This window comes from Lontra canadensis, unplaced genomic scaffold (genome assembly GCF_010015895.1).
Source record: "Lontra canadensis isolate GAN:19392208 unplaced genomic scaffold, GSC_riverotter_1.0 scaffold16, whole genome shotgun sequence".
Classification (NCBI taxonomy): Eukaryota; Metazoa; Chordata; class Mammalia; order Carnivora; family Mustelidae; genus Lontra; species Lontra canadensis.
The window spans coordinates 8210155-8352836 of NW_022631010.1; the positions used below are offsets into that span (position 1 = coordinate 8210155).

Consider the following 142682-nt stretch of genomic DNA (forward strand, 5'->3'; position numbering starts at 1 on the left):
CTTCATATGCAATAACTTCCTAACGAACTGGAATGGTCCATGAATGGCATGACCTAGGTCTCTAGGAAGGGAATATCAAAGGCTTAGATGCAGGTTGACCAGTTGTCAGGAGCAATGAAGGCACTCTTAAGAGGGACTGAAACAGAGAATTCTCTTTCTTTGATTTCCATGGTCCACCTCCCTTAGCTGTTTGTTGTTTTTTCCAGTGGCCCTTGTTATGGGCAGCAAAGCTTCTCTGACAATGTCTTAGAGACAAGTAGGCAGCAGAGAGGCAGTGGCTATGGCCAGGAGGTCAGAGCAGAGTCCCCTTACTACCACCAGCTTCCCAGATTCCTATGTGGGGATGCTTCTGGAATAACTGGTTAAAGTCAGGGCTTGTGTAAAGACTGGGCTCAGAGCAGGGCTCTGGCATAAAGGGCAGGAAGTGACCAGCCCACAGACCAGACCACAGAGGTTGTGACTCACTGGTTGGGTGGGATGCAGGTCACGCCCTGACAGGCCGGCTACCACAACTATAGGTCAGATTGGAGTTGCACTGGAGGTGGGCAGAGCCAACCTGAGGGATGGGCTGCATTGAAAACCCCCATCCGTGTGAAGACCAGAGAAGTGGTCTTCACAGAAGACCACAGAAGTTGATCTGAGCAAGGGGCAGAGGGACTGCTATGCCATGGAAGGAACCTACAAAATTTCCTGGCTTTGGCCTCTGCCCTCAGCCCTAGTTCTGTTCTGCCCACACACCCACACTGACCCAGACTGGGAAACCTCACAGCCTTGCCCAGTCATGGTCAAGCCAACCATGGCCAGCACACCCAGTTGGTGACGCATCGTTGCCACACTGGCAGGCCTCCTGGACTGGGCTGGGATTGGCCAGCCAAGTCCTGGGTCCTGGCCTTGGGCCATTTCACCAGCCTGTCAGGGTGGAGTCAGTTTTCCCTGAAGGACACTGCCTTCCCTGAAGGAGGATGTGAAATGTTTCTCTGTCCTCCTAGAGCTCTAAAGGCCATCCTGGAGGGGGACAAGACTGGGGAGCGGAGACAAGGATATTTCTTTAAAAACAAAAAAATGTCAAAACCCCAAACATGCCCAAAGAACCTTACTCACACCTGTGATTCACAGAGTTTACACCTGGAACATTTCTGGACTCAGACAGAACATCACCGACCTGGGGCAGCTCATAGACACGAGTGTGCTCATCCCCGCACTGACTTCTTTGTTTGCAATTTCCGTGCCCCCTGCAGGGTCCCCAGCTCCCAACCAGTACAGATCTGAGCCCCCACTTACAGCTGCTAGGTGTCCCCATTGACCTCAGAAGAAGCTAATATTCCTGCTAGTCTTAGTTTGATTCTAACAGAAGCAGATTTTGGGTGTAAGTAGTTTGGGAGTGATTCCAGGAAGCAGTGGGGAAGTGATACAGGGAAGGAAGGAAATCCAAGGAAGAGAAGCTGAAGAAGTTGTCTTAATACCCAGAACTCTCCCTGGGGTGGAAGCCCAGGCTCCCTGCTCTGCCATCTTGTCCCAGGCGAGCCAAGAGCCGGGGCAGGTGGCAGGTGGCACTCTTCCACCACAGTGGTTCCAGTCATCCAGGTGTAAGGGAAAAGCAGGATTTAATTATTGAGTGGGAGAAGACTCAACAAATATTTGTAGGAGAGGATTTTTACCCACCCTGGGCAAATCACCTGGCGGGTTTTATTAGTTTGTTGTGATTGGTGGTGGGGTCTGCTCTGGATCGGGTGTGTGGCAGAGGAAAAGAAACAGGTTTCTTGGAAGATGCTGGGGGTTTTGTTTGTTTGTGTGTTTGTTTTTCCTTGTTTGCTGGGAGCTGGCATTGCCCCATTTCCGGGTGAATGGCAACGGAGTGGTTGTCAGGAAATACTCAAAAGTCAGAGGGTCATATCCGTAGATGCCCCAGAAATGACAGGAAAACTTGGAAGTGGGAATGTATTTGACTCCAGTCATTAGTGAATGTCTTGGCTCCAGAAATATGCGTCACTGGACTCCGTGTGGCTTACCACAGGGCTGCGGCAAGTCAAGAATACACAGACGGGGCGCCTGGATGGCTCGGTGGGTTAAGCATCAATCTCTTGATTTCGGCTCAGGTCATGATGGTGAGACAGCCCCACATTGGGCTTCACGCTGGGTGTGGGGACTGCTTAAGATTCTCTCTCTCTCCCTCTCCTTCTGCCACTCCCCACCACTCTCTCTCTCAAACTGTCACAAAAACTCTCAAATAAACAGTCACAAATAAACTGACAGAAACAGGTGTGAGTATGGGGAAATGTGGAGCTGGAGAAAGATGGGGACATAAATAGACATACAAGGATATCTAGGTTTTTAATTACAGTGATATATATATAACAAGATGAATCTAGACAACGATATTTGCATTTAGAGAAAGAGATACCCAGAAAAATACGAAGAGGTGTTACATATATATATATAATATGTATATTATATATATGTGTGTATATATGTAAATACATATATATAATATATACACATATATAATATATACATATTATATATATATAATCTGTGTGTGGTGAGATTGTTCATGGATATTTTCCCTTCCTGCTTATCTAATATATTCTGCTTTTCCAAAATGAACTTGGGTCATTTGACCAAAAATAAGGGTTGCTTTGTTTTGTTTTGAAGACTAAAGATAGAGAAAAAGTATACAACAGCTTGTAGGAAGCTGTCAGACTAGTGGACACCTTCACTTATCTCCCATCTAGGGTTGAGGCAATAGAGGGCTTACAGCATCAGGGAGGAGAGGGAACTGGCTACCCTAGAAAAAAGTTCAAAGCTATGCCCGTGGTCCAAATGGCCAATAACATCCCTCACCCCGTTTCTTTCTCTCAAAGTGTTGGGCTTTGATGACTATGCATTCGCAAACCAGCTGTTTCAGGAGGACAACCATGAGTCTCTGTGGGTATTCCTGATCCCAGAGGCCCTTTATACACATTTTGCTTCCACAGCCTGTGGCGCACCCTTCAAATAAATTCCACAAATAGGTCCATAATTACATGGACCCACGTAAACGACTTTTCATCCTTTGAGGGAGGATTTGAAAGATGAAGCATCAAACGTGATTGCTAACCCTGTGTGGGGACTAAGATGGTTTAGAAGAGGCATTGTATTTGTTGTTTGGTGCTGTGTAAAATTTATCATGAACTTGGGGCACTGGGTGGCTCAGTCGGTTAAGCGTCTGCCTTCGGCTCAGGTCATGATCGCAGGGTCCTGGGATTGAGCCTCACGTTGGGCTCCCTGCTCAGCAGAGAGCTTATTTCTCCCTTTCCCTCTACCTGCCACTCTGCCTACTTGTGATCTCTCTCTCTCTCTCTCTCTGTCAGATAAATAAATTAAATCTTTAAAAGGAAATTATAAACTTAGGAGCTTACACCTACACATGTTGAGGGGTGCCTGGCTGGCTCAGTTGGTAGAGCATGTAACTCTTGATCTCAGAGTTGTGGGTTTGAGCCGCACATTGGGGGTAGCATTTCCCTAAAAAAATAAAAATAAAAATAAAAAACCAAAAACCTACACCTATTTATTATCTTACACTTCTGCAGATCATTCATCCAAGCAGGCTTGACTGCGTCTTCTGCTCAAGTGTTGTAAGGCGGAAATCAAACTATGGTAGGGACACATTCCTCTCTGGAGGCTCTACTGGGCCAGAATCCACTTCCAGGCTCTTTTAGGTGTTGGCAAAATTCAGTTCCTTCGTGTAGCAGGACTGAGGGTCCCGTTCTTCCCTGGTTATTGACTGGGGGCCTCTCTCCTGGTTCCTTAATGGGGCCCACATCCCTTCTCGTGTGGTTCTCACAAACTTCTAACAGGGAATGACATATCAAGCCATTCTCATGCTATGAATTGCTTTTTCTTCTGCCTTCTTCTGTTGCTTTGTGAAAGGTTTATTGTGATTAGATCAGACCTATCTGGAGAACCTCCGTGTGTTAACGTCTATGGACTGGGAACTTCCATTACAGTTGCAGAATTCCTTGACAAAGTTGCCTAGGTTAGTGTTTGACTAACTAGGGGATGAGAATGTGGTGTGGAAAGAATCCCATCTTTAGCATTCTGCCTACTGTAGGCATAAAGTAGGCAGTTCAAGATGGACCAAATGCCCCACTTGAAAACATAACTTGAAGTGTTATTTTCAGCATAAGGAGAAATTACCAAAATAATGTTAAGCAATATTAAAATCTAAAGCAATATATATTATAATTTAAGTATTAATAGAAATTATAATTATTATATATCATTTAAATATTAATTATACTTTTAAGTAATGTATTTGTCTGCTGCTAGTTCAGCAGATAAATTTATTTATTTATTTAATTTTATATATTATAAATAATATTATAAATAAATATATAAATAAATAAATATATAAATAATATTATAAATAAATAAATAATATTTAAAACTTATTTATTTAAAAGATTTATTTTTTTATTAGAGAGCTGGAGAGACAACACAAATAGGCAGAGGGAGAGGGAAAAGCAGGCTCCCTGCTCAGCAGGGAGCCCGATTCGGGGTCTGATCCCAGGACCCTGGGATCATGACCTGAGCCGAAGGCAGCCGCTTAACTGACTGAGCCACCCAGACACCCCAAATTTATTTAAAAAAAGAAAGCTTGGGGTGGCTAGGTGGCTTTGTTGGTTAAGCTCCTGACTCTTGGATTTGGTTCACGTTGTGATCTTAGGGTCTGGGGATCCAGCCCTGTGTTGGGCTTTGCACTCAGCATGGATTCTGCTTGGGATTCTCTCCCTCTCCTTCTCCTCTCCCCACCACCCCATCCACTGCACCTGCGCCTATGCTCTCTCTCTCAAATAAATACTAAAAAAAAAAAAGAGAGAGAGAGCTTAAGAAAGAGTTGTATATGGATGAACAAAATGAGCGGTGTGTGTACATGTGTGTGCGTATGGGTGTGCAATGTGTATTATGCAGACTTAGAAAGGAAGGAAGTTCTGACAACTGCGACAACAGGATAAACTTGGAGGACGTTATGCTAAGTGCAATTAGCCAGCCACAGAAAGACTGATATTGTCTGAGTCTTCTCATATGAGGTACATGGAGAAGCTGAATGACCAGAGCCCGAAGGCAGAGAGGTGGGTGCCGGGGCTGGGGGGAGGGGCACAGGGAGCTAGTGCTCAGTGGGTGTGGTTTCGGTTGAACAACGTGAGAAGAGCTCTGGAGATGGATGGTGAGGATGGAGTCCAACCAGAATGTCCTTAATACCGTTGAACTTCATACTGAAAAATGCGTAAGACGGCAAGTTTTATGTTATAGGTACCTTCCCACAATTAAAAACGAAGAAAAAAAATGTTATATAAAAGAAATAGTGGTGAGCAAGGAAACTAATAAAATTTTAAACCAAGTCTAAGTGATTCTTGTTTATATTATTACACAACAGTACTGATGTCATGTTATTAAAAGAATCAGAATTTATTATTAGTATTTTTATTTTTAGAAATTAGAATTTAAAAATAACTCATTACAGGGGCGCCTGGCTGGCTCAGTTGCTGGAGCACGCGACTCTTGATTTTGGGGGTGATGAGTTCGAGCCCCACATGGGGCACAGAGATAACTTGAATAAATAAACTTTTAAAAAAAGATTTTATTTATTTATTTATTTATTTAAGACAGAGACAGCACAAGCTGGGGGAGAGGGAGAGGGAGAGGGATAAGCAGACTCCCCACTGAGCAGGGAGCTCAACGTAGGGCTCAATCCCAGGACCTCAGGATCATGACCTAAGCCCAAGTCAGATGCTTAACTGACTGAGCCACCCAGGTGCCCCATAAGCCTAGTCCCTGAAAACACCCTTCCTTCCCAGAAGTATCAGGGAGTGTGAATGCCATTGGTGTCCTCTGTGGGCGTGTCAGAGGTACATGCACGCATTTACAGTTCTGAGAAGTCCTGCGATTCAAAACAAACACAACCAAAGAACTTCCTAACATACCTTGAATTTAGCACAGCATGTCCCAAATGCATCTGATTGTGGAACCTCAATTTCCTGCCACCCCTCTCAGTAACCCTTGGGAAAAAAGGTTTTGTAGAATATGACTGAGAGGCACTACTTTATTGGGGGGGGGGATATTTTATTTATTTATTTGAGAAAGAGTGAGACAGAGAGAGAGCCTGAGCAGGGTGAGGGGGTAGAGGGAGAAGAAGGCCCTCCACTGAGCAGGGAGCCCATACGGGACTCGATCCCAGGACCCTGGGATCATGACCAGAGCCGAAGGCAGATTCCTAACCAACTGAGCCACCCAGACACGTTACTTTAATTTGTTGCTTTTTCACGCTGGCCTGCCCACCATTTTTTTGAAATCTCAGTTCCTTTTTTCCAAATGCCCATAAATATAGTATTTGAAGGGAGTCTTGGAAGACCTGTTATCTCCCAAAGTTTCTTTTCCCTTTCTTGCAGTATAATAATTTTTTAGCTGGGCACATGGCTGTCAAAAATAAAATGGACTCTGCCCAGCCTCACTCGTGGCTGGATGTGGCCACATGATTAGGTACTGGTCCATGGAAGATGAGAGAAAATTTTATAGGAAAAAGGAATATGCTCTCCCCTCTTCTTTCCCCTTACCTCCACCATAGTGATTGCAATGCAGGGGGGTAGGGAGCCATACTGAATAGTGCAGTTAAAAGCAACACAGAGCAGGAAGGGCAGAGCAAGAAGACCGAAGGAGCCAAAGCTTCTGGCAACATCACTGAGCTGAGATGCTATACCGCCTTGTACCTTTATGTCAGAGAAAACATCATTTCTACCTTGTGTGAGGTGGTATTATTTTTGATCACTGTCACATGCAACCAAACTTATTATTTTTTTTTAGGTGGAGGGTGGCGGTGGGGGGAGCGGGCAGAGCAAGAGAGAGAATCCCAAGCAGACTCCCCGATGCGGTGAAGCCCAATGCGGAGCTCAATCCCAGGACCCTGAGATCAAGAGCTGAGCCAAAATCAAAAGTCAGACAGTTAACCAACTGGGCCACCCAGGTGCCCCCCCCAAACCTATATTCTTACAAATGCAATCACCATGGGTGCCTGAGTGGCTCAGTGGGTTAAAGCCTCTGCCTTCAGCTCAGGTAGTGATCCCAGGGTCCTGGGATCGAGCTCTGCATTGGGCTCTCTGCTCAGCAGGGAGCCTCCTTCCCCCTCTGTCTCTGCCTGCCTCTCTGCCTACTTGTGATCTCTGACTGTCAAAAAAAAAAAAAAACTTAAAAAAAACTAAAACAAATGCAATCACCATTTATTGTTTTGTTTGACTGGAACAGTAGCTCTGTCACTTAGGAAATGCTTCCTCACCTTTTTTTTTTTTTTTAAGACTTTATGTATTTGGGGGGTGCCTGGGTGGCTCAGTGGGTTAAAGCCTCTGCCTTCGGCTCAGGTCATGATCCCAGGGTCCTGGGATCGAGCCCCACATCAGGCTCTCTGCTCAGCAGGGAGCCTGCTTCTTCCTCTCTCTCCCTGCCTCTCTGCCTACTTGTGATCTCTGTCTGTCAAATAAATAAATAAAAATCTTAAAAAAAAAAAAAAAAGACTTGGGACGCCTGGGTGGCTCGGTTGGTTAAGCGGCTGCCTTCGGCTCAGGTCATGATCCTAGCGTCCTGGAATCGAGTCACACATCGGGCTCCTTGCTTGGCGGGGAGCCTGCTTCTCCCTCTGCCTCTGCCTGCCACTCTGTCTGCCTGTGCTTGCACTCTCTCTCTCTCTGACAAATAAATAAATAAAATCTTTAAAAAAAATAAAAAATTAAAAAAAAAAGACTTTACGTATTTGTTAGAGAGAGAGAGAGCAGGGGGGAGGGACAGAGGGAGACAGAGAAAGAGAATCTCAAGCAGACTCCATGCCGAGTGTGGATCCTGACGCGGGGCTCGATCCCACAACCCAAGACCATGACCTGAGCTGAATTCAAGAGTCAGCAGCTCCACCGACTTAGCCCCTCAGGTGCCCCAGTTTCTCACTTTCTCACTGTGTAGTTGTTGGGGAGTTTGTAGGACCCCATTTTCCCGTCCATGGTGATGATTACAGGGATGGACACATGACCCATGTCCGCCAAGCAGAACTCTCTCTGGGATTTTTCTCTTCGGAGCTGACAGGGAAGAGCTTTTTCCTTTGCAGGTCATGAGGCTGTAAGAACTTGAGCTTGGAGCTTCTCAAAGATTGCGCTCCAGCTTCCAGAGGGGACTTAGGTCAGATTCCCCAGAAAGAGACTGAAATGAGGCTTCCCGTGTGCACTAGAGGATATTGAGGATATTGAAGGGTTTGTAGGGGTGACAGGAAGGGAGTGGGAAAAGTAGGAGGTGGGCAGAAGGAGGAAGCTGAGGTAGGGCGGCAATCCAGGTGAAGTACGAGCCTCATCTGGTCCTCGGGAAGCGCCGGGAGTGTTGATTCTACGCTAAGGTTGTCATGCCTCCTGGCGAGAGAACTGGGCTTGCCCTCTCCCGTACTCTCACTCAGTGATTAAGGGCTGCTCTGGGAAAGGCAAGATCCCATGCCTACGGAACAACTCCAGAAGTCCAGGACAGGCTTCCCACAAAAGTCACAGGCATGGGGGAGAATGGGAAGCGCCCATGGGCTGAACACAGGGGAGAGGGCTGCCCCAGGATCTCGACCCCGTGCTGGTAGTAACGGCTATGCAGAGGCTGAGCCCAGACGGAGCCTGCCTGGAGGTCCTCCGTGTTTCCTTCCCGGGGCCTGGACCTCAGTGGCTTGGCCCATAGGCTCCAGGGTTTTAGTGAGTCGCTACTGAGGGACAGAGATGGAGCGTAATCCAAGCAGAAGGTCTGGGGTCTCAGGGCCCCAGAGCCCTGGGGTCTGGGTGCAGAGCAGCTCGCAAACTCTGGGCAAGCAGGCTGTCAGCTCGGAGCTGGGGAAGCCGAGGCCCGTCTGAGGCTTGGGTAGTGGGAGCTGATACCCTGCCATGGGAGACTGGAGAAGGGTATCCTCACTTTTGGATTGGCCCAATCAACACCACACTTTGTATACAACACCACTCACTTCTATAGCTGCATTCTCCCAGTCCCGTACTGGGGTGTGCCTTGGCCCCCCCTGCAGCTTACTGCTCCGTGTGGCACTCTCCGAGGCGACTCCCCTCTAGGTGCTACGATTGCCAAAGCCCTGCTCTCAGTCCCCCTGGGGCTGCCCATCTGGCATCAGCTTCCATAGCAGATCCTGGTCACAGCCGCTCTGCAGTGGGCTCTCAGGAAGGCCCACCTCTGATTGGCTCTGTGCATCCAGATCGCACCAACTTTGCTGTGAGGGGCCTCCACCAGCAAGCTGCAGAAGGCCACCTTGGACATCAGATCCTCCTTGAGTGCTTGGAGGATGGGACAAGATCTGAGAGTTTTAAGATCCTCCTTTGCCGGGGCGCCTGGGTGGCTCAGTAGGTTAAGCCTCTGCCTTCAGCTGAGGTCATGATCTCAGGGTCCTGGGATCGAGCCCTGCATCGGGCTCTCTGCTCAGCAGGGAGCCTGCTTCCCCTTCTCTCTCTGCCTGCTGCTCTGCCTACTTGTGATCTCTCTCTCTGTGTCAAATAAATAAATAAAATTAAAAAAAAAAAAAAGATCCTCCTTTGCCAAGGCCAAGTAGCTAAAGACTGGGGTGAAAGTATGATGACAGCCCAGTTCCTTTTCCTGGGGGTGTAATTTTATTTTTTTAAGATTTTTTTATTCATTTGAGACAGAGTGAGAGAGAGTGTTAGCAGGGGAGAGAGGCAGAGGGAGAGGGAGAGGCAGGCTCCTGGCTGAGCAGGGAACCCAACTTGGGATTCGATTCCAGGTCCCTGGGGTCATGACCTGAGCCGAAGGCAGATGCATAACTGACTAAGCCACCCAGGCACCCCTGGGGGTGTGATTTGATACTCAGTTCTGGAGGGATCAGGCTGAGGCTGAATCATCACCCCAATGGCTTCCTTGCTGGGCCTCCTCCCCTTCCCCATCTTGCTCCTTCTACCCCAGTCCCTTACAGGTTTCTCCTGGGAGCACCCTCTTCATAAATCACTTACACCTGAACCCTTGATTTGGGGACAACCTGATGCACACCCCAGAGGTTCATCAGGATGTTACTTTGTTATGGGACTCTCTGAGTACTGATCGACTAATCTAATTATATAAAATGCATATCAGTGATAACATCACAATGTTGCCCCAGCATCTGTTCCCCCTTTATCACCTGCACCCAAATTTCCTTGGTTAAACTGTCGCTCTCCCATTCTCAGGCATGCAGCTTTGGGGGATCAACCCCCTACCTGAGCTCCCACATGGACCCCAACTGGCTTAAGATAATCAACAGACTCCGTTGCTCTGGTTATAGAGATCAGTTCCACTGCGGGCAGGAAACCTGAGCTGATCCCGTGGGGACCCGGGGAGGCATCTGCCTGGGTTGCCAGGAAGGTCCAGAAAGAGACGGTGGGCTGGTGGCGCTGTCCTCTGTCTGGGAGAGGACACAGCCCCCAGGGACAGAGCTGAGAGGCAAAGAGAGAAGCGAGGGCAGGTCACATCATTTAAGCTCTGGATAGAAGAATGTTTCATTACTGGAGTCTCCAAATTCCCTTTTACTATTTAGCCAATTTGAGTCAAACTGTTTTTCTTTTATTTGCACCCTTAAGAATCCTTAGTTGTACTTTAATGATTCATTGACTTTTTCTGGAAGTAGCCCTATTTTGAGACTATTTTAAGAAGTTCCTTATACATTCTGAATGCTCCATTTTTAAGGGTGAAGTACTTTTCTTTAAGGGTGAAGAAACTTTTCCCCTGCAGGAAGGGGGGAATTGGTATTTAATGGAGTTTCAGTTTTACAAGATGAAAAGATCCTAATGGTGGGTCACAAAATATGAATTTATTTCACAGTATCAAACCAGACATTTAAAAATAATTAAGATGGTAAATTTAATGTTAGTTATTTTTTTTTACCACAATAAAAAAAAAGCAAGCAGAATGTGAGCTTATATATTTACCTAAGTGCTGCAAGCTGGGCAGTTCAAATAAGTGTGTCTTACGGCATGTAAGTTATATCCTGGTAAAATGGATTTTTATTTTTTTAATTTTTTATTATTTCTAAAGATTTATTTATTTATTTGAGAGAGAGTGCATGCACGTGCACAAGCAGGGGGAGTGGCAGAGGGAGAGAATCTTCAAGCAGACTCCCCACCTGAGCAGGGAGCCCAGCATGGGGCTCCATCCCACAACCTGGGAGATCATGACCTGAGCCAAAATAAAAAGTCGGTCGCCCCACCAACTGAGCCACCCAGGCGCCCCATAGTAAAACTGATTAAAAAAAAAAAAGTATTTCCCTATGGGGCCCAGCCTCAGGATGTCCCATAAGTGTACATTTCATAATGATGATCAGGATTTCCAGCAACAGGTCAAGCGCCCAACTCCATCACTGGACAGGCAACACCGTGGTTTGTCATCACACCCCCAGAAGATAACATGATGCAGTGATTTAAGGGACAACCATTAAATACTGTTGAATGAATGGACCCACCACTGTGTGGATGCCTGTTCCATATTCTCTTATTGATATTCTTTGATTCATATACTCAATCAACAAATATTTACTGAGTGGTCACTGTATGACATGTACTGTCCTAGGTGTTGAGGATTCAGTAGTGACCAAAACAGACAAAAATCTGGGCCCTCATGGGTTACATTCTAGTAAAGGAGATACACATTAATAATATAAATGAGCAAATGTATTCCACAATGGATGGTGGTAAGTATGAAGGAGAAAAATCAGTCAGGATAAGGAACAAGGGGGATGGTTAACATCACTGAGAAGGCGACATTTGAGCAAAGACTTCAAAAGCAAACCGCAGGGGCGCCTGGGTGGCTCAGTGGGTTAAAGCCTCTGCCTTCGGCTCGGGTCATGATCCCGGGGTCCTGGGATAGAGCCCCGCATCGGGCTCTCTGCTCAGCGGGGAGCCTGCTTCACTTCCTCTCTCTGCCTGCCTCTCTGCCTGCCTCTCTGCCTGCCTCTCTGCCTACCTGTGATCTCTCTGTCAAATAAATAAATAAATAAAATCTTAAAAAAAAAAAACAACAACCACAAAGGTCCACCTTTGTGCTTGGTGAACATGTCATGTGAGGCCGAGCAGGGAGGGAATTGCAGCGGGAGGAAAGGGAGGATGCAGACATGTCAGTTATATACGGTGGGGCGGGGGGTGGCAAGCTTCAGTGGGTGTGTGATCTGTGTTTGCATGTAGTCACAGAGAGACTCATGCTCAGAAGGGCCCCATGCATGCTTTCATGCTCTGCTACCACATCTTGACCATTTTTAATAGTTTTTAAATAAGGGACCTATATATATATAATTTTTTAAAGATTTTATTTATTTATTTCACAGAGAGGGAGAGATCACAAGTAGGCAGAGAGGCAGGCAGAGAGAGAGGGGGAAGCAGGCTTCCTGCTGAGCAGAGAGCCCGATACGGGACTCGATCCCAGGACCCTGAGATCATGACCTGAGCCAAAGGCAGCGGCTTAACCCACTAAGCCACCCAGGTGCCCCCATATTTGTTTTTAAAGATTTTATTTTTAAGTAATCTCCACACTCAGCGTGGGGGTCGAACTCACAACCCTGAGATCAAGAGTCAGGCTCTACCGACTGATGCAGCCAGGTGCCCCTCAACTGGTCTGTATTTTCGTTTTGCACTGGGGCCCACAGATTAGGTAGCTGGTCCTACACACAGTACTTTACTCTTTTGGATAGCCTATGCCTTTTCTCCAACACTCCCTTTGAAAGCGCAGATACTTCCAGAAAACATGGATGATTTGCAATTCTAATACACTGGTGTGAATTGCTTTTCCTCAGAGAGTAGTGACGTAGGAGACAGCAGTTGTACCAGTCAGGGTAGCTGTGTAACAGAAACCCCCAGATCCAGTGGCTTAAAACAGCAAAGGTTTATTTCCCTCTCACTCTAGGTGTTCATCATGGGTCAGCTGGGGCCTCTGCCATGAGTCATCCTCACTCCCGGACTGAGGCAGAGGGTGAGTGAAAATATGGGAAATTGTGTAATGGCCCTAAAAGCTTCTTCTCAGAAGTGACACCCATCTTGTGAGATGGAGCCCATTGTATCCCACTGGGTTCATGATGGGTGTGGAGCCTGCTTAAGATTCTCTCCATGTGGGGCGCCTGGGTGGCTCAGTGGTTTAAAGCCTCTGCCTTCAGCTCAGGTCATGATCTCAGGGTCCTGGGATCAAGCTCCACATCAGGTTCCCTGCAGGGAGCCTGCTTCTTCCTCTCTCTCTGCCTGCCTCTCTGCCTACTTGTGATCCCTGTCTGTCAAATAAATAAATAAAAATCTTAAAAAAAAAAAAAAAAAGATTCTCTCCATGTCCCTCTGCCCTTCCCCACCAAAAGAAGTGACACCTATCACTCAAATCACATCTCATTGGCCAGGGCCAATCACATGACGACACCCAGCCCTAAGGGAGGAGGAATCTAATCCAAACAGGCCCAGGAGAATTGGGCAGATTTGTTAACCAGTTCTAACAACTGATTTATTAAATAATAATTATTTATTTTATTTATTTATTAAATAATCCATCCTTTCTCTCTTTTCACTGTCCACTTACCACATACTAAATGTTTATTGATCCTCGGGCCTCTTTTTGGATCATCTTTCTGCTCCACTGATTCCCCCTGGGCATAGTTACTGTTTTAATTTCCATAGCTTTGTAATGCTATTGAATATCAAAGAAGATAAGTACTTCAGGGTTCTCCTTTGACACTTTTTTCCTGGTTATTGTCATCCTTTAATTTCTAGACTGAGTTGAGAATCACTTGAAGTCCTCTTAGCCCCTGTGTGACTTTGATTAGACAGGGATTGCATTGGAGACAAACTGACACCTCTTCACAATATAGAAGTTACTACTAATAAAGTCTAAGTATCTCAGTAAGGTCTTGTGATGTTTTCCAAGTATATTCAGTAACTTCCTACTCATTTGTCCCCCAAATATTTAGTTTCATAGTCATTGTGAATGACACCCTTGCTGTATTGTTTTCTAATAGTTATTCTAGCCCAGCAGAAGGGCTCTTGATCTTGACCTTCTTTGTAACTGTTTCATCAAGGAAGTTCACTACTGAACTTCCTTAATAAAACCGTTCTATAGCTTGTAATCTGTTTACTTCCAAATTATGATTAATTTTCCACTTTCCTCATTAAAAACAACAACCCAATCTTATAACTTCTCATTTCTGCAGCAAGAGGGAAACTGGCTGTGTGAACTGATGCAATTTTCATTTCCACTATTTTCTGTGATCTCATGACCACTTCTCTCCAGCCTGGCAAGCAGCTAGGATACTCTGTGCCCATTGGCTTTGGGAAGGGGTGACACAGCAGAATGCACAGGAAAGGGAAGTCATGTTCTTGGAATTTTTTTTTTTTTTAAAGATTTTATTTATTTATTTGACAGACAGAGATCACAAGTAGGCAGAGGCAGGCAGAGAGAGAGAGAAGGGAAAGCAGGCTCCCCGCTGAGCAGAGAGCCCGACGCGGGGCTCGATCCCAGGACTCTGGGATCATGACCTGAGCCGAAGGCAGAGGCTTTAACCCACTGAGCCACCCAGGCGCCCCTGTTCTTGGAATTTTTTTAAGACTTTATTTATTTGAGAGAGAGAGAGGGAGAGTGAGTTTGTGAGTGGGGGGAGGAGGAAAGGGAGAGGCACAAGCTGACTTCACGCTGAGCCCCATGCCTGACACAGGGTTCCAGCCCACGACCCTAAGATCACGACTTGAGCCCAATCCAAGAGTCAGACCCTGAACTAACTGAGCCACCCAGGTGCCCCACATTCTATGAATTTTTAGTTTTGGAGGTCTTTACCAGATTTAAAAGAATAGAGGAGGAGGTGACAGCCTTCATACCAGGTTCCTCAATGTGGCCTCTGACCTCTTCTGGCCCTTGAGCTGTTTAATTGTGGCCCATGATGAAGTAAGTACAGATATGGAGAGGAATCATTTAGAAACTTTTATAGCAATTTGCTGTCACCACAGTATCCAAATATTTGCATGATCAGCAGACTGGCCTCATTGTACAGTGTACGGACCAAAATATTGCTCTGGGACAACTGGAAGTGAAATGGAAGCTGCTTCATCACAGCTTATTTGATCTTCAGATTCACGTCTTTAGTTGATGTGCTTTAGTGGAGTGCTTCTTTAGAGTAACCAGAAGGCTCCGCATTGAGAGAAAGGAGGAGAGTTAGAAGGAAGCCAGTGGGTCTAGAACATCACCCCCACCCCCAGAAGCCCAGCCATAAATGCAGGGAGGGAGCTGGGAGAGGAGAGCTACCAGCCAGAGAACAACAGATACCCTTGACCGACTGGGAAACTGCAATCAGAGGGGGCCCATGCCCTTTTCTAAGTAGAGCCTGGAAGCAGCAAGATTCTATCATTTCTTTGAGAAATGAAAGGGCTCTGGGCAGAGCTGGATGGCTGGGTTGGAGATGGCCCACACAGTTCCCACGCACCCCGGCATGCGGCGGGGAGCAGGGGAATAATTTGCTGTGTGTCCAGAAGGAGCCCAGAGGCAGCGAAGAAGCATTAGGGTCACCTGATGTCCTCATGGACCCAAAGGAGGTGCAGAAGGAGCTGAGCAACAGAGACCTAGGAAAATGTGCAGCTGAGAACACGGGACACCGCAGCTACATGGATGGACCAACACCTAACGTCTAAACCAAAGTCTATCTCGGCAAACACTAGTGTAGAAACACAAGGGCCAGCTGCTTCCTCTTCCTGGAGGCCTTGGCACCACTGGACAGCCCCCTCCTGCAACTAAGATGGCAAAACAGGCAGTGAGGGGACATTCCCGTCCTAAATAAGTACGTTTCAGTCTCCTGGTGGCATGGTGACTCGTGGTTGGAATTCAGTGGAATTATTTAGAAAGCAGAAAAAATTGAACACCTTCCCTATTGCAAACTTCAATCAATGAACTGAGATTCAAGCCCACTTTTGCTTTGTTTAACCAGAATGACAGGTGTTAGTGGATACCTTCCCCTACTTCTGATTTTAAAGGTAATGCATCTGGAATTATACTGTATGGCATTTGCTATTGATTCCTCATGGTTTGTTTTTTTTTTAAGATTTTATTTATTTATTTGACAGATAGAGATCACAAGTAGGCAAAGAGGCAGGCAGAGAGAGAGAGAGGAGGAAGCAGGCTCCCTGCTGAGCAGAGAGCCCGATGCAGGGCTCGATCCCAGGACCCTGGGATCATGACCTGAGCCAAAGGCAGAGGCTTTAACCCACTGAGCCACCCAGGCACCCCGATTCCTCATGTTTTTAAAGATGTCTCTCTGAGTGTCTACTCCTGAGTCCTGAGTTCATCTGAAAGCAGTATTCGTGGACTCCGGGTGACCGCTCCGATGTCCTCTCCAATCTCGCTACAAACATGAATCTCCTCTTGGCACCCATATCCCATTACTGGAAGCAACGCTCTCATTTGCCTCTCCGTTTTCTTTCCTGTTCTCAAATCTTTTCATGTGCCTCTTTTTATCTTTACCCAAAAGAGTCTGTTTTTATCCAGTGTCAGGAGTTTTGTGGGCTTGATCAAAGGCTAGGATTTTCTGTTCTGATCTTGTAGCCTCAGAGAAGGAAAGCTATACTTTCTGTGGGTTATTTAGCAGAAGTAGAGGATGAGCTGAGAGTGAAGAGAAGGACCGGAACCCCAGCTAGGGTGGGGGACAGGAGGCTGGTTTCTTTCCTCTGCCACAAAGGGCTCTCCAAGATCTCACCAGCCTGCCTCTTCTCTCAGGACCCTCCTGTCACAACGTACTGGCCAGAACCGAGTCAGCCCACTCTCAGGCGACATCTGCTTTGTCGCCACTCACCTGGCTGTCTGCGTCACCCCCATCTGCCTAGGATGCCCATCTGGTGATCCCTGACTTGACAGGTGCTTCCCTGAGTTTTCACTTTCTAATTATCTAAGCCATACATGTATGTTTTGTGTGCTTTTCTGTATATGTATATTATTTGACAATGAAAAGAACTGAAAAACAATCTGCATATGGCTTTATATATGCACTTTTTTTTCCTGAAAGAATACAATGGCAAACTCATAATGGAGGGCGTTTAGTTTTTTTTCTTGATACAGTTATGTATTTAAATAAATTACTGTTTTTCGAAGCCTGGGAAATGACCAGGTAGCAGGGAAACCCCAGGTTGACCCCAGATGACCAGAGACGCTCTCCCAGGTCTGGCTTTGTCCAGACAGATTTCAACATGCAGCTGTCTCCTTCCTGGACCACAGACAACCACACCTTTGACCTGCTGCCCTCTGCCCTCATTGCAGACCTTCAATTACTCACTGTGTTTTGAACTTCAGGACCTAATCTTTGCCAGGTCTCATTCTACGGGGCTTTCTAAGGATCTCAAAGAGCAACAGGACGGTCTTTAAAAACAAAACCAATTCGTTCTAATCTGATTTCCCTTAAAAAAGAAAAAGGAGTCTTTTCCAGGGTAGAGATTTGAAAAGGAAGAAGCCATTCTGGGAACTGTCAGAACATATATTCCTTGAGCAGTTTTGGTTAAACAAGTCAGTGAGTGAAGCAGTGCTTGGATCTCCTGACTCAGCGAGGTCAGCCGAAGTGTGAGGAAAGGCTGAGCAACTGGGTCTAATAACAGAGAATGCGTGGGTGACTGGAGTCCAAGCAGCAGGAAGATGACACTGGGGATGACACCAGCTTATCTGGATGCAGGGTGGTGGGAAGAAGGCAGAATTCAGGCCCTGAGGGATTTGGGGGGAAAGAAGGAAACAGGGGTATAGCAAAGCCCCTGAGGTATGAATCCATGCATAAAAAGCAAAAAATAAAATGAGTTACACCCTACCTCTCCTTCTCCGCTCTAAGTAAAGATCACTCCAGCATCCTGGCAGGAATCTGGAAGTCTGATCTTTGGAGAAAGTTGTGAAATCAGGCTTTTTGACTGAGAAGCTGGGCAATACCAGCCGAGGTGGGAGGAGCCAACTGAGAGCAGGGGGCTAAGCAGAAATCGAGACTCCCAGCCTTTGTTGCCAGCTTGGTTCCCAGGCACTGGTGGCCAGCCCTGTCTGGGAAAGACCAGCCTCAGGGAAAGATCTAAAGTGACTGACCATGAGTACTCCCTTGTGAATGGCCCAGGCAGACTATTGTGTAGAGGCTCCATCCCATGGTCAACAAGACATGGAGCTGTGCTGGGTTTTGTGTCCTCACTCTTTTGCATGAGCTGACAGCCATGGATCACCTGGAAGGTCAAGACTGAAGCAAAGAAATAGAAAAAGCAACCTAGAGAAAAGACCGGTATGCAGGGAGATGGAAAGTTCACAAACCAACCATGAAAATCCTCCACGAGATTCATCCATTCATATATTCTTTCACTCAGTGAAGACTACTGGTGTCCCATGTGCCAAGCATGGCTCTAATGTGCTGGGAATACCACTGAACAAAGCAGAGAGGTCTGCCCTTCTAAGTGGGGGTGGGGTGAGGGAGTGAAACGAAACAATGAAGGATCACGCAGAGTAAGTAAGTAAAATTAGCGAGTTAGAATGTGACATTTACCATGGGAAAGAAGAGTTGAGTGGGAGAAAGGAGGCCAGGCGTGGGGGTGCTCTAGGCATGGATGGGACGAGAGTGTGGGCAGGTTGCAGCATTACTCATGGAGGCCACGGCCTTACCGAGAAGATGCAATCTGAGCAAAATTTTGAAGGATTGAGGGATTCTGGGCAGAAGGAACAGTCAGTGCCAAGGTGCTAAGGTGGGAGTGGGTCTGGAGAAGTCAAGGAACACTGAGGAGGCCAGTGTGACTGGAGTCGGTGAAGAGAGGTAGAAGAGCCAATGACAGGGGGCCAGGGGAGGAGAGAACACATTAGGGCACATCAGTCCCTGCAGACACCCGGGCTTTCCCTGTGAGTCAGATACAGACTCACTGTGGTGTGTTGAGAGGAATGACATGATGTGATGTATTTTTAAAGGACCATTCTGACTGTTATGCTGATAAATGAGTATTTATGTATTTTAAAAATATATTTTTTAAAGATTTTATTAATTTGACACGGAGAGAGAGCACAAACAGAGGGAGCAGGAGAGGGAAAAGCAGGCTCCCCACTGAGCAGTGAGCCCAATTCAGGACTCAATCCCAGGACCCTGGGATCATGACATGAGCTAAAGTCAGAGGTTAACTGACTGAGCCAGGGAGACGTCCCTGTTTCTTTCCTTTTTTTTTTTTTTTTTTTTTTTTTAAATAAGCTCTACACCCAATGTAGGGCTTGAACTCAAGACCCAAGGTCAAGAGTCACATGCTCTACCAACTGAGTGAAACAAGTGCCCTGATTAAGTGAATATTTACATTGGTAATATATTGAGATAAGAAAAGATGTTAGGCCACAAAATAAAATTTTATTGCCATAAAAAGAACACTTAGAACATTAAAGAGACTCTTTGGACAATGAAACCACGATAGCAAAAAACCAAAAAGCATGACAGAAGCATTGGAAGACAGAGGCAAGTAAGCCTTCCATAAAGGAGATATAAAACACAAAATATGGAAAAAAGACAAAAATACGAAAAACCGGAGAGAAAAGGTAGGGCCAACCCCTAAAGAAACAATTCCAGAAACAGAAAACAGAGACTTTAGAGTGAAGGAAATTATCAAAGAAATTCATTTCAGAAAATTCCCTAACACTAAAAGATACGAGTTACCAGAGCACCTATGCTGAAGAAAAATGGGCCAACAACAAGATGTGTCCCTGTGAAATGTCAGAACACTGAATGCAACTCTTTAAGCATCCAGGAAAAAAAAACCAAAAACAAAAAAACAGTAGCCAACCAAAGAACCTGAAATCTGAGTGGCACCAGACATCTCCACAGAAGTCACATGGGATGGTTGAGGGCTCTGCAGTCACATCCTCATCTCTGGAGGACAATAAGCAGGTAAAGAAAGGGCAACAGGCTCCAGAGGGAGTTCCCGATGACAAGGACAGAACACCAGGGTACATATAGAAATGGCAGAGTCTGAATTAGTGACAGTACACAGAAGATCGCATAAACAAACGAAACAAGATTGTCAGCTCCAGGGAAAGCTAAAAGTTGAGCCAGAAGGGAGATGTAAGTCATAATGTATGTCCTGGCTAAGCTGAAAATAGTAGGTTTATATGTTCTTAGTCACATCACAGTGTTGAATATGGATTCATCCAAAATGACACAGTTACAAGGAGAAAATGGAGGGCTTGCAAGTATGTGAGGAGGATAGGAGACAGTGAGGGAACGGAGCAAAATCTCCACTTTCTACCAGATAAAGTCAACTGGTTCGGCCTAGTACTGAAAATGTGTGAAGTGGTAATGTATCATGTAGAGAGCTCAAAGTGAATACAAGGAGATTCAGCTGGAAGAACCAAAGGTGGGTAAGGTGCGTGGTTTGTCCCTTGGGGAATGAGGGAGCAGGGATTGCTAAGAACAAATGATTTTCATAATAAGCCTGGTTTAACTGCTTATGAAAAATAAAGTTTAAAAAGAAAACTACCGTAGTTTCTCATTCTTTAGCTGGTCACAGCCTAGTCCCATGTAACCTAGGCAACCTTTATCTCCCAACTCTCCCAATGACCTGCCTGAACACGGCACCCATTACTAGTGTATGTGTTATGTGCGTGTGGGGAGGGGGGACAAGTTCATCCAAGTTCCCTCCCATCTGCCCTTGGTCCAGCTCAAGTCCTGTCTCCACCAGACCCGTTCGGAGCCTGCTGAGCCTCCTTCGCTCTCCAATCCACTTGGCAAAACAACAATGGTCTAAATTATTAGTGGATGAATATTACTTATTACATTGGCTAGCTAGTTCAGATATGGAGCTCTCCTCCCTAAGTAAGTTGTAAACTTCTAAAGGAAGTGCAAGATTTCTTTTTGATATCTGGCAAATGTCCATAGTAGGTGCCCAAAAAACATTTCATGAATAAACTCAAAAGTAGAATTCAAGGTGAATTAACAGACAGATCTAAAACAAAGTCTGGAGATAAAACGAAGGTTAGATTAAAGCTGTGACTGTTAATGGTCAAGGCATCTAGAGGACCTAACTGTATCAAGATACAGTGTCCTTCAAAGCTCTGTGGTCTACTTTTTCGGTTAATGTTTAAATTGAGTTGTTTTAATAAAGAGATATCTTGCCCCCAAAGTACTCTCAAGTTCCAAGTTTTGGTGACGGTGATTCCAGGCCTTGGAAAGTAAATAGTAAATGTACTCTACCCTCCCAGCAGCCCTGGGAGAGCAATACAGTGGAAGACAATCTTGAGTCAATGTTCAGAATGAGCAGGAGTCCTTGATCTTGGGCCCATTCATTCTATGCTCTTTTGGCCCCACTGTGGTTTCACTTCCATTAAATGGAGAAGATACGGGGTGCCTGGGTGGCTCAGTGGGTTAAGCCGCTGCCTTCGGCTCGGGTCATGATCTCAGGGTCCTGGGATCGAGCCCCGCATCGGGCTCTCTGCTCGGCAGGGAGCCTGCTTCCTCCTCTCTCTCTGCCTGCCTCTCTGCCTGCTTTGTGATCTCTCTCTGTCAAATAAATAAATAAAAAATCTTTAAAAAAAAAAAAATGGAGAAGATACCTGGCATTTGCTGACGTCCCCGAGAAGGGGGAACCTGGTGCTCTTGGCAAATACCCTGGCAATATGTTCTGAAGTCTTCAAATGTTCAGATCCTGGCTAAAGGGACAGGAGCCTGCAGCTATATCCAGAGATCTGTCTCAGTTCCAGTCCCTGGTGGTGACAACTCTTGCCTGGTGCCTGTCATCTCCACTCCGCCAGGCCACAAACCCTCCTAGCTGTGTTGGTGATTCAGCTGTAGGGGCATACTGGTCCTGAGGGTGGTGGTCTCAGAGCAAATTCTATGGATATTAATCCCAGAGAAAACCCTCCTGAAGGACCAATGCCTTAGCCAAGACTGGAGCATTTTCTAGTTGGCTCTTCTCCTGTTAGCAAGAGGAATGAAAGCATGGAGGTATTGGGAGACCCACAGAGCTAGGGAGGAAAGACAGCACCTCCAGTGTTCAGGGGAAACTCCTGAGTCGCAAAGCCTGCCTCTCACATATGCAGGAAAATATATCCTCCCTCTAACTGCATCTTAAATTACACAGCTCCCTTCCCCTGGCCTTCAGAGCACTTGAATGTGCTCCCGCTCCTGCCACCGACCTTCCCCACCTGTGGAACTTGTTTCCGTTTCTCACTGCTCACACGAAGCATCTTCACAAAGCCTCCCTGTGTTGTGTCTGTGCCATTTCTGTGAAGCTTCCTCAAGACACTGGGTGTTACTGGCTGGAGAATCATGGTGAAGCAAGGAGGGGGAGCTCTAAATTTTGGTCCCCCCCACTCAGCCATTGGTGCTGCCAGAGGAGGGCCAGGACCAAAGGGAAGAAACGGATTAAGAGGCACAGGGAGCCCCAAACAGTGCTCCTCAGGCACCGACACACTACAGGTCTTGTCAAAACGCAGGCTTGGATTTAACAGGGCTGGGACAGGCCCAAGATTCTGCATTTTTAACAAACTCCTGGTTGCAGGCCATGCTTTGAGTAGCAAGAGCCAAGACTGAGGAGGGAAAAGTGGAGAAAGAGGTGAGAACAGGGCCCACGGAAGGTGAGCGGGGGAAGAACAAGCTCCAGGCAAGGTGGTCTGCTAGAGCGACCGCTACACCACCTTGGGTCTCCGAGGACCTCCCCACAGGGCCTTCTGAGGCAGGGGCCTCTGTGGCCCACATGATGGCTACAATGGGGTGCTCTGGTACTCTCCCTTCCCCTTGCATTCCACAGGACTGGAGCACACAGTGTGCCTGCCAGCTGCATGCTAATAGAGGGCCAGAGGCTGGAGACTGTCTCATTCCCTCCATTCTGTCAGGGCAGGGAGCCCTGCCTTGGCTGGGGACAATTGCCATGCTAGCTCGGGCCCCTAACTCCAGGGCGGTTCCACCGTGGAACAGCAGATTCTATAGGCTGGGCCCAGGGATAGCAGATGGGCTCCTTCCCCCGCTGAGTTTCGCCCGAGAAACTACTCCCCGAAGCCAAAGGAGTGACCGCCTTCACTTCCTCCAACAGCAGCTTCCATTAACCCCGCTTACCGTGCGAAAGGCTGTGTGTGCAGCGCCCTCCCCCATGGTTTTATTTAGTCCTCACATTTACCCTCACAGGTAGGAACTGGCTTATCCCCACTGTATAAGGGAAGTGAAGCTCCAGACTAATTTGCCCAAAGCCTCACAGCTAATAAGACTCAACCCTCCCCACCCTGGCACTAAACCCTGACCGAACTCGTGAGGCCAGGAGCCTAGGGGATTATGTCTAAGAGAGAGAAGCCTCGAGATAGTTTAGATGACACAAGACAACCAAGGTGAGTTAATTTGGTTTATAACCCTTTGAAGGTCCCTCCACCAGCTTCCACTGAACCAGTAACAGAAGGCTCTTCGGTGCCAGCTGGCAGGGACACCCCAGGACCCCGAAGGCAGGAACGTGCAGGTGGCTGTGAACTGGGCTCCACGGCTGAGCAGAGTATTAGGTGGAGAGTGGACTCAACAGGTAGCACCAAATCAATCTGAGGAGCTGGCCTGCCAGGCAGCTGACAGGAGGGTCATCTAGGACCATCTGAATCAAATGGCACCAGCCCAACTACCCACACCTCGAAGGAACGTAACATAGCATCCTGGGATGGAAATGTACTTTCAACTTTGGCTCTTCATTTAAGAAACTGAAGTGCCCACAAACACTGTGCTAGACTTTGTGGGACTCTGAGTGAGACACTCTTGCCCTTAATGAAAACAACTAGCGGGTTGGGCACACAAGTAACTGTGGTGACCTGGAGAATTCTGCTCAAAGCTGCTTTACTACCTTGTTTCAGTTGGTTGTAGCCTCTCAGGAAGGAAGAAAAATCTAGCGATTTTTCAAGAAAATCCCCAAATCAAAACATGAACCTTTCTATTTTGAAAAACAAAATGCAGGCCAACATGTGTCCACTAGTGTACAACCTCTGCTCCTCACTGACCATGCTCAGTTTTTCCGGTTATGTCCTTAGCACCTCACAAAACCTGGCAGGAAGGAACATGCACACTGACCAGGCGAAACTTATCTATCTCCATCACAGAAGAACAGCTGATGCAACCGGGGAGGATTTTTAGCCTCAGAAATGACAAGGGGCCCGAGAGTTGTTGCACAAATAAGAAAATCTTTATGGGCGCCTGAGTGGCTCAGTCGTTAATCATCTGCCTTCTGCTCAGGTCATGACCCCAGCGTCCTGGAATCGATCCTGGGATGGAGGCCCACACTGGGTTCCCTACTCGGCAAGAAGTCTGCCTCTCTCCCCCACTCCCCCTGCTTGTGTTCTCTCTTTCTCTGTGTCTCGCTCTGTCAAATAAATAAATAAGATCTTAAAAAAAAAAAAAAAAGAAAAGAAAATCTTTATAAAGCTAGAGCATATGGTTCAGCCAACATTGTGGGGGACAGGGGTAGGGAGGAGGCTGCTTTTAGGTAAAATATACATTTGACAATTGACTTGGGTCCTCACTACTGTCTATGGCTCTGTCCACCTATACCCCTTCTTCACTTGCCTGGCCCTTAAAGGCATTTGGACTTTCATACTTGGTAAGGGGAATTCAGGCTTTGCCCTGAGTCCCAAATGTCCAACCTATTACCTAAGAATACTATCCAACTTGGTGTTTTTTTCTAAGGATTAAAATGAAACAGTAAGGAATAAAAGTGCTTGGTACATTTGGCAAAGGTTCAAGAAACATTCACCATTGTTTAGATTTCGATGTTTTCTAAAAAGGACCAAGATACACACTTACTGTCAATGCAAAGTTACAGGGAGTCTGTAAACAATACTTGAGAGGTACCTGGGTGACTGAGTTGGTTAAACATCTGACTCCTGACTTTGGCTCAGGTTGTCATCTTGGGGTCATGGGATTGAGCCCTGCTCAAGCTCCACAAGTCTGCTTCCCCTCTCCCCCATCCTTGCTCGTTCTCTTTCAAATAAATGAAATCTTAAAAAAAAAAAAAAAGGACCAAATTATTTGGTTTGGCCAAAACCTTCTGGTCTGACCTTTGCTTTACAAACAGTTCCCATGAGGGAAGCCTGGGTGGCTCAGCTGGTTAAGCCACTGCCTTTGGCTCAGGTCATGATCATGGAGTCCCAGGATCAACAAGACCCAGGATTGAGGCCAGCATCAGGCTCCCGGCTCAGCAGGGAGTCTGCTTCTTCCTCTGACCCTTCCCTCTCTTGTGCTTTCTCACTCTCTCAAATAAATAAATCAATCTTTAAAAACAAAACAAAACAGGTCCCAGTATAAAGTTTTATCGATCTCTTTACAACTCCAGTGTCAAGGCCCAGGAGCTTCAATTAGAATACTGGCCTAGCCACACTCCTCTCCCATTACCAAATGCACCTAACTTCAGAGGTTGCTTCACATCACACCCCTCTGTCCCTCATTCCCCGAGTGCTGATTTTTTCCCCCATATGCACTCACTCTGTGGGTAGTATCATCCAGGTTTTAGATATTGTCCCAACAATGACTCCCTAATTTCTATCCCTGGCCTAAATTATCTCCTGAACTCCAGATCCACAGTTTGCAATTGCCTACTAAACAGTTTCATGTGGATGTAGAGTACGCATCTATAATTTACCACATCCAAAAGTGAACTCACCTCCCCCAATAAACTTGTTCTACCCACAGCCCTCCAAATCTCAGTTGATGGCCCTTCCAGGCTTCTAGTTGCCCATGTCCATAAGCTCAAAGTAAGAGGATGACTGAAAAGCAGTCTGACCCACAAGGCCCATTCGCTAAAAAAGAAGGTGGTCCTGGGTACTGGGATCAAAGATATCATATAATCATTAACATGTTTTCTGAAATATACTTGAAATTAACTCACTGTAAGTCTAGGTTTAGATTTTGACATTTTAATTTCTTTTGAATATGTCACTTTGTGCAAGCTAGGAACCAGAATCAAACCACGGCAGTCTAGTCCATCTAGGGATCCAGGCTGAGTCTTGCAATCTTCAGCAGAATGACATCATAATGCAAGATGCTAACAACAGGTTTATAATCTCTAAATAACAACCACTTATCTATATTTTTTTCCTTAGGAAACAGCCAAAATCCAGTCCTTAAAGGCATGATATACAGAACATCTTGATCTACAAAGAACAGAATAACCCATATTTTATGCTGGCCAGCTTACTGGTGGCTGACCAAGGACTGGTGAACAGAGGGGTGTTTACCTTCTAGGAACTTGCTCTGAGACTTAAAAAAGTCCTGGCTGCTGTTAATAAGAAAGCAAGTAAAAAATATTACAGATGCACCTACACTGACATTTGATTTGCCAAGGTCTTCCACTAGAACACAAAGTGAGAGATGAGTGTAGGGGTAAGCTACTTAGATGTTTTCAAAATAAATTACTAGTAACATGAAATTTGACATATTAAATTCTTCCATTTGCTACCAGAACTGACAATGAGGACTATTTAAAAGAAATGCTGAACTCTAACAAGGGTGGCAGCAGTAACATTCTGCACTACACAAGAACCTCCTACTTTCCCACATCATTAACATTGCTACTCTTCCAAGATACATATTCGTGTGGAAAAACTTATCAGCTTTTGCCAGAGCCAGGAGATGAAAAATAGAGCATGTCCTAATTAGTTAATTTGTAATTGTAAGCTCAGTTGACATCTTGAGGATGGACCCGTAAAATCTGGCCATTCTTTTGTTTAACATCTGCAAACTGCAGAATGCCTTAGCCCTTTGCCAGTTTCCGCTCAGTATCTTAAAGCTGGTCTCAGTCCCATCTGTGACTCTTCTCCTCAGGGTTGAGGGTGGGTTAGCTAGTCATCAAAATCTGGAATGTCATCGTAGGAGTAACCCCGGTAGCCTTTGGATGCATAGTAGGCGATGCGCAGGTGGTAAAATCCTGGCAGGAACACCAGGATGCCAATGATCAGGACAGGAACGGCCCGGTCTGCCCCCTAGTGGCAGAAGGAGGCAAACACATTAGTACCATACAAACGATCACTTAAAATAAAACAAAGCCATAGGTTCAACCCATACATCAGTATTTTATACTCTTCAGAGCATTTCCTTTGGGTAGTATGCTACTAAGGGAACAGGTTTACATCTCTTTTCCTCCTTATTATAAAATGCAGAAAAACTACAAAGCACTAAAAATTATAAATAAATTGTCCATCTGCATCCACAGATATTTCCTTTATTTACTTCTGTTCTCCATTCTAGTTTCTAGTTGTGAACACACCACACCCTGTGCCTTGTTTTAGTCTCTTAATATAACAAGTAATTGCCAAAGTCTTATGAGAAGTTCTGCACTGGGGGTGGGAGACAGGCAAAATGGGTGAAGACAGTCAGAAGGTACAAATTTCCATTCACAAAATAAGTTCTGGAGATGCAGTGTACAGCATGCTGATTATAGCTAAAAACACTGTATTGTGTACTATTAGCAAGTTGCTGAGAGTAGATCTTAAAAGTTCTCATCACAAGGAATAAAACTAACTATGTGTGGTGATGGATGCTAACTAGACTTATTGTGACCATTTCCCAATATATACTATATTGAATCATGTTGTACACCTGAAACTAAGACATTATGTCAACTAATGGTGTCTACCATTCCACTGTAATGGATGCACCACAATTTTACTTAACCATGCCCCACCGACTGTTGGATACTTTAGTTGTCTCTCACTTTTTGTAACTGTACAGGATAACACAATAAACTTCTTTTTCTTAGCCTTTCAGATTCTTTCTTTAGTGTATATTCCCATAATCATAATTCACAGGTCAAAGAGGAAGAAATGGTGTTTAGAGTAGGGCTTCAACTATTTGGGGAGTTCTAGGAGGGAAGGGACTTTTGTTCATCCCTAGATCACCACCTGTACCCAATATATAAATAAATATATTAAATGAATGAATCCACTCTTATAAAATTGCTCTGCCTTATTTTTAGGTATAGTTTTAAATGTTTATACAGTTAAGCTTATTCTCCTTTTCCTCTGTGATTTTTTCCCATTAATTTTTTTTTCTTTTTATTAACATATATGTGTTACTTGCTTCAGGGGTACAGGTCTGTGAATCATCAGGCTTACACAAATCACAGCATTCACCATAGCACATACCCTCCCCAATGTCCATAACCCAGTCACACTATCCCTTCCCCCAACCCCCCAGAAACCCTCAGTTTGTTTCCTGAGATTAAGAGTCTCTTATGGTTTGTCTCCCTCCCTGGTCCCTTTTTGTTTCATTTTTTTCCCCTCCCTACCCCCCCCCACAACCCTCCCACTCTCCCTTTCAAATTCCTTGTATCAGAAAGATCACATGGTAATTGTCTTTCTCTGATTGACTTATTTCACTTAGCATAATAACCTCTAGTTCCATCCATGTTGTTGCAAATGGCAGGATTTCATTATTTTTTAAAAATAAATTATTTATTTTTTTAATTAACATATAATGTATTATTAGCCCCAGGGGGATTTTGCAGTTTTTGATGGCTGCATAGTATTCCACTGTATATCTATACCACATCTTCTTTACCCATTTATCTGTTGATGGACATCTAGGTTCTTTCCATCGTTTGGCTGTTGTGGACGTTGCTGCTATAAACATTTGGGTGCATGTGCCCTTCAGATCACTACATTTGTATCTTTAGGGCAAATACCCAGTAGTGTGATTGCTGAGTCATAGGGTAGCTCTATTTTCAACTTTTTGAGGAAGCTCCATACTGTTTTCCAGAGTGGCTGCACCAGCTTGCATTCCCACCAACAGTGTAGGAGGGTTCCCCTTTCTCCACATCCTCGCCAACAACTATCATTTCCTGATTTGTTAATTTTAGCCATTCTGACTGGTGTGAGGTGGTATCTCACTGTGGTTCTGATTTGTATTTCCTTGATGCCGAGTGATGTTGAGCACTTTTTCATGTCTCTGTCGGCCATTTGGATGTCTTCTTTGCAGAAATGTCTGTTCATGCTTCTGCCCATTTCTTGACTGGAGTATCTGTTCTTCAGGTGTTGAGTTTGATAGTTCTTTTTTTTTTTTTTTTTGAGTTTGATAGTTCTTTATAGATTTTGGATACTAGCCCTTTATCTGATAAGTCATTTTTCCCATTAATTTTAAGTCTTCCCTCAACTAAGGATTTAAACCCAGTCTAAAAATCTTTTTTTTTTTTTAATTTATTTATTTGTCAGAGAGAGCAGGCACTTGCGCACAACCAGGCGGAGTGACAGGCAGAGGGAGAAGCAGGCTTCCTGGTGAGCAAGGAGCCCAATGTGGGACTCAATTCCAGGACCGTGGGATCATGACCTGAGCCGAAGGCAGATACTTAACCAAGCCACCCAACCATCCCTAAAAATCTCCTTTTAACACGGCTAGTTACGCAATGTATATTGGTAGATTATCTACTCCATATAATTTTGATTGCGCTGTTCAAATAGAAATAGGAGTATTTACCTCATATAAGACAGTAAAAACTAAGTGAGGTAATATGTGTAAAGCAAGCAGCCTCAGCTGACACACAATGACTCAATAAATCCCAGCTTAAAACCAAGGAAAGAAAAACACAAAACAAAACAAGGAAAGAGAACTTGAAGGGGCTCTCTCAGCCTAAAGATGGGACTACGTGAACATCAGAAACAATAGCAGTCTACAACTCTCACAACTGACATACTTGGTGCTATTTCTGTTATCTTATTTTACATTTTCTACTTTCCTTCTTCTTTTTTTCTTTTGCAAGATATTGACTGTACATCCTTAGTGGGGTTAAAGAACTGCAAAGGAAATTTATAGTGCATTTAGCCTTCCTATACTTAGCATTAACACTCACGTTGGTATCTTTTTTTTTTAAAGACGTTATTTATTTTTATTTGTCAGAAAGACAGAGAGAGACAGAGAGTGAGCACAAGGAGCAGCAGGCAAAGGGAGCTGAACCAGGAGCCCGATGTGGGACTCAATCCCAGGACCCTGGGATCATAACCTGAATCAAAGGCAGCTGCTTAACTGACTGAGTTAACTTAACTGAGCCATGCAGGCATCCCTGTTATCTTATTTTTTTCAAGATTTATTCATTTGAGAGAGAGAGAGAGAAAAAGAGAGCGCACACGTGTGTGCACACATGAGCAAGTTGGGGATGGGGTGGAGCAGAGAGGGACAAGTAGACTCCACAATGAGCATGGAGCCCAACATGGGGCTCAATCTCACAAGTCTGAGATCATGACCTAAGCTGAAACCAAGAGTCAGAGGCTTAATGGACTGAGCCACCCAGGTACTCCCCGCAATATTATTTTAAAGCTATTATACGTATAACATTGAATAAGGCAAATAAGTAATGACATCACTACCATAGGGTAGATATACCCATACAATATCAAAGAAATTAAGCTCTAATTAAATTAACTCTAATCTTAAATTTGCACTGAAAACTGTTTTCTAAAAGATACCTATTTCTTGGGGTGCCTAGGTGGCTCAGTGGGTTAAAGCCTCTGCTTTCGGCTCAGGTCATGATGTCAGAGTCCTGGGATCGAGCCCCACATCGGGCTCTCTGCTCAGCAGGGAGCCTGCTTCCCTTCCCCTCTCTCTGCCTGCCTCTTTGCCTACTTGTGATCTCTGTCAAATAAATAAATAAAATCTTAAAAAAAAAAAAAAGATACCTATTTCTTGATTCCATTGCTTTTGAAAAGGTCTAGAAACAATCAAAACTGAAGCATGAGCACCACTAATGCCCAGTCTGTGATCTCTCTAAATGTACTTCCTATACAGAAACCAAGGCTCTTCGGAGAAATGGTTGTTTACAAGTTAGGAGACAGGAAATATATAGCTGGGCCTGGGATAACTTGCTGTGCCAGAAAGCAAGAAAGCTATCAAAGGCTACGTAGGCCATGTTTAAAAGAAAGAAGTAACATGAAGGAATCCTACTGACCAAACATGGAACAATTTAGATGCTAAAAAGAATATGGACGCCTGGGTGGCTCAGTTGGTTAAGCAGCTGCCTTCAGCTCAGGTCATGATCCCAACGTCCTGGTATCGAGTCCCGCATCGGGCTCCTTGCTCTGCAGGGAGCCTGCTTCTCCCTCTGCCTCTGCCTGCCATTCTGTCTGCCTGTGCTTGCTCTCTCTCCCTCTCTCTCTGACAAATAAATAAAATCTTAAAAAAAAAAAAAAAAAAAAGAATATGGGCGGGACGCCTGGGTGGCTCAGTTGGTTAAGCGGCTGCCTTCGGCTCAGGTCATGATCCCAGCGTCCTGGGATCGAGTCCCACATCGGGCTCCTTGCTCAGCGGGGAGCCTGCTTCTCCCTCTGCCTCTGCCTACCACTCTGTCTGCCTGTGCTCATGCTCTCTCTCTCTCTAACAAATAAATAAATAAAATCTTAAAAAAAAAAAAAAAAGAGAGAATATGGGGGACACTTGTGCGGCTCAGTTGGCTAAGCATCCAACTCTTGATCTCAGGGTTTTGAGTTCAAGCCCCGCACTGGGTTCCACACTGGGTGTGGAGTCTACTTTAAAAAAAAAAAAAAAAAAAAAAAAAAAAAAAAAATGGGGGGGGAGATAATTAAAAAAAAAAAAAAAAAAAAAAAAAAAAAAAGAATATGGACTGTGATTGATTGAAACACAAATATGTAAAAGAAAAAATAGGAGTTTATACTGATACCATTCTCTGACTACCTTTTGCGGTTTTGAGGTTGCTAGGTGTATTTTTATAAAAGTTGTGAAGCAGAAAAACATTTTTCCTACCTTCACTATACGCATTATATTTTGGGGTAAACAGATGGTAGATTTGAGAAAGACCTTTACAGCAGAATTTCAGCTAATGAACGCAGAAAATGACAGAACTGCATTCACTAGTATAAATGGTAATGGGGAAATTTATAATAAATGAATTAGGCTGAAGGCACTTAAACCCAGCACTCTACCTTAGTATTAACTAAAAGCAGAATAACCATTATGTGCCTCCTAATATAATACTACAATTTGGTTCTCAAATTGTGGTTGATGGACCACCAGCATTACCTGGGAACTTGTTAGAAATGCAGATTCTCACAACCCACCTACAGAACTGGAATCTCTGAGAATGGAACTAAGGAATCTGTGTGTTAACAAGTCTGCCAGATGATTCGGATGAACATTAAAGTTTCAGAACCAACCTGCCATAGCAAATACACAGGACTTCCCATGAAATATACTTTCTAAAACAAAACTAACCTGAATCTAAGCAAGTCTCTAAATCTAACAAAAATATGAAGATCAAAGATATTAATACAGCACCTGTAAACTTATATAAAAACTGTTACAGATGCATACTGAAGATGCACACTTGAGAATACCAGCAAAATAGAGGCGCCTGCGTGACTCAGTCGGTTAAGCATCAGTCTCTTGATTTCATCAGCTCAGGGCTGTGAGATTGGGCTCCACGCTGGCTGTGGAGCCGGCTTAGGATTCTCATTCTTTCTCTCTCCCTCTCCCTCTGCCCTCCACCCCACCACCGCTCCTATGCGCCCTCTCTCTCTCAAAATAAAAAAGAATACCAGCAAAATATAAATCTGGTATTTGGTTTCCTACATAGGAAAAAAAAGTTGGGGGAATACATGAAGCAAAATGTTTATAACTGTTGATGAATGGGAGACACACAGGGGTTTAATACATTATTTCATTTACTTCTGTTTTTGAAGTATCTGTAATAAAAAGTGAAAAAAAACTCCAAACCAATCTTATTAGTGATTCTCTTAACATCTTTATCCTTACTTATAAAGCAGTCTTTTATAAACCATACAAGGTAAAATGATATTTGCTGCATGTGGATCTCACCTCCACTCTCAATATTTGTAATTAACAGAGTCCTCTGGGACTGATACTGCATACTGCAACGAAAGTTAACTGAATGGGGCACCTAGGTGGCTCAGTGGGTTAAAGCCTCTGCTTTCAGCTCAGGTCGTGATCCCAGGGTCCTGGGATCGGGCCCCACATCAGGCTCTCTGCTCGGCAAGGAGCCTGCTTCCACCTCTCTCTCTCTCTGCCTGCCTCTCTGCCTACTTGTGATCTCTGTCAAATAAATAAATAAAATCTTTTTTTTTTTTTTAAGATTTTATTTATTTATTTGACAGAGTGAGAGATCACAAGTAGAGAGGCAGGCAGAGAGAGAGAGAGAGGGAAGCAGGCTCCCTGCTGAGCAAAGAGCCCCCATGCGGGACTCGATCCCAAGACCCTGGGATCATGACCTGAGCCGAAGGCAGCGGCTTAACCCACTGAGCCACCCAGGTGCCCCTAAATAAATAAAATCTTAAAAAAAAAAAAAAAAAGAAAGTTAACTGAAGGCACAGTCCCGAAGTTAGATGTTCAAAGATTGCACCAAGTAAGCATCTGGTGACCACATAATAATTTTAAGTAGATAAGGACCAATGGCAAATCAGATTCACTTCTTAAAAACCATATGCAGCCATTTTATTGCTACAATGCTACTATTCTCAATTTTTATAATGTCCACAGTTTTTCAGATGTTGGCTGTGTTCCCTCTGCAGGACAATATGACCATGACTTGTGATCATTATTAGTTCAGATCAACTTGGGCACTATTAGCACATGTATATAGCCCAAGAAAAAGAACCACCAAACACCCCTTTAGGTAATAAAGATAACATTCTGAAGCTCAACAAGAACACCAACCAAACCTAATGTAGTAAGGATCAGACTCAAGAGTCACAAGTCCTGGCATAGTCAGTGGCCCCAGACCTATACAAGCCTCGCTGCTTCTCCCTACACCTAGAATGTCTGTGGCACTGCAAAATTATAATAACACATTCTACTCTGGGTACAGCCTTTATCAATCAGAAATCCTCAATGCTAGGCTCACCTTTGCTGTTCCAAACTGTGACAGTGGGAAGACTGCTTGACATCTCAGAAGGAAAATGTCCCCCCCACCCCCCCCACACACCCCTCATAGAAACTGGGACAAGCATGTTGTTGCTCAAAAAAAGAAACGTATGTTTTGTTACCAGAGAAGAAATTTTTAAGAAAACTCTCTTCTTCTTTCTGCTGGAAACTCCTGTACTAGATATGAATATAAAATAGAGCCCAGACTCACACTTTAAGGATTTCATGCACATTCCCACAAACACTTCAGCTTACCCCTTTGCTGATATAGCCAGCCAGCAGGAGGGAGCCTATGATTATGAGAAAGGCCCCAATCAAAAACAGCACTGTCGCAAGCGCAATGGCCTTATATGGGATCTTAGGAGGACTCTTCTTAAACTGGAAGAAAAACAAACAAAAGACATAGCATTATGAAAATACCAGGACTGAAACACTTTAAAGCAAGGAGGATAATAAGAACCAATGTGGTTAGTTTGTGTGTCTTGAAGGAAGTCCTACTACCCACTAGAGCTCTGGGAAAGAAAGGCAAGGGACAAACAGGAGGTGAAGCTCTCATTACTGCTCTAATAGCCACTCGGAGGAGTCCCAGCAGAATGTTACTCTTTCTACTTCTAATTTTATTCCATATACCATTCACCATAAGAAAATATTTTCTTACAAAAACAGAAGATACTTTATGGTCATTCATTGATTAGATATTAGATACTTATTAAGTGCCTGGCACATGGAAGGCTGTACTAATCTCTAGGGATTCAAGAGGAACATTGTGATCTGGAGAAGTAAAGAAAACAAGTGACTTCTGGCATTCAAAGTTAAGTGAGCATACAGTCAAAGGTTTTAGAAACCTTTTTCTAAAGCATTAGTTGCCCACCCCAGGGATCAAGTAACCTGACTTGTTAATAAGTTCCATTCAAAGTTAAGATTCAGACACAAGCTTTCTGAGGTTTGCCTCATTTCTGTATCTGACCTAATGGGCTGGAAGCTTCTCAGATGTGCTTTCAAAAAACAAAACTTCTCTCCTTCAAGTATGGGTCCGAAGAGTGCAGAGAGTCATTGATTTGTTTATATTTAAAGGGATGGGTTCCTGCCTCTTCCTCCTTGGCCCTGGTTCCACCTAAACTATTCCAAGGGAAAGTGGGCAGAAGGAGATATGCTACACCATTAAGTATTTTATAAATAACGAATCAGGGTAGGATACAAACTTAACAAATATTAAATATTCTGTTTTACTTACTGTTTGCCAAAAGAATACCTTTAATAAATTGGATCTCATGACATCAGGAAAGAAGGAAGATTCCCACAATCTGTTGGCTTTAGCAGTTAGTTTCTCCCTTAAAAGATGAACTGGCTTTGACTAAAGTGTAAATGAACCAATGACACAGTCCTTAAAAGAAATTCTACTTAACAAAACACAATCTGAGTATTTTCCAGAAAAACTAAATAAAATTTGTAACTACTGGGCTTTGGCGTTACAACTAAAAATTCTTAGAAATGAACAATGTTTATATTGGTTTGAAACTGCTCTACCAAGGCCCCTCCTTCTGCAAACTATGGCTAAAAGGGTCTCAGAGGTAAGTGTCCTTCTTGCTGCTTCTTCTAATCCCCAGAGACAGCAAAACCTCCACCTAGAAAGTCTTCCTGCTAACTCAACAGAAACGGAGCCAGCCAGTCTCATTAATTCCCTTCCGCATTTACCTGAAGGTCAATGTAGCCATCATCTGTGCTGGAGAGCCTTGAGTATTTCACTTTACTACTGGGGATTCCAGTAGCCAGGTTGGTACGAGACGGCATCATAACACACTGACACAGCTACAGTCTGAAGACAAAGAAAACTGTCATTATATGCCACTGACCACAGTATGTTACATATATTAGAATTTGGGCTGAGATGTCATACTAAGCAGCTGGCAATTCACGCCCCACTGCACTTAAAATCTGATATTCCTTTGACAAAGTGAAAACATTCTCCTTATGTACCTTCTCTGGCTTGTCCTGGTAGAATGAAAGTCAAGACACTGACCAAGAAACAAAACTCATGTTTATCTTCTCACCAATATTCCTGTGCCTCCTAATTTTTCCAAACCCTCCACACAGAGCAGGTGGAAGAGTGGTGACTTAAATCCAAGTCTGACACCAAAGTCCACATTTTCAGTCATCTGCTATAGTACTGCCTAGCCCCTGGCCCTGCTTCAGGAAAAAGCAAGAGGCGCATAAGCTCAAATGATTCTTACTTGCCAGGGAGGGAGAATGGGTGGGATATGGAATACACTCACATTAAGCATTTTGTTGATTCCCCCTAATGGGTATCATTCTTTTATTTATTTTTATTTTTAAATTTAATTTTATTTAATTTTTAAAAGATTTTATTTATTTATTTGTCAGAGGGAGAGGGCACAAGCAGGGGAAGCAGCAGGCAGAGGAAGAAGCAGGCTCCCCACTGAGCAAGGAGCCCCATGTGGGATTTGATCCTAAGATCCTGAGATCACCACCAAAGCCCAGCAGAAGGCCGACACTTAACTGACTGAGGCACCCAGGCGTCCGGTATCATTCTTTTTTTTTTTTTTTTTTTAAGATTTTATTTATTTATTTGACAGACAGAGATCACAAGTAGACGGAGAGGCAGATAGAGAGAGAGAGAGGAGGAAGCAGGCTCCCTGCTGAGCAGAGAGCCCGATGCGGGACTCGATCCCAGGACCCTGAGATCATGACCTGAGCCGAAGGCAGTGGCTTAACCCACTGAGCCACCCAGGCGCCCCGGTATCATTCCTCTAATGCAAAAAAATCTGCAGAGCCTCCAGTAAATTTGGCTATCAGCACTATCACTACTGGTAATCAGCACTGTACCAGTGCCAATTTGTCTGCCTCTCTGCCCCACCCCAAGCACTGAAAGTAGTGATTTCATTTTCCAGATTACTTCTATATCATCCTAAAAAAGATTAAAAATAAAAACAAAACTTGTTTTTTTGTGCAAAATATTCAAAATCAACTTCAGTAATGAAATCATGGCTATTTTGTCACTAGTTTAAGAGGTAGTAGATAAGATAAAAAAACAATGACATTTAAGTCAGAAAACATTTGTATTTTGATACAATAGATAAATCTATTTTGACTGTGAAGCTATTTCTAAAGGTGACATGGATCTGTAAAGAGAAAAAGGGCACCATTAAAAAAAACAATCCAGAAACCATAAAGACTTTGCCTTCCTCTGGTATGACACTTCGTAAACAACCATCATTATAATAATGTTGGTTAATAATTACCCACACTTAGATACCAGGTACTAGTCAAAGTGCTTTCTATATACTTTAACCCAATTATTAATGAGCTGTTTTAAGTGGCCAAGAGTTAACCTAAAATACTATGTATAATAAAAATGCTAAAATAACTAGCAATATGATGGAATTGGTGCTAAATGTGAATGTCCCTTTTTAGCAATTATATAACAGTGCAGAAATCAAGTACTGGATCCAGTATGCTAATTTATATGCTTTTCTGAAGTTAGCTCAAACTGCATCGAATACTAGGTTTTTAAGTGTTGCGATCCCGATTACATGATAACCTAAATTAATTCTACAAAATTTAAAGGCCGAACTACCGGTATGTGGGGGTTTGAGGGCATTTAATCACTTCTGATTTGTATCTTCTTTTAAAAAAAAAGTTTACGGACTCTGCTTTACCTATTCACACACCCGCATCAAAATAAAAAAGCGAAGGGTGTGAGGGAGAAGGGCGACGAATGCTTACTGGTAGCAAAGAGTAAGAATTCTGCAAGAGGAAGGAAAAACGTAAACCGAGGTTTTCAGAGTACCATTCAAGTTCCCCAAAGAATTTTTTTTTTTTTTTTTAAACCGGTTCCACCGCAACTCTCAAACTCCCCGAGCACGCCGGGACTGCAAGGCTTTAAAAGCATCAGTAAAACACTTAGCGCAATGCCTAGCATTATGCGCCTCCACACACACTATCTTCCTGCCCGTCTCCAGACCTAGCCAGGAAGACAAATAAAAACAGACGCGAATTTAGACGGAAACAAACAAAACCGGTTTCTGGGAAGAGGCCAGCGGTGGCCCAGGCTGGTGAACGCTCCACACCCAGGACGCGAAGCTAGATTTCGGCAGGGAGCGCAGTCTCGGCCCCGCCGGGCGCCTGAGTGGGGCGCTTCTGTTCCCGCCCCGCCGAACACACGCCTTACCGGAGCGCCGCGCCAGGCCGCCCGCGTGCCGACAGCTCGCTCACGGTTGGCAGCAGAAGCGCCTGAGGCCTCATGGCCCGCCTCACCTAACCGCCACCCCTCAGCCGCCCCGCTTGACACCGGAAGTGGCCCGCCGAACGGCGGCGTACCGGAAGTGGCGTCACCGGGAGCGACGTCTCTCAGTCGCCTTTCCGGAACTTGTTTTCGCCTTGCGCTAGTGGTAGCTAGTGGTAGCGTACTTCGGACGGTATCGGCGGCGGGAGTCGCTGCGGCCTGGGTTTGTTGCCAGGCACCTCCACTGGGTTGTGAAGGTGTCAAGGGTGACCGCTCCCGGAGTCCCAGTCAGAATCCGGGTGAACCGGCTACTTGTTTCTTTCCCTGATCCTCCGGGCAGTGATGGAAGCTGAGTGGCACCCACGGGAGACAGAAGCCGACAGTGAACCTGCGGATGACTGGAGCTGGCAGGTCTCCTATTCAGTGCCTACGGCTGTAGGCCTTCTCCTGGGCGCGCCGCGGTCTGCATCAATACCCCACCACTACTCGCATGGACCCACATTCTTGTGTTTCAGTTTCCCGCTCCTCCACATAAGGCCTGGACCAAGTAAGAAGCCCGCCCACAAGGGACATTTTGCAGCACATGAAGCTTTGTAAATGTCAGATTTATTAAAGTATAATTTACATACAATAAAGTACAATTGGATGAATTTGACAAGTGTATACAGTCTTGGAACCATCACCCGTCTATATTAAAGTTACATCATTCCCAAAACTTCCATCAGGCCCCTTTGCAGCCAATATCCTTCCCTGCCCCCAAGCACACAGAAGGTAATTACTAGTTACCTACTGGGTATAGTGGGTTATACCTCTAGTAACCAGAACTCAGTTCAGGTACTACAACAAAGGAACCAGTCGTTTAAACCACCAAGCACAGAATACACCAGGAATAAAGGACTTTAATAAAGCGATTCTCAGTATGTGCTATGCCAGTTTGACACAATTAGTAGGAACATTTAAACAGTCTGTTTCACAACTGCTAGGATTAAGTCCCAAAAAAGGCTACTTATACTAGAAAAATTATTTTTGCACAAACATATTGCTTGGCCCCTATCACAGATCTACTAAATCTTTCAAGATTCTTTTAAAAGGCTCCCTAGGCTAAGACACTGCCCTGTAACAGTGCTAGTCTTTTAAAGCCCACACAGCTTTGGGTACATAAAGCTGGAAAAAAAAGTGTTTTTGCTAACAAAATTGACAAAATAACAAAATATATAGGTCTACTCTCCTGTTTATTTCTTGAACTCAAGTTAGAAGAATACCAAAATAAGTTTGACAAGTGAATCCCCAAAAATACCTTGTCACCTACTGTAGTTGGAATACTTTTTATTGCTCTATCAAATGTATTTTTATCAGGCTGCTCTAGACTGGAAAAATAAGCACATTTACATGAAATGGTAGCTTGAACTGAATTCCCCAGGATACTTGCAACAGTCATGGTCCAAATGAAGGCACTGTCTTGTTATGTTTGAAATTCAAAAAACTTTTATTTAAATTGAAAAAAATTCTCAAAACTGCATTTAGAATCAAAACCCTTTTGTTATGAATACACAAGTATTTTTAGGTAAGGCAGAAATATTTCTAGGTTAACAAGACCAAATTTGACTTTGGATTTTATTCTTTAAACAAATTGTAAAGAGTGAAGGAAAAAATAGGTTATTTACAGAAAATATCTACATATGTACTCAAGAGGTACAAATTTGGTGACGAACTTAGTACATGCTGGCATCTCAGAAGCAGTTCTTAAAAAGCTTAACTTTATTTTCTTGGATTTTAAGAACACCTAAGATCCTTCTTCATCCTCGATCTTGGGAGCCAAATAGTACTTTAAATGTCCCATGTCGGCAATTTTATACTCTACAACTGAAAGAAGACAGGAACACAATTATTGAGAAGTACCACATATACCATCTACAAAACAAGATTCAACAAACCGATTATCTTACCAAGGGGTACATCTGCAGACATACTGAGTGTTACTGTAGGAGAGAGCGGAGTGGCTTTTGTAAAGAAGTTCAGGTATCTCAGTGCAAAAGTTAGCTGAACTGGCTCATTCATCTCTATAGTAACCTGAGAGAAAACAGAAAGATTAATCATATTGAAAAACATCAAGAAAATGCAGTCCATTAGTTCAGAATATATTTCTAAAGATTTGTTTATTATTGGGGCACCTGGGTGGCTCAGTGGGTTAAGCCTCTGCCTTCAGCTCGGGTCATGATCTCAGGGTCCTAGGATCGAGCCCCCATCTGGCTCGCTGCTCAGCAGGGAGTCTGCTTCCCCCTCCCTCTCAGCCTGCCTCTCTGCCTACTTGTGATCTCTCTCAAATAAATACCTTAAAAAAAAAAAAAAGATTTATTTATTAGACAGAGCATAGGTACAAGCAAGAGCGTGAGTGTGGGGAGAGGCAGAGGCAGAGATTCCAGGCTGAGTGCTGAGCCCAAGCAGGGCTTGTTCCAGGAGCTCATGATCTGAGCTGAAACCAAGAGTCAGATGCTTAACTGACTGAGCCACCCAGGCACCCCTAGAATCTATCTTTAAAAACAAAACAAAAAAACCCTTATTGGGTTACTTTGGAGAATGATATGAAACTAATTTTGAGAACTGGTAAATAAAGCAAAAGAATCAAGTATTTAGTCTGTCTTTCCCACATGAACTGTAGCTCAGGTAAACAAAATTATGTGGTAAGAGAAAACTTCTTTATGGGAATGTTTCTAATAAATAAATCAGCTAATAAAAGGAGGAATGAAATGTATTAATACAACTCTAAGGACCTAATGATTCTAAACAATTATTATGGCTGCTAAGAAAATGTAGACACCTCATACCTAACAAGGGGTATACATACAAGCATCTGTAAAGTATTATTATCTCACTCCCAAAACAAAGAAAACACTGAATATCAAGCCTCTAGCGCTGTAGCTACCAGTTTATAGGAAATATAGGTTAAAGAAGAATATTAATTGACATAAGGGATACAACAGGCAAAATCCAGATTTCAGGAAAACTCAGTGACAAAGGACTTGCCTCAACAAATTGTAATGGAGAGGGGGGATAAAGAAATTGAATGGAAAACCAATGGATTAAAAGAATTTGAGGGCCTATCAGTGAACTACAGTATACAGAGCTTATTAAAATCTTGATTCAAAAAACTTCTGAAATAACCAAGGAAACAGGAAAACACTGAAAAATTCCTTAATACCAAATAATGTCATAAACGCTCACATTTCAGACACAAAAATACTTATAGAGGAACTAATCTGAGATTTTAAAAAAAAAAAAAAAATCCAGAATGGCAGGAAGTTACCATGTAATTTAGCAGAGATAATACAGAATTAGCCCCTGAATTTTTGCTAGTAATATTTTTAAGTCTTCATTTAAACTGAGGGTTGACTACTCATGCAAGGAACTAGAGTATCTAATAATTACTATAAACATAAAATGTCACACACTATGGTAAGCACTTTGAATGTTACCACATTTTTTTTTTTTTAAAGATTTTATTTATTTATTTGACAGACAGAGATCACAAGTAGATGGAGAGTCAGGCAGAGAGAGAGAGGGAAGCAAGCAGGCTTCTTGCTGAGCAGAGAGCCCGATGCGGGACTCGATCCCAGGACCCTGAGATCATGACCTGAGCTGAAGGCAGCGGCTTAACCCACTGAGCCACCCAGGCGCCCCGAATGTTACCACATTTAAGCCTAATAATCCTATGAAGTTAGAACCTTAAATTGTCCTTCGTTTACAGAATTAACTGATGTTTTTTCAAAGGCTAGTAAGGCTTTAAAAAAAAATACAATTACAAAATATTTGTTTATAAATACTCTTCTAAAAAAAAAAGCACTTGATTTTCTAGGAAAACCTTAATTTAAGGATGTTTAGTAATTAGTGTGTTCTTTGTCCCTAAATGGAGGTTCTCTAGGCCCCCTACTGGGCCTACATTGTTGAAACTTAAATATAAAGATTACATAAGAGCTCCTAAAAGGTTAATTTTTACCTCCAACTAGATCCTCTGTTGAGTTGCAATTACCTTGCTATGGACTGAATGTCTGTGTTCCCAAAAAGTTCATGTTAAAACCAAATCCCCAAGTGATGGTACCTGGAGATAGAGCCTTTGGGAGGTGCTTAGTGCTAGTACCCTTCTAAAAGAGACCCAAGAGCTCCTCTGACCCTTCTATTGGGAGAGAAGCCCACTGTCTGTGAACCAAGAAGCAGGTCCTCACCAGACACTGAATCTGCCAGCTTTCCAGCCTCTACAACTGTCAGAAATAAATTTCAGTTGTTTATAAGTCATTGTCTACAGTATTTTGCTATAGTAGCCTGAAGAGACTAAGGCACAATCTAATGTTAAGAAGGGTTACCATTCTCAAAAAAAGAAGAAGAAGAAGGGTTACCATACTCTTCAGAGTATTTTGTTAGTTAAGAAACTACTTACAGCTTCCTCCTCCTTATCGACATTACTTGTTTGTGACAACTTAATATTTCCATTTCCTAGTTCTCCACTTGCAGAAAATTTTACTCCATCTTTTGCACAGGAAATTACAACAGCATCTCCAATATGACTGAGATCTCGGCATATACGTGCAAATTCACCAGAAGGCATCTTTACTACACAGCTATACTCTTGTTCCTAATAAAATGAAATAAAATAAAAGTTCATCTGCTGGAAATTAAAAATTCTCCTTTTCTGAAGACTCTGCATTTGACAAAAATTCAGAATTTAAGATTTCCTGATTACTTTGAAATATCACTCATTGTGTAATTTCATAACATACTCTAAACCTCGAAAAGCAAATATAGATTTAAAACAAGTATGTCATAATAATTATACTTAGAAAACTAAAATAAGAGTTTAAACCTTTAATGATAAATGCACTATTCAAGGAAAAGAGCCTTCCCCAATCACCCTCCAGGGCTAAATTGAGAGGACATTAGGGCATGGCATACAAATGATGATGTGTATGCAAACAGGCCCAACTGCTTACCAAAACAAAACAAGAAAACAAGATACTAAGGATTTTAAATATCTTAACTCTCCTTTTATGTTGACAAACCCAACCTTAATGAATTTCTGCTAACACAGCCTTAAAGTCTACTCTTGGGAGGAAAAAAAAGCATGGAGGTTAATGCTAACATACATTTGGCAGCAATCAATTCAACCAGATTCAACTTAGAGTACTGTAGTTTAATGAAATTACAAATAGTCTAAATACTAAATCCCTACTTTGGAACATGTACAGCAGATATACAGAAGTTCCATTAGGAATTGGGCTTTAAACTGTATTATTAACACTTTCTTATGTAACTATCATGCCCTGTGTACAGTACAAACTTTGATACTCACTGGAATTCCAAGTTGTTCAACATCTAAATCCATTAATTTCATTTCATAGTCTGAAACCTTTTCTTGATCTACCAAAAGAAAGCAGATTGAAGAAAAGCATTTAAGTTTATAACTATGATGTTAAGTTCTACAATCATCACAAACATTTTCTTAAATTTCTCACAACTTTGAGAGACACACTGCATTTAAATTTCCCCTAGTATAACTTAGTTGAAGGGTATGACTTACTTGGAGCTTCAAATACTAGGGCCAGGGTGTCCGCATTATCTTCAGCCCTTAGTGTAATGATGTCCTCATTGCCAGCGCATTTCAGTATTTTGGACATGCTAGAATACAGAAGACACAGGATTTAAAATCCACACAATGTTCTCAAGATCGATGTCTGACTCAAAAGAAGGAGTTGCTATTTTTACCAGGGGTGTCGGAGGAACTGGGTATGTTAGGTAAACTGATATGGCCATTTTGTAATGCAATTTAGCAGTATTTATATTTTAGCAAGCACACTCCTTATCACGAGCAGTTTCACTTCTGGATATCAACAAAAGAGCAGTATTTTACGACCTGCAAGTCCCTTTGGTGGGTGAAGCCAATTATTCGGTTGTGACGATCACGAAAAATGATGGAAGATACCCATTTAAACACACTGCATGTAGTCGGCTAAAGTATTTCTCACAAACCTTGAGATTTAAACATGTTTATGTCCTAGACAAGTAGTAATCAAACTTTGAAAGCCCCTGCCCTGGAGAAATTTGAAGTCATGACCTCAGGGTGCTCACTGCAACTTTATAATAAAAGACCAGAATCGACCGACTGTCCGTCCCCAGGTAGGGTGACAGAACTGGTCAATCAGGCCAAAGGTCTCTCGTCCAAGGCCGCCGGCACTTAATGCCTCAAGAGCTGTGCAACTGTCTTCTTGGCATTTCGATGAAGCCCGTCATTTTCCCGCCACCACCCGCTTTGTGACTTTGGCGCGGAAAGAGCCGGTTCGCGCGGCTGCCAGCGCGGGCTTTCCGAACCGCGCGCTCCGCTAGGTCCCGCCCCTCGGCGTCGCAGGCCAATGAAATGGCGCGGGTCGCCTGTGCCAGCCAATGAGGGCTTAGCTCGCCGGCGCTCCCGCCAAGAGCCGGAGGCGGGGGTGCACGAAAAGCCCGGCTCTCCGCCACCCTGGGGCTCACCTGGTGAGGTTCACACCCATGGCCAAGTTGCGGTCGCAGCGGTACGTGTCGAAGCCCTCGGAGCGCAGGGTGAGCTGCACCAGGGAGACGTGGGAGGAATCCATGCTCTGCAGGTTGACGCCGCTCGAGCTTATGTCCCAGCAGGCCTCATTGATGAGATCCTTCAGCGCCTCCAGCACTTTCTTCAGGATGGAGCCCTGGACCAGGCGCGCCTCGAACATGGTGGCAGAGTCACAACGACGCAGCTACAGGCGGAGATAAAGAGGAAGTTGTTCCCGGCTTGGGCGTCACAGGGTAAGAGCGAGCCGGCGAACGCACGAACTCACGTCTGAGAGCCAGGACGATCACAACCAGCTCGAGGCGCCTGCGACGGTTTAATAGCGCCGCGTCTGCGAGCGCGCGCTCTCCGCCTCTGCGCCGCGTGTGGATACGTCACCACGCTGCCCCGCCCATTGCCTGTCGGAGAGACTCTAGGGCCAATAGTGGCCCTGATCTGCATGTAGCCCGCCCTCCCTGAACATCCATTGGAGGGTTGGACGCAGGAGCGGGGCAGGAGCGTGGCGCCTCCGCTTTCTTTTTTGCCTTGTTCTGCGAACCCCGACGCTAAAACAAGTCTAGGCTTGTGAAGGCCTGACAGGGGTTCTGGGTCTTAGAGTTTTGTGCTGCCTGCTCAACATCCCTCTTCAGGAATATCAAGAAAGTGAAAATAAAGCGCAAATCCAACCTAACAGGAGGAAGACTGCCTTGCAGCCTGAGTACAGCTGTTTTAAATGTGCGTTTTATTTTTGCTGTTACGGAAGTGATGTGCTCCTAAAAGTCAAACGGTGTGCAGTTACGATTAGAAAATTATCATGCCCCTTCCTCGCCCGCACGCACCCCAAGCTCTTGTTACTTACTGTAGACAACCTTCTAAGCATTTTTTTCTCTACAAATACATGTAAAAGAAAAAATGAGTTCATACCAGAAACACTTCTACAATGTACTTAATAAGCTTATGTTTAATTTTATGTCACATACCACCTCTATATCATCACTTCTTAAAACGATGGAATAGTATCCTATGCATGTAGCCAAACTTACCAATTTCTTGTAATTACAAACACCTTTGGGTACTTAGTTGATTTTTGTGACATCGACTCCTTGCAGTGGCATACCCATTAAAGTTTTGACAAATGTTACTAAATTGACCGCTGAAAGATTGCAGTTTGCCTCAGCCTGTGGACATGCTCATTTCGCCATATTTTCCTAGCTATAGATACTAGCAATTTAAAAAAAAATTTATTAACATAGAATGTATTATTAGTTTCAGGAGTACAGGTCTGTGATTCTTCAATCTTACACAATTCACAGTTCTCGCCATAGCATATATCCTCCCCAATGTCCATCACCCTGCCACCTAATCCCTCCCATGCCTCTCCCCTCCAACAACCCTCAGTTTGTTATTTGCTGAGACCAAGAGTCCCTTAAGGTTTTCTTCCTGTCTGGTTTCATCTTGTGTCATTTTTCTGTCCTTTCCCCTATGCAATCTTGTTTTAAAACCTATGCTTATTTGTGTGAAAATTCCAATTTGCACATTAAAATATTGTTACAGGGGGCACCTGGGTTGTTGGTTAAGCATCTGCCTTCCCCTGGGGTCCTGGAATGGAGCTCCACAGGCAGGCTTTATTTAGCTCAGCAGGGAGTCGCTTCTATCTCTCCTCCATTTTCCCCTCCCCCTGCTCATGATCTCTCTCTAAAATAAATAAATAAAATCTTTAAAAAAAATGATTACAGGGGTATAAGTGGCTGCCTTCAGCTCAGGTCATGATCTCAGGGTCCTGGGATGGAGTCTAGCACCGGCTCCCAGCTCCCTCTGCGTCTCACTTGTGCTCTCTCTCTCTCTCTCTCTCACATAAATAAAAATTGTTACAGGTTGGATATCTTTTATATATATATATATTTTAAAAGATTTTTTAATTTATTTATTCGACAGGAGATCACAAGTAGGCAGAGAAGCAGGCAGAGAGAGGAGGAAGCAGGTTCCCTGCTGAGCAGAGAGCCCAATTTGGGGCTTGACCCCAGGACCCTGGGATCATGACCTGAGCTGAAGGCAGAGGCTTTAACCCACTGAGCCGCCCAGGTGCCCCCTTTCATGTGTATTTTTTTTAAGATTCTTGACCATTGTATATTTTTATCTTTTCCCTTAAACTCTTTTTCCTATTGATTGCAAGGAGCACTTTATATATTAAGCATTTCTCTATTACATATATTTCCCCCCCCCCATTTTGCTATTTTTCTTTTACTTTGGTTATAGCATTTCCCTTTAATTGTGTTTGCTATCTTATCTTGGTCTGTAGAATTAGTTTTTCTACGGTGTATCTCGATATAGATTTAGTTTTATTTATGCTGTCCAGGGAGTTTAGTTTCCCAAATCAGAAGATTTATGTATTGTATCAAGTCTAGAATATTCTCAATTATTAGTTTCAAATGTTGCCTTTCCCTACTCTAGTCTCTCCCTCTGGCAATTCAAATGGATGAATGTATTTAACTGAAAATAAGATAACTTTACGGTAAGATACACCATTGTTTTATGTAGCACAAGAAAAGAAATGTTGAACCATCACACAATGCTATATCATTTAGAATTTCTACTTTTTTTTTTTTAAGATTTTATTTATTTATTTGAGAGAAGTGAGAGAGAGAGAGAGCATGCACAAGCAGATAAAGGGCAGAGGGAGAAACAGACTCCCTGTGGAGCAGGGAGCCGGATATGGGGCTTGATCCTGGGACTCCAGGATAATGACCTGAGCTGAAGGCAGAGGCTTAACCAACTGAATGACCCAGATGCCCCTAGAATTTCCACTTTGTAATTATCGAAAGAACTTTTAGATTAGGGCCCCTGGCTGGCTCAGTGGGTTAAAGCTTCTGCCTTCGGCTCAGGTCATGATCCCAGGGTCCTGGGATCGAGTCCTGCATCTGGCTCTGTGCTCGGCAGGGAGACTGCTTCTTCCTGCCTCTCTGCCTACTTGTGATCTCTGTCAAATAAACAAAATCTTTAAAAAAAAAAAAAAAGAACTTTTAGATCATTTAAAATATTTGTATCATATATTATTCTTCTGCATACAAAAACATATAATCAAGATGAATTAAGGCATTCTTAATATTTCTCCACATTCAGTCTTTCACAGTTGCTGATACTGCTGTGTTTCCATATGCTAGCATACCCTTATCACAGGTGTTGATGCAGCATTCGCAGAAGTGCTACACTCTTGGCCCTGGAATCTTTTCTGAGTCTGTGCCACCCATTTGTAAATTAAAAAAAATTTTTTTTCTTAAGTTTTTAAAGTCAATTTAAACAAAAAAAGAAAGCAGTAGACCCATTTCTCCCACTCCCACCTCTCACCCCTGGTAACCACCTATCTGTTCTCAAGTTTTTTTGTTTTTGTTTCAGTTATAGGCCCCACACAGAGATCTTGTGCTATTTGTCTTTCTCTGATTTATTCACTTAGGGTAATGCCCTCAAGATGCAACCATATTTTTGCAAATGGCAAAATTCCATCCTTTTTTGTGGGTAAATAATATTCTGGTATATATGTGTGTGTATTACATTTCTGTATCCATTAATTCATCAATGGATACTTAGGTTGTCTATACCTTGACTAGTGTAAATAAAGCTGTAGTGAATGTGCAGATATGTACATATATATATATATATATATGTATATATATATATATATATATATATCTTTTCAAGTTAGTGTTTTCATTTTCTTTGGATTAATATCCAGAAGTAGAATTGCTGGATTACATGGTAGTTCTATTTTTAATATTTTGAGGAACATCCATAATTTTACATTGTTGTTATACCCATTTACATTCCCACCAACAGTGCACAAGTGTTCCCTTTATTCATCTCCTTGCCAACACTTTTTTTTTTTTCTCTTTTTTGATAATAGGTGTGAGGTGATATTTCATTGTGGTTTTGATTTGCATCTCCCTGATGGTTAATGATGTTGAGCATCTTTTTATATGCCTGTTGGTCATCTGCATGTCTTCTTTGGAAAAATGTCTATTCAAACTTTTTGCCCAATTTTTAAATTGAATTGTTTGGTTTTGTTATTGTGTAAGATTAGCCCCTTATCCTTTACATGCTTTGCATTTATTTCCTCCCACTCAGTAGGTTGCCTTTTCATTTTGTTGATGGTTTCCCATTGGTAAATTTTGATACGGGTATTTTCTTGCCTTATGTATGATCAACTATTCTTTGCATACATTTTAATATCAAAACATAAAGGTTTATCCATTTGTGAGTATTTTCCTTTCTTAGTTCTCTTAGAGTCTTCATTCCTTTGCAAAATGCAGAATTTGTTAGGGGCGCATGGGTGGCTCAGTGGGTTAAAGCCTCTGCCTTCCGCTCAGGTCATGATCTGATCCTGGGTCATGGGATCAAGCCCTGCGTTGGGCTCTCTGCTCAGCGGGGGGCCTGCTTCCCTTTCTCTCTCTCTGCCTGCCTCTCTGCCTACTTGTGATCTCTCTCTCTCTCTGTCAAATAAAATAAATTTTAAAAAATCTTTAAAAAAAAATGTGGAGGGGCACCTGGGTGGCTCAGTGGGTTAAAGCCTCTGCTTTCGGCTCGGGTCATGATCCCGGGGTCCTGGGATCGAGCCCCACATCGGGCTCTCTGCTCGGTGGGGAGCCTGCTTCCCCCTCTCTCTGCCTGCCTCTCTGCCTACTTGTGATCTCTCTCTGTCAAATAAATAAATAAAATCTTTAAAAAAAAATGTGGAATTTGTTCACTCCAGAGAGGAACACTTGCTTCACCAACAACAAATGTACACTCGGCTACTCTGTTTCTTTGCTTTTTGCTTACATAATTACATTTTGGTCTAATGCCAGATCTAAGTGTAATTACTTTGAAGGCCATTTTAAATGGCAATTAAACTCCACCAATGTAGCACCCAATCAGTTGAAATAAGGGCATTTGAATGGCAATGACCTGTCAGAGAAGTCCTTCCAAGGTAGTAGAATTTTATCAGAAAAGCTTGCTGTTTGAAAGAAAGCCTGAAAAGAATAGTATGTTGAAAAATGATGCCAGATGTTCCGGTAATAGTTTGTTTTACAATTCAAAGATTTTTTTTAGCAGATGTTCCAGTAGTGGTTTGTTTTACAATTCAAAGATTTTTTAATGGGTACTCTCCCCCAGTTTTATTGAGATATAATTGACTTATAATAATAGAACTCAAAGATTGATATGTCTGGGACACATTGATAAAAGGGGAGACTGGTGCAAGGTGATGTTGCAAAGGAAAGCAGGAGTGACAGCTCATAGGACTTTGCAAGTGCAAGGGGAAATTATCAGAAGATCTTTGATATGATCTAATGTGTGTGTGTGTGTGTGTTTAAGCTTTTACTTATTTATTTGACAGAGAGAGAGATCACAAGTAAGCTGGGGGGGGCAGGGGAGGGGGAAACAGGCTCCCAGCTGAGCAGAGAGCCTGATGCAGATGCTGGGCTCAATCCCAGGACCCTGAGATCATGATCTGAGCAGAAGGCAGAGGCTTAACCCATTGAATTACCCAGGTGCCCCTCTAATTTGTGTTTTAAGAGGATCACTTTAACATTTGGTAAAGGTACTGTTCCAATCAGTGAGAGAAACAATGTATTAAGTAAACTATCAAACTTGACTAAATGTCTAGGAAATAATAAAGCTATAGACTCTTCCTAACAACTGTTCCCCAAAATAAATTCCAGATAGATTAAAGAGTTAAAATTCAAATAAATAAATTCAAAATTCAAATCAATATTGGCTCAGTCAATAGAGCATGGGACTCTTGACCTTGGGGTTGATCCCCTTTTTAAAAATAAAATCTTTAAAAAATTTTTTTCAAATAAATATAAACCCAATAAGATGTGTAAAAGTCTTTTGGTAAATATGTATGAGATCTTGCTACAGGCTTCTAAACATAAAAGGATAATCTCCATGAAACTAAGGAATGACTACTAAATGACTAAGTTTTAAAACTTCAGTATGGCTAAGAGCATTGTATTGGTTAGTACATTTTATGTTTCCATGACACAGAATTAGTTCAAAGTGATCAAGAGAAAAGGGGACTTTATGCATCCAAACAAAAGCCAGAAGTAGCTAGCTTGCAGTGTCCAAGGCTCTATCTTAGTAAGTGTATGAACAAAATGGTTAGCCACATTACAAAACAAAGAAGAGTAAATTAAAGGGTGACAGAATTTTAATCTACCAAATTAATGAAAATTATGTCAATATTAATTGTTAGGAAGAAATCAAGGAATTGGGCACTTTTATGCATTGAAGATTAGAGTATAAATTGTATAATTTCTCTGGTAGTAATTTGGTAATGTGTATGAAAGTCTTCAAATTTTATTTATTCCTTGACACCCAAATTCAATCTCTAGGGTTTTTTTTCCTAAAGAAGTAATCAGAGGTACTTACCAAGATGAAGCACATTTAAGAATATGTCTTATAGCATCACCTGGGTGGCTCAGTGGGTTAAAGCCACTGCTCAGGTCATGATCCCAGGGTCCTAGGACCAAGCCCCATGTCGGCTTCCTGCTCAGCAGGGAGCCTGCTTCCTCCTCTCTCTCTGCCTGCCTCTCTGCCTACTTGTGATCTCTGCCTGTCAAATAAATAAATAAATAAAAGTTAAAAAAAAAAAAAAAAGAATATGTCTTATAGAGAGGCATCTGAGTGACTCAGTTGGTTAAGCACCCAACTTTTAATCTCAGCTCAGGTCTTGATCTCTGGGTTGTGAGTTCAAGCCCTGTGTTGGACTCCATACCAAGCCTGGAGTCTATCACATTAAAAAAACAAAAACAAACAAAAAAAAACTTCCAGAATTATTAAAAATTCCTCTAAAATTGGACATAACCTTGAGGTCTAACAAATGTCATGAGGTAAATTATGGTAAATCACAAAAGGGAATATCAAACAGCATTTCAAATACCATTTTTTTTTAAGATTTTATTTATTTATTTGACAGAGATCACAAGTAGGCAGAAAGGCAGGCAGAGAGAGAGGGGGAAGCAGGTTCCCCGCTGAGCAGAGAGCCCAATGCAGGGCTTGATCCCTGGACCCTGAGATCATGACCTGAGCCGAAGGCAGAAGCTTAACCCACTGAGCCACCCAGGCACTCCTCAAATACCATTCTTAAAGAACATTTAATGATAAAAAGAAAAGTCAGGTTAAGAAATGGTATAAATAGGGACGCCTGGGTGGGTCATTTGGTTAAGCAGCTGCCTTCAGCTCAGGTCATGATCCCAATATCCTGGGATCGAGTCCCGCATCAGGCTCTTTGCTTAGCAGGGAGCCTGCTTCTCCCTCTGCCTCTGCCTGCCATTCTGTCTGCCTGTGCTCACTCTCTCTGACAAATAAATAAATAAAATCTTAAAAAAAATGGTATAAATAGTAGCATTCCAATTTTCTAAAACTGTTACATCTAGAAAATAGAATGAAAATGCAGTAATATAAATAACAATAGTAGTTACCCATGGCCCATAGTATCACTAATGATTTTAATGTTTTCTATTATACATTTATGCATTTTCCACACTTTATCAGACATGTATTATTGATCAGAAAAATGTTAATGAATGCTGGAAGAGAAAATGCTGTAAACTATTTTTTATAATTTCTGGCAACTTTCTTTATAAGGTGATGTCATGTATTAGAGTGAGTCTCAAGTCTAGCTGCCCCTTAGAAACACTTGGGGAGGAGCATCTGGGGGGCTCAGTCAGCTAAGAGTCTGCGTTTGGCTCAGGTCATGATCCTAAGGTCCCTTGGATAGAGCCCAGTGTCAGGCTCGCTGCTCAGCAGAGAGCCTGCTTCTCCTTCTCCTTCTGCCCCTCCCCCCCCTGCTCGTGCTCTCTCTCAAATAAATAAAATCTTTATAAAAATAATGGGAGCTAATCAAGGAATGCAATGAAAAGAAGTCTCTGTAAACAAGATATGCCATAAGACTGAAAGAAATGAGCCTAGAAGAAAGAGATAATATGAGGAAAAGAAGAGAAAAATCAGGGATAGAGGAGGAAGTATAAAGTGATGTAAGGATCTGGGGCAGCTGGGTGGTTCAGTTAGCCAAGCATCTTCCTTCAGCTCAGGCCATGATCCTGGGGTCCTGGGATGGAGCCCTCAATTCAGGCTCCCTGCTCAGTGGGGAGCCTGCTTCTCCCTCTGCTGCTCCTGCAGCTTGTCTGTTTTTTTTTCCTCTCTCAAATAAATAAGTAAAATCTTTATTTTTAAAAAAGATTTTATTTATTTATTTGTCAGAGAAAGCGAGAGAGAGAGCGAGCGCACAAGCAGGCCGAGGCAGAGGGAGAAGCAGGCTCCCTGCTGAGCAAGGAGCCCGATGTGGGACTCGGACCCAGGACCCTGGGATCACGACCAGAGCCTAACGCAGCAGCTTAACCGACTGAGCCACCCAGTTGTCCCTAAATAAGTAAAATCTTAAAAAAAAAAAAAAAAAAAAGTATCAAAATTTTTCTTTGGGCCGGAGGTAGGGGGAGATTTTTACTTTTCATTTCTTTCTACAGTTTATACATAGAGAAACCCTAAAGCTTGCCTAAAGGCCTATTAGTATGACTTTCCCCGGTCTGAATACTGCTTCCTGTTCTCTACAGCACTGACTTCAGAAATGTACTTGGTTTAAGCTCAGCCTGGGAGGGCTGAGAGCAATGGCTGAGAAGTTTGTTCTGGCCAAACTGTAGGGCTTATCCAACCTAGTAATCATACTGTTCATTCTGAAACTGATTTATATGCAGTGCTCTACCAGCCTCCTTTCTATTAGGCTAGGTTTGAAAGGCAATAGTTGATTTGGAAGGATTGATGCATGTTTAGTTGTGAGCTTTCACAATTACATACCCTAAGGGTGAGGATTTGGATACATCTCTATCTATCTCTATCTCAGAGGATGACCTTGTGGCTTTCTCTGTGTTTACATCCTTCCTACATCTTCTAGATAATAAACCTGGGGTAATTTACTCAAGAGGTGCCTGGTTTTTAGATGAAGTAACCACTGACATTGGTCAAAATCGTGGTCAGAGTCCTCCAGAGATTAAAAGAGCTTTAAGATTACCATCACTGTGCTATTTACTTTTGTAAGGTCGAAACAAAAGACAAAATTAAATACAAAAGCAAAGCTTTCTATAAATAAATTATGGACTGAAAGGAGTGGTCTGTCATGTATGTCGAGTCCGGCCTGTCCACCCCCACCTGGCCAAAACCCACTAAGTATTTGTGCAATGTTGTTGGTAGGGAACAAAGCACACCAGGAGTTCAGAATTCCTCCACACCTAGTTTACCGTCACTGTGAAGCAGTTACAGGAACTTTGGAATATACTTACAGAAATCAAGAAAATAGAATGCTTTTCTCAGAATTCTCACTACTGTACCCAGAACCCACAGCTAAGGTCATAACTGGTAACATAAAATTGCAAAATTGCAACTCCTACCTGCGCAGCTTTCTCTCCTTGTTAAATTACAGTATGCTTATGGGAAGGGAACCCATTTCATACTTGTTTTACATTACTCACAAAGCAGAGAATAGGGACCGCTGAAAGCAATGTTTGACAACACAGGTATTAACAACGAATTTAGGAAGCCAGAAGTATGTGCAATGGTTATCATGGGCTTTGGTAACAAACGTATCTGTGTTCTAATTCCTAGTGGGTACTTTGTAGGTATGAGACCTTGGTTAACTAGTTTTCCTTAGGATAATTTTTTTTTTTTATGATTTTATTTGAGGGAGAATGAGCAAGAGAAAGTGAGAACACGAGCGGAGGGAGGGGCAGAGGGAGAGGGAGAAGCAGACTTCCCAATAAGCAGGGAGTCCAACGGGGGGCTCAATTCTAGGGCCCTGGGATCCTTACTTGAGCTGAGGGCAGACGCTTAACCGACTAGGCTACCCAAATGCCCTTCCTTTAGGAGAATTTTTAAATCCATTCAAGTACTAAGTATATTTCAGGTACACAGGGGATCGACTGCGAACGAAGTAGGCAGCATTCCTGTCCAAGAAAAGGTCTTTCAACAGTCCAGAAGACGGAAATTTGAAAAACCGTGGAAGATCTTATCTGTAAAATAAAAATCCTATCTGCTTCCCGGCGGCTTCAATGAGATAAAGCGATTACTTAGTTCAGTGGCTAGCATAATTAACCATAAGTAGTACTAGAGACAGCTTGGTAAAGCAAAGCCGACTAAAGTTTGGGTTTCACTTCCTTATCACGTGGGCGTCTTCTCTTACACTGGAGGCTCCTCGGGCTTTTCCACTTTAGGGCCTAACAAGTGTCTACCTGTATGCGTGAGGTACGAGCCCTGGCTTCGGAGAACGCGAAGCCTAGAGCAAACACCATCCTCCAGGCTACAGCTTGGAGGATGCCGCTTCTCGACCCGGCTACTCATTTTGCCCCTGGGATTCAGGGCGCCAGCGCCAGCCTTCCGCTGTCAGGCCGGAGCTCCCATTGGCTAGTTTCCTTAGGAAACACACGCCTTTTCCCGCCTCCTCTCGCAGCTAGTCCAATGCACGCTTCTCTGTTACACTCCTCCCCGCCCCCAGAACTCCGCCTCCCTGAAGCATTCGCTCCATTGGTGGATCTCTGCGGCCGTGATGGCGGCGGTGCGCGTGCGCGCTCGCTCTGGGGGCCCTCCTCCCTAGCCGAGTGAGCGGGCCGGTGCTAGAGCAGGCTGTGTTCCGCCCGGGTGAAAGGGCGGCGGCGGCGCTGGGCGGGGCAGAGTTCCACGGCCGGCGGCCGGGCTCTGGTGGGTCCTGAGAGCCGCTCAGGCGGGGCGGGGCCGGCCGAGCGGAGTCCGCGCGCGCCCGCACTGAGCTGCCGGCTCCTGCGGCTGCGCTGGTCGCCTGCCGCGACGTCGCGCCGGGGTCTCCAAGCATGACCGAGCTGAGGCAGAGGGCGGCCCGCGAGCCGGACGCGGCGCCCGAGGACAAGGTAGCCGCGGCGTCTGGGTTGGCGCTGCCGGGCAGCGGCGCCCCCCGGAGGTCCGCGGGGCCGCACGCAGAGGGGTCGTCTCGCTCTCTGACCCTTTTGTCGCGGCCGACGGCGGCCCCGGGCAGCACCGGGGGTCTTTGGGTGGGGGGCTTGGCGGAGCGCGTGAAGGGGGGGGTATGTCGGAACCCCGGCTCCGGGGACTGGTTGGGGATGGCATCTCCGGGGCGCAGGAAGGAGCGCGCGGGAGGTTGCGCGGGGCCACCTGCCTCGCAGCGTTGGTTGAGGTCCCGTTCTAGTTCCCCACGTCCCCGAGGCCTTCCTGGTGTGGAAACATCGGGACCCCGCAAAGCCTTCTTTGGCAGGAGACTCATCTGAGCCGGTCTAAGGCTCTCTGCTTCCCTTTACAATGTTATTTGGGCGAGGAGGCGGCTATCAGGACAAGGCCATGGGATTTGCCTCTTAGGAGATTTCATTTCTTTCTTGAAAGTGAGATCTATTGGCTTTAAATTAAGCAGAGAGGTTTCTTGACTCACGTCGTCAGCAGGTCTTGGAAGGTATACTCCCAGCGTAGGTTTCCTGCTTCAAGTGTGGGCATTGATGGGGTAGAGCAGGAGGGTAAAAAAGAGGCCATCTTGGCGGGGACGCAGCTGGTTCGGGGGTGAGGGATGAGGGGAGTAGACAGACACCTTTCACTGAAATCAAAGATTTGTGTAGGGGAGTTGAGGAAGGTGAGAGTGGTTGGTTCTGTGGACGTTGAATGACAGCGTAAGGGTTGAGACTTGGCGGTAATAGTTCGAGCTTCAGGAGCAGTGTATTTGGTAAATGGATCTGGCAGTGATGTGTAGAATGGAGCGAGGGAGCCTGGGTCAGAATGGAAGACCCTAATTAACTTGGGGGTTGCCAGTGGGTATCCTGCATATGTTCTCTTTGGTTCACATGCTATTTTAAAGACCAGAAGGTTCCTCCTAACTGTGAATTTCAGGCCTATGTGAATAATTGGAAGATCTGCCATCATAGTCTGACCTGATTAACATGGGACTGGAGCTGAGGAACAGCTGTAGCCACCAATCCCTGTTGTTCTACACCAGGACTACCCCAGGCCTACAGCACCCACTTATGTATGTAGCTTGCAGATTTTGCTAACTGGAGGAAAGGGATGTTGGGGAAAACACCAGGAAGGAAGAAAGCACAAACTTTGGGGATAGGTTGTCAACAGAGCAGTTATAGAAGGATGCATGTTTGGGGTGAAAGATAATAGGGTGTTAAGCAAACTTTTTGTTCCTGCTGTTGACAGTAGATCATTCAAGGAGCACTCTTCATATTAATTTTTAGAATACATTTTGGAGAAAATTTAGGGTTTCAGCCCAAGGTTAGGGGTCAGTTTCAGAGAAACGGTACTTTGAAATCTCTTATCTTCCCATTAAATATTCTGGTTGGGCCTGAAAGAACTCTGCCCTATCCTGCATATATTAGTTGATGAATATTTAGATGTTTAGAGGTTGGGTAGCTCTGTTTAAGATTTAATGTTAATGGGACTTTGTGGCCTAAAAGCTATGAAGACAGGGAGACAAAAGAAGGCAAAATAGCCAGGGAAAAGCTATTTGTAATAGACATACTTAATGGTGAAAACAAACACCCCCCTCCATGGGATTGTGAGGTGAAAGTTTTTACCTTTCCCACTCCTTGGATCCATCTCCCAGAGAAAAAGTTGCAGTTGAGTCTTAATTATTTTCTCATTCCATGTTTTAGGTAGGGAGAACTTGAGGAGCTGTCCAGCTAAAGGTACCTTAAGTTTTTACAACTGCCCTTGAAATGCTTGTACAATGACAGAATGCCTGGGGTTGTGAGCTCCACTAAGTGCTTGTTCCCTAAAACACAGCAGCTATGCGTTCAGTTAAAAACCTGATTGATGTAGTCCATTAGCCCGGAACAAGGCACTCAGCTCCTCCCCTGTCCTGTTATTCAGTATTTCTGAACTACCAAGTATGGTATTTTTAATAATAAAGATACATTTTAAGAACTGTGAAATGCTTTATGTACCTTTGATGAATGTATAGAATCTTTAAAAATTCTCTATTTCATAGTTTAAAAAACCTATTTCCATGATTCTGGCTTTGCTGATATTCTTATGTTAAAACTTAAGAAAATTAGAATAAAACAAGGCTGTTTCTTTAAAGAAATGAATTGTGAAATGAGAATTTTCTTATTTCATAGTAGAAGAATTCAGAAAATAATACCAGGTCAGTTCATTAAAAGAACTGGAACAAATTTGAAAGAGTCTTTAAAATGTTCGATTTGCTTAATGGTCGTGGCAAAATTGTTTTGTAAATAAGCAGGCAACCATTAGTTTCAAAATAATCTGGAGAATGTGTTTATTAGAAGTCAGAGGTATTTGGTTATATTTAGCATCCTAGAATGGAATTTTCAAAGCCAACTGCTAATAAAGGAAATGTTTTCCTCTGAGAACCGTGCTTATAATTTTAAAGTCTCAAAGCACAGTATTGTTGCCAAATTTAAGAAACTTGGAATTTAAGCTTTGAGAATGATCCTCTTTCCGCCCAACCGTGTTTTTCCAATGGAGGTTAGGAAAGAAAAGGATGAAACATGGGCTAAAAGATTGGCATCTTAAAATTTATGTTTGAGTTCTCATTACAGGAGACTTTGTTTTAGAGGTTATAGTGACGGCTCTGCTGTATTTAGGTGCTGGGGTGCTACTTAAATTAGAGGTTTACTTGTTTCAAGGCTTCCTTTGTAGATGGATGAAGGCAGCATGGGGAGAAAATAGTGACATCATTTAGAAAGGGGAGTTTAAAGTTTAAATGAAGGCACTCGTTAGGAGCAGGTACTATGCCACTTACCAGCTGTGTAACTTTGAGCAAGGAGGCACTTGTAAATCCTGTTTGTCCATCCCTAAAATGGAGGTGATAAAGTAGCATGTGTTTCAGAGGATATTCCTGTGTATTAAATGAATATGCGTGTTTCAGAGGTAGGGCAGGAATTGTCACATTGTGATAGTCTATTAGCTAAGGTTGTTTCTGGCTGAAATATAGTGTTATAGAAAAAAATAATATTCACCTTCCACTCTTGTTAGATGATTAAAACATCAAGTTATGAGTGTTTGGAGTAGTTTTTCGCTATTCATCACTTTTTAAGGAAAGTGTTATAGACAGGGCTTGGCCTTCTATGACCTGTGTTTTCAATTCATTTTCTTGCTGAATTTTTCGATGCTCAGAATTAGTTTAGTTATAGAAGCAGCATTGCTGTATGCAGTTATCTTCCCTTCACTTCACTAGCTATAATGTGTTTGAGGATAGGCGTGAGTAATTAAAAGTGTTTTTGTGATTTTAAGAATGAATTACTGAAATAATGAAACCTTTTTTTTTTTTTAAAGATTTTATTTATTTATTTGACAGAGAGAGAGAGATCACAAGTAGGCAGAGAGGCAGGCAGAGAGAGAGAGAGAGGAGGAATGAGGCTCCCCGCTGAGCAGAGAGCCCGATGTGGGGCTCGATCGCAGGACCCTGAGATCATGACCTGAGCTGAAGGCAGAGGCTTTAACCCACTGAGCCACCCAGGCGCCCCTGAAATAATGAAATCTTATTTTAAAAGCTGTAAAACTACAGATGTAGGAGAAATGCTCTATTTCAACTTCTTTTTTTATTGAGAAATACTTCAGGTATTGAAAAAAAAGTAAACCTTGACTATCGTTCTTTTTAAATTTTTAAAATTTTATTTATTTATTTATTAAAATATTTTATTTATTTATTTGGCAGACAGATCACAAGCAGGCTGAGAGGCAGGCAGAGAGAGAGGAAGTGAAGCAGGCTCCCTGCTGAGCAGAGAGCCCGATATGGGACTTGATCGCAGGACTCTGGGATCATGACCTGAGCTGAAGGCAGAGGCTTTAACCCACTGAGCCACGCAGGCACCCTAGTTTATTTAGTTTTAAGAGAACACGTGCACAAGCTCCCACTGAGCAGGGTGCCTGATGCAGGACTAGATCCCAGGACGCTGGGATCATGACCTGAGCCAAAGGCAGATGCTTAACCGACTGAGCCACCCAGATGCCCTTGACTATGGTTCTTTTTTTTTTTTTTTTTTAAAGATTTTATTTATTTATTTGACACAGAGAGAGAGATCACAAGTAGGCAGAGAGGCAGGCAGAGAGAGAGGGAGCCTGTTGAGCAGAGAGCCTGATGCAGAGCTCAATCCCAGATCATGACCTGAGCCGAAGGCGGAGGCTTAATCCACTGAGCCACCCAGGCGCCCCTTAAATTTCTTATTTATATTGATCCAACTGTGTAAGTTTAAAAACTCAATTAGCTCCCATTTTGTGACTACTTAAAATTCATTTTTTTAAATTAGTTTTTTTTTTTAAAGCTAATTTTGGGAGTGCCTGGCTGGCTCAGTTGGTAGAGCATGCACCTCTTGATCTCAGAATTCTAAGTTTGAGCCCTACGTTGGGTGTAGAGATTACTTAAAAATAAAATCTTTTTTAAAAAAGCTGATTTTGTTTGAATTGTTTTGTGTTTGCACACATTTATGATATTTCATTAAAAGAATTTATATCTTTTTTTTTTAAGATTTTATTTATTTATTTGACAGATCACAAGTTGGCAGAGAGGCAGGCAGAGAGAGAGGGGGGAGCAGACTCCCTGCTGAGCAGAGAGCCTGATGCGGGGCTCGATCCCAGGACCCTGAGATCATGACCTGAGCCGAAGGCAGTGGCTTAATCCACTGAGCCACCCAGGCACCCCAGAAGAATTTATATCCTATTAAAATGTTAAATTGTTCTCATTGGTTATTAGAACTAGAAAGATCTTAGAGGTCATTATTTGATAGAAGAGGATACCATATCCCAGAGAGTTTACTTGCTCAAGGTCACACAGCTTGTTAGTGGCAGAAGGGGTCATAGTATGAAGGTTTTCTTATTTCTGTTTCTTTCATTATGTTGCATAATGCTGCCTGCAAGGGTATAGAATTAATTTACAAACTTTATTTTTTTTTAAGATTTTATTTATTTATTTGACAGACAGAGATCACAGGTAGGCAGAGAGGCAGCCAGAGAGAGAGGAAGGGAAGCAGGCTCCCTACTGAGCAGAGAGCCTGATGTGGGGCTCTATCCCAGGACCCTGGGATCATGACCTGAGCCGAAGGCAGAGGCTTAACCCACTAAGCCACCCAGGCGCCCCTAATTTACAGAGTTTAAAAGCATGCCCAAAGAGCTTCTATTTTTCTTATGTGGCTATAAAAATCAGAAAAATAGCAAAATAGCTATTATCAGTAGCAAAATGAGTCTTTCAAAATATATGTGTGTGTATATTTTCATATATATATCAGTAATGTGGAGATCCTGAGGGGAAAAAACGGGCAGAAAAAGTTGATTAGGCCTAGTTTTCCCAGTTACTGGTGGTTTATATATTTTGAAGTCCATCCCTGGGAGCAGCCGCTTGGGTATCTTTGGAAGAAACTCCCGGTGTGGGGTGTGCTCCTCACACTGAGCTGCACATGAGGCTGCTTTCTGGATGATGACTTTTAGTATCAGAACTGTTTGTTCCAGCAATAATCAGTCACTCAGTATTCCACACACCTTCTCCTCAGAACATTCACTGAATCCTGTGTCTGCTGTATACAGTCTCTGTTAGTTCTGAGGGTGGGCTGGTGTCTGTTCATGAAGAAAATGATCAGGATTTTTTTTTTTTTTACCACTTTTGGCTCCAAATCTCTAAATATTTCATTCTTTCTCCATTGATTTCAAGAAATCCAACTGCACAAAAAATGAATCTTGTAACTAATTTCCCAGTTGCAAAAGGATGCAAATAATCATCCTTTAAACTGAAAGAATGTGAGCGTCCATATGGTACCCCCTCCGCATCTGCAGGAGATATGTTCCCAGACCCCAGAGGATGCCTGCAACTGCAGATAGTACCGAATCCTATATCTACTGTGTTTTTTCCTAGACTTATATACCTACGATAAAGCTTAATTTGCACATTAGCACAGTGAGAGATGAACAACAACATTGAAATAGAATAATTACAACCATATACTTTAATAAAAGTTATGTGAATGTGTTCTCTCTCTCTCAAAATGTTGTTCTGTACTCGCCCTTCCTGTGATGATGTGAAATGATAAAATGCCCATGTAATGAGATAAAGTGTGGTCAGTGACTTAGGCACAGTGACTTAGAGGTTGGCTACTGTTGACCTCTTGACAGTACCTCAGGAGGATCACCTGCTTTCAGGCCCTGGCCGACTGCTGGTAACAGGCCTGGGAGAACAAAACTGCAGACATGGGGGACTACTGTGTTTCTGGTTTGCACGCTCTTGCCTCTGCTCTAGGAGCCACGCAGGTGGACTGTATTGAACTCATTTGCGTTTCCAGTAGGCTTTCAGAGTACCTGTCCTGCACACGGCTTCATGTTCCCCATGCTGTGACAGCTTCCCTGACTCTCCTGACCCGTGCTGGAGGCTACTGCCTCTGGTTTGTGAAGAAGACGTAGAGACCCTGACTCTTGATTAGTATTTTTCCAGGGTCATCTTGGAAAAATACAAATTTGCTCCTGGGCTTTGGTTAGAGCTCTTGCCTTCCAAGCCTTGTGCATGGTGGTGCAGTGGCAGCGATGGTAGGCTGGATCCGTTAGGCAGCTCCCCGCCAGTCCCTGGTCTTTGTTCTCACGCTGTTTGCCCCAACAGTGGGGATGGCATAGGGCCCACTAAGTTGAGTGACCTTTTTAAGAAAGTTAAACTTTATTGTGTCCTTTTGACTGGGCAGTGCATGGTTCCAAATTAGAGAGGTGCAAAGGGTGCACTGTGAATTGCACCTTCTCTCTTCCCCAGAGCACCACAGAGGCAGTGTTTTGAGCCAAGTTTCGGAGCTCGTGAGCGCCTGCTGTTGGTGCAGGATGCAATATCTCCTTCCAAAGTCAGATGTCCTTTTGTTACTTTTCGTCAGCAAGTCCTTTGTATTAGGGTCACCACAGGGCCAGCCTGGGGCTTCTCCATGAAGACTGCTGAAAGAGCTGTTGAGACTTGGGATTTACTGACAATACTCTCTGCTCCTGGGTCCCTAACGTTGAGAGGATTTCTGTCATTGACCCCAGATTCCTCAGCAGGTGATTCTCAGAGCCTTCATCCCACAATCTGTTTCCTGCTGGTCCTGGTGGTTTCAGTGACATCCAGAACATTCCTTGGTGCATATCCCTCAATCAGCGACTATCTCAAATTTGACTTCTTTTTTTCTAGACATTGACCCTCTTTCTGTCTCCTCTGCAGGTAGAATCAGATCTCTAAGTTGCTCTAGGTTAAGTCCATTGGTCCCTTTGTCTTCTGCTCTCTCACCCCATCCAGGTCATAGGTTCTAACCAGGGGTTAACCTGGATTCCTTACCTGTTGCTCTTGAATATTACTTCTACTTCTAGTCCATCTATCCTTTCTATCCTCTGACAGCTCTGAAACCACCCTATAATTAGAGGGGAAAAAAGAATCCTGGCTATCGAAGACTATAAAGTCTTCTCTCTTACCCAGTCTCTCCACTTGCTTGGTTCCCTGTGATATCTATCTAGGCTCTTGCTGTTTCCACTTCCTGAATTGTGCTTTTTCTCTGTCACCCCTCTCCCTACCTCTACCTATTTAAATCTTATTTTCTCAAAATCTGTTTTAGCTCTTCTCTGTCTCATTACTTCATTAGCATATATTGTAGAAATCACAGAAATGTGTACATATGAGTGTGAAACCCATCTGCAGTCCCATCATGCAGGGAAACAACTGTTGTTCAAATGCATGTGATTGCACACGGCCGTAATCGCAGTTACTATGTCTGATCCGATAGCTTGCCTTTTTATGCTGCCAGAAGCATTTTCCCACACTGTTAAGGTTCGTTAAGTTCTTTATAAGCATTATTTCAAACTTTTTTTCCGTGAAAGAAATGGGTGAAAATAAACGATATTTATTGTAGAAGCACCAAGAAAGAAAAGAAGTCACCTCAAACCTGCCATTGAGAGAGACCCACTGTTGTTGACATTTTGGTGCATAGCCTTTCTTTGTATATGCACTGCACATTCCTGTAGTATGAATACTACTGTTTTATAATTCATTTTTTAACTTAAGAATATGCCCTGAACATTGTTCAAGTCTGTAAACATTTAACCAGCATCATTTTTAATGTCTTTATGTCATTTCATTGTGTTTTCTGTACTTGAACTTATGGAGCCAATCAGGCTTTTAAGTTGTTTAATTTTTTTGCTATTAAAAGCAAGCTGCAGGAAATGCCCTTGTTGAAATAAAACAAAACACAAAAAGCCCTTTCTGCACATGCATATCCTTAGATAAGTACTATGTTTAGAACTGCTGATTTAAAAAGGGATGTACATTGTCTAAGCTTTTGATACAGTTAATATATTTCCTTCCTGCAGTAAATTTGTAGCCACCCTAACTGCGTGAGAGTGTCTGTCTTTGTGGTCTCTCCTTCCCCGCAAAGACATACTGAGTATTCGCATGTTTCCTGATCTTAGAAGAGGCATTAGAGCTTAGTGGTTACAAGCCCAGAGTTCTTGGATTGCTTGGTTTATAACCTGGGCTCCCCCAATAATTTGCCTCCGTTTTCTCCTCTGAATAATGGGGCTTAGAATGAGGTTGTTCTGAGGCACTATCATGCTTTTCCCATAAGAACTGTACCTTAGAGTAACCAAATAGTTGATTATTTTAATAGAACAAATGGAAAAAAAGTGATAGAATATTAATATATTCAACTCCCCACTGAATTGATAGAAGGAGACCATAACCATCAATGCTGCTACCATCAGACAACCAGATATTGGGTATCTCCTGATGGAAGTATAAATTAGAGGAGGAATCTTGTCCAAAAATCATACCAGAGCCTAATCAATACTTTAGTTCTAAGGGCTAGTTTACAGGAAATTCAAGGGACAGGAGAACGCATTGAAAAACACCGTTGGGCAAATGACCTGGTTACTTTAGAAAATACATGGCAAGGAGATATTGTGCCCCATTTTAAGAGAAAGGGGGAGCAATAGATATGATAAACCTATGCATTAAAAGACTTAAGGCATATTAATGATTTCTGGACCTTATTTGGGTCCTGATTCAATCAAAGTGCTATGAAGAGGGAAAAAATGTGAAAATTTTGGGTAAATTTGAATATTGGAGATTTAATATGAAGGAATTGTTAATTTTCATAGGTGTGATAATGGTATGGTGATATTTAAAAGCCCCTAATTAGAAAAAAGAAACACCAATTATAAAAGAAACAGTTGGTAAATAGAGCTACATTAAAATTAAGAACTAAATGAAAAGGAAGTCTACAGATGAAAAGGAAATCTACAGATGAAAAGAAAGTCTACAGATGTTAAGATATAAAAAGTACATTTGACATAAGACTTGTATCCAGAATCTATGTAAAGAAGTTCTACAAAATGAATATATAAAAAAGACAACTCAATTAAATGGGGCTCTTCACGGGGTGCCTGGGTGGCTCTGTCATTAAGCATCTGCCTCTGCTTTCAGTTCTTTTGGGCATAGACCCCAAAATGGAATTGCTGGGTCATGTGGTAATTCTGTGTTTAATTTCTTGAGGAAATGCCACACTTGTGTTTTCCTGTATTTTGGGAATTTCTGTTTTAATATCTAATAATGGCAAGTATTGATTGATGTAAATTACATAGACAACTACTGAGGTCCTCAATAATTATGAGTGTAGAGAGGGAGGTGCCTGGGTGGCTCAGTCAGTTGAGTATCTGCCTTCAGCTCAGGTCATGATCCCAGGGTCCTGGGATTTTGTACTGCATCCAGCTTCCTGCTGGAAGGGGAGTCTCCTTCTTCCTTTTCCTCTACTTGCTGCTCCACCTACTTGTGCATGCATTCTCTCTGTCAAATAAATAAATAAAATCTTGAAAAAAAAAAAAAGGCAGGAACTGCAGCTTTAATGAACTGTATTACTCACCAAGGAAGAGAAGGGTTGAAGCAGTCATTGCTAATGGATGTGGATGAGGTGGGTGATACTCTCCTTTGCTCTGCAGTGTCCCAGTTTGGAGGACACCTTATATGGTCTCCCTAATAATGGGATCCATTATCGGGTGGATTGTCAAACTGGGTGTTGTTTGGGGTTGCAGTAGAGCTTCCTGAACTGGCAAGCTTTCATCTTCTTTTTTTTTTTTTTTTTTAAAGATTTTATTCATCTATTTGTCAGAGAGAGAGCGAGCACAGGCAGACAGAATGGCAGGCAGAAGCAGAGGGAGAAGCAGGCTCCCTGCCAAGCAAGGAGCCCTATTCGGGACTCGATCCCAGGACGCTGGGATCATGACCTGAGCCGAAGGCAGCTGCTTAACCAACTGAGCCACCTAGGCGTCCCAAGCTTTCATCTTCTTGTAGACCATGCTTTAGGATGAAGAAACTACAGAGTATAGCTTTATTTCACCCTGGTTGCTACATTAAAAATTTCTTTATATGGTACTATAAGACATCAGGTCATTTTCTTTTTTTTTTTCTAGAAGAAAGCCTCTTATTGTTTATTCACAAAGCATATGTTGTCAGTGTGACCACTCTCAAAATACCAGTAATCTTGAAGACCATACATTCCTTTTGAATTTTTTTTAAAGATTTTATTTATTTATTTGACAGAGAGAGAGAGAGAGAGAGAGAGATCAAAAGCAGGCAGAGAGGGAGGAAGAAGCAGACTCCCTGCTGAGCAGAGAGCCTGATGTGGGGCTCGATCTCAGGACCCTGAGACTATGACCTGAGCCGAAGGCAGAGGCTTAACCCACTGAGCCACCCAGGCACCCTCCTTTTGAATTTTGATTAATGTTTTGAAATCTATTAATTCTGACCTCCTGCCACTGTTATTTGGAATATAACTCTAAAATTTCCCTATGTATTGTTTTGTTAAAGTCTAAAATGCGGGTGCGTGGGTGGCTCAGTCAGTTAAGTGTCTCACTCTTGATTTTGGCTCAGATTGTAATCTCAGGGGAGTCTGTTTGAGATTCTGCCTCTCCCTCTGCCCCTGCCCTCCCCCAACCGTGTGCTCTTTTTCACTCTCTCTCCCTAAAAATAAAGAAGTCTGTAAAAAAAAGTCAAATAGATTTTCTTTTAAAGATTTTACTTATTTATTTGACACACAGAGAGAGACAGCGAGAGAGGGAACACAAGCAGGGGGAGTGGGAGAGGGAGAAGCAGACTTCCCACTGAGCAGGGAGCTTTATGCAGGGCTCAATCCCAGGACCCTGGGATCATGACCTGAGCAGAAGGCAGATGCTTAATGACTGAACCACCCAGGCACCCTTCAGATGGGTTTTTGAGACACAAATATTTGTTTCTTAATAAATGTTGACTGAAAACATCACGTTGAGGGTCATGTGCACTGTATGAAGCTCGCATATTAACAATCTCTGTGTGTCTTCCCAGGAAAATACTAACTGCGGAGGGGGGGTGTTGCAGGGTGTACTTGCTTGAGCCAGTCTTTTCTTCTGGTCTGCAGGACACAACTGCTTCCTCCCAAGGCAGGCGGCACCAAGCCCATCCAGTTGCTAGTCCTTGTATGCAGCCTAGAGTCTGTATCGCAGTTTGATGTCCCATAGTCTCATTGGGTCTGGTTACCATGCACTAAAGGTTATCTTCCATCCCTCTCCCCTTCAAGGACAATTGTGGAAGAGGGTCGGGATGAACGGGGCAGGATAACCCAAATAAGTAACATCTTATTTTACTTGTCCAAATTCTCTCCATTTGGACAAGGAGAGAATGAGCAGCAATGTCTGGGCTCACCTCTCTCCTGACTGGGACTTTGTCTGAGACCTCTGTGTGCTTAGATGGGGCCTGTTGCTTGATAGGCTTCATTTTAGGTTGAACGGATGGGGAACCACACCTCCTAAATCTCATCTACCATCCCATCTGTCAGATCTCAGTCTGGAACTCCTCCAGGGTAGCAGAGGGCTGCTACTTTCTCTGGAGCCTTTCTGAAGTATATCCTCTTGGCTATACTTTGTTTTATATCCTCCATCTTAGTTCTTCAATCTACACTATTATCCAGAAATTTCTTGAAATCTTGTATATGTGGTTGGTCCCTGTCCCTTACTATTTCTGACTAAAAGGACATGGTTTTATTCCTTACTATGCTTATTGACATTCATTTCAGTGGGATATTGAGGTCAAAAGGCATGCGCCCTCTCTGCTTTCATCAACAGGAAGTTTTCAGTTTTGACTGAGCTCATCTTACATTAGAAGCAGTCAGTTGCAACACTTGTTGTTCCGTGTTTGGGGTGAAGGATAAACATAGTTCCTCTTGATTGATGGCACCTGTGAATTCTGGGCTTCTGCTGTTGACATTAAGAAGGGCAAGAGCTGACAACTGATCATGGGAAGTGCCTGTGTTCGATTGGAGTTGACTGATGGAGGAGAGGATGCTGGGTAGGATATCAGGGAAGAGTCAGAAGAGGGTGGTGTGCTACCAGATCCTGAAAGAACACGTTTTTGAGAAGAAAGAAAAGCTGTGTCAAGTACCATGAGAGGTCAAGTAGAATGGGGAGCAGACAAGGTTTTACCTTGCCAACATTATTTTGCACAACGGTCCAAAAATCCTACATGGAAGATGGTATCTCAGAAGGTGATAGGACCCAAGTTTTTCTGAACAGTAAACCTTTATACATTTTCCATTTTGTGGATTTTACTAAGTTCTTATATATTTTTAAAATATTTTATTTATTTATTTGACAGAGAGAGGGAGAGAGCGGACACATGAGTACAAGCAGGGAGAGGGGCGGGCGGAGGGAGAAGCAGACTCCCTGTTGAGCAGGGAGCCTAATGTGGAACTCGATCCTAGGACCCTGGAATCATGACCTGAGCTGAAGGCAGACACTTAACTGACTGAGCTACACAGGTGCCCCAGTCTTATATTTTTAAGTCTCTGTTACCTTATAAAGTAACCAGTATTATGTGTGTTTATAACCTCTTTCTTTAAACATTACTGCAAAGTCTCAGGCTTCTTTACCAAAAAGTAGTTGCTGTCCTGTTAAGCTGCAAGTGACTGAAATCCACAAATGATCATGGCTTAAACAAGATATCAGTATAAATACACTTCTTCCTCACATGTCAAAGATTCAGGTTCCTTCTCTCTGGCTGTTCCACCATCCTGAGTGTGTGACTTCCAGCCCTAGTACAGGATGGCTGCTGGAATTCCAACCATCACATCCATATTTCAGCAAACAGGAAGAATGAAAGAAGAGGAAAGGCCTGTTCCTTTCCTGTAAGGACTCTTCTAGAAAATGCACTGTTTCTGCATCTACCCCATTGGTCAGAACTCTGTCACATGTCCTTGCCTGGCTGCAAGGCAAATTGGGAAATGCCCTTCCTAGGTGGCCATGTGCTTGATTAATCCCTGGGGTTCCTGTTATAATGGAAGGAAAGGAGAATAGATGTTGGAACAAACAGAGAACTTTGAACACTTCCAAAGGCCTGAAGATGCCTGTGAAAAATTGGCAGGCATTCTGCAAAGCAGTGAAGAAGCAAAGCTGTGGGAAGACGAGAGTGGAGAGTAGAAGTGTTCAACTGTGGCAGGCGAGGGTCTCCTCTGGTGGTGGTAGGCAGCTGGCTCACTGACAGCCAGACAAGCAGAAAAGAATGACTGTTTTGTAGGTGTGAGGATGGGAAAGAAGGGCAGGGATCAAGCACGGGTAGCTGCCTGTGGCTTAGAGGGAGCATCCTCAAGGCACAGACCTTGAAGATCTGTTGATGAGTGTGCCATAAATGTCTGGCAAACAAAGGAATAATATCTAGAAAACTCCCTGCAAGTCAGAAGCTCCCAAGAACCGGGGTCATGACCAGAGCCAAAATCAAGAGTCAGATGCTTAACCGACTAAACCACCCAGGCAGTCCCTCCTTTTCTTAAAGTCATCTTTCCTGCCAGTCTGAGGCTCAGACTCACAACCCTGAGATCAAGAGTTGTATGCTCTAATGACTGAGCCAGCCAGATGCCCCTAAAATGATGGTCTTAATTCTTATGAGATTGTATGGAATGATATGTTAAAGAGAGCCGGCACTGGTGCTGCTTTAACTAGATGAATTTGGATGAAAATTATCACACATGCAGCCTCTTTCCACTATTGCAATAGAAATGTACATTCCCTAGATGTTGGAACAGCGACTTGCTGGCGGTGGTGCAAGTCCTGGCTGCGCTCTCCTACCTGAAGGGCCTAACAAAGATGCCATGGTTAGATACTTAGTGTGATGGGGCACTTCTCTTCGGAATGAATCAGTTACTGATACATTCAGTCTTCAAAATAATAATAGTCTTCTAAATAAGAGGTTATTGGTGGAAAAATAATCAGTCGAGAAGCAGCTCAGGGGGATTGACCAGCCAGCGTGCATTCTGATTCCCTTGAGCCAGTTTTTCCAGGGTCTTCCCTCTAAAGGCCTAAATCATAAATCTCTGTATTCCCTTCAACTGTCGGTGTGTAGTGCCCCACCCTACTTTTTGAATAGGAGGGGAGTTAGTAGAAGCCCGAAGACCTCCTTCACTGGCTACTTTAAGTAGAATCTCCTACTGCAATCCAGTCTGCTCTGTGTTGAGGTGACGTCTATCACCCCCTATAGATTTGGGAGAACAAGGGCCACATGGGCTTTGTTTTCTCACAGGGATGCCAGCCAGACTCTCAGTTTTCTCTTGAACAGCTGCCATTTCTATCTTCTGTCTGCTCCACGGAATTCTCTGTATAGAGAATTTTTAATTTCCACATAGTGGTCTGTTGAAAACACACTACATTGAGCACTTCTGACCAAGAACCATTTCTTCCAGAGATATCAGCCTTTCCTAGAGGCTTATCAGACAAGTGACATTGTTCCAAAGGGTCCTGCTTGAGTCCTAGGAGCTGTGGTTAGATCCTCTTTCCTAGATCTCAGGAAGAATTAACCGCATTACGAGGTTTGGTGTTCTAACACACAACATTTGACATTTCTCATTGGTCTTAAAATATCCAGAATACGAGCTCCCTGTCTTCTGTGCACTGGGAGCAGCTCTCCTGCCACAGCCCCTCATTCCCTGAACACGTAGGTCTGTGCGAAGTTCATCTCCACCCCCTTCTTGGGCAGGGGCACCTCTCAGCCCTTGCGCCGATTAATGTCTACAGCAGTGCTAAAAGCACCAGAAACACTGACAGATAAGAGCCTCAGCAGCTTGGCAGCCCTGTGTCCCCTGACCTCACTTATTCCCAGTCGCAGCTGAATCAGAGCCATTTCAAGGGACATTGGCACAGCAGCCAAGTGCATGGGGGCTGGAGCTGCCATGGTTGGCGTGGCTGGCTCTGGGGCTGGAACTGGGACTGTGTTTGGGAATTTCATCATTGGTCATGTCAGAAACCTGTCTCTGAAGCAACAGCTCTTCCCCTGCGCCATTCTGGGCTTTGTCCTCTCGGAGGCCATGCGGCTCTTTTGCCTGATGGTGGCCTTTCTCATCCTCTTCACTATGTGAAGGACCTGTGCCTCCATCCTTCTCCTGTTTCTCCTCTACCCTGTATGTTCCTTTTCTTACACCTCCCCAGGCAGCCTGGGGAAGGTGGTTAGCTCAGGGTTTGACAGAGGGAAGGCAAATAAATCCTGTATTAATAAGATAAAAGAAAATCCAAAGTATAAGAATGAGCCATTTTTTGAAGTTGGAAAACCAAAGACTTTTAGTGTCCAGGGGATCAAAAGGGGGGGGGGGGGTGGAAAACCAAGATGGTCTGAGATTTTTCAGGGCCCCCTTTTTTTTCCAGGGAAATTTTCCACAAAAAAATTTTTCCTGGAAATTTCCTGAAGATTTTCATCTTCATTCATCACAAATGTCTCTTAGCTTTGTTTAGATAGATAATGTCGTTGGGGAAGCTGACCTCAGGGGCTGGTTGTTTTGGTTACTTTGCAGAATCTCCTGTTGCCTCCTATGGTTATCCATGTGGGCCTGGGGCTTGCTCATCATTCTGGCCTATTTAGCATGGCTTGGGGGCAAGGACAGAGGAAGGGCCTGTGGGGTGGTGACATTTGAACTGAAGGAGCAGGAATGTGTCTGGAAAGATGGACCAAGAATAAGTCAGGGGTCCCCGTGGAAAGGCCTGAGAGCCAGGCCAGAAAGTTTTAGGGTGAAGCTAGCACAGAGGAGTTGAGAAGCTTAGATATATCCATTTGGCACTTTTTCAAAGTGTAGAAACAATGCTTGTTTGGTGGAAAATGTGGAGCTGAGTGGAAAATATTTAAGAATTTAAATTACCTTTAATTTTACTACTTAGAATATAACTGCTGATAACATTTTTATTGTGTCCCGCTTACCTTTTTTCTATGACAGCTTGGTGTTTTTCCCTATCTTTGTTAAGTAGATCATGTAAGTTGTTTCTTCTTCTTCTTCTTCTTTTCTTTTTTTTTTTTTTTTGGTTAAAGTTTGTATTTATTTGAGAGAGAGAGAGCGAGAACACACATGAGCAGGGGTAGAGGCAGGGGGGAGGGAGAAGCCTACTCCCTGCTGAGCAGGGAGCCCAACATGGAGCTCCATCCCAGGACCTTGGGATCAAGACCCGAGTCGAAAGCAGATGCTTAACCATCTGAGCCACCCAGGTGCCCCAGTTGTTTCTTCTTATAAGGACACGATGAACATCCTCATGTAAATGAAGTATTTCTATAGATACTCACTTTGGGTATATTTCTTGCCAAGGAATGACTAGATCAGAGGAGATGGGAACCATTTAAAGGTTCTTAATACATATTTCCAAACTGCTTTTCAGAAAGGTGGTACTAATTTACATTTGTGTGAGTACTGTATGAACTTACGGGTTTTCTCCAAGCCTGGTTCACCATGAATGTCCTTTTGATCTGTTCAGTCTGATGTGAGAAAATGGCTACTATGGCCATTTTATTTTTTATGACATTGATTATTAGTGAGGTTAAATAAGTGTACAGGTTATTGTATTTGGCAAATTATCTCTTGCTGATTTTTTTTCATGTGGGCATGGGCACATCTTATTTATTTGTAAGAGTTTTGTTTTGTTTTGTTTCTCATAGTTAAGGAAGCTGAAAGATACGATTTTTCACAGACATGCTGCAGTGACCCCTGCAGGTGTGTGAGGGCCAGGGGGCGCTGTTCAGCAGGGCTGTGATGTGATTACACATCCCAGTCATACGGTCCTGGTCGTACCATGACCAGCTGGTGACTTGTATATGTATCCAGAGGTAGGCTTCCTGGATGATCAGAAGTATTGGCTCTTGTTTTACAGGGATGAGCAAAAAGGCCTGAACTTCAAGTCAGAATTTGAACCCAGGTAGGCTGAACCTGAGTTCCATGCTCTTTGCTTTAGCCATTCTGCTTTCCTGGCCTCCTGGTCTCCCTACTCATTTCCTTCCATGGGTTGGCCAAAGAGCCTGTAACAGAGGAAGACCTGTGAGCATCTCGTGGTTAGCCAACAGGGCGGCGGGGAGCACTTGCCTTACTCTGCACCTGTCTTGGAGAGAGGAGGTGGGTTAGTGGCCCCAGAGTTCTTTGGGGCCTGAATGCTGGAAGCAGGGGCATCTTAGCATGGGCCCTGGACCCTCACCAATGTGAGGCCTGTGTGGCGTGGAGCCCTTACCCCCTGATGCTCGCTTCAGCCCCAGCTTCTCGTGGAACCCTCTCTGCTCCTGCACTCCATTTCTTCATCTTCCTTCCTTCTCCAGTCTTCTGTAGGACTTGACTATTCAGATTCTGGTTAGGTGCTTTCTCATCAGCAAATAAAGTCTCTGGGGTTGGGCTCCTTGTCTTGGAGTTCTGTATCTCCCACAAGATTCATTAAACGATGTGTGTCGATCGGTCATGATGATTTCTGGAGGGAGGCAAAACTGACTGTCCCTGGGACAAGAAAACTGGAAAAGTCCTGCTGACTTGGTCAAAAGCTCCTGGTTACTGTCACACTTGGCTTGTCCCTAGCACATATGGTTGTCAGAAGGTGGAGTAGTGCTAAGTCAGCTGTGAAGATTAGCAACTGGTTGGGCAGTGAGAACCAGGCTTCTGGTTTCAGGAGGAATTTGTTGAGTGTAGTGATTAGTGTTGGAGAGCAAAAAGAAAATATTGGCATGTCAGTATTTATTTCTAGTACTGAAGTACCACATTATGTTAGCATGATGTGTACCCCTTTCAGAATTAACCTGACTCCTGGCACCATATTTTTATTTTTTGCTAGTTGTGATCCACTGAACTGATTTTAAGACCCAGTAGGTTTCAATCCACAGCTCAAAAAACACCAATACCCCTGAGATAGGAATTGTTTCTGTCTTACAGATGAAAAAGCTGAGGCCCAGAGGTGACATGATCTCTCCTAAGATCACACAGCTAGTACTGCTTTCCCCCTTTCCCCATTCTTCTGGGGGCACTCTTCTCCTTGAGATAGACTTGCTTCTTTGGAAAGTCAGTTGCAGCCTTTTTTTTTTTTTTTTTTGGTTTGTTTTTGTCTAGTTCACCACTCCCTCTTACTTGTGTTTGCAAGATTGATATTCATTATTAATGAATGTACTTTAGTGAATTCTAGGATTACAGTTCTTAAGTACTGAGAATGTATTTGTGACGATGAGTAGTATACATTTGCTCATTATTTTGGAAGTTGTGTGATTTGGAGCCTTTCATGGTATTCATCCTCTGCATCCCCCTAATAGAATGAAACTCTACAGGTGCATAGTTGGCATGCAGGTGTGAAGGTGAATTGGACTAGTTATAGACAGCTCCCCGCTGTCACCAGCTGCAAAGCATGATGACTCACATTTCTTTCTCTGTGTGTAGAAGCCTGTAGATAGATTTCTTCTCACCTGATGTCTCCTCAGGCCTCAGAATACCTGCCTGCAGGGCCTGTGTGTCTTGCTGGTCCTGCTGATCTCAAGCCTTTCTGTTGGAGAGCTTATTGCTCCAAGCCAGGACCTCTTGGAGTAAATGGCTCTGGAACAGCAGGGACTTATGTTTAACTGTGCGTTTCTAGAAGCCCTTGAGTGGGCACCGAGTCTGAGGACCCTCTCGGATAGTGAATTGCTCACTCGCTGTGTCCATTCTTAGGTCAGGCCTAGTTCTAAGAGCCTGGGCCATCTGCATTCTCCGTCCTTGATAGAGTTATCTGGGAGAGAGGCAGCTTGGAAACATTCCGAAGACAGGTCTGCAGTGGCCTGAGAATGAGGGAGGATCCTCTGGGATTCACATTTGAGCACTGAAGCACAAAGTCTATATTATTGGGGCAGATAGCATCTTCATTCATTAGTGCCTGAGTCCTGTCCAGGCAGAACAATTGAGGTTTCAGGCACTGAAAACAAGATTGCAGGCCCCTAATGGAGTCCCTCATGCTAAGCTTTACATCACCAAACTGAGATTTAATTAGTTTCAGCTGTCCCAGAAATGGAATCTAGTCAAAAGTCATCTGACAGCACCAGTTAGGTAATCTGCCTGATAGACCCTTGTCATCCCCTAAAGGAAAATGACTTCACAGTAGCCAGTCTGCTTTGGCTTAGCATGACTTCCTTATTCCTACTCACTTCTGTCTATAAAAGTCTTTCATTTTGTACAGCATCTCAGAGCTCCTTTCTGTCTGCTAGATGGGATGCTGCTGTATTCATGCATCATTGGATACGGCCAATAAAATCTTTAAGATTTATTTAAATTTATTTAAGTTTATTTATTTAAATTTCACTCAGCTTAATTTTTTTTTTTTTTTTTAACAAAGAAAACCTAGGATGATGTCGTTAAATAAGTGTCCTCATTGCAGAGGTGCATAATAATCTTTTGGTAGAAGATTTGCAATCCCGAACATTTATAAGAAAGCTTTTTTTTTTTTTTTTTTAAATTGATGAAGCAGGTACATTTTGGTTATCTAGAAATTTCACTGTGGATTAGTGGAGTTTTTCTTAATACTAGATGACTGAGGTGTTAGAGCTTATTCTATTCATCAAACCTCAACTTCTCAGCTGAGATGGAGTTGGGTGGGGACAACAGCCAGCCTGTCCACAGTGCGATGACTAGAGGGGCCGCTACAGCTGTGCTTGTTACACAGATGGTGAGTAAGTTTTTTGGTTGATGCATCTGTCTGTCTTTGCATAGAATGACAACCAGTTTGGCAGGGGCTTAGCTTCTGGAAGTCCAAGCTGAAGGAAGCAGGTATTTCCTTTTTGCAAGATTGCTGGACAGAAAAGCAGCCAGCAGCTGCTGGAGATTATTTTCTTATTCTATTACCCACCTTCATTCTGGAGGTTTGATGTCTCATCCTTAGAATGTTCTTGGGAATTTCTCGTTCTTTCCAACTTATGGAATTAGCAAATCTGTGTGAATGCCGTGAGCTGGTGCCATTTTGTGCAGAGTGGCTGGCTATGTGAGAAATTATGCTTGCCATTTTAACCTATAGACTCAGAAGGGGAAAACTCCTTAGTTGTTCCTTAACCTGCCATCTTCTCTCTCTTCCTCCTTTTGTGAAGAAACCTGCATTGGGGACCTTGTATATATCAGTCAGTGTTGTAGGCCATGGGGGATATAGCAGTGAATAACTGAAGTCCCTTCCACGTGGAGTTTGTGTTCCAGTGGGGGAGTCAAATGTGTAATAATTTCAGGTGGTAGTGATGTTATGAAGAACAAAGCAGGGTTTTTTTTTTTTTTTTAATATGGGGGTAGCATTTTTTTTTTTTTAAAGATTTTATTTATTTATTTGACAGAGAGAGAGCTCACAAGTAGACAGAGAGGCAGGCAGAGAGAGAGGAGGGGAAGCAGGCTCCCCGCTGAGCAGAGAGCCCGATGCGGGGCTCGATCCCAGGACCCTGGGATCATGACCCGAGCCGAAGGCAGAGGCTTTAACCCACTGAGCCACCCAGGCGCCCCTGGGGGTAGCATTTTGAATTGTTTGAAGCCCTTCCACTAATGAATCTGATTGGCTCAAAGGACAGATGTGTTCTTACTCTTTCTGGAGCATTTTCCATTACTCAAGGGAAATATGCAGAGACTTCTACCTTTTGTAGGGCAGGACTGAACTATTTAGGGCTCTGAAAGATTTTACTCTGCCCGCTTATTCCTTATTCCTGGCAACATTAGTTACTGTTTGCAGATAGAGCTCGTGACCACTCTGGGTTTTATGGGTGCCCCGGGGGATCTCCCTCACCAGCCTCCCTGGCCCCAGTCATTTTAACCTTTGGGAAAGGCTGAAAATGCAGCCCTTTTCGTCATTAATTGGATTTGTATAGCTGTAGCTCTAGGGGTGGTCTTCCCCACACAAATGCTGGCACACCATTATTCTAGGCTTTGTAGATAAAACATTAATGACTTTGATTAAAATTTAGTGAATTTTGGGGCACCTGGGTGGCTCAGTCAGTTAAGTATCAGACTCTTGATTTCAGCTCTGGTTATGACCTCGGGGTCATGAGATTGAGCCCCATCCGGTTGGTTCTGCACTGGGTGTGGAGCCTACTTAAGATTCTCTTTCCTGGGTCGCCTGGGTGGCTCAGTGGGTTAAAGCCTCTGCCTTCGGCTCAGGTTATGATCCCAGGATCCTGGGATCGAGCCCCGCATCGGGCTCTCTGCTCCGCAGGGAGTCTGCTTCCTCCCCCCCATCTCTCTGCCTACTTGTGATCTCTCTCTCTCTGTCAAATTAAAAAAAAAAAAAAAAAAGATTCTCTTTCCCTGCCTCTGCCTTTCCCCACTACTCCTATGTGTGTGCTCACCCTCTCTTTCTCTCTTAAAAAAAAAAAAAAAATCAATGAGTTTTAAGAAGACAGTTATTGAGCTTTTACCAGATTCAAGGCAAGGAACATTCAAGATAAACAAAGATGAATAATGCAGTCCCTACTTTTGATGAGCTTGAAATCCAATCCGCTTACGGGAAGTTCCGTCTTAACGTAAATACAGATAGGCAATGAATGGTGTGGAGAGACGTATGAGTTACATCCTGTGGGAACTTTATTCGTAGGAGATAAAGCTGGTGGGAAGAATGGTCTGTTAGTTTCCTGGGGCTCTTCTAACAAATTCCCAGGAACTGGGTGGTTTGAAACAATAGACATTTATTCTCTAGCTTCTGGAGGCTGGAAGGCTGAAATGAAAGTATTGGCAGGCTTGCATTCCTTTCAGAGTCTCTAGAGCAGAATCCATGCCTCGCCTCTTCCAGGCTTCTGGTGACTACTGGCATTCCTTGGCATATGGCCACATCTCTGTCTGTGCCGTCTTCACATTGCCTCTCCTCTGTGTGTCCAAAATTTCTGTGCCTCACTCTTAGAAGGCTAGAGGTGATTGCATTTAGGGGCCAACTGGATAATCCAGGATATGCCTTCTTTCAGGACCCTTAATTCAATCACACTGCCATATGAGGGAATATTTATTCTTTTGCATTGTAAGGTAATTATTCACAGATTCTTGGATCAATTTATTTTCAGGGAGGGCCATTTTTTATTCCTGCCTGCTACAGATGAGCATCAGGAAGGACCTTCCTTGAGTCTTGGTGGCTTCTAAGATGGGACTTGAAGCACGAGCAGGGAGGAGAAAAGGCAAGGAGCAAAGGGGGAGAAGAAGGAAGGGTGGGATGTAATCAGGGCCAACGGGTAGTTAATTGTGTCTGGATGAAGCATGTGGTGTGTGCAGGGTGTAAAGGGCCTGGAGTGGAGGTAGTTTGTCTTTAATTCACTAGGCAGAAATGAGTGGAGATGGGGGATGATAGAGCTGCGCTTTATGAAGATTAATCTGGGAGTGTGTGCAGAATAAATTAGAAAAGGGAGGAACTGGTGGAGAACCAATTGAGAGGCCATTGTAGTAGAGAAAGGTTGACATGCAGACGGCAGCAAGGGTGCTAGCAGTGGGAATGAGAATAAGGAAAGACCCTGTCATAAGAGGATCACACAGTTTGAGAATTGATGAGGGGTGTTTGTGGGGGGGTTGTTAACAACAGTTCAACTAAGTAAATTTTAAACAAGATCTAATTGGTTTTTATTAAATGATTCATGAATTGGGCAGCATCCTATCTAGCAAGTAGAGGGGAGCTCTGAGGAGTTGTACGGAATGGAAGGTTTTTATTGGGGCAGGGGGTGGAAGAAAGTTACTAGCAAAACATTCCAGGCAAGGGGAGAGAAGCTGGGGATCTTCTCATGTAGATAACCTTATCTTCCTTTGGGGGATAGAGAGGGTCCATGTGGCAGACCGACAGGCACTGATCAAAAATTCCTGACCAACCAGTTAAGACTACATTTCTGAGGGAGGTTGAAGCTGCATTTAGATTCGGTGTTAAGCTCCGGTTTGGGAAGTTGGTGTAAGTGATGCCATTTGGGGCCTGTGGCTTCCAACAGGGGCTTGGAGACAGTGGTGAAGATCAGTGTTTCCCATGGAGTGCGTCTCAGGTACATTAGCGTCTTGAAGGAGAACAGAAGGAAGAGCTTGTGTGGTTGGAAAGGAGGTGATGAGTTTGGACCTATCGAGTTTAAGGTGCTGGTTGGACATCAAAGTGTCTTACTGGCAGGTTGAAATTTAGAGCTTGGGAGAGAGGACATGATTAGTGTCCTGGAGGATGAGCCAACAGAAGAGACGCTGATGGCAGTGGATTGCTCACTAAGGATACGGTGTACAAACACAACCTGCACTTAGGGAGTGTGGGGAAGAAGAACAGAAAAGATGTAATGGGGGGCACCTGGGTGGCTCGTCATTAGGCATTTGCCTTTGGCTTGGGTCGTGATCCCAGGGTCCTGGGATCAAGCCCCACATCGGGCTCCCTGCTTGGCGGGAAGCCTGCTTCTCCCTCTCCTACTCCGCCTGCTTGTGTTCCCTCTCTTGCTGTGTCTTTCTCTATCAAATTAAAAAAAAAAAAAAAGATGTTAATTGGAAAAGAAGAAAACAAAGACTGTTTTAGTTATAAACACAGGAAGCTGCTCAAATTTTATGAAAAAGGAATTCATTGGCTCATGTAACTTAAAGACCAAGGGAATTCCAGCTTCAGGCCTAATTTAATCTAGGGGCTCAAAAAAAAAAGAAAAAAAAAATCTAGGGACTCAGATGTCACCAAGCCTCAGTCACTCTCTTTCACATTGCTTTTGTTTTCAGGCTTCACATGGTTGCAAGATTTTCCAGCAGGTTAAAGTCCCATGGCCAAGGTCATGCCTTCTTCCTGGGGGCCCCACAAGAAGTACAGGGAATCGCTGTGATTAGTTTGTGTGTCCAGTGAAAACATGCCAACTGTGACCCAAACACATTTATCAATATTATCAAAACTTATTGGTTGTTGAATGCTATCATTTTGTCAATAGACTAACGGTTTAAGGTACGTGCAGTTGTTAAGCAGGGATTTTAGAAGTTTTGGTAGGGCTTGATTGTAATGTCCAAACCAGTGTTCTCTTTGTATTGAACCAACGATGATTAGATTTCCTAATTTTCCCTCTCTGGGGTCAATTGTTGGGTATCTCTGGTCAGTTTTTCTAAATTATCATTTGGCAGAACATTCTTTTGAAACATGACAGAAGTTAGGCTGTTGGTTTCCTTGAGAACAGTGTTTTTGGCAGAAATTTCTGCAAGGTGTTCAATTTGGCATCCAGGGATTCCTAGGAACCTAAATAGTAGCCAGAGCAACCAACAAAAACATGGCATCTAATAAATTTTGGACATAGGAGCCATGTTTAATTTTGTCCCCATTGGAGGTAGGGATACTTAGTTGTTTCCATAACATTCCAAATCATGAGTTACCCCAAAGGCATAGCAGCTATCAGTATAAATATTTACTGTTTTGCCCTGGGCTAAGCTCAAGTAACTCTTTTGGGCTGAAGTAGCTAAAGGTAAAGGTGCTGCCTCAGTGACTTCAAAGGAGTCACACTAGCGTACCCAGCATGATATTTACCATTTTCATCCTATAAATAAAAATAGTCAGCCAACCATGAAAAATTTGCATTGGTTATAGGAGTTTCCTGTAAATGTCACTGAAAGCCAAAAGGTAATCTGTCTGCATTAAGCAGTCATGAGGAGTTCTGTCTGGATGCAAAAGTAGTTCTTGTTTCCAGATCAGATGCCCTAAATATGGAACCTGAGTTTGAGCAAACTGGCAGGGGAGTGGGGAATATATATATGTAGAGAGAGAGAGGGAGGGAGAGAGGGAGACTTTATGTCCCTTTAAGGCCCAAAGTGGTTGTTGTTTTTCTTGTTTGTTTGTTTTTAAAGATTTTTAAGTAATCTCTCTACCCAGTATAGGGCTTGAACTCACAACCCCAAAATCAAGAGTCATATGCTCCATCCATTGAGCCAGCCAGGTGCCCCTAAGGCCAAAAGTTTTAGCAGATGAGTGCTGTCTCCTGTGAGGAGATTTGAGAAAGGGAGCAGAGAAGCAAATCATATACATATTGTAACCAACTAGAGCCTGCAGAAAACTTTATATCCTCCAAATCAGCTTTTAAGGTTTATAAGGAATTAAGAAGGTTTGCCTGTGTAACCGGAGCATTACTGTCCAGGTTTATTACTGTTCTTCCCAGGTGAAAGCAAGACGATACTGTCCTTATGAACCGGAATACTAAAAGTGCACTATATAGAACAATCACAGGGAAGGAGGATTTGCTTTTAGTGGGAAAGGACATCAGTGTGTGGGGGTTGAAAAAAACAGGGCGCCCAGGGATAATGTTACTTATTGCTCTGAGGTCCTGGACTAGCCTCCATCCGGGGCCAGGGGTCTTCTCACAGGTAAAGTAGGGGCTCCTAGGGCCTAGCACAGGGGATGATAAGGCCCTGAGTCTGTGGTCTCCTACTCTGGGCTTGATGCCTTAAAGGGCTTCTTTATAGGGCATTTGATCTGGGGAGAGGTGGCAAGGGATCTGTTTGAATCTTGGTGGGAGGTGTGCTGTGAATCCTGCCAGTATCAGTTGAGGAATCTGCCCATAAAGAGGGTGGCAGCTGACCCGATGGGGACAAATGAGCCGTGTCCCCAGACTCCCCTATCATGCCATCAGAGATGGAGCAAACAGAAAAGGCTGAAGGCTCATTTAATCCACCTGGTTGGCAATTTTGATTCTAGAGTTATTTGCTTCTTTCGGGAGAAATTCTGGCATAATACTTTCCTGAGAAATCTTGTCCCAGTGAATAAATGGGATGGAGAAACTAAGGAGAAAAGGGTGGGAATCTCTCCAAGGGTCTAACCGAAAAGGAATAGGTGCAGAGACAGGAACCTTTGAGGTTTATGAGAGAAACCCCTTCTCCCCGCCCAACTATTTGGGCTGTTTTCATGCTCTATTGCCAGCAGGACCTGCTTTCCAGGAGTGGTATAGCACACAGAGAATGTAGCTGTGGGGTTAGTAAGACAAAGAGATTTCATTCTCAGTCTGGAGAGTGGTTTCTTCAGGCCAATTAAGAATGGGGACTGGGAAGAGCCCCTGTAGGTCCTTGGAGCCCCATTGCTGGGAATTAGGAGGACGTTTGAAAGGCTGGCAAGAGGGCTGAAGGTTTCTGGAATGTTTAGGTTTGTAACGGTCTTTTTTCCCATTGCCCTGGCCCTTTGCACCTATAGCAGAAACCAAGGGGTTTTGTTCTGTTTAGGGGCTGTCATTGGCCAGAGTTGAAAATCAAGAGTTTTAGTGGTCTTTCAGGTGGCCCTTGTGGGTGTGAGTGAACTGATTTGCCAAGCTAGCTAAATGTGGAGGAGACGCAGTTTCCCATTCCATGCTGCTCCTTCAACTAAAAAATCCTGGTTCAACCTGTTAGTAAATGAGAGCTAAATGCTACCCAGGTGGATTCTCTAAAGGAAGACTAGAATCTTACCCGGAGACACTTTGGAGTTGGTTATAGTAGTTAGACCAGGTCATCAGGCTGTTGTGTGCAAATCTGAATTCTGTTCCAGTCAACAGGCTTAGGAAAAGCTACTGTAATTGCCCAGTGGAGATTTGCAGGGAGCGTTCTAGGATCTGGCCAAAGTTAGGGGTTTGTTTCTCTAAATGTTTTAGGATGTTCTCATGGGGCTAATTTCATCCAGCGTTTGGCGTGGTCCTCCCCAACAAGCGCATGGCCTGGCTGATACAAATCTTAGAAACTGGGGTGGTAAGTTGGAATAACTATGTTAAATTCTTCAGCGAACATGGATCCTGAGTCACTTTAGGAAACTTTAACTCTGGCTCGCAGTCTGACTTTGGTCCAGGGAACATAAGAGATTTGGGATTTATTTGGATCCAAAGACTTAACTTGTAAAAAAAATTTTTTTAAAGATTTATTTATTTATTTGACAGAGAGAGACGGTGAGAGAGGGAACACAAGCAGGGGGAGTGGGAGAGGGAGAAGCAGGCTTCCCACCAAGCAGAGCCCGATGTGGGGCTTGATCCCAGGACCCTGGAGTCATGACCCAAACTGAAGGCAGAATATTAACGACTGAGTCACACCCACGCACCCCAAGACTTAACTTTAAAGTGGCAGGTTTTATTACATTCAGGAAAGGAGGGAGTGGGGAGAGGTTCAGAGGAAAAGGGAAGTTCGGTGAAAGGGTCAGTATACAAAGAGGTGGGGGATGTAGCGAAGGTAGGAACTGAACACCAGATAAATTGGAGATAGAAAACAGGAAAGGAAAAAAAGAGGCTTCAGAAGCCCCCTTTTCTACTTTGCTTGCTTCCATTAGTATAGAAGAGGCATTTTGAGATTCTTGGTAATGTTTGGAAGCTTCAAAATCCCCAAATCCCAAAATCATATTCAGTTTTAACAATTTTAGAGCCATGGCTGCCCATTTCAGTTTTGAGAAAGTAAGTTTGGGGAGATTGAAAGTTCTCTATAATGGCCACTGAAGTTTTAAATTACTTTTGTTTAAGTTGGTCCATTTAGTTAGAAAAAGAAGACTCAGAAGCCGTTTAGTCTTCTTTCCATGATTTGCTTGGCTCAGTTAATTTAGAAATAATGTTTTGCACAGAGGCCATCTTAGAATCCTGAAAATGTTTGGATCCCTCAAGGTACCAATTAAAATAGGCATCCCATTCAGGTCTCTCTCTGTCTCTCATTTAAGGAGCCACAGCTTTCTAATTTAGTTTGAGAAAAACAAGTTTGGGGAGATCGAAAATTCCCCATAGTAGCTATTGGTGCTCTAAATTACTTTTCACTAAGTCAATCTATTTGGTTATAAATGTGCATGTGGAGGGGCCATAGTTTTTTTTTTTTTTTTTTTTTAAAGATTTATTTTTTATTTATTTGACAGAGAGAGAGATCAGAAGTAGGCAGAGGCAGGCAGAGAGAGAGAGAGAGAGAGAGGCGGAAGCAGGCTCCCTGCCCAGCAGAAAGCCCGATGCGGGGCTCGATCCCAGGACCCTGAGATCATGACCCGAGCCGAAGGCAGAGGCTTAACCCACTGAGCCACTCAGGCGCCCCGGGGCCATAGTTTTTAAACATAAAACCAGTGAGGGTCCCAGAAAGGGGGGCACCTTCAAAGCATTCTGATGACTGGGATCCCATATCTTAGAGGTTTTTCTCTAAGGAGAAAATGCCTGAAAGCACAGTTTAAACAGGAAGAGCCTGGTTCGAGAAGGAATCAGGCCCAAGGCCAGGACAGTTCCAGTAGGAAATCTGACTCTGAAACGGAGTCAGACTGAAGGGCAAAAGAGTACTCTCATAAGAAACAAGACCTTAAGATAGATTTCAAATAAAGCCTGGAGAGCTTGGACACAAAGTAGAGCTTAAAATCCAGGAAAAAACTTAACCTTCACCCTCCAGGGTTGTCGAGAAAGCAGTGAGCCCATTTGGCTCTATGGGTACTGGCACCTGTTTGTCACCAGCCTTGGAGTTTTGAGGGATCTTTCCTGGGTCCCACTTCCTACCACAACTAATGTTAACATTAAAGATAAAAGTCACGTTACCAGCAAAAGTGGGTTTGTTGGGAAATAACAGAGACTTGTAATCTGAAACAAGAAAACTACTTCCAAAACCATGGGCAAGTTAACAGAACAAAGAAGAATGGTCTTCCATGGAGGAGAATGGGGGAAGGTGGCAAGGCTGTTCAAACAAAAAGGCCATGGGAGTAAACTGGAATAGTAGCTTTTCATTGGCTGGGTTGGGACTGTCTCTCATTGGCTGGGCTGTTACCAGGGAAGAAAAAGAACCTTTCTTCCTCCTGATGAGATAGTAAAGTAGTAGTGACTTGACCTACTGACTTGAAAGGTAGTGTCTTCCTGTTGGGTCTGCACTTGACTAGGACTGGTAGGGCATGAGAGCTTCCCCTGCTGGCCTCCTGACTTCATTGTGAACAAGACGTACTTTCGTTAATTTTCACAAGTGATATGAGTTTTAGAAAGACTACTGGCTCTGAGGAGAAGGGAGACTGGAGGGAGCAATTAGGAATCCATTGTAGATGAGAGATGATGGGGCTGGGATGAGCCTGGGATGAGTCACTGCTGAGATTAAAAAAGTTACATTTGATACGTTTTGGCTGTGGATTCAACGGGACTTGGATTTGCAAATAATTTGCAAATCTAGTTGCAAATAATCATGAAATTGATTGGCTTAAACCTTTCTCTGTCCTTGCTTTTCAGGTGTTGGTCATCCTCAGGCTGTCATCAAGGTGCATGCCAGTGCTAATAGCACCTGATTTCCTTTTTCCTCATGCTAGTGAGGGAGAGAGAGCTCAAATGTCTCCCCCATGGCCTTCTTATCAGATTCTAGAGCTATATTTCGATTGTACCATCTTAGGCCAAGTGCCTACTCTAAAACAGTCATGGCTTCAGCTGGGGATAAAAATCCCTCTTCAGGAACCTGTTGCTGTGAAAAAGGAGATGGAATTAAAATAATTAGTTTGCACAGACTACTGTGTGCCATTTAGGAAGAGTGGAATGGATTTTCGGAGGGAGCCACCTGTAGTGTCTGGTACCTGGGGGAAGATGAGGGGAGAGGAATTAAGCATCACTCCCAAGTTTCTGGCTTATACAGGATACAGATTGTGGTATCAAACCTGTTGGCATGGTGAGCCCTCAGGATTACCAGTTTTATGGGCAACATCTGTAGTTTTGTTTAGATAGTTAGGTTTGAGATGCCTATGAGAACTTTCTGGTGGAGGTGTCGTTAAGTATTTGGGAACAGTAGTTGTGTCTGCCACTGGAGGAGGGATTGAGGTTGGTGGAATTGGTAATTAAAATCGAGGGGCTGGATGATGATAATTAGGGAGAGGGGGTTTAGAATCTGTCCAGAACAGTCCAGCATTTAGAGGTCTTGGAGAGGGAAAATAGCACAGAGACTAAGACAGAGCAGTCAGATAAGATGAGAACCTAGAAAGTATGTATCGTGGAAGCTGAGAGAGGAATGTTTCAAGGAGGAAGTTGTCAACCAGATCTAACATTGCCAAGAGGTACAAGATGAAGACTGGAAAGTCCATCCAGTTTGGCAGCACTGAGGCTGTTTTATTTCTAAACGTGTTAGAAATTTCATGTTTGTTTTAGTTCTGAGAGCCTGGGGCATCACACTGAGGCCATGTTGGTTTTTCTCTGCTGAGGAATCTCCTAATCACTTGCCCTTCAGCAGACCAGGCAGCTCCTGCCCCTGCACCTTTTTCCCCTTCTAAACTTTTTATTAAAGGAGCTTTTCAAACACAAAAGAATAGTTTAATCAATTTCCTCATACCCATTATGTGGTAAGGGCACGCTAAGGACTCTTTCTTTTTAATTATTGATTTTCAAAAGATAATCTAGTGTCCTAGCAGCCTTCAAAGGTGGCCAGTGTGGCTTCTTACAGTTATCATTATGAACTCACAGATTTTCATATACTTGTGTTTAAATCATATTTAGTCTTTTAACACTCAAATTATCCCATCTTTGGGGATCAGGAGTCTTTTCTTTCTTAAATGGCTTTCTTGTTTTCCCATGCATCCTTAATGATTTATCAAAAAAGCCATTTCACGTTGTTGCTTTCATAATTTCATCTACAGTCAATACAACAATTTTGAGATTGAGAACACTGTTAAATTTTTTTCCCCCCAATGGAGAGGAAATCTATTTGATCAGCATGTATTTCCATGACTGTTAGTTATGAATCAGGAGTACCAAAAAAGTGACAATATTCCAATGCTATAAAACATTTTAGGGTGCTTGCCCACTTACAGAGGCAGGGGAGGTTGGGGCACAAAACACAGGGGACATCAGCTCTCATGTCCACTTACCTTGTCACCTTTGTAGTAAGCACTGTTGGAGATGGGGGAAACTGAGGCAGGTACCAGATGGCAATTTATGATTTAGGGGCTTGTCAGATATGGACCTCAGCAGCTGGTCTTGATTTCACTTTCCGGCAGAGGTCTAAGGAGCACACTTGAGCCCATTTTTGGGATTGCAAATATATCTTTCCTTTTCATCTTATTAGATTTTGGGGTAGTATTTTTTTTTTTTTAAGATTTTATTTATTTATTTGACAGAGATCACAAGTAGGCAGAGCAGCAGGCAGAGAGAAGGTAAAGCAGGCTCCCTGCTGAGCAGAGAGCTCTATGTGGGGCTCGCTCCCAGGACCCTGGGATCATGACCTGAGCCAAAGACAGAGGCTCTAACCTCTTTATTTTTTATTATTTAAAAAAAAAAAAGATTTATTTATTTATTTATTTCTTTGACAGACAGAGACCACAAGTAGGCAGAGAGGCAGGCAGAGAGAGAGGAGGAAGCAGGCTCCCTGCTGAGCAGAGAGCCCGATGCGGGGCCTGATCCTGGAACCATGGGATCATGACCTGAGCCAAAGGCAGAGACTTTAACCCACTGAGCCACCCAGCTACCCCGCTTTAACCTCTTTAAACCCTTTAACTGAGCCACCCAGGCGCCCCTTTTGGGTAGTATTTGATATATTCTCTTCGGAAGAGTCTTTCTCTAATAAAGAGGAAACTTTTTTTTTAAGTTGCTTTCTCCCTCAGCAAGGCTGAAGACTTGTTTTTCCTTAAATGTTCAATAAAGATCCATGACTAGGGAACAGAAAGTAAGAGGACCTATTGGACTCCAGCAGGGCTTCTAGTATTTTGTGCTCTGACTCTGTAAGACAGTGGAAAAACAAGTGATCTCCTCAGGACAGAACCTTGGGCAGAGCCTCCTGGGAGACAGAGGCCATTTTTCCACCTTTGGTCATCTCTGACCTGAATGAAATAATGTCTTGTGATGATGGATACCAGATTAGAGTTGTATGGTTCTTCTATTAGTAATGGATGCATTTACTCCAGAGGGAGCTTGAGTGGGGAAGGTGGGAGAGGGTGTTGGGAGAAAGGAGAATTCCTGTTCATTCTCTGTCATCCACACTCTTGGTTTTATGTATGAGACTGGCATTTTCGAGGAGGTTGGGACCCAGTCCTGTGTGTGAATTTGAAAGCCTTACATTCAGACAGCTTCTTCTTCTGTTACTGAACTGTTCTCAGAAATACCTCTATTGCAAATCCTGGGCTTTTTGAATCCCCAATAGCATTTAGGATATGTTTGGCCACAAATGACTGAAACCCCAGAATAACTGGCTTGCCAAGATAGAAGTGCTCTTCTCTCTCATGTAATAAGCAGCACAGGCCCTTTTACTGTGTTTGTCCTATTACACAGTCATCCTCCATAGCTGTTCTTTCCTCGTTGTCAACTCATTCCATCTTGTTGCTTAGTCATTCATAAGAGGTGGATTTCACCTCCTAATTGGTTGCTGGAGCCCCAGTGAGGCAGTCTGCATTCTAGTCAGCATGAAAGAAGAAGGGTAGGATTGTACACAGCATCTGTGCTAATGACTCACTGGCCAGAGTTGGAAAACGTAGTCTTGGTTCTAAGCCCAGCTAAAAATCAGGGCTTTTATGACAATGTCTAAGAAAGAAGAGAAGATAGATAGTGAGACCATGGGCTTCAACCCTGTGATGCCTCATGTAGTACTTGTTTTGTTTTAAAGATTTATTTAGGGGTACCGAATGGCTCAGTTACTTAAAGCCTCTCCTTCGGCTCAGGTCTTGAACCCACGGTCCTATAATCAACCCTTGCATCGGGCTTCCTGCTTAGCAGGAGTGTCTGCTTCTCCCTCTGTCCCTTCTCTCACTGGAGCTCTTTCTCTCATTCACTCTCTTAAGTAAGTAAATAAAATCTTAAAAAAAATAAAGGTTTACTTGAGAGAGAGTGAGCACGTACACAGTTGGCCACATGCACACAACTGGGGGAAGGGACAGAGGGAGAGAATCTTCAAGCAGACTCTCCACTGAGCATGGAGCCCTACACGGGCTTGGATCCCCCGACCCTGAGATCATGACCCCAGCCAAAATCAAGAGTCAGACGCTCAACCAACTAAGCCACCCAGCCGCCCCCCTCAAGTACAACAGTACTTGTTAAGAGCACAAAAAATGAATTGCTAAGTCACTCAGCTCTCTGCCAGTTCAGTACACCCTGGATCCTCTTGGAGTGATTGGCTGTGTCCCCTTAAGCATATGTGGTAAGACCTGCTTAACCGTCTTTTCTGTTGTGGGCCCCATGCCAGATGCTGGATGTACTGTGGATGTACTGTGGTGAGGCAGTCAACAGCAGGAGTCCGTGCAGTATGGGGTGTGCTCTTAAGAAATGTTAGGGGGCCACTGGGGCACACAGGGAGTTGGGGAAGCCTTGGAGAAAAAGGGATCTTTTAGCCAAGATTCAAAGGGTCAATTAAAATTGACCAGAAAGAAGAGAGGTGGGTGTCCGTAGAAGTGATGTGCAGAGGCTGTTCTAGGTAGGAACAGAATGAACAAAAGTCCTGAAGGTGACAAAGTACGGCCTGTTCTAGGAACTGACTGTACTTCAGAATGGCTTTGAGGAATGAAACTGGGAAGGTAAATAAGACCCTTATCTCAGAGTGCCTGGTATACCATTGAAATAAGTGTGGACCTATCCTGTAGCTATCTATCCTTCAGATCACTAGTGGCAAATTGCCTCCATTTTTTTTTTTAAAGATTTTATTTATTTATTTGACAGAGAGAGACAGAGCGGCATCACAAGTAGGCAGAGCATCAGGCAGAGAGAGAGGGGGAAGCAGGCTCCCTGCTGAACAGAAAGCCCGATATGGGACTCGATCCCAGGACCCTGAGATCGTGACCTGAGCCGAAGGCAGAGGCTTTAACCCACTGAGCCACCTAGGTGCCCCAAATTGCCTCCATTTAGACTGGGGTGCTCCAGAGGGAGTTCAGGACAGGGAGTGACAGGATCAGATTTTCTTTCTGAATCAGGTTTTAAAAAGCTGAGTCTCCCACACCTGCATCTTTCATGTCCTTTCTCTGGAACCCTTTGGTGTGGAGTGCAGTCACCTGTGGACGTAGGTGAAGCAGTCCATCTGAAGTAGCTGAGCATATTTTCTGTGGGTCATATTGATAGGAGGCTTTCAGAGGACAGGGGTATGGCCATATTGCAGATGACTGTGAACTTTCAGAGTAGGACTCCTCTTCCTTGATCTTTTGTTTAAAGAAGTGAACTTGGCAAATGGGATTAACATTAGAAAAAGCTAGAAATATTTGCTATTCCTAACACTACATACACACACACACACCCCACCCATACTTGACTTTCTTAGTAAGAGGGACACTTAGGTCTCTGATACTCTTATTAAAGATAAGCCTATTTCTGGCGATTTCTCTCCTGGGGATGTGTCTGTAAGTGGGGGAGTGGATTGCCCTTGCGGCTGCCACTGGGTTTAAGAAGATGGCAAGCCCAATATTTAGCAGAAGGGTTAGGCTCAGCCTGATGACTTTCTTCCAGGATAAGTTTTGTGATTTGCATCTAAAGCGGCGCAAAACATAGTTTGTGTGAATTCCATAATTCACCGAGTAAATGAAACTTATGAATTTGAAGCACTGCCAGTGGAAAGGGCCGAGTTGTTGGAAGCAGAACCAGCCAGTGCCCTGAGCATACCTCTTAATGAAATTTCCCTGAAAGTGAAAAAGAGAGGGAAGAGCCTAGTGGTTGCTATCACTTATTTTCTTTCCCTAGTTTTTTGCCCTTTACGGGCAAACAGGAACAGAATATTAATATGTTTTCTTTAGCAAGGTAGAAATCTGAGTTGGCATCTGGTAAGGAAATGGGGTATGGGATAGGGTGAGTACCTTCTGCCCAGAGTCTGGTAGATACAATGCCAAGGGCTCCTATGTAGCCTGGCCAGAGCCACACTTTTTTTTTGCTCAAGTTCTCACCATCAACCACTTGTGGGTGTCACTATGGAGTCTTGAGAAACAACAAGGTCAGAGGGTGTACCCTGACACCAATGATGACCAGAAGGGAGCCCCAAAAGGATGCTGCCTCGTAAGCTTTCATAAGCCCAAGGCAATCCTTCAGGAAGCACTGGGAATTGGGAAGGAGTGGGAAGAGGTTGGGTTTTCTACCCAGAAAATAACAGTGAAAATGAGCTCTATGAGTGCAGGTCCCTCCCCAGGCCAGGAAAAGCCAGGCCTCAACCGCAGGGAGCTTCCCTTCCCACCTGCTGTTTCCTCTGGCCCTCTCTCATTGCCTTCTCTTGCTTCCACTGAAGGAAAGTTTCTGTGCTGTGCTGTTTTGAGCCTCAGGTCAGGGCTAGGGTTGGCTTCTGGGCAGTAGTGGGGGTAGAGGGGCCCTGGAAGGCTGGTAGGGGAAGCCTTTCCGAGCAAGAGTTCCTCCAAAAATGTCATCAGGCCTTTTGTGAGCCTTGGTACCCATGACATTCTCTCTGTCCATCATCAGTCAGACTTTCTGCTTTCCCTTCAGGGTCTAAGTGAACCAGGAAGGCCCAGAAGGGAGCTTTTTTCTTTCTTTTTGAAATTTCGTTTCCTGTTTACACCAGCACCAGGCCCCTTGGGGAATGACTAAGGGACTGTGGAGGATGGTTGTTGATGGAGATAGAATCTCAGAGAGGCTGTGCTCCACTAGCCTCTGATCTGGGCCTTTGGGTTGAAAAGGGAGGGGCTGCCTGGAAGCTGGGCTGAGACAGTTTAAAGCAGCAAAGCAGTTTTTCCTTGCTACCCTCCGGACAGGGAGGGGGATGGAGTGGGACTGGACTAGTCTGGTCCCGCTGTGAGGGCCACTGGGGAGGCAGGGACGTGGGTCCTGGCATGTGAGCCTGAGATCACAGTGGGTTCTGTCACTCTCTCCGTGCAGTCTGATGCTTTGGTCTGTGGTAGGTCAAGTAGAATTCTCATTAACTCATTAGGTCACCAAGTCCTTGGGTGCCTGGTCTGTTCCAGGCACTGCTCAGCACAGTGGGAAGCAGGGAGCCCGTGGCCACTGAGACGCGGCCGAGTCTGACGTGTATGTGATGCCTTAGCCCGGTGCCCAGCTTGCACAGACTTACAGAGTTATATATGTATACTGGTAGGCGCATTATAAAGCATGCACAGGAAAGAAAATACAAAGGAGAAAAATAGAAGTTAGTTGTAATATTTCTTCCCACACTCCAGTGGGTTGTGTTGCACACGTCCCACTCCAGAGAGCAGTAGTACGGGCTGCTGCCTTTATGTGTCAGTAGCTTTGGGAAGTGGGTCACTTTTGAGTTGGGGGGCCGCCTACTGGATGAATGGAAGGCATGGGAGAGGAAGCGGGGCAGGGCGATGCTGAGCTCACGTAACTGGTGAGCACACGGGCCCCAGCAGGTCCTGCCGGCCACCGTTCTTCCCATGCCACCCTCCTTGGGAAGCGTGCCCAGGTTGCCTGGTGGCAGGGGGTGGGGGGTTAAGGCTCTATGCTGCTGTCCTGTGTGCCCTGGTCAGGATACTGAGGGCCGTGGGTGGCCGTGTTGCTCTTCCGCCTCTTTATCGTTTTCACAGACTTCCATTGCTGTGGCATTTGATCATTCCAGATAAGATAAGGGATCCTTTCCAAGATAAGGGATCCTTTCTCCCCTGGGAACACCAAGAGATCTGAGGCCTCCGGGGAGTGTGGTGTGTGTCAGAGCTGGGGCCTGGACCCTGCTCTCCCAGACTGGCCGCTGCCTCCTCCTGCAGGAGGTCATCCTCTGCATCTGCCGATCTTGCCATCCCCTGGAGGAGCGCACCAGTGTACCTCTAGCACCTCTGACTCTTGGTCCGGCATGTGCCACCTTCCTGCTGGGCAAGAACTTGGGCCAGGTCCCTGGCCCCTCGGCATCCCCGCCCATGATGGAAGTTGCCACTTGCACTTGCTTGGCTGCTTTCACTCAGGCATAAGCAGCCAAAGAGGAAGTCCTCATGGTCTGAGTGAAAGGCCTTTTCCCATAGGGTGGAAAGGAGCCCGAACACCATAAGCCTCCAAGTTCTCTTCGCTTTTTGTTCCCTTAGCCTGTTCTCTTGTGACATCTACACCAAGGGGTTGAGGTGGGGAACTGGGGGTCAGGAGCCGAGAGAGCTGGCTGTCTTGCCCGCTCCCCGTCCATGTTTTTTGGGCTGTGCCCTTGCCCCTTGCATAGGGATTTGCCCTTCCTCCTTGCTGGGTCCTATTGCAGCTTATGAGGGAGTGGTGGTCGGGGTAGGTGCTGATCTCCTGCTCAGAGGGTGCCTCCAGTAAGGGCTCTGGCTGATTTAGTGACCTGCATCACGCCTGGGTCCTGGGGTTACTTGCTTAAGAGGCAGGTAAAACCTAGAAAGTTACCCTCTTTCAGGCTTGTTGCTTTAGGGTGTTAACTTCATTTCTTAGCTGTTCACCTCAAGCTCCTTGACAGCTTGGTAATAATAGTTGTAAGGTCTTTTTTTTTTTTTTTTCAAAGATTTGAGAGAGAGAGAGAGGCAGAGGGAGAGAAGCTGACTCCCCATTGAGTGTGGGGCCCGATGAAGGACTCGATCCCAGGACTTTGAGATCATGACCTGAGCCAAAATCAAGAGTCGGCTGCTTATCTGACTGCGCCCCACCAAGCACCCCTTATGGCATCTAGAACTATAGAGAACTAGCTCTTGTACTGCTTTCTGCCCTGGATACCCCACTACCCCTCACCCCTTCTCGCAAGGAAGGATAGGAGTCAGGGTGATCTTGCAGGACACAGTGCTGGGCGAATGCTCATCAAAGGATGGGGAAGGACTGGAGAGGCTCAGCACCGAGCTGGAGCTCACTGCCCCTCCCCTGCGGGCGCTCTGCCTGGGCTCCTTCCTGCCTGGGCTCCTTCCTGCCCTTCCTCTCCTAGGGAAACCAGCAGCCTTTGTGAATCTCCTTGACGACGGATGGATAAGTTAAAAATAACCTTGTGTTGGGGCATGCATGCATTCGTGCGTGTGTGTGTGTGTGTGTGCACGCGCACATGCACTTGTGGCTGGATACAGGCTCTCTCCCCTGCTGGGCTCTAGCTCAGCCCCTGTGGCTTCCTGATGCTCCTGGTGAGCATCTGTGGGAGGCCTTGGTGGGGCCCAGGAGGTCACATGCTGAAGCTCCTCTGGTTAGGGGTCAGATCTAGATAATCCGCAGCATCATTCCTGTACTAATGGTTGCCACTGGGGTGTGGGTGTTTATGTTAATATAAGGAAGGGAAAGCTTTTCTGAATGCCTCGGTCTTTGTTCACTCTAACTGGAGAGGAATGATTACAGAGGCATTGCTGTGGTTCAGAACCTCTCGGTGCCGGATTAGGACAGAGCCCTGCGGTGGGAGGTGGGGGAGTTTGGCCGTATCTCTTTAGGGAAGGAGGATCTTTCTGGGCCCGTTTGATAAAGTGAGGACATTGCAGTATGGAGGCACTTGCGTGACTTGTCCAGAGCCCCCTCGCTGTGCTGTGGCAGTGTAAGGAACAGTGACCATGTCATTAGAAGCTAAGGCTCTTGCCTCACCTCCTGCTGATGAGGTCATCTGGATAGGTCCTTTACCAAAGCCAGCTGCCTCTTATTAGCAGTCTTACACTAGTTAAAATCCTCTGTTTTAGTTTAGTTTAGAAAGAGCTATTTCCCTGAGGGCAGGGGCTGGGTAGCTCTTTACCACACCTGGAATTAATTCCTGGTTTCCTCTCTCCATTATTTTTCCATCCATTTGTGAGCATTTTGCTCTGTACCAGGCATGGGTAGGTGAAGAGGAAAAGGTGGTCCTTGTCTTGAAGGAGCAACAGACAAGTACAAAAATATCCCCATCAGTCTGCATTGTGGCCAGTGCCCAGAATGAGAAGGCTAAGAGAAGGAGTGATTGGGTTAGAGAAGGCTGGGAGAACACAGTGACACAGGGTGCTTAAGGCTGGAATGTCTGAGACGTTCCTACAAATCCAAAGGAGGGCAAAAAAACTCGGTAGAAAAATGATCAATGACTTGATAGACACTTTACAGAAGAAGATATCCAAACAACCAGTAAACATGAAATGGTGCTCGATTTCATGTACTTCTTAGGGAAATACAAATTATTCAACTTAAGAAAAAGTGACTGTTTTCTGTGTTCACAAACATATATAACAAAATCTTTGAAGATGTGGTGAAATACCCGTTTGCCATTTCTAGTTTACTTCATAGTGAACTTCTTGCCGAAAAGTAAAATGGGGTCTCCAGCCTGACCTCCACAATCCCATCTTCGCGGCTGCGGCCCCACACCTCCGCACTCGGGGTGCTCTGGCCCCCGGCGAGCCCGGAAGCCTGGGTGCCCTGCGGCTCCCTGCGGGCTAAGGTCTGCTCATCGGGAGTGTGCCATTGCTCCGAGGCAGTGGTCCACACTCTACCCGGGTGAACACGCTGTAGCAGCTTCTTGTGCTAGCTGTCCAGCCGTCAGGAGGATGTCAGGAATGAAGACATCCTGAATTCCCTCAAGGACCTCTGACCAGGTGGCGGGTTCGAGCCCACCCTCATTTTTTTTTTGAGAAGTGCAAGGTGAAGGGTATGCAGGTGCACCTCCTCTTCACCTTCCTGCTCTGCCTGGCTCCAGTGACTACACCGCCTTCATGACTGACCCCCAATTCATCACACGGTCTCTAGTCTGCCGCAGCGACATCGCCTGGAACTTCCCGGTGGGCCCAGATGGCTTGCCTGTTTGCAGTCCAACCCCTGCTTTCCAGCCATCGACATCCAGCCTGATTTTGAAGACCTGCTGTCCCAGGGGCCCAGTTGTGCTAGGGCGCCCCTCCCCTCTCTGCTGCCTGGCAGTCATAGTGCTGTCCTCTGGGGAATTCATTCACGATGGTATTTCCTTGAACTCTGTGTAGAGGAATGCCTGAGGTCCAGGAAAATCCCCTGAAATGGGCACTTCTTGTCCATCCCAGCCCCACTCCCTCTCCAAACCAAGTTTCCTTACTAATAAAGTGTCAGGTGTCAAAAAAAACAGTGGATTCCAAGATGCTTAAGTAAAAGGAAATGTAGTGGGATGAACACTGAGAAGTCAGAAGACCTGGGTTAATAGGAGATTTGGGGCCCACCATTGAACTTGCTCAGAGCCTCTATCTCTTCATTTGTAAATAAGGATCTTCCTGTCTCCTTTCCCTTCCTTCCATAATGACTCTGTGGCTCACAACAGGTTTGGAAAACAATCTTACAGCTGTTGAGAACTCTGCAAATCGAAGCAATATTGTTCGACTCTAATTTGAAGTGATTTGACTTCTTTTCCATCTCTTCCCAACAGCAGTGGCTGTAAATTCTTATAAGAGATAAATGCTCCGAGTAGTAAGGTCCCTAGGATTCAGAGCAGCCTGCCCTTGGTACTTTGGATAGAGAAGCAATTGCTGGTGTGACTCTGCTCCCCTCGTGGAGGGGGGCTGGCAAGCAGGGCGAATTTCTGACATGGCCGGAGCCCGGATGGCAACTCTGTGGGTGACATGGCAGGGTCCTCTGGTGCCCGGGGCTGCGTGGCTGGGAAAGGACAGTGGCACCCCAGTCCTGGTGAAGCCTAGACTCTAGTAAGCAGTACTGTGTGTCTTCCACACTGCCTGGGGCTGGCCGCCTCATGGGGTGCTCCTGTGGAGTCTGGAAGTAACACAGCAGACTTTGGGGCATTTAGTGGGGGGACAACAGCCTGCACACCCGGCTTTTCTCTGAGAGCCTGGCCAGAGCCACTGGCCACTCTGGGGGCATTAAGAGTCCACAGCATGTTGTGGGAGAGCAGGGACTTTGCTGCATGATTTAGGTGTTTTAGGTTTTAGAGGTGGATGTGTCTTTCTGGGTGCCCGCGGCCAAACACTCCTTGGCAGTAAGCCTGGCAGCAAGGGCAGGGTCAGGAATGAGGTCCTGCTGAAATTCAGGCCTGCCTCCACTTTTGGATACAAAAGAGCCCCTTTCCCCCTCCTCCAGACTGTTCCCTCCCCTGCCCCTGGGAGGGCAGGGGGATCGAGCAGGTAGTGGCTGTTCCTCAGTCCCCCATGGCAGATGCGTGCTTCGCTTCCAGCAGAGTCGGCCCCCTCGGCACATGTCAGAAGAGTGTCGGGATCGCTGTGAGTCCCATCTGCTCTGTCACCTGGCTGTGCTAGGTCCTCGAGCCTTGTTGGGGGGTCTTTTCCCATAGATCTCTTATGACGGGCATGTACTTCTCATTTTTGACCTTCTCCTCATCCTGTTTTTCTGCTGTGTAGGAATTGGAGTCAGAAGTGAAGGTAGATGGAGAGACTGCGTCGGACAGTGAGAGCCGAGCGGAAACTGCTCCTTTATCAACGTCTGCAGATGATACCCCAGAGGTCCTCAACAGGGCCCTTTCCAACTTGTCTTCAAGGTATAACCTGGCTTCATGATGCGGATGCTTGCAGGGGCCTCGCCTCAGGTCCGAGTGCTGTGGAAAACCCAGAGCCCTCAGGCAGCCGGCAGTCATCGGACGTGAGCCCATGGCTATCAAAGTGTACAGGCTTGGCCTGCCCGGAGGCAGTGGCCACAGTCTCCCTGCTTCTGCTCAGGCCTCCTCTGAATGTAACCTTGTGCTTGACGGCAGCTATGAGCACAGCCTAGAAGGATCTGGCCTTTGAAGGGTGCTTCGGTGGGGCTGGGAGGGACAGTAGTCTGAGGAGGAGGAAAGTGTGGACAAAGGGGTGGTGGCCGGCAAGGTTGTTGACACAACTTGTGAAGGGTTTGTGACTAATCGACAGGCTGCTTTTCACAGAGGAGCTCAAGTTTCTAGGTCAAAGTTTAGTTTTCCCTCTCCCACACACATCCATTGTGGACATTCCTTAAATTCACCCAGAAGAATTGAGAAATCTCAACTCGGGTGAATCCAGAGCTAAAATATTAGTCCCTTGAGACTCTGGTCCTCCAACACTGGCTATGTGGGCAGATTAAAAAACATAAACTTTAAGACCTCAAAACATTATCTGAAGGTGTTGCTATGTGTGTCTTGCACACATGTGTCTCTTTGAAAGGTGGTGTCGTGCAATGATCAAGGGCTTGGGTTCTGGAGCCAGCCTTCTAGGATTCAAATCTCGGTTGGACCACGTCACAGCTCTATGATTTGTGTATCTGCACTTCCTATCTGGAAGGGTTAGTAGTGTTGAGGCTTAAATGCATTAATATATGCTGAGTCCTTATAAAAGTGCCAGATGCTTCTTTGTGATTGTTATTACTGTTGTTGAATGTTGTTCTTACTATAAAGATACAGGGGCAGAGTGATGCAGGATTTTGCTGCTGGAAAAATGTGCATTGTTTTCCTTTGGATAGAGAGCCATAGAAGCCATCCAAGCAAATACAGAAGTGGGCACCACATTTCCCTTGGGACTTTTGCCAGATTCGTTTGTTAAGATAGGAAGCTGGGAGTATTTTTCTGTACACCTTGGAACACCTGCTGAGTTTGGTGTGGGTGAGGTGATGGCTGTTGGCCCTGCTTCTGCCCGCATGTGGCTAGTACCTCTGTCAAGGGGTAGGAGGTACGCTGCAGGAAGGGATTGACCTCTCCTTCCAGAAAGAGCAATCCCCCTTGACTTTGTGCTTTGCTTCTTTCCCGGCTCCTAACATGTTTTCTCCTTCCGCTCTTAGATGGAAAAACTGGTGGGTGAGAGGCATCCTGACTTTGGCCATGATTGCATTTTTCTTCATCATCATTTACCTGGGACCAATGGTTTTAATGATCATTGTAAGTGCCACTTGCATGCTGTTTGGGTTTTGCCTTCAGTTTTTCCTACGGCTCCATCCTCTTAAGTGTAGGGTATTGGGTTGGTTCTGGGAATCCGTGGGAGTCCTGGGTCCTCAGACCACATCTGCCTTAGAACTGTCACTGCTCCCCTTCCAGGAGCCAACTGGAGGGCTGTTGGCATCAGCCAGTTGTGTGTAGTTAAAGATATCCCTTCATTTTAAAAGTTGATACTATTATTTCAGCCGTTTGATTAGCCAGTGACCCCGGCTGTGACTCTATGTGACTCTCCGTTTTGTTTCTTGTTTCCCTGGGGCCTCACTGTGGGGCTTAGGACTTTGATTTAAAAAATCCCAGTCCACAGCACTGTTCTCTTAGTCTTCCTGCTGGCATGGACAGGGTCAGATGACTAGCGGCTGACTGCTGAGCAAAGCAGTTGGGGATTTTCAGGTATTTCTATTCAAAGTCAAAAGGGGAAGAGATTGATGGAGTCCAGGGAAGTACAAAAATAAAAAGTTAATTGAAGCTTCAGGGGTGCCTATTTCTTGGATCTATCTAGTCTGTGTGACACAAAGGACTGCACTGCCGAGGGGGTGCAGAGTGAGTGGGAAAGGAGGAGGAGAGCAGAGTCACTGTAGGACTGACATTCTTAATATGATAGTTTTTCTTCAAGGCCCATGACCTGTGTGTGGGTTTCTGTTTCCAAAAATGGTAAGAACTGGGGAATTAGCAAATACTCAGAGTATTTTCTATCTTGTAGGTGATGTGTGTTCAGATTAAGTGTTTCCATGAGATCATCACTATCGGCTACAACGTCTACCACTCCTATGACCTGCCCTGGTTCAGAACCCTCAGCTGGTAAGCCCTCCAGCCCCACGAGGGCCCTGGACGGATTTGGGTGACGAGCGTTTCGTTATAGGTATTTACAGTCATGGTGGATAGATGGGGATTGATGGCCTCCCACTCCGATAGCCCCTTTAAGACCCAAGTATTTTATGTGGATGGCCTGTGGGGAGTGTTTTGTAGTTGCCTGGGGTCTGGAGTCTTCTACATGACTGCGTCTGTGAGCACGTTTGCCTTGGTATTTGGATTCATCAGATGTTGCACAGTGGCCCCCACCTCTAGACCAGTATATTTTTTATGCTCTGATGTGCCGACATCCCATGAGAGTCCTCTGTAGTTTGTCTTTGCTGGTGTTGCTGTCTCTGGAACTTGGTTTCCTTGTCCTTGAGACAGATGGTTGAGACTGAGTCAGTTGGCTTTGGAACCCTCATTCCTTGGACGGAGGTGCCATAGGGGCCAGGTGGGCAGGAGTGACCCTGAATACAGAGGATCTGGGCTCCTCAGAGAAGCTCTGGTCCCTCTCTCCTAGGAAAGGGCTCAGCTGCCTTCAAGCAGAAACAGAATCAAAACCTGTAGCCAGGTGATGTCTGAGGTCCCTTTCTGATCTGAAACTCTGCTGTATTGGCCGCACTGTCCTTGCGGGACTCGTGAGCAGAGCTCTGTGTGGTGCCGAGAGGACTTGGGGCAAATATGGACCCTTCTCACCTTCTGTGCTGGGATGCAAGGGTTGGTTCCATGACTTAGCAGCCTGAAAGGAGTGTTTCAGGCCCCAGCAACGTGGTCATGACCAAGGGAGCTGACGTGCACAGACTTGGGCTGGACACATCCTTTCTACAGATGCTTCCCCACCAGCCAGCCATGCAAGCTGCCTCATGGTCTCCACACAGGCCTGTGCCTGCCACCCAGGTTCAAGTGTAGGTCTCTTCATGGCTCTTCTAGAGCTGGCAAGCGGTATTTTAAATTTTGTTCACACACTCAGGATGTCTGACTTTCAATTGTGGTCACTGACCAAAGGGAGTGTTTTTCATGTAACAGAAGACAAATCCAATATGAGAGTTCTTGAACTTTCACAATTAAAAAAAAAAAAGAAAAAGAAAAAGAAAGAACATGGAAGAGAGAAGCCTTCCACTCTCTTTCCTACCTCAGGACCCTGGCTGAGTATTTGGAGTAGGCCTGCTTGCTCCTACACTCCAAAGCACCGCCGAGGCTCTAAAGGTATATGAGCCATGGCGGCCCCTGCCCAGAGCTCCAGTAGAGGAAGCAGGTTATACACACATGAAGAGTTAATGCTGGTGAAAGGCTGATGTTTCAGAGATAGGCTTCAGGGAGGCAGATACTCTGAGGCCGAGTATAATTAATTGCTTAGTGAAATGACCAAATACTACATACTATAGAAATAAACATGGGGGAGCCAGAGACCATGTTAGGTTGTACAAGGCTTTTATGAAGACAATGGTATTTGAGCAACGAGTGACAAAACGGGGTGAGTGAAGTGGATGTCCCAGGCTGGGGGAGACAGGAGTGAAGCAGATGGTGGCAAAGCCAGAGTAAACCACTGTGATAGGTGTGTGGGGTTCCTGGAAGAGAGGAAATAGGATGGGGAAGCAGGAAGAGCCACGCTCTGGAAGGTCCTCCTGCGGTGGGAGTGTTCTTAGATTAGGCATGGTAACTGTGCAAAAGGGGCAAAAGCTGAGTCCCAAGTTTGTGGCAGATGGAGAGTGAGTGAAAGCTGCCACAGATTTCCAGATAGACTTCCCAGCCACAGGGTCCCCAGTGAACAGGGAACCGTGGTTGGCTTGTTCTTAGCAAGCTGCCGTGGGTGGTGCAGGGTGTGAGGGTCACACGGGCTGCTGCTCTGAGTTTTTGCTGGCAGCCTCAACGGAAAGGAGAGGCCACAGGCGCCCCCCAAAGCAGTGACCTGTCTTCTTTTATAGGTACTTTCTACTATGTGTAAATTACTTCTTCTATGGTGAGACAGTGACGGATTACTTCTTCACTCTGGTCCAGAGAGAGGAGCCTTTGCGGATTCTCAGTAAATACCACCGGTTCATTTCCTTTACTCTCTACCTAATAGGTAGGCATTCAGAGGTTTACCAGTTCTTGGGTTTGTCTTATTTGTGTTTGCTGAGTAGAAGTTGGGGCACTTCTTGGTGCCTGCACAGTCTTGATGATGTTAAGGTTGATGGTGCAAGGCAGCAGAGCTGAGGGCCCTGCCTTAAATCTGAGTCATAGCAGCTCTTGGCTAAGAAATGGAAGAAATGGGACCGAGGGCCTTGTGTGGCTGTGGAGACTGTAGTCATTGCCACCTGTCCTTGTGTCCCAGCCTCTGTGGGAGGGCAGCATAGCACAGTCCAGTCCTGACTCCCCTGTTGGCAGAGATTCTGTGGTGAGATCAAAACAAAAACCACCCAGGAATTTGGGTATAAAACCCAGCAGCTGTCTTTAGGGGAGTCACCTGAGAAGCTGCGTGAGGGACACTGCAGTGTGGTGGAGATTTTACCCAACTGGGTTTAAAAAGACTTTGTGACTTTGGAGGAGCTGGGTGCTTAGTCTTTGGGTCTCTTGTCCTCTGGAGCTAAAACAGCAGACGCACTGTGAGGATTTGATTAGATGCATTAAAAGTTCACAAACAGAAGGGTGCTGTGTCAGTCTAAACTCAGTACTACTTGAGTGTTAAGTGTTAATGCTAGTGTTTTTCATAGTTGCCCTCAAAGCCAGTTTGAGGCACAGAAGAAATTTGTTCTGACCTAAATTTCAGTCTGACCTATTTTTGATGAGCTTGATAGCAATACTTGGCTCCGTGAATGGCCCCTGGCCATTAAAATAGAAAATCCACCGCCAAGGGGGTCTGTTGCTGATGAGCATAGTCCGAGAGTGTGCCTCAGGCCCCGAGAGTAGCCCCCCATAGTGGGAGGCCTGGGGTCTGGAATAGCCACGTGTCGTCTTCTGGGCAGGGCTGTGTTTGAGGTGCCAGCCACTCTTCTGGGTAAGTGTTTCTCTCCTTCCTGAAGGAGTGTAGGGGCTTAAGGTTTATATTTATTTTTATTTTTATTTTGCCACCATGTGGGTCAGTGTGAGAGGTGCAAGGCCCTGACTCCATGCTAGGGAGATCTGCCCCCCTTAGCCAAACCTATGATTTAGGACAGGGGTCAGCAAGCTTTTTCTTTTTAAAAAAAATTTTTTTAAAAGATTTTTATTTATTATTTATTTAACAAAGAGAGAGAGATCACAAATAGGCAGAGGGGCAGATGGGGGTAGGGAAACAGGCTCTCTGCTGAGCAGAGAGCCCAATGCGGGGCTCGATCCTAGGACCCTGAGATCATGACCTGAGCTGAAGGCAGAGGCTTTAACCCACTGAGCCACCCACGTGCTCCCCAGCAAACTTTTTCTTAAAGGTCTAGATAATATTTTAGGCTCTGGGGCCCATAGGCTCTTTGTTGCAACTCTTCTGTTCTGCCCCGGAGCATGAAAGGAGAACCCCAGATAATATGCAAACAAACAGGTATGGCTGTGTTTCAGTAAAATTTTATTTGTGAAAACTGGTGTCTGATCTAACCTTTGGTGTTTGACCCCTGCTCCAGGATCAAAATGTTCCTATCTAGTGAACAGTATTTTAAATTGAGTGTAGTCTGCAAGATTTAAAAAAAATACTGCCTTCCTTTGATTGTCTTGAAGGAGTCTGTTTTTGCTTCTGACACTGGAATAGCTAGGTTTATTCCCCTGGGCTTTGGAATTGTGCATTGCTTAACTACTGCAAAGAAATTGGCCAGAAGACCATTTAACACATCTAAAGGAAATGATTAGGACAAAGATAATGCAGAGTGTGATTCATTTTGCCCTTTCTCCTTCTCAAACTAGGATTCTGCATGTTTGTACTGAGTCTGGTCAAGAAGCATTATCGACTGCAGTTCTACATGGTAAGTGAGATGTGTGCGTGTGTGCGTGTGTGTGTGTGAATTCTTGGCTTAAGTGAAGTTCTACAGAAACTCACAAGGCCTCTATGCTTTCTGTGACAGATCAAAACTCTGGAACACAGTCTGTTTTGTGTGCATAGAACCTAGAGCATGAAGGGATATCTCCCATTTAAGTTACCCTGCTCTACATCCACCTAGACCCAATCACTGTTAACTTACACCCCCAGCAGCCTCTCCATTAGGACCTGTAGGTGGCGTCCAAGTGTGGCTCAAGGTGAAGCTTTAGGCAATGCCCACAGACACTCTACATGCTACATCACTCCCTCAACCTGGAAGCAACCCCTCACTGAGGGGCCTAAGCAAGGGTCCTAAGTAACATTCATTTTCTTAAGATTTTATTTATTTACTTGAGAGAGCTAAAGAGAGACAGCAGAGGGAGAAGGACAAGCAGAGTCCCCACCCACTGAGCAGGGAGCCCGACATGGGGCTCCATCCCAGGACCCTGAAATTATGACCAGGTGCTTAACCGACTCAGCCACCCAGGCATCCCAGCACTCAACATTTATGGAGAAAATGAGACGTACTCAGGCTTTCAGAGCATAGAAGGACTTGTTCACTGGTGGGCCCTGTGGTCCCTACTTTAGGTGGTAATTGTAGCTGGGGGCAACGTTAATCCCAAATGCCTGTTCTGTACCTTTTTACTTCCAATAAGACAGGTAGAGAAGCAGACGTATTTTCTACCTGTTTTGTTGTTGTTGTTGTTTAGCAATTTCTATTTGTTATTGACTGTTATTTGAAGTTCCTTTCAAGGTAACAGGTAGGTCAAATGTATTCTTGATTTTCTTTTGCAGTTTGGCTGGACCCATGTAACATTACTGATTGTTGTAACTCAGTCACATCTCGTTATCCACAACCTATTCGAAGGAATGATCTGGTGAGTGATGTCAGGGAGGGAGATTTCCCTTTTATTTTGTGGGTTTTCTCATGTCCAGGTAGACTGAGAATCCCTGCTTACCTTCTAAGCCGGGGGTTCTCACCTTGAGCTACGTCAAAATCCCATGCAGGGACTGGTTACAACACAGATCACTGGGCCTCACTCATGAGGCCTCAGCAGATTCAGTAATGAGAATTTGAACCACTAGTACATTCCCAGGTGATGCTGCTGGTCAGAACATATACTTAAGAACCGATATTCTAGACTAACAAGTACATGGATAATTAAAGAATCAAAGACAATGCAACCCTATAGCAACAGATTTAAAAAACTAAAGGAAAATGCCGTGATCTGGTAAAATGTAAACTGCCAACAGTTATGAAGAAGAAAACTTGAAAAGATCACTAACTGTTAAAGATCTTTGAAAATCACCTAAGAATCCACATCTGGGAAGAAAACAACCAATGATAATAGCAGAGTTTTATCTACCCCTTCATACTAAAGCTGATAAGCTGGGGAGGCAGAAAGAAGAATGTTAAACTGATTTCTTTAATGATTACAGATAAACCATTGTAAATATTGGCAAATAGAATCCGGCAATGTGTCAAAAGCACCATGTACTCATTACTTAGTAGATTTTATTCCAGAAATGCAATGGTTTCAGTAGGAAATCTGTCAACATTTATGGAAATCAGCAGGCTGGATGATTTTGGTGAAAGGCGAAGGCATATCCTCGTTTATATAAGAGGTACTGAAGTGTTGTACTTAAGACCCCAGACGGTGCTCTGTTTTCAGATCTCAGAATGAGGGTATAGTAATACTCACCTCCTGAGGAATAAATTAGTAAATATATCTAAAGTGCTTGGAACAGAGACTAGCTCATATAAATGCTGGTCTTACTACGTTTAAAACAATGGTAGTAATGGTCTGGGGAGGCTCGCAATTTTCCCCTTTCAGTTTTTGTTAGGTAATTCTAAGGAATGGCTTCTGATAAGTCCTTATCTTTAGGGCCAAACATGCCACTTGTTCCTACAGTGAATCATATTAAAATCTCTGGTTATTGGTTTTCAGCTTTACCTACAGGATTTAACTGTAGGTATAGAAAATAAGAAGAGCAGAGAATATGTGCAAGAAGCCTGGACAAAGTAAATAATGGGCGGGGTTGTGAGGATACAGATGCTCCCTTAACAAACAGAAGATATTGCCTCTAGTTGATGGGCTGGGAAGTCAGAGATTTACGTAGATTATGGTAAATACAGAACTTGAAATAGAGGACATTTGAAAAACATGACGGTCAGAGAGTGGAGAGGAAGGAGAGCAGAAGGATACAAGTGTGGAAATGGCCTCCTTTTTCATAGTGGGGATCAGCAGGTGAGGAGGGGGGTGCGGGAGCTGGAAAAGATAGCTAGATCTGTGAGTTGTGGTTCTGCGCTCGGCGTAGCCCTAGGGAGAGGGAGTGTTCCTGAGAGCTAGTCATAAACCGTTCACCTAGATAAATTATGAAATAGACATGAAGTAGTCAGGAATGAGTAAAAGTAGTTATTTGGGGGGAATGGAGATAGGGAGGGGGAAACAAGGAAAACTTTCTCTTCTTTACAGTTCAAATTTGTGTTACCACGTGCATATATTACTTCATAACAAAAAAGGAACACATGACATTTTATAGAACCCCACCTCTATTTACTCGGGAGCCATTTGGTAAAGATTGGAATGTCTGCTGTGTGCCAGGTACTAGGTATAGCTTGTCTGGTATTTTCTTTCTTTCTAGCTTATTCCTTCATGGATGACAAGTACTTACGGGTTATTTTGTTCCTGGAGTTGATGAATGGCATTGTTTTGTAGACCTCTGAGGTATTGTCATCTGGGGAGAGTTGGTTTTCACTTTGGTTTACTCCCTAGGTTCATTGTCCCCATCTCTTGTGTGATCTGTAATGACATTATGGCCTATATGTTTGGCTTCTTCTTCGGTCGGACCCCACTCATCAAGGTAAATGGGTCACCCTCACATGAAATACCACTGTGAGGGGAGGGTGGTCCTTTCTGTAGAGTAGATCAGCTTGGGGCAGAAGAAGTCTAGCTTGTATGAATGTCTTCATGTCGTCCTGGAGAAAGGCTGGTGATTACTTAGTTTTAGGAGAAAAGCCAAAGGAAGACGACTATTCATAGAGAAAAAAAGAGCTAACAGAGAAAATATCTTATAGACTATGTAGACACATTTTAGGGACTTTGATCGGAATTTGCGTGTTGTCATTTAATTTTATTTTATATGTGATATTAAATATATTTATATATAAACTGGGACAGAAGGGAAACTGAGGGGTATCAGGCCAGGAACAAGGAGACCAGGCAGGGGTTGTTTTAGAAGGGAAGGAGGTTAACAGAATGAGATGGGGTTTTTGTTTTGTTTTGTTTTGTTTCTTATAGTAGGAAGGTTTTAAATAAGTAATCATTGTTCTCAAAGCCAGTTATCAAAATGCCCTTTGTTAAGAATTTGCTTTCTGTCTGTAGCTGTCCCCGAAGAAGACCTGGGAAGGCTTCATTGGGGGCTTCTTTGCTACTGTGGTGTTTGGCCTTCTGGTAGGTGGTGGTTCGCTGCTGGGTGGGGGAGTGGACAGAGACCTCACACCCTCCCTCAGAGCTTGTCCAAGGCTAGAGAGCTTGTTTCCTGAGGTCCAGGACTCTGTCCTGCTGCACGGTAACCTTGCCCCTGCGGGGCATGAGTATGGCACGCTCTGTATCTAGCCCCATGCCAGTTCTCAAACAGGGTCTTGGCAGCTGAGGGGCGGGTCCACGTGTGCCTGCACTCCCCTCAGGCCGAGGCATGCGACGCCCAGCAGGTAGTGTTCTTGTCCACCCTTTTGATATTTCAAGGTTGAGTGACTGGCAGCTGAGAGTAGGAGGGGAGGTGGGCTCTGCCGCTTTGGCCGAGGTTCTCTCCCATGTGCGTCCTGTGGGAGGAGGATGATCTTCTCGCCCTAACCCTGCTTCTGACCATCAGGCCAGCCTCTCTCCTTTTTCAGGGGTGTCCAGCCGTCCTCTAGTACCGATTCCCTTTCTTCATTGCTCTTCCACCTTCTTCCCCCAGGCTGGCTGTCTCTCACTGTACCACTCCCTGACATCCTGCCTCCAGTTCAAATGAAACTAAAAGATCCTGAGGAAAAGGGACCATAGCTCCCCTAAATGGGGAGAATCTACTTGTAGCTCTTTGCCCAAATTCCTTCAGGTCTCTCGTGGATTTTGACCTGGGTGTTCAGGCAATTCTGTGTAAAGCCTCAGCAGGCCATGCACCGGTTTTTAAATCCTTTTCCAAATTCAGGCAAAATACTCCTGTGGGGAAGCATGAACCTCTGATTTAGTGCCCAGCTCACAGTTAGCAGGGTCCTAGGCCCTGTGAGGGGGACAGCCAAACCCCATGTGTGCTGCCCGGGTGGGCTGGCTGGGCCTTGTGTCTTCTGCCCGACTCTGCTTTTCATCCTCAGCTGTCCTATGTGATGTCCGGGTACAGATGCTTTGTCTGCCCCGTGGAATACAACAATGACACCAACAGCTTCACTGTGGACTGTGAGCCCTCGGACCTCTTCCGTCTGCAGGAGTACAGCATTCCTGAGGTGATCCAGTCGGTCATTGGCTTGGTATGTGCCACTCACATCGGGCAAGCTATCCTTGGTTAGGTGGTGACTATAGAGAGAGTGAGCCCTCTCTCCACCACTGCCACTCCCTCAGAAAAAGCCTAGCTTCCTCCCTCCACAATGCCAGGGCCCAGGATAGAGGAGACTCGCTCAAGTCAGGGTGAGAGCAGAAGGAGACCTTTCATCTCACCTCAGTTCATGTATTCCAGTGGTTCTCAAACTGCTCTGTGGATCCCTAAGGAACCCTGAGATCCTTTCAGGGGGCCTGTGAGGTCACAGTTATTTTCATAATAATAATATGACATTATTTGCCTGTTTTTACTTTGTTGACATTTGCTGTGAATGGTGCAAAAGCCGTGGTGGGTAAGCTCGCTGATGCTCTAGCACAAGTGAAAGCAGTGGCAGCAAACTGGACTAAGTCGTGGGATTCTTCATGCCACACACTCGCAGTTAGAATAAGCCAGCTCCTCGTAAGAATGTCTTTGATGAAAACGTAACATGGTTCATTTTATTATATTCTGACCCTTGAATACATATCTGTCTATATACTCTTGTGTACCCAAGTGGAAACTATGCCTAGAACATTTGTGCTAAATATGGCAGTCTGGTGCTTACCTAAAGGAAAGCGCGCATGCGCTTGTTTGAGTTATGAGCTGAGCTAGCTGCTTTTTTTTTAATAGGGACATACTTTTTACTTGAAAAGAACTGACAAACTCCAGTGTTTCAGCCTTGTGTATTTGATAACATTTTTCTTGAAAATGAATGAAGTGAGCCTGTCACTTCAAGGAAAACCCCTGACAGTGATTGTTACTGATGATAGAATTTGGATTCCAAGTGAAAATTAATATTTTGGAAAGCATGTACCTGTCCCCGGAGTTTGACAGCTTCCTGATACTTCAAATGTTTGTGGATGAGAGCTGCAGTGATTTTTTTGTGTGTGATTTTTATAGTGATTTTAACATACGATGTTTTGACATTGTATATAGCAAACTGTCTATACTTGGAAGACTTACATAACTTGGTGAACTATCGTTTTCTAAATGGCCAGTGCGTGGTGTTACAACTGTCAAGTGTGGGTCAAAGATCCATTCAAAGTGAAAGACAGATCAATGGATTTTAATGTTAAGAGCTCAGAAAGTTCATTTGTAGGATTTCAAATTGCACACTGCACCAAATTTTTAAAAAACTACCACTTGTCGAGTTCTGGTGTAGTGTCAGAGAAGAATACCCATAATTATCTAAAATACTTTTCCTTGGGGCACTTCGGTGGCTCAGTGGGTTAAAGCCTCTGCCTTAGGCTCAGGTCATGATCCCAGGGTCCTGGGATCGAGCCCCGAATCTGGCTCTCTGCTCAGCAGGGAGCCTGCTTCCTCCTCTCTCTCTGCCTGCTTCTCTGCTGAGTTATGATCTCTGTCTATCAAATAAATAAAATATTTTTTAAAAATAAAGTAAAATACTCTTCCTTTTTTCAGCCACTTAATTTGTGTGAGGCTGGATTTTCTCCACATACTTCAATTAAAACATCATATTGCAACAGACTGAATGCACGATACTGAATGTCCTCTATTAAGCAGAGCAGTACAGAGTTACAGACAAAATCCAGTTTTCTTACTAATTTTGTTTTTGGAGGGAAAATAGAGTTCATTTCATAAAGACTCGCTTGTGTTAACAAGGCATCTTGACTGATTTCATTTATTCTTCTCAGACAACAGTCTGGATGTACCCCTTCCAGATCCACAGCATCGCCCTCTCCACGTTCGCCTCGCTCATTGGCCCCTTTGGAGGGTTCTTTGCAAGTGGATTCAAACGAGCCTTTAAAATCAAAGTAGGAAAACCCTCTTTTCTGTTTCTCTCATTGTCTCCCAGCCTGGTCTCCTCCTGTCCCACCCCATCCACCACCCCCTCCTTCAAAATACCAAGCTGTAAATACCAAGCTATAAACCAGACTATTAATGCGTGCTCTTCTTCACCCATGGGTGGGATTTAGGCTGGTAAATTTAAAGTACATTGTTTCCGGGGCGCCTGGGTGACTCATTTGGTTAAGTGTCTAACTCTTGATTTCAGCTCAGGTCACGATCTCGAGGTCCTGAGATCAAGCCCCACATCAGTCTTGGCACTGGGCATAGAGCCTGCTTAAGATTCTTTCTCTCTCTGCTCTTTGGCCGCCCCCTCCCCACATGCACGCGCGCGCTCTCTCTCTCTCTCTTTCTCCAAAAAACAACAATAACATTGTTTCCAAGAAAATTCATCGTAGTTGACCCTTGAACAGCATAGGGGTTAGAGGCACTGATCCCTCCCTCCTGTCCCCATCCTTCCACGCAGCAGAAAATTCCCATATAACTGTTGACCGGAAGAATTACTGATAACAGTTGATTAACACTTATTTTGTATATTATATGTATTATAGACTGTATTCTTACAATAAAGTAAGCTAGAGGGAAAAAAATGTGATTAAGAAGATTTGAAAGAAGAGAAAATGCATTCACATCAATGTACTGTATTTACTGAAAAAAATTCACGTATAGGTGGACCCGTGTAGTTCAAACCGCTGTTGTTCAAGGGTCAGCTGTAGTTGGATTTTCAGTGTATTTGTTCATATATCTTGTATCTTTCTTCAGAAGAAACATTATATCATAAGACTCTGTCCTATTATACCCTCAGCCTTTGAACCAATACTTCTTACTTTCTGTTGCCCTTAGCTACTCAGGACAGTAGCTGGGCACTGAGGTGGGACAGTAGGCCAGGGTTTGGGGTTGGCCTCCCCAGGTTCACCAGTCTTGCCTCTGTTTTTAACAGGACTTCGCAAACACCATTCCTGGCCACGGAGGCATCATGGATCGCTTTGACTGTCAGTACCTGATGGCCACCTTTGTTAACGTGTACATTGCCAGTTTTATCAGGTACAGTGCCTTTCCATCTGGACCAAGTTGGTGGGATTTTGAATGTGGTGAAATTCTAGAAGTGTAGCTACAAATCAGTGGGAGGGAAATGCATCCCAACCATGAATGCGGTTTTCGGTTGCTATTCTGTCTGGGTTCTCTGAGGGTCCCCCTGCCCTCCACAATACGGAATCCAGCGGGAATAGCAGCCGTTTGAATAATCAGGCCCCAGAAACTGCTGGACCTCTGCTCAGTGCTGTTTCCTCACATTCTCTTCCAGGGGCCCCAACCCAAGCAAGCTGATTCAGCAGTTCCTGACCTTGCGTCCAGACCAGCAGCTGCACATCTTCAACACCCTCAGATCTCACCTGGCTGACAAGGGGGTGCTGACAGCTGCCGTGGAGGATGAGTAGCGGCCCCAGGCCCAAGACGGCAGGAGCAAGCGAGCGAGGGGCTAGGCTCCAAGGCAAAGTCCCCCTGGTGTGACTCAGTCGATGACAAGGCTTCAACTCACTGTCTTTTTTTTTTTTTTTTTTTGTAGAGTGTTTTTTATTTGTGGGTTTTCAGAACAATCTGTATATACAGTCTATGTGCTTATGATTTGGGTCGTGGGTAAACTACAGCTCTGAGTTGGAAAGAAGTCACCGGGGTCAGACCTTTCAGGCTTTTTAAATGGAAGTTTTAACCTGGAAGACACTGTTGCCCACCTGGGGTGTATCTGCTTGGTGCTTCTTGCTCCCAAGCTAGAGCTTCTGTTGCCGGGCTCCATCAGGGAGGGAGTGGATGTTCATCTGTGGCGGACCAGTTTAGGGCCGCCCCCCGCCCCCCGGCCTGCCGTTGTAGCTGCCTCCAGCTGGAAAGAGGTGCACGGCTTGGATGTCTTTGCCCCGGAGAGCTTTCACCTGGGCCTCTCGAGAATCCCAGCCCTGGAGTGACGGGACAGTTGCCTTCTATCTGGAGGGACAAAGACTGTTTAATTAGATAAAAATTCTACCTGCAAGGTCCTGTGGGGTGTGAGCTCTGCTTTATGACATGGGTTAACCTTACTTCATCACAGACTGAAAGAAGGCTTCAATATTTTTTTTCAGGAAGCACGACAAATTATTTATAATAGTCCGAAAAAGTACACTGTAATATTTTGAGTGTATGCGGTAGAACATGCCATCACGAGCCCTTCCCCCAGGTGGTCGGCTCACGTGGCTCCTCTTGGGCAGTCCGGCTAACTGTGTCTTTTCTGGGCCGGTGCCGTTCACGTTTGTGCTGTAGACTTGTTGCTGCTGAATCCCTCCTGGGGGCTCTCCTGTTAGGCAGGGAGCAGGGGGCTTCTCGTTCACGTGCCCTTTGCCTGACCGACCACCCTTGTAGCTGCTGTGTTGTGTATATACTACTCTAAAGGCAAGTGTGTACCTGTGTGTGTGTTTTAAGAATCACTTACTTCTTACAGTGATTTCAGTTGTACCATGACTTCTTCACTGCAACCACAAAATCCTCCTTACAACTCTGGAAACCTAACCCAATTAGAGGTGTAGAGGTGTGACTGTTCTGAAGATTACATGCACACTTTATATATAAATATATATATATATATACATATATATTATATATATATTATATATATATATATATATAATATATATATAATGTGACCAGTTTAAATGTGGTTCGTATTTTATTGAGGGACCTTTTTTTCTTTTAAACTGTGATTCCCCCCCCCCCCCCCCCCCCCCCTCCTGATAGGAGTGATGTTGACTTTAGGGAGACAAGTTCTTTGTTATGTCAACAAGCAGGGGAGGACAGGAAAGAGAACTGGTGCCCAGCTGTGTTCATTTGTTCCGTGCCATGCTGGTTCTCCTTGCCAAATGAGGGTGCAGTGACTTGCTTCAGCACCTTGGTGTGCTACTGCTTCATTCTGTTTGTTTCCGTCAGTCGTCCTTGAAAGCTCACGGTCAGCTCAGCTCACTGCCATGGGCGGCACAGGGCGGCAGGCCCCTGTTGACATGGCAGCAGGGTCACTGCGTGGGTCTCCCCACGCGTGCAACATTGAAGCAGCTTTCCCCGTCTGAGCTTGTACTTCCATTTCAACACGTGGCTTTCCTGGTTCAGGGCTGAGGGCCCCTTAAAAACAAAGTGTGTTTTTGCGTGGGGTTTCCATTCTGGCCGGGTGACCCTGGGCAGGACACATCCCTCTCTGGGTCCTCATGTTCTGAGCACTCCCTTAATTCAGTATTCCGTGATTCTGACTGAGCAAGTTCGTGTCACCAGAGGCTACTTGTGGGTATCGAGTTGTGTCCTGGGCACACAAACAGCAAGAGCTTTCAGGCCGTTTCTAAATGCTTGTCTTTGAGATGAATCAGTATCTCACCAACCAATCTTAAACAGTGGAGGTCATTAGTAACGAATCTAGTTTTCACATTGAAGAATGGACTTGGTTCCTAAAACCAGAGACAGAAGGGGTTGTCTCTGTCACCTTATTGTGGGCCTACAGTGGGAGCCTTGGTGGCTGGGGCCCAGCAACCCTTGAATAGGGGCATCTTTGGGATTGGCGTGCCTGGCACAATCCTTTGTGGAAGGAAGTGGTCACTGAGGGGGCCTCTGGGGTCCTGGGAGACTGAAGCTGGATGCTCACAAGAGCTCTTCTCAAGAAGCCCAGAAGGTGAGCTTCGGTTTTATCTTCTATTTTCCCCACATGCTTTCTGGTCAAGGAAGAGGAATTTCCTAGCCTAGTAGCCAGGCAAGCAAAGCCACCTGTGTCTCTGTCTACACACAGTGTTTTTCTTTCTCCCATTTATTGAGATATTTCACCATATAAACAAGATTGCTAGAGACTATTTTAACATACCCCTGTGCAGGTCTTCATGAATGGCATAACTTGCTTCAGATCCACTTGTTTGTGTGTGAGAAATAAAATGTGACAGAAACTGTGTGCTCTCTCCCTTGTGACTTCCGCGTCTCCCTTCCATGTGGGGTGTGATGTTTCCCACTTGTTATTCCATCGTAAATATCCTGCAGTCCTGGTTTAGAGACTTTTGTTTTCTGCTCTGAATCTTCCACTTTCTCACAGCGGCCCTCTAGGGCACCTCAGGTGGGAGTCCCGAGCACCTTGTGGCTGAGGACGCAGAGGCCCAGAGCAGCGGGAGCCTTCCCCAGGGTCACGTGGCAGAGGCAAGCCTCACTCCACCTTGCACTCTGCTCACCGGGACAGGGATCATCCGTAGCCCCACTTGCTTTTGTGAAAGTGGTGGTCAGTGTGCCAGGAATTCAGCGTCTGGTGGACCTGTGCCCCAGGTTGGAGCTTAGGGAGGGAGCTGATGAGCAAGGTTGTCATGGAAACCAGGGAGCATCTACAGAGTGTCCTCCCTGGGGACTGCTCAGGGGACACCCGAGTCTTTTCCCCTTATGAGCACTTGATACCCCTTTATCTGGCCTAAGCATTGAGAAAGTCACGTGTATGTTTTGCTTCTGAGAGTGAAACCCCATAAGGCAGCCTGGGTCTTCAGGCTTTATTTGTGTTTATTTCTTCTTTGTGTTTATTATTTTTTGCCTATTTCATATTCTGAGCATATTAGTAGCTATAGTATAATTATATTTAAGATGTATTTACTCTTAGTTTTTTCTATATTCTGTATTTCTAAGTCGATAATATATGTCTGAAGTTAGTATCTTTTTCACTTTTAGAAGGGGTGAAATGTAGTATTTCATCATACACAGGTGGACTTTGGAGCCATTTTTGTGGTATTTATTTATTTTTCCCCACTGGGCTTCTTCTCCTGTAACTTGACATATTTTTGGAATCTTTCTATATACCCTATTTTAAAGGAGATTAAACAGACCCTGATTTGAGTAAGCTAGTTGCTGAGTTGGCTAGAGGCTGATACGAATGGATCCTTGAGTTCAGATCTTCCAAGTGTCCGTGAGTCCGCAGCCGGCCCAGAGGCACCCCTGATGTTGATGGGAGAGGGCGGGGGCGGGATGTGAATGACTCAAGGCAAAGTGCGTCACTGCTCAGAAAACTCAGCAATGGCCTTGCTCTGTAAGGAGCCTGCCCAGGTCCATTTCTAAGCAAGTAGCTTTTCATTACTCTACCAGATGTTGTCTATCATTGCCAGAACCTCTTCCTGTGTCTGAAGTGTCTTTGGCACCATCGCGATTTTCAGACTAACTCTGTGCTCACCTTCCTTTCCCATTGCAGTGATGTGCTGAGTAGCAGGTAGAGTGGGGAGGGGGTTGGTTTCACTTGGACCCACCAAAGTCAGGGAGGGGAGGAAGAGCTAAGAGGAGGATGTCCAGGTGGCTGTGTAGACATCACAGGACGGTAAACCATTTGCAGACTCACTGTGCTCCAGACTCCAGCAGCTGGAACAAACCATCGGCTTCCCGCAGACGGGCTGACTCTTGGGCAGAGTCTCATTATTCTGTCCTTGTCGTGGTCAAAATGAACTTCTCTTTCCCTCGATTGCTGTCCACCCAGTTGCCCAGTTTCTAGTTTTTGAAAACATTTGCCACTCCCACTACCTGACTTGGTTTCCCTTGTTGGGTGAGGATCTGATGGCCTGACCTGCAGAAGGTGCTGCCCTTTGGACCGAGTGATGATGAGTGAAAGGTCTCTTCTAGGCCCACGTCCTCTTAGTCCCAGACTCTGCTCACCCACGTCCTTGCAGAAGGCGGCCCTCTTCTCAGTAACGAATGGAGTCCCAGCTGCTGACTGCTTGTACCACTGGACGGTGGCCCTGTCTTTCTGTTCCTCCTGGCTCTGCCCTGCCACCCTCCCCTTTTCAGGCTGACCAGCAGTAACCTTACTTACCTGGGCTCTCAGATGGGTAGAGGCTATTCTTCCCTGGGGCTGTCTCCTGAGTGAGATTTTCGCTGGTTTGTATGTAGACTGTGTTTTCAAGGGCAAAGAGATCATGGCTGTGAGGGCCGTTTGGGAGGTATACTTTGGATGCTGATATGTTAGGGTTTGTAGAACATGTGGGTGATTTATGAGACGGGGCAGAATAGGTGACATCTAGGACCTTATGGCCAGTGGGTTTCAAATCTGTTGGCCATTTGAAGACCCCGTTCCATTCCCTCCCTCTCTCCACCAAATGCCTTTCTGCTGAAGCTCCTTTTTATTCTTGAGCCAGTAAGATGCCAACAGTGTGTTTGTTAATAATTGCAATAATAGTCATAGTGCTTAATATGTGCCACGTATAGTGCTAAGGGCTTATCCCTTTTAATCCAGAAAACAACCTTTAATTAGGTATTATCCCCATTTTATAGGTAAGGAAACTGAGGCACCATGACAGGCTGATCTCAGTGGCTGAGGAGATAGACTTCCGGCTCCAATAGCCCTAGGTCTGGGCAGGTTACTGGGTATAACTCCAACTGGTGGGGTCTGAGAGTTGCACCTCCCTTGTGGGAATGTTGTGAGGATTTTTAGGAGATAACGCATGTAAGCATTTAGCATAGTGTCTGGCACATAGTAAGCCCTCAATAAGTGGTAGTTATTTTTGTTGAACTCAGCGAGTAAATTGAACCTAGTTTGTGTAATGCCAGAGACTGGATTCTTAGTCACTGCACTGTTACCTGCCCAGCATGCATCCTGGGTGTTCACAGTCTAAAAGATTTTGAGAGAAGTTATCCAACCTTAACACCCACCTCCAGCGTCTGGGTGCATCACACTTCTCTTTCCTTTCATCAGGCTGGCCTTCTAAATGGCCATGAGGATGGTCAGAAATTCTCCACTCTTAGTTGGAATGGTTTCCTTGAGGTCTTGCCCACTTCCTGTTGCCCCTGGTGTGGGCTTTCCTTAGAGAAGGAGGCCCTTATTTCCTCCCTGTTGGTGCCTCTGCTCCATGAGAGGGGAGGACCTGTGAGTCAGTCACCCTGGACCCTGTTTTCTTCTACCCAAGGACTTTGTCCTTTGCACACGGCTCAGGGGCCTGCAGCTTTCACTGTGTGGGGGGACCGCTCAGTGGGGGAAAAGAGAAGCCTTCTGTGTGGCAGATTATAGTAGTGACAGAAAGCCTAAAAGCTCTGCCCGCACCCTCACATCACCAGACAGGGGCTTTGTGTTTCGAGCTTCTTTACAAGTACTAACGGGCTAGAAGCAGGTGACCTCTTGAGGACAGATCGTGTGGGGTATTTCTCTTGGAGCCTGGGTTAGCTAGAATGGAGCTTCGTTTAAAGGATCACATGGGTGTGTGATGAATGAAGGGGAATGGGCACTGGGTTGTGCGAAAAATCTTTTCACTTGGTTTTCTGAATAGAGATGGGGACTTGGGGAGGGCATGGGCGTGAGGTGGAGGCTTCTTTGCTTTGGAGGAATCTTGTTGACAGAGAATCCACGAAATTCTCAAACGAATGAACTAGTGATAACAGAACTACCGATTGAACAAGGACTGTTTCCTGGGTGTTGGTGGGGAAAGAAGACCAGACTCAAAGCCCCATTGTATTTAAAGAATGGTTTCTCCCCTTCAGTTGAATAATGAAGTACTGGCTATGACAGGAATCAGGAGAAGGTTGTGGAAGAGTTCAGTAAGCAGCTGCTGCGGCAGGCTGATCCTGGCTTGCCCTCATGCCCTTCTAGACCAGCGTTTGCCAGGCCTGGCGCTTCTTCCCTTACTGTTGAGTCTGATGGACACAGGCTGCTTTCTGTCTGTAGAGAAGTTGTCTTTTCAACTGGGGATGAGGACCCAGTTGGGCTGTCGATGGCCGTGTGTTGGTCTCCCAGGCATTAGGCAGGGCCTGGCTCCTTGCAGCCTTTTCCTGTATGTAGTGCTCTAGGGGTTTAGGTGGGTTCGGCCACCTGTGATTCTGTTCCAAGTGAAATTGTGTCTCTGATCTCATCCCCATTGCTGTTTTTGTCCGTGGCTCCTGGAACACGTCTGCTTCTCACCTCCATTCGGTTCCTGGACTGGGCTTGCTGCCTTGGTGCCTGGAAACGCCAGAATAGGAAGGGAGCTAAGAATATTTTCTAGTGGGCAGAATGTATATACATGTTTTAATGAGAGTGTCCTCGGCGTGCTGCTTCGTTTTCATACACAGAGCATTGTGTTGCTACCTTCTGTCCCACTGGCTGGGTGTCTGGGACCTGGCTAGAAAGAGAAAGGGCTGAGCAGACATCAGGGCCCATAAAACTAAAGGACTTGGACCCAAGAGAACAAGCCAGGACAGGATGCAGAGATGGGGGGTTTCCAGCCAGAAGACCGTTGAGGAGCTGTGGGGACAAAGGAGAGGCCAGGAGCCCCACCACTGAGGACAGATGGATAGAGGCCAGCACTGTGTTTTATAGGCGTGGGGACCAGAAACAGGGCTCAGAAGCCCATCCAGGAAGATTCGAAGCTCGTGGATTATGGATTATCTTCTGGAGCTGATGCTGATACCAAATTTTAATTTTTATTGATGTTTAATACTTTCCAAAAGAGGAAGGGAAAACCAAAGTGGGCGAGGTGAGAGGCTCCCCCTTGGAGCCCTGGGAGCTCTGTGTTGTTGGGTGAGTCGGGCACAGCTGTGGACCCGCTCAGGTCGGTGTGCTCCGAGGATCTGTTTAATGGGAAAGACACCCCACACAGAAATGGCCTCCCCACCCGCACTGGGGAGTGTGAGGCAGTCACCTAGGGCCCATCACTGCCTGTGTCTGCCACCCAGAGCTTAGCTTGGATGTACCCTGCCCTCTCGAGGTCAGTTTCTCTGCCCCTCCTCTGGGGGGTGCGATTCAGTGGTCCCACACGGATAAGCCGGGTACTGACATTCGGCTTCTGGCCCTCAGATGCGGGGGACCTTGGAGCCGCTCTTGGGTGTGTGTGGAGCCCACCGGACAGCCCCTAAGGCCTCCACAGTTAGGTGTGTGTGTGTGTGTGTATGTGTGTGTGTGCTGTGCCCTTTAGCTGACGTGGGGGTTCAACGTGTATTCACCACAGCTGACCTTTGTGTGCTGTCTGATCAGTGTTGAACAATACACGTAGATGCTTTTTCAGCGCAGTTCCAGAACATCCTATATTGTACATTGGGAAATATTTACCTTATTTATATACCTGAATGTTCCTGTTACACAAATAAACATCTATTAAATTCTGTGTTGCTTGTGGTTTCTGCTGTGGGAGGAGTGCCTTTTGAAGGCGCACACGGGCTTGGCTTGAGAAGGGGGTGGTTTGTGTGGAGCCAGTATCTTTTCCCAGAATGCTGCCGACCACTGCCTGCTCCTAGAGACACTCTGCCCTTGGCCTTCACAACCTCCTCTCTTGGCTTTCCTTCTGCTTCCCTAACTCTTCCTCCTCCGCCACTTTTCTGAGTATCTTCTTCCACCCGTCCGTCCCTCAGACCGTGGCACTCTGCCCAAGGCTCTCTTCTCCCCAACACCGAACTCTGTCCTGTGTTCTGACCCACTTCCAGGGCTCCGATGACCACACTCACCTCCACGATCGCCAAGTGCACATACCTAACCCACATAGGCTGTGAGGTCTCTTTATATGGACTTCGCACGACCAAACCCAGACCCTGGCCCTTGACCCACATGTGCCCCAGTCCAGTGTTGTGTCCCACAGAGCTGTGTTCCACGGCTGGTACCTGGGAGCCATCTTGTCAGTAAGCACAGCCTGCCCATCCTACCTTCATCCTGCTTGCCTACCGGCTCTCCACAGCCTGGCTACCTCCGCCATCCCAACCCTTCCTCTCCAGCTGGGGCAAGCTTTCTCCGCTGAAGCCCTCCTGCGGCCTGAGGGCCAAGTCCAGGCTTGTCTGTGAGTTCCCCAGTCTGTAACCTCTGACCCCACACCTGGGCCCTATTCTCTTACAACCATGTTCCGTGCATGTCCCTGCTTTGTCCCAGCCACTCTCACCTCCCTGCCCCCATGCTGTTTTCCCTGCCAGATTTTCTCTCCCCCTGGTTTCCCCCACCTGCCTAACTCCTACTCACCTTACTGCCCTACCCCAAGACTCTGCTTTCCCAGCAAGACTGTGGGCCTGGTGGAGGTGGTGGTGGAGGACACCCTGAGTCTGCAGTCCTGGGACCCAGTGGGCCAGCCCCACCTGGGCTAGTACCTTGGGCCAGTGGGACCTCCAGTGTTTGCCTTTTGCAAGGGGCCTCTGCCTTTCTTGCCTACAGGGACCCTAAGTGGGGGGACTTCCGGGATGAACTGCTTCCCAACAGTCAAGGTGCAAAAAATTCTGCATTTACTTCTCTAAATCTGACAAAATCTCTCTCCAAACCTTGGGTTCCCAAGGTTAAGGAGAAACCTAGCACTGGTTGTTTGCCCTGGCTGCCTGCCCCTCTGTTATACTGGGAGCCACGGGATCGCATGGTGCTGTCCATGTGCTGAAGGCTCTTGTCGTCCTGGCCTGTGAGGTCCATCTGCTCGCTCTGAGGAGGCCCCAGTCCCCCGTGGGCACCCGTGCAGTCGTCTGCTGCTAATGTCCTTCCACCTCAAAGCCCCCGTGCTCGGATCTGGATGGTCTCCATGCACTCAGCACAAGCTCCTGGAGCGCCCGCTCCGTGCTTGGCCCGTCTGGACACTGGGATGCAACAACCAAGTCCCTGTCCTCATGGAGTTCATTTCAGGAGAGCGTGGCAGACACTTGAAAAAGGCAGTAGCTAGTTAGCTGGAGAAAATGTAGCCAGGAGAAGAGAACGCTGTGGGGAGTGATTATTTTAAATAGGGTGGTCAAGGAAGACCTTGCTACCAAGGTGACCTTTGGGCAACTGGGCACACTGAAGGGTGTGGGGAGGGTGTTCGTGCAGATGCGCAGCAAAATGCGACACGTCCTTGAGGAGCTGCAGTGGTGGATGGAGCGGGGTTAATGGGGAGCAGCAGGGGTTGGAAACGAGGCCCCAGAGATTGGGGGTTATTATGCAGGGCAAGACCACTGGCTTTTACTTTGTGCAAGATGAGAGCTGTTGGAGAGTTTGGGGCCAAGGAGTGATTTGATCTGATGTTTGTTCTCAAAGTCACTTGACTGCTGTGCTAAGAGCAGATTTCAGAGGGGTGAAAAGAGGAGGATCGGAGAGGGGGACACAGCAGCAGCCGAGGCAGCAGAGGACAGTGGCTCAGTGTGGGTGGTACAAGGAGAAATAGCAACATCATTCAGAATTTGCTGGAGGATTCTGCTTGGCATGGGAAAGGGGTGAAGGATGGCTGTGGCTCTATTGGTCTGGGCAACTGGGAGAATGGCATCCCCATTGTTTGGGGCTGAAGAAGGCTGGGGGAGAACAGGTTTGGGGTGGGAGGTGGAGCAGAGGGAGAAGATCAAGAGTTTGGTTTTGGACACAGTAAGTCTGATGTGCCTGTGAAATATCCACATGGGGATGTCCACACCAAGGGAGTGGCCAAGATACGGAGATTATTCTGGACCAGAAGACTAGATGAGACCATTGATGGAGAAGAGTTCAGAAACAAAGCCAAGGCCTCTGTTCATTTATCTGCACTTAGGGATCTGCTTCTTTTCAGCTAGGGCCCTTGCTTTCAATGAGATGGTCTCGTTTCTCAGGGATTCTCAGTCCAGCTCTTGGGCCAGGACAAAGTCTTGGAAGGAGTTTGTCTTCGGGTGGCCCCACCCCCACCGGACAGCAGAAGCGGCTGCTAACTTCCTCCTGGGTAGGGGGCCAGCATTTTAGAGGCTCGAGTGCCTTTTCCTTGAGAAGGCGGGGACCCATGAACTTTTTGGTCTTTGGGGGGAAGGTGGCAGAGGGAAAAAAACAAGAAGGACTTCTGTGCTCGGATATTCAGAGGACAGGCCATTGGGGTAGAAAGCCCCAGAGAATGGACTGATGGCCTGACCATGACATCATCACAGCCATTTCCTCCCCAGAAAAGACACAGCTAGTTCCAAAATCCGTCAAAGCCCCGGTAGCTGTCAAATGGAATAAAACAATGTTGCCATTCCCTTCATGCCTCTTCTCAATTTTAACAAGAAAGCTCAGTCCATTTTCAGGGTCAAATGTGTGTCCATCCGAGACTAGGTTCAGGGTTAATTCTGATTTCTATTTGAGGTGACTGAAGCTGTTGTTCCTACAAAATGGGCAAAAATGGGCCCCTCTGATCGCGTTCATGTGGTCTTTGATTTCTCTGAGATTCGAAGAGCCTTGGAGGTAGTACTTTCTAAGTCAGTGATTCTCAAGCTTGGCTGCACATTGCAATCACCTGAGCAACTGGAAAAAGAACGTCAGTGCCCAGGTGGCACCTTAGACCAATGACATCAGAATCCGGGTGTTTTTTTTTTTTTTAAGATTTTATTTATTTATTTGACAGACAGAGATCACAAGTAGGCAGAGAGGCGGGCAGAGAGAGAGAGAGAGGAGGAAACAGGCTCCCTGCTGAGCAGAGAGCCTGATGCGGGAATTGATCCCAGGACCCTGGGATCATGACCTGAGCCAAAGGCAGAGGCTTTAACCCACTGAGCCACCCAGGCGCCCCCAGAATCTGGGTGTTTTAAAGAAATTCCCGGGTGAGTTCAATGTGCAGCCAAGGTTGAGAACCAGTGGTTGAAACTCCCTCCCGGGAGTCTGTCCCCTGTCAGACACCCCTTCTCCCCCTGCAGGTGGTCAGCTCCCTCTTGGGCAGCATCTCCAATGGAGAGCCGCAGGTGCCCAGAGGTGAGCCTTCTGGATTAATCGCTGGAATGGTGGTGCACACCACAGCCACAGTGTAGAATGACGTGCCTCCCAGTCCCTCCACCCAGAGCTCATTCCGTCATCTCGCGTCTCGCAGACTGGGTCTGCTTCTATTTTGCTTCACAGATACCCTCAGTGCTCACTATGTGCCCCCAGGTAACTCCTGTCCTTGACACCAGCCTTGTCTTCCCAAGCTCCCCATTTTCTGCCCTTCCTTTTTCCTTATGAGAAATGCCTCTGCCCCTTCCCTCTGCCAACTAGTGTCTGGACACACATAGGCTTATCCCTTTTGAGGGTCCCCTCTCGTTCCCTGTAGTTGTGAATACGTGTGTGCATTGGTGGGGCTGCACATGGGGTCCTGTGGGAACTGAAGACCCATAGCCCAAGAGGTAGCTTCTGCTTCCTCTTATCTCAAGCTTGGTCCACGTACTCCAGACTGGCTGCAGTGCTTGTGATTATCATCATGAACACGAGCCCTGAGGGTCATAGTTTTGTGGTCTCCTGCAAACTCCATCAGTTGCTGGCTACTGTCTCAGGAGAGCTGTGGTTGGTGGCTTCCTGTAGGTACAATTATTTATATTTTTATTTGAAATAATTTTTTAAAAGATTTTATTTATTTATTTGACAGAGAGAGAGATCACAAATAGGCAGAGAGACAGACAGAGAGAGATGAGGAGAAGCAAGCTCCCTGCCGAGCAGAGAGCCCGATGCAGGACTCGATCCCAGGCCCCTGGGATCATGACCTGAGCCGAAGGCAGAGGCCTAACCCACTGAGCCACCCAGGCGCCCCTGAAATAATTTTTTAAAGGATTTTTTTTTTTTTTAATTTGACAGAGAGGGGGAGAAAGAGGGAGAGAGCAAACAAGCAGGGGGAACGGCAGGCAGGAGAGAAGCAACCTCTCCGCTGAGCAGAGAGCCCAATGTGGGGCTCGATCCCTGGACCCTGGGATCACGACCTGAGTGATCAGTGGCTTAATTGACTGACATATAATTTCAGACATATAACAAATAGTGTAAAGAATTCCCTCCAGACTTCACCCAAATTCCTCAAATGTGAACGTTTTACCAACTGAGTTATTCCCTCTCTCTCTCTCTCCACACACACACACACACACACACACACACACACACTTTTTCAAATTGTTTGAAATTATAGACATGAGGCCCCTTTACTGTTAAGTGACCTTATTCAAATTCCACCAATGATTGTAATAAAGTTCTTCCTAACAAGACAATACATAGAGTTTGGACTGAGGCAGTTTGTCATTGTCAGTGGCTCTGCCACTTTGAGAATGAGAAATACCATCCCTACCCTCCTCCCACCCTTTCCCCCCACGGCTGCCTCCACTTCAGGGTCAGACGGAATCACTCCAGAGGCCTAGGTGAAACCGGGCCCAGCACAGTGGGGCAGTGCTGTCATGAGCCCAGCAGAGGGCAGCCGTGAGTCACAAGTGAGGCCCAGGGCTTTGCTGTGAGAGGACTCTGGGTGGAAGCCTTGTGCAGCGGCCACCAGCTTTGTTGTCTTGAAGGAAATACTCAACCACTCGGCTTCCTCCTCTATCAAATGGAGATAGAACAAATCTGCAAAGCACTTGTCCAACACCTAGTACCTACTACACACCCATCAGAAACTTATTTGTGGTACTACTCCCTTGGTCTGAGAAGTAAATTTTTGGGGGATGCAGGCAGGGGAAGGAGCTGGCACCCATGCTCCAGCAAAGACAGGAGCAGAGCCGGGCACAGAGGCTGGTGCACCCACCAGGCAGGAGGCTTTCGGGAAGGAAGGCAGGGGGAACTGAAGTTATCAATAGCAGCTAAGTTATTGACCTTGGGCATCCCAAGTTCAGTTAGATCTGAAATTCTCCCTGGGATGCTGCCTGAGCACGTCAGGGCATTGCACAGATTCCCACGTGGTGCTGCAACACCCCCCCCACCCCCCCCCTCCCCCCCCCCCCACCCCAGCTCCCAGCCCCGCCATGGAGGCCCTCACAAACCCACAAAGGAGGCGTGGCTGGCCTTTTCCTTTATGGCTGGGAGAATGACCCACCTTGTCTCCTGAATCCGTCATTTCCCGGTGTGACCTGATGTGACCTGCTGTGACCTGGGGACTTCGGGCAAGTTCTTTAACCTTTCTGTGCTTGTTTCCTCGGCTGTGAAACAGGGGTAATGGGAGCCCCCACCCCATGGCATTGTTGTGAGGGTGACATGAGTTAGGTCTTGGGAAGACCTTAGACTAGCTTCTGGCACATGGTTCATTTTCATAAATATTAGCTCTTATCATTTCAGTGTTTCCCTCCTCCCTTCTCTTCCTGATCTGTGTCCTTGGCCTTTGCATATCGCCCTGGAGACAGCCCCATGGGGGTGAAGGAGTTAGTGGGGAGGGTGGCCGTCCCTCGCTTGAACATTTCTGTTGTCCATAGTGGCTGCTCACACTGAATTCCCCGGAGCCACCAGTCAGCCGTGTGGGATTTTAAGTTGACCAGGGGCTCCCTACCCGCCCATTAGCTATTGCAGCAAACATACCAGAGAGCAAGGGAGCTGTAAAAAACAATGGGGCCATATCAATAAGAAGAGGCTGCTGAAGATGGGACACTCCAAACATCAGTAAGAGTAATAAGTGCAGTTGATTGAAACCTATCAATTGTGTTTAAATACATGAGTTCAGAAGGATATTTACGCTCAGTGGATCACCACTGAAGGATGCTAGAAAAGGAGATCTCTTTCTAAAATGTGTAAACAAAGGGGCAGAATCAAGCACAGCCCTTGCCTTTTCTAAATAAACTGTACCCAGAGAATCAAATACCTGCTGTGAGAAGGTAGTGATTTTGAATTCGGTAAAGAAAGTGAAAGAATTAAGAGCAAGGAAACAGACTGCACATCTATGACACTTGGTGTATGACCAAGGTTAGTGCTGCGGGCAAAGGATGGTCTTTCCCGTAATTGCGGACCGGAGCCACTGTTTCCTGGTAAGAGGCTCGCAGCTTAGCGTAGGACAGAGGTGGTCGTGGGGAGGGGGAGAGAGCCGAGGGAGCGGGCACTAACTGCATGAAGGATGTTTCAGAGGAGGAACACCTGGACATCTCCCGCTTTCCCTGTCCCCGTGCTGCAAATCAGAACTTCTCATGGTGAAGTCGCGCGCGTCTGGGAGCTGAGAGCACCAGACAGGGCTGACTGCTTTGGTGCGTTTGTTTCTGCTATCTCTGTTTTGACAGCCTCTCTCTTTCTGGCACTTGGTGGGCGTCAGCATAATTAGGTTTGCAGAAGTAACAGTGCTGCTTCTTCTGCCCGCTGAGTGTGATTGATGTGACTGTCCTTTGCGTGTGTTCAGTTACTCTGTAAAAATGACATCCCGTCGACACTGGAGCCTGCAGAACCAGAAGGGCTGAAGGGAGAATCCACGTGGCCAGTCCTTTAAGCAGCTGCTTTAGGTTGGGCTTCTCTGGGAGCAGACCCCATGACGGGGAGGTTATTGGGAAGTACGTTCAGGGCAAAACTGCAGTGGTGTGGGAAGCCGACCGAGAAGGGGGTATTAACCAGCAGGTCCTGCCAGGGGGCAGCTGGGCTTCCTCCGGCTGCTGTAACCCGTGAGGCTGGGAAGAGCACGTTCTTTGGCGTTGGCACCACCAGGAGGCGCCAAAGTTCCTCCAACCTGCTTTGTCCCCGGTTGAGGGGAACTTCTGGGGGCGTCAAATCCTCCAGCACCCTGTACCCCCTGTGCAGCGGGCTAAGAACTTTTCCACAGCCCAAGGCAGCCCCGCAGGCGATGGGTGGCAAGTGCTTGCGTAGGAAGCCATGGCACGCTGGGAACAGTGAGGGCACAGGGGGTTTTGGTGGGGCCCTCGTGTCCTCAGCCACAACAGCTTTCAGGGAAGACCTGGGCTGCAGGACCTCAGGCCAGGACTGGGAGGGCGGGCGGACAGTCTTTCCAAGCATGACACAAAGGAGGCCGTTGGGGTCTGTGGCAGTTTCATGGTTTGAGATCCTCATGACCGATTGTGAATAACAGCTAAATAATGGACCATGACCGTTCCATCTCAAAATATCCCATGCATTTTTGATATTTCATCCAACTATTTTGTTCTTTAAAATAGCCAGCTTAGGGGCGCCTGGGTGGCTCAGTGGGTTGGGGTCAGCCTTCGGCTCAGGTGGTGATCTCAGGGTCTTGGGATTGAGCCCCGCGTCGGGCTCTCTGCTCGGCGGGGAGCCTGCTTCCCCCTCTCTCTCTGCCTGCCTCTCTGCCTACTTGTGATCTCTCTCCCTCTCTGTCAAATAAATAAAATAAAATCTTAAAAAAATAATAAAAATAAAAAATAAATAAAATAGCCAGCTTAGATGTAGCCCACGCAACTTTTGGAGAAAGGATGGGCTGGATGTGGCCGATCTTTTCCAGAAATTCATGCAGGTACTATTGAGATAATTAGCTGGCTTTAATTTATTGATACTTGACCCCTGGGAGCTCAATCTATTGGATTCTGGAAGGCAGACAGCATACTGCATAAGGATGCTGGCTGACAGGGGTCAAAGGCAGAACAGCTACTCTCACTAGCCTCCAATGTCTAGCAAGGAGTTATATCCAATCTGGATACATCTGGACACAAGGAATCTACAACCTGTCTGGAGGGTGTATCTGTTTCTAATTGGTACCAAGTTAGCATATGAGTTAACGGGAGCCCTACATAGGAAAAGTGAGTTTAGAAGAGAATGGTTTATAGCCGCAATATGTCATTAGGTCAGCCGTTGGGTATCATGAAGGCACAGTACTGGTTGGTGTTCAGTGCAGACAGGAAGATGAGTCCTAGTTGTTCTGGGAGCTGCCATATTTCTTCCCACCTCAGTCCAAACGACACTAACCCTTCTGAGGACATTTAACCATTAACTCGAGAAAGAGTGGAAAGGAGTGGAAAGTCATGTCAGCTGTCTTTAAGAACACCTTTTACTCCAAAACAATTATGATAACAAATACCAAATAACCACACATTCCCATTTCACACAAAGGGGCGGAGAGAAACACAGGAGCCTACCAGTGGGGGTCTCAGAGAGTCCACAGCCTTAACCAGCTTCGGGAGCGGTGTGGATGTCACAAGCCCATGTAAACTTTAGAGTCCCCTGCGACTAAAGATCCAGTGAGAAGAGTGAGTTAGTCGCCTTGAATAATGTAACAGGAAGGTTGCAGTCTGCACTCCCACTTTGGGCAACGTATGGAACAGACCTTCCATGGGGAAGATGGTGAAAGTTCAGAGAGGGTCTTTGCCATGAGGAAAGGAATGAGGAGGAAGGAGCGAGGAACTAGCTGAGTGATCAGACACCGCCCCTCACCTCTCCGAGCCCACACCTTACACAGGCAGTGTCCACATCTGGTTCTCTTCTTGCCGTGTAGGTTTTATGGCATGGGTATCCAGGGTGTCACTTCTGGTACAAATGACATTTTACTTACACTTTCTCTGGAAAATGATGTACTTTGCATCAGATCACTTCTTGCCCCTTGCTATCACTTTGGAATGAGCCACTCTCCTAACTGATCTCCCTTTCTCTAGCCCTTTCTTCATTCTAGTAGCAACACAGCTGCCAGAGTGACTCAGCCCACTCAGATCCGATCCCTCCTCTCCCAGAACCCTATAGGAGATTTCCTCTCACTCAGCAAAAGCCAGAGTCCTTATAATGTCTGTACGATCTGGCTTCATTTCCTCCTCGTGTACTCTGTACCAATCACACTGCCCCCCTGGAATAGTACATCCCACCTCAGGGCCTTTGCACTTGCTGTTCCCTCAGTTTGGATTGCCCTTACCCCAGATGTCCACATGGCTCCTTCAGATCTTTATGCCAATGTCTCCTCCATAGTGGGCTTTCTCAGCCCACCTGTCAGACCACCCCTGTCCTCTTGCCTGATATTTCTTTTTCCATAGTGCTCACCATGATCTAACATACTACATATTTTACTTATTCTTTCTCCCTCTTAAGGATGAGATTCCTGAGGGCGAAGATTTTGCCCACTTTGTTCACTGTTGCATCATAACCTCCTGAAACAGGGCTGGGCCATAGTCAGTGCCCTACAATACAGATTAGGTATGAACGGTGGGAACCGAGTGCTGCTCATTCCATGAATTTATCAGCAACCATTCCAAATGGCCCCTGGGATCACTTCCCTTCTGGATTCCCAGGTATGTGAAAGTAGATGTTTTGGCCTCTCCTTCCTAATCCCCTATTTCTGTCTAGCTGTATGGACAAAAATGACATGAAGTCCTCTGGTCTATGGTTTCCCATAAAATAATGGGTTTGAACTGGATGACCCTGGAGCTCCTAACTTCTAAATTTAGTCTCCTAAGCTTTAGACTTTTTTTTTTTTTTTTTCCCGTTTCTACCTTCATGTGGACAACCTTCAACAAAACTGAACTATCAGGGTAATTCCTGATTCCTTTTGGGGGAGTCTCAGTCTCAGCTGCCTACTATAGACCCCCCCCCCCCAGTGACTGGCCCAGGTCTTGGCTCTCACCAGTCCAGGGCACGCTGACTGCAGTCCATTGTGAGCCCTTGCACCTTTCTGCATAAGACTTTTCTCTCCACAGGGAGGAGGTGGAAAGTTCTGGGGAGTAGGCGTCCTTCAGCTGCTGGTGTATGAGTTGGCAGATAAACAATCCAGTCCCTTTGCCCTGCTGGTGGGCTAACTCTGACGCGTGTCTTATGCTGTGTCCTGGAGCTGCCCGAAGACTGAGCCCCAGTTTCCCAGGGGGGCGTCCTGCTTGTTGCCACTTCCTGCCATCTCTCTATCTCTCACCCTACTCCCCTTACCAGTGTTTCAGTGTTTCAGGGGATCACCTCCCTAATCATCTACTAGCACTCAAATCCTGTCTCAGGTCAGTTTTGGGGGAACCCCCTAAGACACTGTTCCCTAACTTCTGCTGTCTCTCAGTGTGCCTGCCTCCATGGGTCCTCCTTTCTCTCGGATTGGGGACAGTACTTTCCTCATCATCCCTTCTTTTTTTTTTTTTAAAGATTTTATTTATTTATTTGACAGAGAGAGAGAGATCACAAGTAGGCAGAAAGGCAGGCAGAGACAGAGGGGGAAGCATGCTCCCCGCTGAGCAGAGAGCCTGATGTACGGCTCGATCCCAGGACCCTGGGATCATGACCTGAGCTGAAGGCAGAGGCTTTAACCCACGGAGCCACCCAGGTGCCCCCTCATCATCCCTTCTATGGTCCCTTTCTTCCACCATATTGCTAGGACACCTTTGGTCCCAATTCCCCTCCCCCTTTCTCCACACTAACTCTAGGCCTCAGCAAGCAAATCCCAAATCATTATGCAGAGTGATTTAACTGCTCTTTATCCTTATCTCTCTCACCTAGGCAAATGCCCACAGGGATCTTTACTTCCCTACCAACCCTACCTATCAAGATGCTTGGCTAAGCGAAACAGTAAGTCTCACCCTGCACATTTTGCTTACTTCTCTGAGTGTTAGCTGCTGCTCACGCTGCAAACAGTTTAAAAACTGTATTTTCCTCATCGCATCTAGCACCATGAGGACAAGTTAGCTCAAGGTCCACCAAGGAGCCTTAAAGCCACAGCTGGAAAGTTCTTTTGGTTTGCAGTGTTCAGGGTAAGACATGCTCTCTGTTCGTCACAGGAGTGACAAGCAAAGATACAAACTGTACAAAAAGATAATGTTCCTTCTTCCTGGAATCTCTCTAAAAGAGGAACGATGAGGACTCGGGTATTATTATTTGAAATATTAGCATATAGCCTCAAATTGCCAATCAGCCTCAAGCACACACTTGAGCCTATAATTTTTCCTGAATGTCGAGCATAGAGACATTAGCCTCCATGTCCTTCACTAGACTAGCAGCACGGACACACTGGAAATAGTGAATTGCCTGCCTGGAGGCCAGGTGGATTGGAAAATAAATAATGCATTCCACAACCCCATGCGACATCATGCTCAATGGAGCCTTAGAGATGTAATGCGCTACTGTCCCTCTGTGCTCCCCCAAGCACTTCTAATTAACTCAAGGACCACGGGCCCCTGTGTGGGATTGCGGGAGAAAGAGACGTCAGGGAGAGAACACAGATCAGAGAGGTTTTTTTCCCTTCCTTCTCATCCTCATCTCCATTTGGCCACCCCAGATCTCTTTGCCTCAATGATTAGGGGCAAAACAAAACAAAACAACTTCCCAAACTCAACTAATTGCAAATCTGTCCATCTAAACACCCAATCCCAAGATCCAGCTAGATGATCAAGGTGTGACCAGATGCCATAGCCCTTACAGTCACGTTTTGAAGAATATTGGTATACAGGGATAAATGTTCACAACAGATTGCAGGGTGCAAGGCAGAATGTACAGAAAGTCTTCATTTTGATAAATTATATAGGCAAATAAAAATCATAGAGACATTGGTAAATTACTCCCATACATATGATACATGCTTGTATTATACCTGTAAGTTACTTACACATGTCAATTACATATACAAAAATGCGAGGAGAGTGGATATGACTGTATTCATAATGGGTACATTGGAAGGAGGAGTGATTTGGAATTTTGGGGAAGATACTACTGGTGCATTTTCACAGGGTTTTAAATTGACCATATTCTTTCTGTAAATAGAAAAACACATCAACAAAAAGAATATTGTCTTTGCTCCATTGTCATTGTTTGAGCAAAACTACTCCTTCTTTCAGTGGCTTCTCTTCCAACCCCAGTTGTGGCTCCGTCATTCATACTAAAACAGTTTACCTAGGCTGGGGTGCTGGTCAAGGTCAGCAGACCTGAGAGCACGCTCCTCACCCATGGGGCCTCTATCCCCATGAAGAAACAGCTGTGTGCCTTCAAAGTCTTTTCAGAACACACCACTGGCCGTGGTTATATGTTCTTCATTGTCCTGTGTATCAGCTTAGACAGCAGAGGAATTTTGCTTTTAGTGCAGGGATGATCCCAGCTAATGACAGTATTGCCCTGCCTACCACAGAGATGGACCTACCTACTGCTTCAACAAGGGCTCAGCGTGTTTTTATAATGACCCTGTCACACTGAGATATAACTTGCCTTGGCACCAGAAAAATCTGGCATTAGCTCCTAGGTCAGAGTTCCAACCATAAGTGCTGTGTGACTTGCGCCACGTTACTTAACTTCTCTGAGCTTCCCTTTACCCATCTGTAAAACAGGATCCATGAGAGGGTTATTGTGAAGATTAAGAAAGTTCATCACCCAGTGCCAGTGCTGGTGGCCTAGTCAACATGTGACGGCCATTATTATGGTCTATTTTGTCACTTTCTAGCTTTTGACCTTAGGTTAGAACTCTTTCTGAAACTCAAGTTTTGTGTTTATAAAGTAAAAACAGAAACAACAAAAACAAAACTTGCCTGGCTAACCCCCAAGGGACTGGGGTGAGGATTAAGTAAGGTGAAAATGAGAAATGGTTCTTAACCAAAACCAATAGGAAGAACTCAGTAGTCTCTCATGGAGAGGAACCAGAGAGAAAAGATTAACGAGCCACTCTCACTGCAGAACTGATTGCAATTTAGCTCTGCTTCTTCCTCTCCTTGTATCTACCTTGGCACTGTGACTTTGTAGCTCCTCCCATCAAGAGACGAGTTCAGGGTGCCTGGGTGGCTCAGTTGGTTGGGCGACTGCCTTCAGCTCAGGTCATGATCCTGGAGTCCTGGGATCGAATCCCACATCGGGCTCCTTGCCTGGCAGGGAGTCTGCTTCTCTAGCTGACCTCGCTCCTCTCATGTTCTCTCTCTCTCTCTAATATATAAATAAGAAAAATATTAAAAAAAAAAGAGAGAGAGAGAGACGGAGTTCATATCTTACCTCTGGAAATGGGGCTGGGACATGTGACTTGTGCTGCATTGCAAACGGAAGCATCACAAGCCCTTGCCCATGGAGCTTTCCCTTTCCAGGGGCTCTTGGGAACCCCAGTTCCACTGCTATGCGAATGAACCCACTGCCAGATGAGCAACACATGCTCTGATGAACAGACCTTTATTGCCCCTGCCGACAGACACCAGACGAACATGGGAGTGAGCTCATCCGCCGAGAGCTGACAGCAGTGCACAAGGGAACCCCGCCAACACCTTGGTGAGCAGCCATCCCTCTGGCCCAGCCCATCTATGGCGAAAGGCATTCCTCCCTGTCTATAAGGGAAACGACTCTCTGAATTATTGCCCTTGTTAGTTACGAAGCTACAGTTTCAAACCTTATCCTTGTTCCATGTGTGTTTGAAAGCAAATGGTACAATTCCAGGCTCAGACAAGGCACGTGCTGAGTGTTTGTAGACCGAATGACAGTGGCAGAAATGGTGATGTAGGTCAAGGCAGGATACAAGGCTGAAGCAGGGGGTTCTGGTGAACAGTAGTTAGAGCAGGGTTTCTCAAACTTAACTGCTATTGATATTTTGGTCCAGATAATTCTTCGGGGTGTGTGTGTGTGTGTGTGTGTGTGTGTGTGTGTGTTGGGGGGAGGGATTGTCCTGTGTATGGTAGGAGCACCCCTGGCCTTTATCCACTAGATATGAGTAGCGACCCCCCTGTTCCCCACTCTGTGACAGTGAGTGACAATCCGCACATTGTCAGATGTCCCCTGGGGAACAAAACCACCCCCCATCCTCACAGAGTCCAGGGAGAAGACTTTGATCAGCTGTTGGGGGTACATCTGGGCTGTGGTGAGCAGCTGCCTGAGATCGAGGGCTTCATCCATGGAGCTGTGAACAGCACGGAGTGGTCAGGAGAGCTGGCTGCAGCTTCTGGAGCTGAACGCCAGAGTTCCTGAGCCATGGGCTATAACGGAGCTCTGAAGCTCAGGTCCAGGGTCAAGTGAGAAGTGAATGATCTAGTTTGTGATAGGCATCTCTCTCCCCTGCCTCCTCACTCTTTGTTGGTATCTCACCTGTCAGTGCATAGAGGAAATAAAGACCGAAGAAACTATAGGGAACCAACATTGTTGTTCCCTGTAAGGATGTGGGGAAGGGAGAGGAAATGAACCCAAATGGCCTTTGTGGGAATTTTGGTTTCCTGGGCCTTCATCCCCATATAGAAAAGGTCATTAAGAAGTAGCTTTAGGGGCATTTGGGTGGCTCAGTAAGTTAAGCATTCGACTCTTGGTTTCGGCTCAGCTTGTGATCTTCAAGTTGTGGGATCAAGTCCCATGTTGGGCTCCACATATGGTGAGGAGTCTGCTTGAGATTCTCTGCCCCTCCCCCACTCCATGCTCCCTCTGTCTCCCTCTCTCTCTAAAATAAATAAATCTTTAAAAAAAAAAAGTAGCTTTATTTCCAAATAGTGACATACACCCAAACTGACAGCAATCCTTACCAAAAAGCAACTGATTGGCGATTGTTTAGGAGAAGATGGTGAAGTCAGAGCATTAAATATTTCTCCCCATACAACGCAGCAGAGATCAATAGCTATTTGAGTACTTCTTCCTCATAATCCAACCGTCCACAAGCCTCTGGGTAAGATGGTGCTGTTACAAAGCCTTGGTCCACCGATGACGTTTTAATGTCCCCTGAAACCATTACAGAGTGAAGATATTCTATAAACAGAAGGCAGCAAGTATGCCTGGGCTAATAGCTTTTCTCTCCCACTGTTATTCAAAACTCCCTAATGCAGAAGCTCTCACATTTATAATTCTCTGCAAAACAAAGCCTGCTTCCCGGCGGCATCAACCGCCAGTACGGGTGTGGGAAAGAAAATACACCAAGGAGATGCCTAAATGTCCATGTTTCCACAGAGGTAGAGCATTAGATGGATTTGTTTTTATTGGCAGTCTCTGGGCACTGGGGATAATGATGCACTATGGTCAGGGGTTTTCTAACTGGGTTGGAAGATGAGATTTCCAAGTGAACCAAACATCCTGGCCTTTTGGAGAGCTAATGAGTATCAGTGACTTTTTGCCGTATTAGACTATTAGTTTGCCATGACAAAGTACCACAGACCTGGTGCCTTTAGCACCAGAAATTTATTTATTTTTCACAGTTCTGGAGGCTAGAAGTCCAAGATCAATGTGTCGTCGGAGTTTCTTCTGAGGCCTCCGTGTCTTCACATGGCCTTCCCTCTGTGTGCATCTGTGTCCCAATTTCCTCTTATAAGGATGCCAGTCTTAATGGATCAAGGCCCACCCAGGAACCTCATTTGATCTTATTTACCTTTTTATTCATTTATTTTTATTTTTAAAAGAAGATTTATTTATTTATTTGAGAGAGAGAGAAAGAGAGAGAGCATGCACAAGCAGGAGGAGCAGGGAGAGGGAATCTCAAGCAGACCCCACTGAGCTTGGAGGCCGACATGGGGCTTGATCTCATGACTCAGATCTTGACCTGAGCCGAAACCAAGAGTCGGACGCCTAACTGTCTGTGCCACCCAGGCACCCCTTAATTACCTTTTAAAAGACCCTATCTCCAAATAGAGTTACATTCTGGATCCTAGGACCTCCATGCTGGATCCTAGGACCTCAACATACAAATTTGGTGGTGGTGATGATGGGAACAGTTCAGCCCCAACAGTGACTATAGCCAGGTACATATCCTGTCTCTTCCCAATCCACACATCACTGAGTGTACAGAAATGCCAGGCCCCTTCACCAGCTGGTGTACCTGTCTCTTCTTTGCTGTGACTGTTGGTAGCTAGTGGCTCACAGTTGCCTCTTTCTGTGCAGAATTTTCCTTGTCCAGGAACTTCCTTGGGAGAGGCTCTGTCCCCTCTCTGGCAGCCCACAGCTAATGATGACTGATTTGGGGGTACAAATCAGTATAGCAGGGTGCTGTACAGGGTACAGCCCCCTTGCCTTAAGGTGGGACTGACCATGTGTGTGGTTCACACTCTCGAGCTCCCTGTGGACCAGGCTGACACCACACTCCAGCTGAAGCCACAACCCTGCTCAGCTCCTTCCCCTGCCCCCTCCTACTTCTCACACCCCCTTCTCCAGAGAGTCTCCCTCTATAAATCCTGCACCTGAATCCTGTCTCAGCCTCCGCTTTTTTTTTTTAAGATTTAATTTATTTATTTGAGACAAAGAGAGGGAGATTATGAGCAGGAGAAGGGGCAAAGGGAGAGGGAGTAGCAGACTCCCGGATGAACAGGGAGTCCGATGAGAGGCCCAATGCGGGGCTTGATCCCAGGACCCTGAGATCAAGATCTGAGCTGAAGGCAGAGTCTTAACCAACTGAGCCACCCAGGCACCCCACCAGCCTCTGCTTTCAAGGGACTAACCTTGAGACTGAATTTCAAAGAAAGCACTCAAGTGCATTTAACAGGAACATTCTTCAGAAGATAATGTAGTTGTTCTTGGATGGCTCAGAAGAGACTCCCTGACCATGCAGTGTCACAGGGCTCTTACTATGATTGTCAGTTATGTATTTCTACAGATGGGAGGAAATAACCCTGCACAGAGCACGCTTCTGGCTAGAGCATGCGAAGACACATTTTGATTTAACAGCAGCCAGAACCCAGTCTGGCTAGATCCAAATAAAGCCAAATCTGATGGCAGAGCCAGAGATCAGAATATCTCTAGTTGACATCCTCTGTACCAACACCACAAAGCATGGTCATGGTGCTCTCTCCTGTGTATCTTCTTGCTTCAACAACACTTCCCACCGTTCATCTCATTTCTAGATACACAGGATATTAGTGCCGGGAGAGTCGGTCATGATTCCTCTAACAACTATTTTGAGCTCTGTGATGGGCTGGATGGTGTCCCCTCCAAGACACATTGAAGTCATAACCCCTGGAACCTCAGAAGATGGTCTTACTTGGAAATAGGGTCATTGCAGATATAATTAGGATGAAGTAACACTAGAGTGGGGCAGGGGGAGAGCTTAATCCCAAACGCTCTACTTTCTCATTGTTTTGCTTTTTGAACTTATGGGAAATGGGATTCAGAACTTGACAGAATTTTTTGAAACATCATGGCAAATAGCCACTTGTTATATTTCCTATTTAAGAGTTTACAGATGGAAAGTTCCATTGCATTGTGTAAAATGTCTCATCCTACTGGAATAAAAAGTGATTGAAAGAATATGGGAAAACAGCCTGGTAGCAAAATCAAAATGCAGTCCTTGGTCAGAAATTATGTAGGGAACTCCTGGAGATTTGGAAAATGTTAAATGACACAGGTGGGAAGTTTGCAATGTGTCTGATGGAAGTCCAGAGAGCTGTTGCTTATGTGTGTGTCCCAGGGTATCGTGTTTGTTAGAGTCGATCAGTAATAAAGTGCAGAAGGTGTTTTTTTAAATGAAGCATGAAAGGAAAGATGAACTAGACGAATAGTCTTGGTGGTAATGACTTTTCAAATAAAGCCAGTGTTTGATGAAAAGGAAAGCCACCAAAACTTAGAGCCACCCAGGATCATCTATTTTGATTTGGAGAGGAGAACAGAAAGGATTTTGGTGTAAGGATTTTGGACAACCCATAAAAAACCCCGCATCCACCATTGTTTCAGAGACCACGTGTTGCAGCAGAGTGGGGGAAATCAGAAGGGCTCCGTGGACATCGCTTGCTGAATAAGGACATGTTTAAGAGGATGACCATGGGAAGCATTTGACAACATGAGAATTCATGAGTGATCTGGTGGCCAAGTTTGTTAAAGAGCTTCTCACTTGAAGATAAATTACACAGTTTTCCTTGAAAACAAGACAAGCGTTTCAAATTTGGGAGCCTATTCTGGAAAGACAAGCAACTATCAATCGAATTGACAAATGATATATGAGGGCTCAGCCTGGCGGAAAGCCAAGAAACACTCATGGTCGGGTAAATGAGCAAGGCTCACTCATCTCACTGACGGGAGTCGGTTATAGTCAGAATTCACTGCAAAGAGATCAGGAATGTTCACTGAGCCACACAGAGGTGCGAACGTGTGCAGTAAATCTCCCCGAGCTTCACAATGTCAGATGACAAAATCTGATCAGGTAAGGATTCCAACAGACCTTCTGGAAGTCTGTGTCTTTGGCTCCAGAGTTACCCAGTAAATTCTGCACTAGAGCCAGAAGCACCTCATCACTCTTGGAGTTTATGATATGAAGTATTATTATAGGTCCTAGTACCCTCAGCCATGAACACAGCCTTCTGTGTCCCCTTTAGTTCTCCAGGCTAAAAGCCTTGTCCAGACACATTCCTGAGCTTACTGCTGTCCAGCTGTCTTGGATTAAGAGGAACCTGAGAGACCTATCAACCAAAGGCAATATGTGGTCCTTGTGTGGATCTTGGCTAAGACGGACCAACAGCAAAAGACGAGATGGTGGCAATTGGAGAAATCCATATATGAATTGGGTACTAGGTGACGTACAATAATTATTTGTTCATTTTGTTGGGTATTGTAGTATAGGTTTATGTAGGAAAGTCCTTATTTTTAGAGATGTATATATGAGTATTATGAGGTAAAATGTCACAGTCTGTAATTTATTGTAAATACTTTGGCAAAAATTATGAAGCTAATCTGGCAAAATGTTAACAATGGTCAAGTTTAGGTAAGGTGTATATGGAAGATCAATACACTAGTTTTTCTATTTTTCCATATGTTTGAAAATACTCATAATAAACATTTTTATAACAAGCTAAATTAATAAAAAACCATCCGTACCATCAAGTTGAAAACGATGGGGTTCAGCATTGAGAAAGAAAGCAAATATTTTTTGGGATAAAATATATGGGGAGGATATTTTGAAAGTTTATATTTTATTGATAAAAGAAAAAAAGTGGGTCATCGACCTCCTGCCTTACTTTAAAAAATTTTGGGAAACACAATAAATAACCCAAAAAGGAAATTAAGAAAATAATTGCATTTATAATAGCAATAATAAGAAGAAAATACATAAGAATAAATTTAACCAAGGAGGTGAAAGACTCCTATCCTGAAAACTACAAAACATTATTGAAAGAAATTAAAGGAGATAAGTAAATGGAAAGAGATCTTATATCACAGATAGGAAGACTTAATATTATTAAGATATCAATTCTAGGGATGCCTGAATGGCGCAGTTGGTTAAGCTTACGACCCTTGGTTTCTGCTCAGGTTGTGAGATCAAGCCCTGTGTTGGTCTCTGTGACCAGCTCAGAGACTGCTTGGGATTCTCTCTCCTCTTCCCTCTGCCCCCCACCCTTGTGTTCTCTCTCACTCTAAGAATAAATAAATAAATCTTTAAAAAATGATATCTAGGGGCACCTGGGTGGCTCAGTGGGTTAAAGCCTCTGCCTTCGGCTCAGGTCATGATCCTGGGATCCTGGGATCAAGCCCCGCATAGTGCTCTCTGCTCAGCAGGGAGCCTGCTTTCCCCTTTCTCTCCGCCTATTTGTGATCTCTGTCTGTCAAATAAATACATAAAATCTTTAAAAAAAAAGATATCTCTTCTATCCAAAGCAATCTACCAATTCAGTGCACTCCCTATCAAAATACCAAAGACATTTTTCACAGAGATAGAAAAATACATTCTAAATTCATATAAAATCTCAAGGAAACCTGACTAACCCAAACAATTTTGAAAAGGATCCAAGTAGGAATACTATGTTGAACAACAGTGGTGAGAGTGGGCATCCTTGTCATGTTCCTGATCTTAAGGGAAAGGCTCTCAGCTTTTCCCCATTGTGAATGATATTCACTGTGGGCTTTTCATAGATGGTTTTTATGAAATTGAGGAATATTCCCTCTATCCCTACACTCTGAAGAGTTTTAATCAGGAAAGGATGTTGTATTTTGTCAAATGCTTTTTCTGCATCGATTGAGAGGACCATGTGATTCTTGTCTCTAATTTATGTGCTCTGTCACATTGATTGATTTGCAAATGTTGAACCATCCTTGCATCCCAGGAATAAATCTCACCTGGTTGTGATAGATAATCCTTTCAAGGTACTTTTGGATCTTATTAGCTAGGATCTTTTTGAGAATTTTGGCATCCATATTCATCAGGGATATTGGGCTATAATTCTCCTTTTTGATGGGGTCCTTGTCTGGTGTTTGGATCAAGATAAGGCTGGCCTCATAGAATAAGTCTGGAAGTTTCTGTCTGTTTTCACTTTTTGAACGAGCCTTCAGGAGAATAAGTATTATTTCTTCTTTGAATTTTTGGCAGAATTTCCCAGGAATCCATTAGGCTTTCATGATTAAAACTCTTCAGAATGTAGGGATAGAGGGAACATTCCTCAATTTCATAAAAACCATCTATGAAAAATCCACAGTGAATATCATTCTCAAAGGGGAAAAGCTGACAGCCTTCCCATTGAGATCAGAAACACGACAAGGATGCCCACTCTCACCACTGTTGTTCAACATAGTACTAGAAGTCCTAGCAACAGCAATCAGACAATGAAAAGAAATAAAATGTATTCAGATTGGCAAAGAAGAAGTCAAACTCTCTCTATTCACAGATGACATGATACTTTATGTAGAAAACTCCACAAATTACTAGAACTCATACAGCAATTCAGTCATGTAGCAGGATACAAAAGCAATGCACAGAAATCAGTTGTTTACTTATACACTAACAGTGTAACTGTAGAAAGAGAAATTAGGGAATCAATTCCATTTATAATAGCGCCAAAAACCTGAAGATACCTTGGAATAAACCCAACCAAAGAGGTAAAGGATCTATACTCTAGAAACTACAGAAACTTATGAAGGAAATTGAAGAAGACACAAAAAGATGGGAAAACATCCCATATTCATGGATAGGAAGAATAAACATTTTAAAAATGTCTATGCTGCCCAGAGCAATCTATACTTTAATGCCATCCTGATTAAAATACCACTGGCATTTTATGAAGTGCTGGAACAAATAATCCTAAAATTTGTATGGAACCAGAAAAGACCCCGAATCACCAAGGTAATGTTGAAAAAGAAAAAGACAAAGCTGGAGGCATCATGTCATCTGATTACAAGCTACATTGCAAAGCTGTGATCACCAAGACAGCATAGTACTGGCACAAAACCAGACACATATATCAATGGAACAGAATGGAGATCCCAGATATGGGCCCTCAACTCTATGGTTAACTAATCTTTGACAAAGCAGGAAAAAAATATCCAATGGAAAAAAGACAGTCTCTTCAATAAATGGAGCTGGGAAAGTTGGACAGGTATATACAGAAGAATGAAACTCAACCATTCTCTTACAACATACACAAAGATAAACTCTAAATGGATGAAAGACCTCAATGTGAGACAGAGTCCATCAAAATCCTAGAGGAGACCATAGGCAGCAGCCTCTTCGACATTGGCCACAGCAACTTCTTTCAAAACACGTCTCCAAAGGCAAGGGAAACAAAAATGAAAATGAATTTCTGGGACTTCATCAAGATAAAAAGCTTCTACACAGCAAAGGAAATCAGTCAACAAAACAGAGACAACCCATGGAATGGGAGAAGATATTTGCAAATGACACCACAGATAAAGGGCTGGTATCCAAGATTTATAAAGAACTTCTCAAACTCAACTCTCAAAAAACAAATAATCAAGTCAAAAAATGGGCAGAAGACATGAACAGACATTTCTCCAAAGAAGACATGCAAATGGCTGACAGACTCATGAAAAAATGTTCAACATCATTAGCCATCAGGGAAATTCAAATCAAAACCACATTGAGATACCTTATACCAGTTACAATGGCAAAAGTTGACAAGACAAGAAACAACAAATGTTGGAGACGTTGTGGAGAAAGGGGAACCCTCTTACACTGTTGGTGGGAATGCAAATTGGTGCAGCCACTTTGGAAAACAGTGTAGAGATTCCTCAAAAAATTAAAAATGGAGCTACCCTATGACCCAGAAATTGCACTACTGGGTATTTACCCCAAAGATACAGATATAGTGAAAAGAAGGGCCATATGTACCCCAATGTTCATAGCAGCAATGTCCACAATACCCATACTGTGGAAAGAGCTGAGATGCCTTTCAACAGATGAATGGATAAAGAAGATGTGGTCCATATATACAAGGGAATATTATTCAGCCATCAGAAATGGTGAATACCCAACTTTTGCATCAATGTGGATGGAACTGGAGAAGATTATTCTGAGTGAAATGAATCAAGCAGAGAAAGTCAATTATCATATGGTTTCATTCATTTGTGGAACATAAGGAATAACATGAAGGATATTAGAAGAAGGAAGGGGAAAATGAAGGAGGGGGGAAAGCAGAGGGGGAGACAAACCATTAGAGACTATGGGCTCTGGGAATCAAACTCTGGGTTTTGGGTGGGGAGGAGGGGTAAGCCCATTGATGGGCATTAAGGAGAGCACGTATGCATGGAGCCCTGGGTGTTATATGCAAACAATGAATCATGGAACAGTACATCAAAAACAAGTGATGTATTGTATGGTGACTAACATAACATAATAAAAAGTTATAAAAATAAAGGAACAAAGCTGGGGGCTCATACTTCTTGATGTCAAAACATATTACAAAGCCACAATAATCAAGAATATGGCATTGGCATAAACACAAATAGAACAATGGGACAGGATAGAAAGCCCAGAAATAACCCTTGTGTATATGGTCAAATGATGTTTGACAAAGACGCCAAGCCCACTCGATGGGGATGGATAGTCCTCTCAACAAATGGCTATGGGAAAACTGGATATCCACATGCAGAAGAATGAAGTTGGACCTTTATCTTACACCATATTCAAAAATTAACTCAAAATTGACTAAAGATCTAAACTTAAGACTTAAAACTGTAAAACTCCTAGAAGAAAACTTAGGGTAAATGCTCATGACATTGGCAATGATTGCTTGGATATGAAACCAAAAGCACAGACAACAAAAGCAAACAGACAAATGGGACTACATCAAACTTAAAAACTTGCACATCAAAGGACACAATCAACAGAGTGAAAAGGTGAGATACAGAATGGGAGGAAATACCTACAAATCATATATCCGACAAGGGGTTAATATCCAGAATATATAAAGACCTCTTCTAACTCAACAAAAAAATTCAACCCAATTTAAAAGTGGTCAAAGGACTTGAATAGATATTTCCCTAAAGATGATATCGAGATGGCCAATGGGCATTTTAAAAGATGCTCAACATCATAAATCATCAGAGAAATGTGAATCAAAACCATGATAAAGGGGCACCTGGGTGGTTCATTCCATTGAGCATCTGACTCTTGGTTTCAGCTCAGGTCATGATCTCATGGGTTGTGGGATGGAGCCCCATGTTGGGCTCCACTCTCAGTGGGGAATCTGCTTGAAGATTCTTTCCCTCTGCCCCTCCCCCACTTGCATGCACATGCTCTCCCCCCTCTCTCAAATAAATAAATACAAAAACCTTTTTTTAAAAAAACCCATAATGAAATATCACCTCACACTTATAGTGGCTACTATAAAAAACAATGATAAAAAACAGTGAGTGTTAGGGAGGTTGTGGGGGAATTAGAATCCTAGCGCACAGTTGGGATTATAAACTGGTGCAATTGCTATGGAAAACAGTGTGGAGGTTCCTCAAAAAATTAAAAACTATCATATGCAGCAATCCCATTTCTTTTTTTTTTTAAGATTTTATTTATTTATTTGAGAGAGAATGAGAGAGAGAGAGAGAGCATGAGAAGAGGGAGGGTCAGAAGGAG

At 45.0% G+C, this 142682-nt stretch overlaps 3 protein-coding genes and 1 pseudogene across 6 annotated transcripts; 2 read left to right on the forward strand and 2 right to left on the reverse strand.

The window, feature by feature from the left end:
* Positions 1-25865: 25865 nt before the first annotated feature.
* On the reverse strand, positions 25866-38178 carry TMEM230 (transmembrane protein 230). 3 transcript variants are annotated; one of them, XM_032859136.1, is made up of 4 exons: positions 38040-38178; positions 35546-35666; positions 34106-34228; positions 25866-26952 (listed from the first exon to the last, which is right to left on the reverse strand). In XM_032859136.1, exons 2-4 carry the CDS (start codon positions 35642-35644, stop codon positions 26812-26814), a joined length of 363 nt encoding a protein of 120 aa, XP_032715027.1. In that variant the 5' UTR covers positions 35645-35666; positions 38040-38178; the 3' UTR covers positions 25866-26811. The 3 variants fall into 3 exon arrangements, with proteins under 3 accessions (XP_032715027.1, XP_032715026.1, XP_032715024.1); XM_032859135.1 differs by lacking the exon at positions 38040-38178 and adding an exon at positions 35103-35181 and having other exon boundaries at positions 35546-35653; XM_032859133.1 differs by lacking the exon at positions 38040-38178 and adding an exon at positions 35085-35181 and having other exon boundaries at positions 35546-35653.
* Positions 38179-38679: 501 nt separating this feature from the next.
* PCNA (proliferating cell nuclear antigen) lies at positions 38680-45006 on the reverse strand. 2 transcript variants are annotated; one of them, XM_032859131.1, is made up of 6 exons: positions 44610-45003; positions 43663-43760; positions 43435-43502; positions 42526-42720; positions 40040-40163; positions 38680-39956 (listed from the first exon to the last, which is right to left on the reverse strand). In XM_032859131.1, the coding sequence occupies exons 1-6, from the start codon at positions 44828-44830 to the stop codon at positions 39877-39879; spliced, it is 786 nt and encodes a 261-aa protein (XP_032715022.1). In that variant the 5' UTR covers positions 44831-45003; the 3' UTR covers positions 38680-39876. The 2 variants fall into 2 exon arrangements, with proteins under 2 accessions (XP_032715022.1, XP_032715023.1); XM_032859132.1 differs by lacking the exon at positions 42526-42720 and having other exon boundaries at positions 44610-45006.
* Positions 45007-55263: 10257 nt separating this feature from the next.
* CDS2 (CDP-diacylglycerol synthase 2) lies at positions 55264-111220 on the forward strand. Its single transcript, XM_032859137.1, has 13 exons — positions 55264-55553; positions 96871-97007; positions 98255-98351; positions 99109-99206; positions 101126-101265; positions 103050-103108; positions 103957-104039; positions 105939-106026; positions 106548-106616; positions 107519-107671; positions 109374-109493; positions 110465-110568; positions 110828-111220. Exons 1-13 carry the CDS (start codon positions 55497-55499, stop codon positions 110958-110960), a joined length of 1338 nt encoding a protein of 445 aa, XP_032715028.1. The 5' UTR covers positions 55264-55496; the 3' UTR covers positions 110961-111220.
* LOC116868617 lies at positions 70512-71212 on the forward strand (annotated as a pseudogene).
* Positions 111221-142682: the final 31462 nt, after the last annotated feature.

What these genes read in the sequence shown, in the direction of transcription:
- TMEM230 (XM_032859133.1), bottom strand. Translation starts at nt 35,568, where the DNA reads ATGATGGCTACATTGACCTTCAG. An exon ending in ATGGCTACATTGACCTTCAG is followed by an intron (nt 35,182 to 35,545) that starts GTAAATGCGGAA and finishes TCATCTTTTAAG; the next exon opens with GGAGAAACTAACTGCTAAAG. An exon ending in AGGTATTCTTTTGGCAAACA is followed by an intron (nt 34,229 to 35,084) that starts GTAAGTAAAACA and finishes TTTTTCTTCCAG; the next exon opens with TTTAAGAAGAGTCCTCCTAA.
- PCNA (XM_032859131.1), bottom strand. Translation starts at nt 44,830, where the DNA reads ATGTTCGAGGCGCGCCTGGTCCAGGGCTCCATCCTGAAGAAAGTGCTG. An exon ending in TTGAACAACTTGGAATTCCA is followed by an intron (nt 42,721 to 43,434) that starts GTGAGTATCAAA and finishes TCATTTTATTAG; the next exon opens with GAACAAGAGTATAGCTGTGT. An exon ending in GTCTGCAGATGTACCCCTTG is followed by an intron (nt 39,957 to 40,039) that starts GTAAGATAATCG and finishes GTCTTCTTTCAG; the next exon opens with TTGTAGAGTATAAAATTGCC.
- CDS2 (XM_032859137.1), top strand. Translation starts at nt 55,497, where the DNA reads ATGACCGAGCTGAGGCAGAGGGCGGCCCGCGAGCCGGACGCGGCGCCC. An exon ending in ATCGACTGCAGTTCTACATG is followed by an intron (nt 103,109 to 103,956) that starts GTAAGTGAGATG and finishes TTTCTTTTGCAG; the next exon opens with TTTGGCTGGACCCATGTAAC. An exon ending in CTATTCGAAGGAATGATCTG is followed by an intron (nt 104,040 to 105,938) that starts GTGAGTGATGTC and finishes TTTACTCCCTAG; the next exon opens with GTTCATTGTCCCCATCTCTT.